General features: G+C 34.1%; 4 protein-coding genes and 1 long non-coding RNA gene across 10 annotated transcripts in view; 2 read left to right on the top strand and 3 right to left on the bottom strand.

Moving 5' to 3' along the window:
• The window catches only part of LOC123709309 (glutathione hydrolase 1 proenzyme-like), a 15,332-nt gene extending 4,232 nt beyond the window's left edge, over nt 1-11,100 (bottom strand). The window contains exons 1-5 of one of the 2 annotated variants that reach the window (XM_045660533.1): nt 11,004-11,100; nt 2,976-3,131; nt 2,492-2,899; nt 1,650-1,850; nt 778-1,033 (exon numbers count right to left, since the gene is read on the bottom strand). In XM_045660533.1, the coding sequence (XP_045516489.1) occupies nt 778-1,033; nt 1,650-1,850; nt 2,492-2,899; nt 2,976-3,131; nt 11,004-11,011 (1,029 nt within the window). In that variant the 5' untranslated portion in view covers nt 11,012-11,100. Of the gene's footprint in view, nt 1-777; nt 1,034-1,649; nt 1,851-2,491; nt 2,900-2,975; nt 3,132-3,379; nt 3,568-11,003 lie in introns of those variants that run through there. The other variant, XM_045660534.1, reaches the window with a different exon arrangement.
• Nucleotides 11,101-14,452: 3,352 nt separating this feature from the next.
• Nucleotides 14,453-16,464, bottom strand: LOC123709310 (SREBP regulating gene protein). The gene is made up of 4 exons (XM_045660535.1): nt 16,140-16,464; nt 15,828-15,972; nt 15,274-15,425; nt 14,453-14,954 (listed from the first exon to the last, which is right to left on the bottom strand). The coding sequence occupies exons 1-4, from the start codon at nt 16,305-16,307 to the stop codon at nt 14,757-14,759; spliced, it is 663 nt and encodes a 220-aa protein (XP_045516491.1). The 5' UTR covers nt 16,308-16,464; the 3' UTR covers nt 14,453-14,756.
• A 12,188-nt stretch (nt 16,465-28,652) lies between these two features.
• Nucleotides 28,653-41,801, bottom strand: LOC123709517. 2 transcript variants are annotated; one of them, XM_045660908.1, is made up of 5 exons: nt 41,611-41,801; nt 33,130-33,174; nt 31,559-32,898; nt 31,103-31,285; nt 28,653-29,241 (listed from the first exon to the last, which is right to left on the bottom strand). In XM_045660908.1, exons 1-5 carry the CDS (start codon nt 41,714-41,716, stop codon nt 29,194-29,196), a joined length of 1,722 nt encoding a protein of 573 aa, XP_045516864.1. In that variant the 5' UTR covers nt 41,717-41,801; the 3' UTR covers nt 28,653-29,193. The 2 variants fall into 2 exon arrangements, with proteins under 2 accessions (XP_045516864.1, XP_045516865.1); XM_045660909.1 differs by lacking the exon at nt 41,611-41,801 and adding an exon at nt 35,536-35,776.
• Nucleotides 41,802-41,906: 105 nt separating this feature from the next.
• Nucleotides 41,907-85,017, top strand: LOC123709519 (protein singed wings 2). Of its 4 annotated transcripts, none has more exons than XM_045660912.1 (10): nt 57,693-57,796; nt 59,683-59,872; nt 60,741-60,900; nt 62,505-62,667; nt 63,916-64,073; nt 72,814-72,987; nt 75,920-76,078; nt 77,006-77,206; nt 83,202-83,398; nt 83,974-85,017. In XM_045660912.1, exons 1-9 carry the CDS (start codon nt 57,784-57,786, stop codon nt 83,388-83,390), a joined length of 1,407 nt encoding a protein of 468 aa, XP_045516868.1. In that variant the 5' UTR covers nt 57,693-57,783; the 3' UTR covers nt 83,391-83,398; nt 83,974-85,017. The 4 variants fall into 4 exon arrangements, with proteins under 4 accessions (XP_045516869.1, XP_045516868.1, XP_045516867.1 ...); XM_045660911.1 differs by having other exon boundaries at nt 83,544-85,017; XM_045660913.1 differs by lacking the exon at nt 57,693-57,796 and adding an exon at nt 41,907-41,974 and having other exon boundaries at nt 83,202-85,017.
• A 19,724-nt stretch (nt 85,018-104,741) lies between these two features.
• LOC123710241 lies at nt 104,742-113,572 on the top strand. The gene is made up of 3 exons (XR_006753810.1): nt 104,742-104,889; nt 105,794-105,892; nt 113,436-113,572. It is a non-coding gene; the product is annotated as an uncharacterized LOC123710241 (long non-coding RNA).
• The last annotated feature ends 29,523 nt before the right edge of the window (nt 113,573-143,095 follow it).

The following is a 143,095-nucleotide window of genomic DNA, read 5'->3' as shown; positions in this document are numbered from 1 at the left end:
TAGAATGCAATTAAACAGCTACAGAAAAACAAGAAGTTTTATATAACAATTGTTCATTAATCTATGTCCCGCATTGTACTTAAGATGCTACTTTATGCAAATTTTATGCTAATATAAATTTCTATTTTGTTAATAATATTAAGTATGTTACATGATGTCACGCTTTGGCAAAATTCAGTATTGTCTATAATTTATTCAAAATAAATACGGATTTTTGTTTTCATTCGTGAATACCTTGTATATACTTTTATCAAAGTACAATAGCAATATTTGATATATCATGTATATAATAAATACGTCGTAGTTAAGCATTGTTATCATTATCAGTTATTACTTTAAATACGAGACTTCGTGTCGTTTGATATGCAGGAAATCTATATAGATAATGCTTTGTTCATACAAAACTAAATCCAAGTTTAATTCCTATCACTATTGTCTTTAATTTACGTGACTAAATAGAGTACAATTATTAATTACTTTACTTTTACACGAAAATTCAATGTATAAAAATTATGAGATCATTGGATGACAGAGTTGGTTTACTCCATATGATGCTTCATTAATTATATTTGTAAAAGCAATAAGAGAACAATTACGTACGTTGGTGGAAAGTGGACAAATAAACTAGAGAGCTTTTCTTTTCAACCTGGACCTAGGCCAATGTCTAAATGTGTAACTGTACCACCTGTGTAACTTCCATTAGGAATGCCGACAGCGATCTGCATTCAACGCCGCCATTTTAGTAAAAGCACCGCAAAAGTGGTAAAGATTACTTACCTCGGCGATGCTAAACGGCAGATTGGTGCGGCTAGGATCTCCCAGGCCGGTTCTGCGCGCGTAGGCGAACTTGAAGGTCTCCACTATACGATGCCAATAAAGGCTACTGTCGACTGGCGCGTCTGATCCTGTACCGACCCACTCTCGAAGCATGTTCAAGATAAAGGCCAGTACTGACCCGGAGCCTGGCAGGGGCACTGAGTAGAGAGTGTGCTCTGGTGATACGCGCACGATAATTGGCTCTTGCCATTCTGTTCTGTAAGGCAAATTATAATATGAAGAACAATAAAGCGCAACGAAAGTTAAATCATCAATATTTTCGGAGAATCTAAAATTTGCTGTAATTTCAGTTTTTTTCTGTCTATAAGAATTTGTTATAGGAGAAAAAAATATACTGCAAACGAATTTCTAAACAGGTGAACGATATTAACCTATATGAAATAATGATAGATAGAGATAGTAGATATGCTCAAGTAAGCCCATAAATACCTTAGCATAGATTTGCTTCTGTTTTACTAAAATAATATAAATTTCAACGAAGCGATAAATTATACTAAATACACACTTCCTAGAGCATCATTATCTGCTGCTCAATATAAGTGGGGCATTTACGACAGTTGTTGCAAAAACTAGAATTGGTTTTAAAGACAGTCACGTGACGAACGAAATAAATTTTATTTCCGTCACGTTTTCTTGGTTTATGTTGGCTACGCACTATATATACTATATATGGTTTACAGGTTCTATACTTCACACGATATACAGTTATATTAGGCCATACAAAGCTAAACTATTAAACCCCGAAAAACGTACAATACATATAGGAATAGAATTAAATTTTGTGTATATGCTACATACGTGTTACAAGTTACCTGTAATTCATGAAGTCGTCTTCTGTAATGATGCCACCGAAATCCTCTATATCCCTCACGAGGGCGGCGGTAAGGGAGCCGTTGTGTATCGCCTCCGGGCCCTCCTCCGCGATTATATTCAGGGTATGCGCCAGGGTCGGTTCGCGGATGATATCCCCTTCTTTCCACACTTTCCCGGTTGCTGGGTTCATGTATACTTCTCTACATTAGACATATGAGTATAAACATTAAGTGATATAATGTTAACGGTACCGTTGCTATGAACTCTTTGTTATATTATAACTGAGCGAACTTCGTTTCTTCTTAATGTAATTTTACTTAGCCTAGCTTTTTAGAATAAACCAACATAGAACATTTTGATTAGGTTTTATGATTAACTTATTAGGTTTTTCTGTGAATATTTCTCTAAATAAACCTCAATTCAAGTCATAATTTTCTAATAAACAAATATAATATAGAGGTTAATAGAAGAGGGGTGAACATTAAGGGTTGTATGTTTTTTTGTATGTTGTATCATAAAAAAATTAAAGATATAAATTTTATCCAAAAAACATAAACAATTTTTTTGGAGTGGACACCTCTTATCACATAGGGGTTTGAAATGTAGATAGAAGCCGATTCTCAGACTTACTGAATGTGGATAAAAATTTCATCGGAATCGGTCGAGCCGTTTCGGAGGAGTATGGGAATAAACATTGTGACACGAGAATTTTATATATATATATATATATATATATATATATAGATAAATAGTTTTTTTTATAAAACGTCAGAATAAGTGCAATATTTAATTCACTTAACGTGTGTTAAATGGTACAGAGTTAAATAGTTCAATATCTCACCTGAAGGATGGTTCGGCGAGAATCCGATCGCTGTAAGTATTGAGCACGCGACCCATATATTCGCTGACCCGGTGTCCGTTCCGTGCGAGATCTGCTGCCGGCTTGACTAGCTCCTTCCAGGGCAATCGGCCGTATTCTCGGTAGAGTGCGCCGTAGCCTTTCAATTCCCCTGGCACGGCGATCGCGCGCCCACCTACTTGGGAAGATGCGTTCGCGAACATGTCTGAATACGTTGCCGCTGGAGCCCTCTCCCTGGCGTTCAGAACTCGAACTCTCCCCGTAGATGCGTCGTAGACGGTGGCCAAAAAGCCCCCGCCGAGACCCATACATTGCGAGCAACCTAGGCCCTCACAGAATAATGTCGCAATAGCAGCATCTACCGCTGTGCCATTTCTTTCCAATATACTCCTGAAAAAACATTCTTTTTGAAAATTTAGTTCAATTTAATTGGCCGTGTCGTTCTTCTTAGTACTAGGATACGTACCGGCCTATAGCAGCGCACTCAATGCCATTGGCAGCGACGACGGCCCGTTGGTAGCGCGGGTGGTTAGGGCTGGACCACGGCTGCAGCACCAGCACCGCCACCAGCGCGCCCACCACCAGCGCCGCCAACACACTGCCTACTAGACACCAACGCGACCTGTACCAGAAAGATGTTTTTAACTATAAGCCGTTTTCCTGAAAATCTTAACTAGTGGGTATGAAGCAAGGTCTTCATATTAAGGGAATATAATAATTACAATGGATAAATCAACATTTAGATAATGTAAAGACGATATCTGAGAAGTTAATTTTAAATACGTCGACTTACAGCGGGTTTGAAGCCAACGGTTTTATATATATATATATTAAAGAAGTACGTACATAGATACATTTGTAAGTTATTACCTTTATTAAATCACGGTTTTGTTTAACACTTAACTGAACATAATATTGTATTGCAATACGTCTTGTGACTGTTAATGTTTTTATAGAAGCACAATTAAATTTATAATAATTGCAGATACAAAAAAATCTATAAAATATTGTTTACATGGCATACGCCATTTCAAACGTCTTGGCCTAAATAAGCTGACAGATTTGACATTTGTTTAATTAAAATACGAAGTCAAAAAGAGGTTTAAATGATTATAAATGAATGAGTTGCAAGTCATTTGGTCAGTACTGTCTCTCTGGAACAGTCTGTATACGGTTCCTTGGTCGGACTGGGGGATGCTTTTACTTATTTAATTTATATGAAAACTCATTGTGTTCACTCACACAGCTCATTGTTGCAAATATAGTTCTTATATAAAATTGGGTGGTAAATAGAGTTCCAGCTATGCAATTTCCAGAACACTGACGATTAATCGCTGTATTCTTGAAGAACCATTACTTTGGATATAGTTTGGTGGAGTGTTGGTTCCACATAGTAATGCTGCACAGAACCTAAGAGATATCGAGGTGGAAATTTGTTTTGTGCCTTGACTATTCATTATTGAACATAATCAAATACCATCCATACATACACCTCCTAAAACGATCTACACTTAGTGCAATTAATATATATATACACCGGCTAGGTTTTGAAAAATCAAAAAAAAAATTGCATCTTAAATCTCAAAATTTTAAAATTCGTAGAATACTCTTTAATTAGCAGCTTATTAAAGAGTATTAAGATAATAAGTAGTATATAAGATAATTTGTTTAAATAATAAATATAATTTTTCCCTCTTATTTGTCGTCAGCTTATTTATTAGCATTATTTAACATAAAGAATATGTAATTGTAATAAAACTTTATGGTATGATTATATGATATATAATGAGATAAAAATATGATCAGGCACGTGTCCAAATTTCAATTAAATTACAACAGACAAGATTTCTAAGTTTTTATATTAAACAACTTTCTCCGCGTATAGACTTTCAACCGGTTTTCTTTATTAGATATTTATAGAAAACACTTTTTCATCGGATTGAAGTTATGTATTATTATTTACATATAATTATTTTACATAATTAAAAAAAATCCGACGTTTCGCGCGCTTTACAGCGTCACGGTGATAATTATAAGTTTATAATAATACATAACTTCAATCCGATGAAAAAGTGTTTTCTTTAAATGAGAAAAAGTTATTTAAATCAAAGACAGAATAAAACATTTCTATAAATACATTATTAAATATACACTATACAATACTCGAGATAGGAAAATAAGCCGTGAAACTATAGATTAAATAACTAATTGTTTCAATAATAATAATTTAACATACTTCCAAAACTACAACATACATTATATACCCATACATATGTTTTTGATATAATATTCTGCATTGGATTTATGTAAAAGTGAGATAAAAAAACGATCTACAGATAATTATCTTGGTTTTAAACTAACTCCAAATATATTCTTATAGAAATCAAATTACTTATATTTAACGTATACTGAAATTAAGGACAACTATGTACGAAATTGAATACTTGTGATGAAAACATATTAGATAAGAATTAATTTTATCTTTATTTTAAAATAATCGAATATAGAATAAATTTGATAGCAATAAACAATGTCAGTCAATCTTGGAATGCTTTTGGTTTTGCTTAGATTAATCGTTTACGTAGGCAGTGCACGCAACAAAAGCTCTTTTGAGTATGACTTAATTGATAAGGTACAATTTTTATTGATGTTCCGCTCATACATGATGTTGTAGAACCGACCTTTAAATGGCCAATTCAATTGAGTTTTTTCAAATAGAAGTAGTTGGACGCGAAAATAAACTATTAAGCTTTATATTAGTATATTTATTTATTTCGTAATCCTACAGCTAACAAAAAATTCCACTGAAAATATAGCCAGAGATAGAATACAAATGCTTAAATATTGGTCGTTGTATGTCGGGGCTGCTCGATACATACTGCTTTTTAGATAACAGATTTCTCCATCCGACATGAGACGTTTTTTAAAGTCACTTAGTCATGTTTGGTCGTAGGTACTTCAATATAATTTTTTGGTTTGTAATCAAAGTTTATCAGACCAATTATTGTATAATTTCGTGTTTGTTTTGAAATTTTATCTTCATTGTAATGCTGATGTTTTATATTTAATATTACTCATTTCGATGTGTATATAAACAAACTATGCCAAGATAATTTCGTGCCAGCCACGAAATTCACAACGCATATTATATTTGCCTATTTTTAAAGAATCCATCACTTAATTTAATTAATCTATAGCACTGTGTTTAATGAACCAGTCTTTTATAATATAGTTATATGCTGTTTATTGACCTGCTTTATCAAATTTATTATATGTATATATATTTATTTTCCTCTAATTATTCAGCCTTCTACGTTATACGTAGTAAGTTTATGTTACTAAACTTCTTTAGCTTTTTCAGCTTCTGAATCATAAGTTATCTTGGTAAAATGATTTTTTAATGTATACTTTTATTGGCAGTCATTGAAAAACAGGTATTTTTTAAAATTAGACTAGTGAAAATTTAGTGAAAACAGCTCACGTATACGGTGTACGAATGCTGAACGTTAAGTAGTATATTAATTAAGGCTGTTATGTAATCCAACATTAGTTAAGTTACATATATATAACAACTGGCCATAAATACTGTTACATAAATTATTTTTAATTCGGAACACGTATATTATTGTTTAGAATTCTACAGTGGACTCTTCAGCAGGATTCTGCACCCAGTCACAGGGCACGAACTACCCAAGCCTGGCTTGAAACCAATGTTCCAGACTTTATAAGAGCTAAAGACTGGCCCTCATCTAGCCCAGACCTCGACCATTTAGACTTCAAATTATGGTCAGTTTTAGAGGACATGGCCTGCTCTACACGACACGGCGACATTGGAGTCTCTTAAAATATCTTAGGCAAGCAGTGGAAAATTTCCCTTGGAAACAATGCGTAAATGATAAATCCACAGGTTCTTGACACTTTAATAAATATGTAGGTATAAATTTGAATAATATTACATTGATTCCTCAAAAAAATGCATTTACATTTGTAACAGAACCTATGGCTGGACTAGGTATATATATTTTAGTTAATGATTAAAAGCGTAAACAAAATATAAACAATCATCGCACACTTGAAACCAATATATAAGCCTTAAACATAAGTGTCACATAGATTTACAAACTCTTCAATAAATCAATTTTTTAGGTAATCCAGCGTCGCAACCCCACTTAACTTATGTTATCTTAGTTATAATCTCTAGTTTTAAACAATTAAAGCTAGTTGATACCCAGTTTCAAACAAAGTGTTTTATTTTTTTTATTTGAACATTTCGTAACAAAAAACTTAATAAAAAACAATATTTAAACTGTAATAAACGTAGGCTGGGATAGTTAAAAGTACAAATACAAATTACATAAATACATATAAAACATCATTAATAAATATAGTTAAGATGATATGAAGATATATATGTTTTTCCTTAGAAACTCGTAAGGATAAATTCAAAAATATTGTTCCTTATAGTCAAGTAGACGATCGTACCGCGATAGACATACCTACGCACGTAGATAGAACAATCCAATGACTCGAATGGACTAACATTGCTTTGATAATCATTAATCGGAGATAAATAAAGTACAGTCGTTAATTTATTTGTATTATTATACTCATGGAAATTAAAATAGAAAAACACATTTTTCATGTGTGGAATAAGTCTAAAAGTATTCAATCAGTATTTTAAAATATGCTTAAAAACAACGAGTGTATTATTTCGTTATTACACGGTCGAGTGGGTTTGACTGGCGACGTTAAAATACTTGCAAGATAATAATTAATTAAGCTAAGTATCGTGACGTGTGACTGGATTTTGTTTTTCATTTACTAATGACGTATGAGGTGAGCTCGCCTCGTGGCTTCAAGTCAGATAAAGGTAAAAAACCGCCTTCACCGGGAAAGGCGTGGACCTTTACTTCGCTCACTCCAGTGAGCATCCGTTCTGTCCCTCAGGCGATTGACCACCCCGCGACGGCCCAAGTCGATGTCCGAGTCTCGCAGGAGACGCCCTTGCGTGGGAAAAAGCTCATTCCTGAGCTACGCTCACCAAACCAGTGCGAGCTGAGCTGTCAAGGCCCAGGCCCACAGCTAGATTACATTCAAAAATCCCATAATATCGTAAGTTCGATCCCGGCTTGTGCACCACTAGACTTTATAACAGCTCGGAAGTCTAAAAAATTAATAATAAATCTGACTCTGAGGTATGTGTACAGAGGTTGTAAGTACAATTTTGGTATGACAAACAAACAAGGACAGACCTTAAGAGCGAAGGGACGACGCAATTTAAAGGGCAGTTGGCAAAAATTAAATGATGAAAGAAAAAATCCTTTCCGAAACCTATGTAGCGCCGTGTAAAACACGTTTACGAATTAATCAATGTTTCAACGTATTTTTTTGATTACTTGTAATATTTGAATAAAATATTCTCCAAACTTCGATGATATTTTCCTAAATAGGTAAAACCATATATATAGGTAAAATCATCTTTAATGAAAGACAGACAAACAAAGTAAAATTAAACCACAAACGTATATATTATCTTCGGAGACTTTGAACAATAAGCAGAATATATGTTTTGTTATTTAAATTTGCGCCTATTGTACCTACTTACTTATTGATACTTCACTACAAATAATATGTTGTCGTATAAGTGAAACAAAAATTATTTCGGTGGCGGCGCCCTTGTCCTGGCGCCTGTGTGCGCCGCACACTTTGCACACAGGGGCGGCGAGGCCCTGAGTATAATGATCGTGTAATTGTTAAACACATTGTCTAAAGAATGTTCTCAACAACATGCTATTTGAGATATAAATCAAACATGCTCGTGTATTGAAAATGTTTAATTCGACAAAATGAAGACGACAAGTTCTTGAGTCATTTTACTTTTTTATTATGAAAGACGAGTCAAATCAATTTCTTATTTGTACCAATAGGCCCTATGATTAGTGCGCGAGAAAATATATTACGGAGGATTCAGGCTAGGTTAGTCAGGATTTGCGAATATGTTATATCCGTGAAGACTGTAGGAGTCCGAATATCGCCCCCTGAGATAGCCAGATGTCACTTGGTATAGTAATACAGAATGCTACCAAATATATATTTATGTAAATTATTTAATATGAAGAAATTAATATATAAGATCGATCTCAATAAACTGTTAGAAATAGCTTTGGGTATAAAGTAGTTATATAAAGTAGTAGTTAGACAAACACTTTTATTATATTTCCTGTGATCCTAATCAATATTTTATCTTTATTTACACATCTCTTGTTATCAGCGATAAAATAATCTATCTGTTCAGATTTCATTTGAACATTGACCAACTGCTGACATGGCTCACGTGGTTGTTCCAAATGTTAATAGCTGAAGGTGCGCAATACACCAACAGCACACAAGAATAATTTTATACATCTGTGAATAGATGTAAGCTTTATTAAAGATATTGTTTTAAAATAATAAATAGATTTGAATATTGCTTCTCGCTTCCTCTCAAAAAGGATGAAGATTCCTTCAAAGGAGACAATTCTACCACCTTGAACCTTCGATCCTACCCGTAGGTTACCTAAGGTTTCTTCGTGCAAACATCTCGAACTAATTTATATATTCACTATTTATGTGTAGGGCTTAGGGATCCATATGGTCGTTGCTTATCTACAGTGTCAAAAGTGATTGGATTTTCTCGTTGGCAATTGAGGTGGTAAACTAACTGCATCTAAATTAGGCAAAAATTATTTAGTCACATTATTTTAAATGTCATATTGTTATATGAGTGATATTTAACATAATAAAAGCCTTCAACTCTAACATTATCTTATTTAGAATCAGAAACGGTAGGAAAATCTTAGCCATTACAACCTTTTACTTTGTGACGCGAATTTTTGGAACGCTTAAAATTACATTACTTTTCTCTGGTCTACTTCCTGCACATGCAGCTTTTAACCCTATTCATGACAGAATAATGCGTAGTAGCTAAATAGACACGATAAAAAATAACATTGATAAGGAAACAATGAACACACAATATTAACATTAATGCCAATATAATAATTACTACACTTAATTATTTCACTTGAATTTAGATATTAACTTGTCAAATTGCCATACTGTCAAAACCGAAATACCGCGAAGATTTTTTTATTAATTCATCATTAAACGTACTTAGTTATAGTCTAGATATTGTAGTATTAGACTCTACTAAATTAAGATGTTGAATAAAATTACAAATTTAAAACCTACAATATAAAATTGAGGTTATACATTATTTTACCTCTACTACCGCATTTCTATACACATGATGTGGGTATTGCGAATTCGAATTTTGCAAAACTCAAATCAATATGAAGATAATAACAGTTGCGCTGTTTTCAATAAAATAACGTTTTGATTACAATTGAATTTTCAATATACACAAACGTACAGTACATTTGTATAATTTTGGCAGAATATTACCGCGTCCTTCAATTGCACTTGGTATGGACAAATAACGAGTCGCAATAGACAAATAACGAGTAAATAAAACTGGTATTAGATCTTTAACGTATTTACGTAGGAACTCGGTAGGTATATTAGTTAACAATATCGTTACTCATCTAATAACTAAGATAAACCTACAGTCAGATATAAATATCACTTTTTACAGATTTTTGTATAGATTTAATATGCATATTTTCGTTACATTATTACAAGTAATATATATTAAACCTTATTTTCCTATACAAACAAAATGAGTGTAGAGGTAAGAAATGTCGATAAATTCAACACCTTTGCAAATTCATTCAAGTATGACTTTCTTTCGTCTAGTAAGACGACGGTCAAAAACAACAACGCCGCGCATTGGCGTGCTAGTTCGGAGAAATAAAAGAATACCTATGACCGTGACGTAAATATTTTCAGATTAATAGGATAGGATTCTTTATTTTTAATATGATTAGACGTGTCTTATATTTAAATAAATATCACCTACAACCAATGTGTGCCGTGTAGCGACCTATCAAAATGAAATGCAATCAACAATTTAATTTCAAAACTAAACAATACCATCCTTTAATAAATTTTGTTATAATATCTATCATAACAAATGAGTCGATCTACTTTACGTTGCATGTATGACGATTGTTTTGTGTATGGAAATTATTATTTTCTGATGTCTTCTATTTGTTGTTAGCTACCATTAATTCACATTTATGCTGCACCTGCGCATGCACAAATTACATAGCCAATTTCGACCACAGCGTCAAATCGATCGAGAGGTCACAAGGTAAGTAGGGCAGTTTGGGATGGCCAAATTTTGCAAATGGTTGATAGGTTGACCGCCTTTAATTGATCAAGGAAACGATATAGCCGTACACTATATACAATACATATTATATGTAACTTAAAGGTAAATATGCAAATTAGACAGTAATACCACGAAATAAGCTATCAAAGCATTTTAATGAAACTTGTCATTGTTATATCACTAACCAGTTTTGATAATCGCAATTCGTAAGTAAAATCCTACCTTATCATTTTGCTTGGACACGACACTTAGAAGCGACTACTGATCACCAACTGCGCCGGAGTCGAATTTAGTTAGAAGGCTGCGCATAACATTGCGTTATACGCGTAGATATGATTGCCATTCCTTCGATTACCTGTCACAGTAAACTCGCTAGCTGTTTCATAATTTTAGACAATAAAACAATTTTTAAGAAAATAAATGTATTTAAGTAACATAATATAACTTATTTACTTAAACTACTTATGATCACAGTTCTATTATAAAAAATGTATCGATTTAAATATGTATATATATTTAAATCAATACTATAGAATACGAATATGTAAAACTTTGGGATTTTTATAATATATAAATTAGGGCCACTAGGGGAGGGGTTCAGTGGCCGAGTAAATTTTTTTTAGTAAGTATATGTGAAAATCACAATCAATTCGACGTTTATAATTCTTTTTATAAATTTTCAATAACATAGACATTTTTTGAAGTTAATCGTATTAAAAGTTATAAGAAAGATTTATTTTTTATTTAATTTTGTTAAAATAATAATAAATTAACTCGTAAAAAATGCGTAATAAGCAATATATCCTGACATCCTTTTACAAATAGAGCGGTGAAGCTTAAAGAAAAAAATACTGCGTTGTGATCTCTCTTGAAGAGGTCAGTGTCAAATGCTAATCACTACTATGCATGACCGCAATAAAAAGTTATTATTCTATTTCTGAGTGAATTTCTGGTTATTTCCAACCACTACATAATTAAATATTTATGCATGACAAGTTTCTATATGATCTATGGACAAAACATAGTTTCTTCTTCAAAGAAGTAAAATATCGTAACTAAAAAAAACATCACTGAATCTGTGCGTTCTTAGTAGTACCTAGTAAAGATTTTATATTTATATGGATTTAGTTGCTTGAAGAGAAAATAAGCCTACAATTTTAAATTATATTATGATTGGCCTTAATAATGTACTCTGGCGATTAGCAGTAGTTGAGATACGCGAAAGGTCGGGTTAGATTAATAATTTAAATTTAAACCCATTAAAAAAAATACATTTCGACGTGTATTTTTTTATATTTCTGTCAGTCAATCAATATTAGATATAAACAGTATTAAGAGAATAATTAGAGTATTAACAGTCTTTTACATTAAAACATTTGTTATAATTAAAGTTTATTTATTGTTAAAAGTTTATTTTATTTGTATCTATCTACCTTTAATTTTGGACCTGAACCTGAAAAGACCTGATTGTTTCACTAGAATGTTGCATACATTTTTTATATTAACTATACAGCTTTAGTGATTGTCGCTCTAAGATTCGTCAGGGTATGTTAACATATTTTTAAACGACTAGTCTGATCAACGAGTTTAGTTTTTATTGATAACTTACTAAAATAATGATATATACAGTCGTGGTCAACTAATTAGGGACACTCTTTGGTTAAAGCGAATTGTGAATTTATTTTTTAATTTTCCAACGAGTCTAAACCATATTCCATATCTCTTACATGTAAGTATAATTAGTCATTTATGTGCCCGATTATACAAACAATAACAACTTCTTAAATATTAAACCTCTTTACAGTATAGCTGATAGATTATCGTAGTGCTATTTGTTCAAATAATGCTGGCTGGCCATTTCATTAGGGACACTGAGATATTGCGTTCTGTTTTCAAAATTTGAATCTCAATACTTTTTTACTTCTTCTCTTATTGTTTCGTGGTAGTTTTGGCGGCAATCCCGATATTTATTTTAAGTTTTGAAAAATATTTTTAAGAAAAATGGGTAAAAATAAAAGTTGCGATCCAACACTACGAAAAATTATCATGAAGAATGTTTTCGAGCATGGTTGGCCATACCGAAGGACAGCAGAATATTTAATGTGTTCAAAAACTATGGTATACAATGCAGTGCAACATGTCAGACGCAATAACACAGATTTAAATGTGCCCAGAACAAAAAGATCGAGAAAAACAACTCCGCAAGAAGATAGAATGATAACCAGGTTAGCTAAGAAAGATCCGTTTCTAGGCTCTATTTTAATTAAACACGAAGTGTTTGGGACAGACGAAAGAGCTGGTGTCTCCGTTCGACGACGTCTGGTAGAAGCAGGGTTGTTCGGAAGAGTGGCTCGCAAAGTACCGTTGTTTAAGAAAGAACATAGAAAAGCTCGTTTGGCGTTTGCACGTAAATATGGACATTGGACCTACGCCCAATGGCAACATGTATTATTCTCTGACGAGACCAAGGTTAATTTGATTTCTTCAGATGGAAGGCAATACGTACGGCGTCCAGTAAAAGCGGAAATGAATCCAAGATTCACAAAAAAGTACGTGAAACATGGCGGTGGAAACATTAAAATGTGGGGTTCATTTTCTGGACGTGGAGTGGGACCTGTGAGGAAAGTTCAGGGTAACTTAGATGCTATCCTACGATGCTTCCCTATGCTGAGGAGCATCTCCCTATTATATGGACGTTTCAGCATGATAAAGACCCAAAACATACCGTCCGTTCAGTCAAGTCGTTTCTTACCAGTCAGTCAGTATCGGTGCTAGATTGGCCAGCAAATAGCCCGGACCTTAACCCAATCGAGCACCTTTGGCACGAAATCAAAAAAAAGTAGCCACTTATCGTACCACAACTTTAGATGAACTTAATGAAGCTTTTTGTGAGGCATGGGCAAACATTCCTGTCGAAACATGCCAGAAACTGATAATGTCTATGCCACATCGGTGTCAAGCGGTAATTACTAACAAAGGTTTTGCTACTGGGTACTGATTTTACACGTAATAAAATGGAGCTGTTAAAGATATTATAATACTGCAGATTATTAGTTTTGTTTAACTCTATTTTTCATTATAGTTTACTGTCCTTAATTAAATGTCCAGCTACAGAAGTATACCTTAAAATTGAATACATATTCAACCTTTGATATTAAATACTTTTTTCTATTTATTTGTTCTTTTATTTACAGCCATTTAAAGCATATTAATCAGACCAAATTATGCAAATAATAGTTACTGAGAAATCAATAGGGTTTTATATTTGTATGTACATAACCAGTTATTGTTCTTCACTATCTTGCATGTCCCTAATTAGTTGACCACGACTGTATATATTATATATTATGTAATGTGTATATTAATATTTTTATTGACATCACAATTTGACAGAAAGAGCAAATCAGCAAACTTTTCAACATCAAGTTTACAGTATAAGGTAACTAAGAAAATAACATATGAAAAATTTCAACATTACTAGCCCATAGACCTTAAGAAACGTAACCTGTATAATTATAATATTAATTGGTTATTTTTAATTACATAAAAATATGTATTTTTTATAAGTTTAATACATATGTTATATTTGATATATAACATATGTATTAAACTTAATTTTTAATACATATGTTATATATCAAATAAATTTTAAATATTAAATATTAATAAGGCCATTTTAAATATTAATAAGTCACTCACCTAACATCTTCAATTGTTTATCATACATCTCTTCTAACACCATACTACATATTTTATATCACATTTATTTTATGCTTTGTTCTTTTTCATTTGCTAGTGCACATTATAAAATAAAGCACAGACATGTTTATAGAGTTCAATTTAAAGTTCTAATAAGTTACCAGTTACTCTATGGTCCCAAATACACTTATTAACAACATTTAATTAACATTACTGACACTTCATAATTAATAGATGCTATTCTTGAGTCCATTGTTTTCTCTAATAATATCTCTGCTAGGAATCTTTTGGGACCATTTGATTATCTCCAAAGCAGTGCTTGTGACCTGGGTTTTTATATGAATTCTCGTGCAATACACTATGGGAGCTTGTCCTACATTTTGTAAGACACAGCTCATAGTCGTCAGCAAGGGAATGCACCAAAACATGCTCCTCTGCAGTTAATTTAGATAACACAACTTGAAGCATGTTACGCTGAAACCAAATTTAATTACATCTTACAAATTTCCCCCTGGTATAAGACCTGTTTTGTCTATTAAATATATTTATGTATGATCAAACTATATCAAACCTAAAAGTGTTATGCATACCTTGCTTGAAATACTATTATGAATACTATATTGAGTTATTAATGTTTCAAACTGTTTACAGTATTTTTAATGAAATAGTAAATACTCTCTATTTATAGCATAATAAGTTTTAGTTCATTAAAATAAATAGTTTTTCAAATTAAATTATTAATTAGTCTATATAATAATCATGTGAGGGGATATAAGGATGATATTTTTATTACCTTTTTAGGATCAAGACAACATGCAACACAGTATTCATAAATGATACAACAGTGATCCTCGTTACAAGATTGACAACTATATCGTGTAGTTTCATCTGTGTCAATCATACAGCAACCATTTTGTCCTATATAATTTCGTCGGCAAACATATCCTGTAACAATATCATTTTATTGAAGACCCACTAACAGAATTTGTAGGTAAGTAGTTGCTATTAAGCATTCGTTGGCAAAATTTATGTAACAGACTTTTTCTGAATAACTCTCATGCCAAACAATGTAAGATATTTCTAATGTGAACCCATAAATAGAAAAATCTTAATTTTTTTTATTATCTAGATTTATAAGTATATTTTATTTCACGATTAAGTTACAAAATGTGAACAATAAGACACCTATTACATTTTATTATAAAAAAGACTACTCTAGAAACTTCCATTCCACTATTTTAAATTAAAATATCAATTTTTTGCAGCAGCTTTAGGCTCAGTTTACCTTAATGTTTGTTATTTATATTAGCTGTTATATATAGTAGGGCCCAGGAAAGTATTAAATACCTCTATCATCAACAATTAATGCTCTGCCTTGGACAGAATTTCTGCATTCCAGATCAGATGTTTCATTATGCTCTTGTAGAGTACGCCAAACAAATGGCTTATGTTGAACTGAGACATCTTGATATATCATATTTTTGTTGTTACCCTGAAAGCATAGTTTACATTACATTTCTTAAATATTTTGGAAAAAGAAAACACAAAATTCTTGTTTACAACATAACTTCAATAAAAATAGAATAAATTATATGATTAACTTATACTATAAAATGGGAGGAAAGAATTTTTTTTTATAAAAATCATAATTTAACTAACCTCTTTGAGAAAACTTACAATACAGTAAGTTAATGATGAAGCAAATATGATTCCAAGCACCAAGGGCCTCCGAATGAAGCGTAATATAGCAGCATAAAACATTTTTACTCGCGGAAATCTAGTTTTGTTCGCACAATGATAACTTGAATAAATCGCAAGTAAAAACATTTTTGACGTTACATATTATCTTCACTTACTCTCCTGTTTAAATTTTAATGCATTTTATAGGAGTAATGCGAATCGCAATCTTTAACTAAACGTATACTAATTGAAAATAATCAGTAGTTTTTTTTTATATTCTAATTTGTTATTATTGTATTTTATATGTATTCCAAAGATGAAAGAGTATACTAATTTTCTTTGGTATTCGAATGTAGGGCAGTCTCTGGTATTCTTTAAACAATTCCGATGTCACAGATTATGTACAGCGCTGCCAACTACCGATGTTTATAGTGAGGTGAAGGGCCCAAAAAAATATTCAGTGGTTTAGTCCCGTAAATAAGAATAAGCATAGAGGTTTAAAAGCAAACAGCATCCGAATTTGAAAATTAGGTGTCACATTCACCCATTATGTACATACATTTCATTTTGAATTTGTGTATTTGGTATAATTGGCTAACAATTATTGTCACACGTGGACATTAAAATTGACAAATATGGCCAATAACAAATAAGTGCTACGAAAAAAGCGCGGGAAACGTTGGTCGTGGCGGGAGTGTTTTTTTCTAGTGAAATTTTTAAATTTAATTTAACTTGTATAAAAGATCAGTTTTATATATTTATGTATGTATTAGTTTAATTTAATTGTTTTGTTTATTAATTTGTGTATATATTCTACAGTATCTGGTAAGTTTTTATACTTTTTCCTCAAGGCATGGAGTCAGGCGAAAAAATGGACGAGCCCCCGGATATCGGGGGCTCGCCCTCCGAGGTAGCGTGTAATATTATAGTTAATAATATATTTTCTAAACTGGACGAGTCCAGTGTAGATACAGATGTGGATCAACGGAGTGACCGAAAAAGGAAAAATTCGTCTAGGAAAAATTTGCAAACACTGCAACAAAAGGAAACGAAGATTCGATCCGAAGCGTCGGAACAAACAAAATGACTCCGATTGTTCGTGCCAAATACCGGAAATTGAAATTCCCTCAATATATACTGAAATTAAGAACGCTCATGCTTTTGATAAAGGACTACGATGCTCCAGCTTCTTCTAACGGGGTCGCTTTAATAAACAGTAACGTTAACAATAATGAAACTATGTTCTCAATCTCTGATGTAATCCAACTTTTGACTGAAATAAAAACCATTTCTAACTCTGACAACAATGTAACCGAACAACGCCGCCCAACTATTGCTTCCTTAGCTCAATTAAAATCCTCTTATGCGTCACGAACGCGAACAAATAATCCAGTGGAATTGCAGAAGCGCCATCTGCAATAAAAATGATTTAATCCATTTGCATAATAAATTTGAACCATTTGTCTCAACTCTGTCTGAAACATGGCTTCGCCCGGAACTGAAATTTCGGATTCCAGGCTATGTTATTCTCCGACAGGATAGACCTGACGGCTATGGCGGTGTTGCCTTAGTCATCAAAAATAATCTCCCTTATAGCTTATTTCCACTCCCCTCATTCGGTGATGACTTGTCAGTCATTGCTGCTATTGTAAATAAAATTTGTATAGTGTCTATTTATTTTTCTCGTCCCAATGTAAATATTTTTTCTTATCTCAATCAACTGTTCCCCATCCTTCCAAAACCATTCTTAGTCCTAGGTGATTTTAATTGCCAACATCAATCCTGGGGAAGCACTTCTTCCAACTATTATGGAGATCAATTATTAGATATTATAGATTCTCATTGTATCTGCATTTTAAACACTGGGCTGCCAACTCGTGTTACTGGACCAAGTGAAGGTGCAAGTGCGCCTGATCTTTCTTTATGTTCGCCTGATTTAGCTTCAACTTTGGACTGGCACCCTCTTACATCTTCGTATGGTAGTGACCACTTTCCACTTGTAATTACTTTACCTTCACAAAAACCTATCAAAACCACTCGTTCTCCTCGTTTCAAATACAGATTAAATAACGCTGATTGGGAATTATTCAACCAAAGAGTAGAGCAGAAAACTACTACTTATTCCGAAGAAGGTAGCCAGATCTCCGCCGAAATTCTTTCTCAGGTTTTGATTGAAACTGCAGATGAATCTTTTTGCACCAAAACTAAGTTCCAATCGCAAATTCCTTTGCCTCCCTGGTGGGATCATGAATGTACAGCTGCAATAAAATCAAGAAAACAGGCTGAAAAAAATTACTGTGAGGACATGTCAGAAGAAAATTTCGAGTTATATTTAGAATCTGCTCGTAGTGCTAAAAAAATGTTTAAGAAAAAGAAATACGATGGTTGGCAATCATTTTGTGCCTCCATTAGACCAGACGTCAGCCCATCAGAGGTCTGGCGTAATATTCGTAAATTTAGATCTGTCTACAATAATTCTCCCTCTTCTAAATTACCGCTAACCCTAGCTGATCGGTTCATGGATCATCTTGCTCCCCCTTCTGTACCGGAAAAGGGATTTCCTCCATTATCTATTCCTGCTTATATTTCTGATGACCTAACTGGAATAAACGAATTACGAAGGCCACAGCCGAAGGATTCAAAAAAATCCAAATGTTTTAAACTAATTTAATTTAAAAATAAAATTACAATTTAAACTATAATTAAAATACGGCTAAACAACCCGAAGTGAGGAAATTGAATGCGCATAAAATATGGAAATAAAAAGGCTCGAAGAGGCACCAAATGCTGACACTATGCAACGTGAGGCTCGTGTAACTCGTGTAAGTTGCGACATAGGAATTCCGCTGACACCATGTAACATTAGGGACGTGTTATTCTTGATATATTGCGAAATGCAGATTCCATTATATAGGGCTACGTAACACCTCCCTCCTAAAATCAGCAACTATTCGAGAACTTTGTGTGAGAGAGTTGCTGATGAAATATGTCTGGGATTCACTTTCACTTGACTGGGGTTTTCAGGAACTTGTTCTTTTTCAGGATGTCCTTTTGTTTCAGGTTTAATTACGTCACGATGCCAATTAAAATAATCAATACTATCAATGCTACATATAGAGGTATAGTAGTATGATATAGACTTATATCCTTGTCTTGATTTAGATGTACTGGAGGCTGCATAGACATCTTCGTGTTAAGAGTATGAAAACTGTTGAGGTCTGTAGAGGCCAGGTTTAATGTTGGCTGTTCAATATTCTTGGATTCAATATATTGCGGTATTTCCAATATCTTGACAATGTGACCTTTTATACGATTATTCATATTAGTAATGGTAAATCCTGGTGCCTTAAGGTAACAGTTAAGTGGAATGACTGCTACATAGCTGCCTTGTAGTGTCCTATATTGTTCTTGTCCACAGAATAATTTAACTTTCGTTAGAGTTGGAAAGCTCATTGTATAATGCTTATCATCAAGTTGTTCTAATGCTTCATTTTGTAAGACGACTGAAGTTAAGGGACAGGAATTATTGAGCTCCTGTTGGGTGATCAGCTGCTGGATACAATCGAATTTATCCTTCTTATAATCTGGTTTTGAGTTGCAGAGAAACCATGAATTTAACTTCGGACATTCTGTCTCTATATACCTAGAGTCTTTTCCAGAAATTGCCAAATATGGAGAGGTGGGAATAAGGACTTTATGGTTCTTATTCGGGACAACGGCTAATTTATAAAGGTCATAGGTATAGGACACGATAATTGGGACTTTTATTACTATTACTATTTGCCTGTCTAAATAAAAATATCCTAACTTAATTATTTCATAAAAAATCCTAAAATCTATATCAAGGATTTCATCTTTTGGATATAAAACCCTTAACTTATCTAATATATGCTTAACCTCTTCTAAATCGATTAACGAATAAGGAGTGCTCGATGCACGTATAAATGATAATGTATTTCCTAAATTAAATAATTCCTCGGATAAATCTTCTATATTATCCGATAGAATAAAGAGACGCTGAGCTAGATGAGCATACTCAATTAAATCAGCTTCTAACTGATTATTTTTATCTAAAATTAATTTTACATATTTATCAATTGATTCTTGATTCAATATAATGTCTTCTATAACTCTGGAACTTTGCGTAATACACTCTTTATTTAAACTTATTCGGGTATTCATTTCAGACTCTAATGTTGCATCGTTTTTTTGTAGCAAATTAATAGCATTTTCATATTTAATTGCATCAGTATAGTCTAAATTACCGGATATGGCCTTAATTACAGATCCAAGGCCGTTAATCAGTCCTCTTTTACTGCGATGAAATTGAAAAGTACGAAGCTGGTCATATATTTTCATAAGTTTACCATTCAAATGTTCTACATGAGGATTAAACATAGATAATGTCTTATTATTTAACTGAGTACTCAAATTGCCAATTTGAACTTCAACTAATTCTATCTGGGATTGTAAATTATCTAGATTTATGTAATTCAAAAAAGAATGATAGTGAAAAATAATCTTAGCGGGTCCTAGTTTGAATGGTAGTAGTCCGGGTCCATTGTCCAAAGATTCAATTGTCACATCTTGTCCTTGAGTCTTATGTAGAAGGATGGTCAACAAAATTGGAATCCTGTAACAAGGTGGGATCTTTAGGTCTTCGCTTAAGGCGTGACTTTGCAATAGGATTTCGTTTTTTCTTTGTATAAATATGGATAGGAAGGTCAGCAAGAACAGTGTCCTGGGTAAAACGAGGAGCTAATTTTTGTCGGGATGCTAAAGGATTACGAATAAACACTTGCTCGTCAGCACAATATTCTTTTTCAGGCTCACGGTCTTTATTCCTATTTTCAGTCAATTGGGTTCGTTCATGTAACGAAGACTCATTTATTAAGTCATATACTTGGTTCATACGTTTCTTGTGGTCTTGTGAATATTGTTGGAGTAAGTGCTCTGATAGGTCGATATCTATTGGGTCACGTGGGTCAAAATGTCCAGTTATCAAGTCCAAAGGTCTACATTTAGTAAAACTATGAATCGAGCTATTATAAGCTAAAATTGCATAGGGCATTAGATTAATTGCTGGTTCATTTCGCTTCTCGAGCTTTAGTATTCTAAGATGCTCGAGGATAGTGGAATGAAATCTCTCTACAATACCATTATCTTTTGGAGAATGAGCTAATATTTTGTGATGTTGTATTTTGTGAAATCGAGAAAATTCTGAGAAGATTTGATTTGTAAATTCGGGACCTCCATCGGTGACAATAGTTAAAGGGACGCCATGATGAGTATAGAATACAAGTAAAGCTTGAACGACACTCAAAGCAGTACTATCTCTCAGGTGATATGCTTGCAAATACTTGGAAAAGGCATCTACTATTGTAAGGTATTTTTCGTTTTGTGCTGTAAAAAGATCAAGATGAACTATTTGGAAAGGCTTTGAAGGTGGGGGTACAATTGAAAATCTGTTTAATCGGATTTCGGTCATATTTAGCCTGGCCGCAAACACTGCATTCACTTATATATTTCGCGATGCTTTCTTTCATTTTAGGCCAGTAGTATCTTGAGGATAAAGAGAGATAACACTCAGTGATACCGCGGTGGTTTGTTTTACCCTCGTGATATTTTTTTATAATTTCCTGCTGTCGTAGGTCTCTTCTCTTCTCTTTAACGTTTTATAATTCAGTCTTTGTTAAAACAAGATTCATAGTTGAACTTTTAAAATTGTCTTGTATAATCGGGATAATCTTATACATGGCGAGAGGGGGATGAATGATAATTCCGGTTTTAACCTTGGAGTTAACATATTCTTTAATTGCGTTAATAACGTCATTTGTCAAGTTAGATTCAGAGAGTTGTACAGTCGTTCTGGTATGAGTTTCGAAAGGTTTTGTCACTGTCGGTCGTTTTTTTATGTCACCTACTAAAACGAAACAAATGTGTCGACTAAATCTATTAAGTGGGTCGTCAGATATAGGTACTTCTAAGATCGGGTTCTCATCACTGGTATGAATTGTTTCAGTGGCAGAACCAGACTGAGATAGAGGTTTTTCAGATATATTTACAGCGATGGAACTCACGTCCTCATTATTGATTTCGACGCGAGATAAAGCATCGGCATTGGTATTCATTTTTCCTTGCTTATATTCGGTGGTAAAGTTATATTCGCTTAGTTTTAACCTCCAACGCGTTAATCTAGAATCTGGTTCTTTAAGATTCATTACCCACTGAAGTGGCCTATGATCTGTTACAATCTTAAATTTTCTACCGAATAGATATGGTCTAAAATATTTAGTCGCCCACACTATAGCTAAAACTTCCTTTTCAATAGTACTATAATTAATTTCACTCGTATTAAGTGTTCTTGATGCATATGCTATAGTTTATCACTACCTATAGTTCCTTGAGAAAGTACGGCGCCAATAGCAAAATTAGATGCATCGGTTGTAGGAACAAAATCTTTATTAAAATCAGGATACTGCAAGATAGGATCATTAATTAATAATAATTTACATTTCTCAAAGCAATTAACATTATTAGAATCATTAAAAGTTATTTTAGAACCTTTTTTCAAACACTGCGTCATTGGTTTCGTTATACGAGCAAAATCAGGAATAAATTTTCGATAATAACCTACTAAACCAAGGAAACGTTTTATTTCAGTGGCGGTTTTAGGCAAAGGAAATTTTTGAATAGCTTTTATCTTATCAGAGTTTGGCTTAATACCATCTTTACTTTACATCTTGTCTAATACATCATTTATATTAGGAATAGGATATTTATCATCAATAGTCTTTTCATTAACTTTCCTAAAATCGATGACAATTCGCCACTTGACTTTGCCAGAAGTATCAGCCTTCTTGGGGACAACCCATATGGGAGAACTCCATGCTGACTGAGAAGGACGGATAATTCCCTGATCGAGCATTTTCGAGATTTGATCTTGAACTTCCTGTCTGTGAACGAAGGGGTATCTGTAGCTTTTGGTATAAACAGGTAATTCATCTGAAGTACGAATACTATGTTTTATCTTATTGGTGAAAGTTAATGGCTCGCCATCAAGATAGAACACGTCAGCGTAACGAGAACAAAGCGACTCTAGGTTGGCTCGTTCTTCAGGATTCAGATGGTCCGTACGTAATCGCGAAAGTACTTCGGATGTGCGATCGGTATGTTGTTGAGTACGCGTATTAAATAATTCCGCACTAACTGGTCGGTCCATCGAAAATACTACATCATGTTTAGTCGGGTTGGTAACTTCAATAAAACCTCGGTTGTTCTGTACATTAGTAAGCCAGTCATGAATAGTGCAATTAGATATTGTCTGTTCAGTCACAAATGCGTCACCGTCATGAAAGTTAATTGGAACTCGAATTATTTTAGATGTATTGGCCGGTATTATTTCCTCATAAAGATTACAGTTCCGTGAATCATACATTCGCAGTGGGTTGGTAGAGCTCCGTGTAACTAGGACTTTATTTTTTAAATCAATACTAGATTCCAATTTTTCCAGCAAATCTAGTCCAATTAAGCCATCGAAATAATTGTGAAATTTATATATGAACAAGGTTATATCACAATCTTCACCAAATTCGCGAAAACATGGTATAGTTATGGAATAATTATTTCGAGTGGTCGCATGAATATTAGTAACCTCAAAAGGGTCGTAATTACACTGTGTATTGGGATATAATTTTTCTACTGCCTCGGGGCTTATGAATGATTGATTCGCCCCTGTATCAACCAATAATTTTAATGGTGGATTTGTAATCTGTATGTACGGAAGTTGTCTTTGTGTTTGTAAATTTATTTCTATTTTTGCTTGTCTGATTTGTGAGTTGTCTGAAAATCCTGATTTGAAGTTGAACTCTCTTGTGTCTCTTCAACACTAGGAGGTGAGTATTCGTTAACGTCTTGATACTCTGTCATGTCATAAACTGGCTCAGAATAGTAATGTTCCTGGTAATATGGGTCATAGTAATAGTCGTTACAGGAATAATAGTCATACTGGTCTTGGACCTCATTAAAATTTACATCCTTAAATGTGAAATAGTTTGAAGGTGGTGGGTTCCCATGTCTTGACCAATCATGCCCTCTAAAGACGGGTTTAGGTGGAGAGGTCTTACTGACATAGTGACTAACGCCACTCATCGGTTGAGGACCATTATTAACCGGTTTCTGTTGAGGCACTCTAAATACATTACTTTGTGGACGGTAATTTGGTGGAGGAGCACCAAACATCTGTTGTGTTCTAGAAGGACCACGATTTAAAGGCAATTGAGACTTCCAAACAGCCATAGGCATGGGCATAGGCCTATTAGGTAGCGGATTTAAAAATCTAGAGGGGCCTGGATTAAAATTAGGTATAAAATTAAAATTACGTTGAGCATTGGTCATATTAGGTTGATTACTACTGTTATTATATAATTTTCTATCGGGACAGCTTTGATTACGCTGCTGAATGTATAAAGTATTTTGTTCCTCATGTTCAAATTCAAGGGCTTGTTCTATTGATTCGGGTCGCATACAACGAATTCGAGACCCAAGTGGATCACGAAGGCCACGCAAGTATGCTTGTAAAGTTAACTTTTTATATAGCGCTCTTTTGGCCTCGACTGTACTCTGTACCGAATCGTGCAAATCAACATACGTCATAATTATACTAAAAAGATTTTGGCAACGCTCATAAAACTCTTGAGGTGTCCCTGAATCTTGACTTATGAGAGATAAATCATAATAGAGAGAGGTCTCATTACGGTGGTCTGCAAAATTATTTATTAAAGAACTACGTATACTGATCCAATTCTCAGAAATACCATTAGAGCTTAGAGTCCGCGCGGCGGGCCCAGTAACCTTATTGAGAATGCCATTAATAAGTGATAGATTACTTAATTCATAACCCGGTTCCGCTGTTATAAATTTTGCCACCAATTGATCACATAAATTAATGAACCTAGTGAGGACATTCGGGTTACCATCAAACTGGGGAACTAAACGTAAGGCTTTAAATATGTTGTCAACTAGAAGCTCCGATATATTTCCTGTTAAATCTCTACCTAAATCAAAACCTAAATTCCTACGTATAATACCTAACCTAGGGTTCCGTGGGATTATAAAAAAAAATACAGGATAATTTGGCAAGTCTAGATAAAAACTAGGTACTCACCACATCTGGTCTCTTTGATAAATCTATGTCTTGATTTCCCTCTGGCTGCAGGCTCTTGTAGGTTTCTGGATTTGCCCGGTCTATGATCGATTCACTGACTCTACGAACGTATCCTACCGACTGCGCCAATTACGAAGGCCACAGCCGAAGGTTTAAAAAAAAACCAAATGTTTTAAACTAATTTAATTTAAAAATAAAATTACAATTTAAACTATAATTAAAATACGGCTAAACAACCCGAAGTGAGGAAATTGAATGCGCATAAAATATGGAAATAAAAAGGCTCGAAGAGGCACCAAATGCTGACACTATGCAACGTGAGGCTCGTGTAACTCGTGTAAGTTGCGACATAGGAATTCCGCTGACACCATGTAACATTAGGGACGTGTTATTCTTGATATATTGCGAAATGCAGATTCCATTATATAGGGCTACGTAACAAACGCTCCTTTTTCTTTGACCGAACTTAAAGGTGTACTTAATAACGTAAAAGATTCTACTCCAGGAGAAGATGGGATTCCATATTCTTTTTTGAAAAACCTTTCGGATCGTGTGCTGATGCTGTACTTAAATATTATAAATTCTATTATGGATTCTGGGTGCTTTCCCAAGTCTTGGATCACTCAATCTATTATCCCTATTTTAAAAGAGAATAAACCAGCCGATGATCCTTCTTCTTACAGACCTATTATCCTTTCTTCTGTTTTAATGAAAACTGCAGAACACCTAGTAAAATTCCGTTTGGAATGGTTTTTAGAGAGTAAAAATCTATTAGCAACGTCCCAATTCGGTTTTAGGAAAGGTAGAAGTACAATGGATAGCTTAGCAATATTCACTACGGACATAAGATTAGCTTTTTCAAAGAACGAGTCAGTAATAGCTACTTTCTTAGACATAAGCTCAGCTTATGACAATGTTCTTATATCGGTTCTTAGGGAAAAAATGCTTTGCTTAAATGTGCCGCCGATTCTATCAAACTTTATTATCAATATGCTCAGTGAAAGATACATTAATTTATTTATTGAAGATGTCAAACTATCTCGGACTGTATGGAAAGGATTACCACAGGGTTCTGTACTCAGTCCTTTGCTTTATAACATCTATACGTACGATTTAGAATCATCACTGCAGGAATCAGCTAACGTACTACAATATGCAGACGATCTCCTTATATACAAATCGGGCAAATCGATTGAAAAAAATTGCCAAGCTCTAACATCTTCCCTCTCATTTTTAAAATTATGGTTAAATTCGAATATTTTAGACTTATCTGTATCGAAGAGTAAGGTTGTGTTGTTTTCCAGAATGCGTAGGCCTCCCCCGGTCCAGGTAAATTTCAATAACGTTTTGATTCCCTCGACTAATGACGTCAAATTCTTGGGAGTAGTTCTAGATTCCAAGCTTACCGGTGTATCCCACTGTGAATATGTATCTGAGAGATGTGACCGTAATTTGAATATTCTTAGATGCTTATCGGGCATCTGGTGGGGAGCGCATTCACACTCTTTAAAACTGATTTACAACGCCATAATCAGAAGTGTAATGGATTACGGTACTTTCCTGTTGGAACCAGGCAATGCTTCTGCTTTTAAAAATTAGATAGGATTCAGGCAAAAGCAATGAGAATAGTCCTAGGAGCTATGAAGTCAAGCCCAATCACCTGTATGAGAGCCGAATGTGTAGAGCCTTCATTAAACTTACGACGGCAATTCCTGTCTGATAAATTCCTATTTCGTTGTGTCCAATTCAGTAACCATATTCTAACACCTAAACTGACTTGCCTAACATCTATAATCCCCACTTTTAGTTATTGGAAAAAAAAACGCCCACCGTGTTTGGTTGAAAGTTACAGAAGATTTACTTCTCTTGAGGCTCCTACTCACCAAGCAACTTCTAATCCGTTGTTCAAATATAGTTACGATGCCCTTGTAATCTCTCCTGATATACATACTAGCACGGGTCTTGTGAAAATAGAGCAAAACCAAAAGTTAACATTTAACTATATTGTTGACACCAAGTGGCCACGATGGCATCGAATATTTACAGATGCATCTAAGCGTTCCAAAGAAGGATGTGTAGGTTGGTGTAGTGCACTTTAATTACAATATTGTTCAAAGAACTAAACTCCCTCCTGAAACCTCCGTGCTCACTGGCGAATGTATAGGCCTAGTTAAGGCCATAGAATACATCCTTCTACTAAAACTTCAAAAAACTGTAATTTTTACAGACTCACTGAGTTCTTTAAATGCCCTAGCCGTTCCCGTTTGGCTCACATTATCAATTCCCTGTTATTTCTAAAATTAGAAACCTGCTATTGAAATGTTTAAAAGAAAACTATTCGGTATCGTTTGCATGGGTTCCTGGTCACAGTGGAATATCTGGAAATGAGAAAGCCGATCGTATAGGATGGATAGCGGTGGAGAGTGGAGATGTGGATATTTTTTGAAATTATGCGCATGACTTGATGGCTCTTTCCGGGATTTATCTCAGGAATTCGTGGACTGAATCCTGGGCCCAAGATAGTCTAAAAGGTCGCCATTATCGTACTATTCAACCTTCTATACCCATTAAGCCCTGGTTTTGGAGTCTGAGATTTGGCAAAAGAGTTACAAAAATATTGTCTCGTATGCGACTGGGACACGTCTGCACCCCAGCTCATCTTGCTAAGCTTAATATTATAGACAGCCCTACGTGCGAATGCGGATATGAAGAAGCTGATTTGAACCACATCATGTTTGTTTGTTCTCGACGCGACCGGTCGGCTCTTCTCGAAGGTCTCATTTCCCTTCAAATTCCTTTCCCTTCATCCATATCCTGTTTACTTGCAACATTAGACCCACATGTATATAAACTTTTAGCAGCTTTTATCTTAAGTGATGATATAAAAATGTAGACAATATGAAAGTAAATTTATGTAAATATCTTGTCTTACACTCCTTTTTTATGTAGCTCTATAAGAATTGATCTTTTATTTTTTAGATTTGGCAGGAGCATTTCCTATATGCATATAGGCATATAATAAATAGCCATGTGGAATGCCACCATAACATAGAGAGGCAAGTATCGAGATGTCCAGTCATATTTTTACAGGAATGTTTTTGTTTTTAGATTTGTTATATTATTTATTAGCAGAAATAGACACTAAACATGCAACATGACGCGCGACTGCAATGTTCCCCTTAGTTACTGCATGGGGTTGCACTTGGTCGATTCCATCTGCAGAAAACTTAGCTCTCATTATTCTTAAACTGTTTTAGAACTAATTGAATGGAAGGTTATAATGGTAATGGTAATTATAATAATATGCATTTCAGTACAACTAGTTTATTCATTAATTAACAATTGTCTTTTATTTAAATTCACGTACAATACAGAGAGTGCAAAATTTATTGCCCCTTAGCGTTATAATGTTATACCACGATGATAAAAATTGCCTGTTTAATAGGGGCAGTGAAATTTATCGCTTTCTGTTTGTATTTGTATAACAAATCTGTAGAACATGAGATAAAATAGGTAGCTTTAATGTACTATATAACTACGATTTATATAATTGGTATAGTTATAATACCTATTAAAAATTGCAGCAACTAATCGAAAGTTATTTTTCAATGCAAATCAATATTTATTACAGGGAAAGTATAACGTCGAAAATCATATAAAAACATAATATTCAAAACGCATATTAAATTTAAATCTATATTCAAGATCTGTGACACCATTTTTCTACGAAGTGCGTGAGTGTAGATACTGCCTTGAGCAACATGTTGGAATATAGGTAGAAGTTCCAGTAGCGTGCTAATAAAATCTTTATAATCCTGACTATAATCTTGACAATCGCCAGATAGATGTTGGTCAATTTATTTTCTTTCAATAAGTGCCCTTACATAATGTAATATGAACGTACCATTCCGATAGCTGTAAAAATAAACAGTAAGTATTAAATATTTATTGACAATATTAATATTATTTTGTACGAATGTTGATTTGAAATATAATATAGATATTGAGTGTGCCAGAAAAAACGAAAAAAGAATAACATCGTTGTATACCGGAATGTCTATTGCCACGAGGTGGCCCAGGCGCTCACAGACACGTCCCGTGTTCCTTATTTTAAACCAGCTCCAGATTCTCGGTTTATTTAGTTGCTCGCTACACATTTCAAGATGGAAGTGATTAGAATGACAGTGTTAGCTAAGTTACACAGTTATTCTAATCATTAAGTATTGTGTTTATCAATATTATAATGTCTTGCAATTTGTCAATGAAAAGGGAGATTGAGAAAGGGCGAACGTAGCATGAAGCAAATAGTCATGGAGCGATAGTAGGGAGTAAACAAGTGAGAAAGATCGAGAGAGAGTAAGGGAGACCGAGAAAAAATACACGCTATTGGTTGAGGTATTCCTTTAGTAGTTACATATTAGAACTTTAGATGGCAATTCTGTCGCATAACGTCTGGTGCAGTAAACGCAGATTTTTTATATATTTATATTATCATTAGCACGTATATAGTGTAAATTTAAATACGCAAATACATGGAGTGATCATATACTGGCACATGATCATCAATTGGGGCTTTCACCTTAGTAATAATTAATTTACAAAAAAGTTTCACTTCTGATATGTGTACTTTGTACGCCGCACTTTTTTTAGTTTCTAACTTATTAATAGGATCCTACTTTTAGATTGCAAATGATTAGTTGCATTTGATAAAATAATATAAAAGCCATACACAAATCGTTATTCTGCTCAGTCATTAGAGAAAGCGCGCATCCTTATAGTGCACTAGTTATCAACAAAGTGATAAAACGAGAGTGTGTGTGATGCTCGCAATCTGACGTCCGACTTGCACTCCAAAAACCGACTAAAAACGGTAAAGGTTTAGTTAAACAGCAGACGAGACAAAACCACAAAAGATAGAGGTTTTCTGTTTCCTGATTTGTATCATACTTTTCGCGAAACCGCACGTATTCCCGGATTATTTGAATAAATATTATTCTTAAATAACTACGTTACAAAACAAAATCAAATGAAAAGCCTGTCAAAAGTCTCGACGAAGTCAAAACTATTTTCCCCTGTTTTTTTTTCTCTCTTCATAAAACATAAAGTATAAAAACCTAATTCTATTTTATACTTGCGTTACAATCTGCATGAGCTTTATAAAAGTGTATTACACTTTAAAACTGTTCTTTCAAACTTTTGAAAGAAATTAATTTTAAAGGATGGACGCGAACAGTTCAGAAATAGACATTCTTTGATATACTACAAGCAAGTATGCTTGTGGAATTTAAATAACATATTCCAAAATGAAAATCATGCAAAATTCTACATTATAATAAAGTTCTGCTCTTATACTATTTAATAAACTTTTAAAGTGCGTTAAAAACATCATTAGTATAAAAAATTGATATGCTGTTGTTCTATCATTTTCATTGTGCGGTGTAAGGCGTGATGTCTATGACAGTATAAGCATGTTAAAGTGTGATAGATGTAAACTGTAAGGGCTGCATTGTCTATTGGCGGCTGGTGACGGCACGTGGCTGGCACACTCAATCTAGATATAAATCGGACTGTTATGTATACTGTTTATGCATAAACACCATATCTACACTAGACTTATTAGAATATGGTGCTCGATTTACTTTTCGCCCTAACTACAATATTTTTGCTTATTGATACTTAAGGAATAGACAGAGCTGGACATTGTTAATTGAAATGATTGAGAGTAGTAAACACGGTTATATTATTAACACCGATCCTTTACAAAATTAAGGATTACCTGACATTCTCGGCTGCAGTAGTAAACTTTGTAGCATCCAGTACAACGTGTGTTTGTTTCATTTTTACAAACATTACATAAACCTCTAGATATGTATGATGCATTACTGTTTAGGGATGTTACATGCGTAATCATTGGTGTAACATCTTCATTTGAAGGAGTTTGTCCAACAACTCTGGGGCTCTGTAATAATATTATAAAGATTTATTGGCTGTTTTAGTAAATGCTTACTAATAGATGAACGATTGTTTCTGCATGCAAGTAACTTGCACGACTCGCGAGGCTTATTAAATAATTTCATTGTAATTTTGTTTGAAGTTATGTCATTTGGAGGTCAGGTTAATGATAAATACCATGTTAATAGAATAGCACAATATGGTGACAACCGGGTTATACTGTAATGTGTAAATAATATATAAACAGGATTACTATTAACATATACCAAATAAAACTTACGACACGTATTACTTCCAGGTTGTTGACATTTGGGTGACTTTTAAATTCGTTCCTCGATACAGAAGATCTAACTATTTCAGTCTCATTTTGTACCTCATTCTTATTATCTTTTTTCTCAGGGATATTTAGGCCTGCAACTATCTCGAAAGGGATGGTCATTCCTGTACTAGGTTTTATGGGAGGCTGTATTAATTTCGACGTTTCCTTCTCCTGAATATTTTCATTTTTTGCAAGTGTAGTTTCAGGTTTATATTGCAATGTATGTAAAAGACAGGTGTCTATGTTTATACTTATTTCTTTGCCAAGTTCACCTAACGTAAATAAACAGGTTTGATCTTTATTTACTGCAAGAGCAGTTTCATTATTTACTTGTGAACTTTTATTTGAATTCTTTTGTGACACGCTTGTCGGTATCTGCGGTGGCAGCGTGTCAATTTGACTGTCATTATACGCAGGTGGCCAACTTCGCTCCATATTAGTATCTATGGACCTTCTGTGTCGACACCATTCGAACATTTCACTTAGCAACAAGCGCGTTAGTTTTTCATTAATATACTGTGATCTTTTCCGCGCTATAGAATCAACAACTTGAACTATGTGATTAAAAACTTTGTAATCGTTATTCAGATCACGATTAAGGCAATAATAAACCACATAGGCATAACAGTGTTGGAACAATTTTAGTTTTCTTTGACTTAATCCCGAGTTATTTTGAAACTCGTACATTAAAAAATTAAAGACATGCTCAATGATAACATTCAGGCCATAATTTGTTTCGTAACAGATCTGATTTGAATTTTGCACATTAAGTGATCTTACTGGGGTTTGGCAAGACCAAGGCCGGATTGTAGCTCTGGAGTGGTTTGTTATTTCTAACCAGTTAATATTTTTGCTATGCATTTGACATTGGTGAGAATTATGCTCGGCGGCTAGCTCTCTTTGATCTGAACTATAATCTTCAAGTCTATTAAGTAAGGATCTGAGTGGAAAATTGTTTTGGGTATAATTTGAAATTGGAAAATGGTGGGTATATGGCATTGTGTGGACGTTTATTGCATTATCACTTCTTAAGTGTTGATGAGTTACTATGTTAAATTCGTTGGATGTTTGTGATGACTCTTTTCCTTTGTCTATTGATAAATCGGACTTCTTCATTGTTTTAGATTTATTTTCTTTTACTGATTTTCTTTTTTTGCTTAAGGCTGTTTTAGCCTTATCAACAGATTCTTTTATTGTTGTGTTAGTATCATCACTATCATCTGGTTCTACTTCGATAATTGTCATTATATCTTTGGGTTGGCTGAGGTCAAATAACTGCATTAGTTGTATAGTATTAGAACCTGAAACAAAAAACATAACATTACTTATTCCAAGAATTTTTGTACTTATGGAACTTATTTTATTTTTTAAATATGTTGAAAATATAAGAAAATATTAACGAGTGGACTTGGGCCAACCATGTTAAGTGGTGCCACTCAGTAACCTGGTGATCGAGGTTTAAGGCTATTGAAATTTTTTTTAATAGCATATTATTATTATCACACACACAATAACTGTTTTTCATTACTTACAATTAATATCGTCGGTTGAACTGGTGTCATTCATTAGCATCATTTCTGAAAATAATTTTTAAAATATTTTAAATATACACCCAAAATTATTATAAATATTTTTCAAGAACGAAAGTTATCAAATGTATAAATGGGTTTTAGCTAATGTATTAATCCGCTTTAAACCGCTTTAACTGAAATCACTTGCTTAGGTTAAGTGTATCAACCAAGGAAATTAAAATATAGGGGGTATTACAAACCTACCCACAAATCGTAATTTAAAAGTCTATTTATTTAAGGTAACCAATGACGTATACGAATTCAGTAACGAAATATTCTGAAACCAAATAGTTTAAAATAATTAATAATAATTTATTTGCAAGAATATGGTACAAAAATATTATGGTGGTGCTATCTAAAGTTCGCATATTCTGCCACATACAACGGCTTGTAAATTTGTCTTAAAAATAATTCTTCATAGATTATGAGTCAAATCATTATAGTCAATTCTTATTTTTAGTGATAAAATATGACATTATTAAAATATCTTATTACGTTGTCAAATTAATATTATACATAATGTTCTATGAGCCCTGTAATGTAATGTGTTATGAGGCAGTGACTAAAATTTGCTTTTTTTTAAAACTAACAAAGACTTTATTTAAAATTATGTTTATAATAAACTAGCGATGAAGTTGGAATATGGAATAGAAGTATATCTCTGAAAGGATGGAGATTTCATAATTAAAGGTTTGGGTAGGAGTACGGATACATTTAGGGAACAAACAATTTCATTAAGTAATTAATTATAACTTATTACTACGTAAACAATTGTTAAACTTATATCAGGTAAATAAATAGTAATTAGGTAAATAACAATAGAAATATTAATAATACAGTGGGTACCACATAACAAATGTTTGGAGAGGGATACTTGATTTAAATAGCATTTTAATATTTTATTACAAGTTTATTATTGACTCGGACACACAACACAGTGTAAGTGTAAGTCTAGTAATCTAAGTGCAAGATTCAATGTCGTTATTGTAAGGGGTTCGAAGTCAAGAATAAGTCGGGTTGCAGTCGAGACAAGTTGAGTTTATGCTTGAATTCGTGTATGCGGTGATGTTAGTTATTTCGACTATGTATTTGCGTGTTGTTCCCACGGGAATGTAAGTGCGTGCTCCTATTTCACCATGCATGCTGATGGAGGATCTTTGACAATCTGAGACAAATCTTTGTTTTTAATTATTATTTATTACTTAAGATGACATGTAGAACATGGTGTAATGGTTGCATCTCCTAACAAACGTTGTGTAAAACAAATAAAAAAACCTTGGCAATTAAAAAGAGTGTCGGTATATGAATAAATGATTTTTGACTATGACAATTAAGCTTAGGTAATTAGAAATGTAGACTTCAATGATGAATAAAACCTTAAATACTATGCTAACCTAATCTAAAGCTTTGGCTTCATAGATTACTTAACAAGCTTAATAATTAAGGGTAGTGCGCATTTTGTTGATTATAATTATACCGCGAAATGAGTGCAAAATGAAGATTAAAAGCCCTCTTATCAGTAAATAACCGCAAACTAATCAATTAAATCGTTCAAAATTAGAAACCACAATAGATAGAGGTTTTCTGTTACCTGACTTGGATCATACTTTTCGCGATAACTTCCTAAACCACCAAATACTCGCGGCTGATTTTAATAAACGTTATGCTATAATTTCTACAAAACAAAATCTCAAAAGTCTCGACCAAGTTTAAAAACTGTCACTTCCTTATGGTAATTTTTTTAAATATAAATAGAATCATAAAAAATATTTATATATTATTTAAGAAATTAATTTTAAAAGATTGAAGGGAACAGATCTGCAACGGACATTCTTTGACATACTTACGCGTACTTAGCGGAATTAAAAAAAAACATATTACAAATGAAAATCATACAAAATGACTACATTTTAATAAAGTTCCACTTTTAAGTACGTCAATAACAACATTCCGAACTCGATGGAGACACACTGTGGACGCCCTCTGCTCCATCAAGGGCATTTTCATGTCAAACATGAAAATTTACTTATATATTTATTCCATTAATATTATTTAATTTTAAAGGGATAAGAAAGGTTTAGGAAGGGTCTTACTCCTGTCTTAAGGGTCCTTACTGTTTTGCACGAATAAATAGGACAATTAAATAAATCTAGCCTTTCTATGCAGTACTGTTATAAATTCTAAGCCGTATGGATAATATTATATCCCGAACAATATATTATAGACCTATGCGTTTTCAAGTAGCTCGTAGTAAATAAATTGTACATAAGTATACCAAATGTCCCTAAAACTTGAAAATTTTAGGTATTTAATTTAACCAGTTTCTACTTTATCTTAATTAGTAAGATATGATTATTTTTCACTTACTTGATAAATAACGAAGGTAATTAAAGTAATCACAACAAAACCCGTTTGTAGCACTGGGAAACACAACACAGTTTGTACTGTCAGAACGTTGTAATCGTTTGTAAAAAAATTGCAACACATCCACCCCCAACCATGATAAATACCGAACTAAATAAAAAAATAAGCATTCTAGAAACCAATAAATAGCCAATGATTAATTTTTTCGTACCACTAGAAGGTTCCGCGCCGCGGGCATCTAAAACATGTGTAACGTGAACTGATATTCAGTCAATTGTCAAGTGTGAACTGTTTACTGAAATGTTAATAGTGTCTGTGAAGCAAAAGTAAGTACTAGGTAGGCATTTTTGCTCTTTGAAATTACAGTGGCAACTGTGTTGTCACATCCAGGAGATTACTGCATGTTTGAACAAGTATCCGTGTACTTATCAGCAAAATGTGGGAAATAAATACAAAGGGAACTTTAATTTGGAACCCTTTGGAATTTTAGGTTGTTTTGGTTTATGTTGATTGGTCCTTATTTGGTTAAAATAAAACTTCCTAATAATTCGTTGAGAAGAGGTGAAGATGGAATGTGGAATGTGTTTAATTTTTAAAAACTGTAGATTTATATACAAAAGTTATCCTACACTGGCCACTAGTGGTAACATGTGGTACCAAGATGCGAAGGGTGCGTAGACAATAAAATCCAGGCGCGGCAAAAAGTTGTCCTTTTCTGCGCGCAACCGTCGAAGGGTACGAACGTGTTCTTCTCAGAACAGTTTGATATCGTGGTCTAACGATAACGCCAATTAACTGTTCTTTTCAGAACAAATTATTGTTTCATGACGATAACGTTTACAACTGTCCTTGTCAGGACACATCACTGTTTCATTACGACATGTACTAATCACCTACAGAATCTTATTAATCATTAAACTTTTTAATTATTTTTGAAATAGATAAGAACTGAAATGTATGTGTGGATTACAGTACTTAAGCAATCACATATGTTATTATTATAATATTTAGAACTAATATAAGACGGTTTTTATTTACCTTCATTACTTTTTTTTATAAAAAGACTCATTACGTATGTTGAGACCATATTATGTGGGTTTAAATGAATTCATATTCATACAAATATGGATTGATAGTAGGAAATGTAGTCAGTAAAAGAGTAGTCTTTAGTCTTTTTAGTCTTGACTTTACGCCTCGTAAAGTGTTTATTGGTAGTCACCCGAACTAGCCCGACTACGAGCGAAGTGTGTTAAGGCGCGTCGCCGTTACACGTGGATAAAGTTTATATCTCAAATTAATAAAGTTTATATCTCAAGTTGATACATTTTATATCTCAACTTAATAAAGTTTATAACACAATTTAATAAACTTTATATTTTAAAATAATAAAGTTTATATCTCAGGTTAATAAAGTTGATATCTCAATTTAATAAAGTTTATATCTCAATTCAATAAAGTTTATATCTCAATTTGATAACGGTTATATCTCAATTTAATAAAGTTTTTATCTCAATTTAATAAAATTTATATCTCAGGTTAATAAAGGATCGTTTTAGAAGAAGGCATCTCAGTTACCGTGATACGGACGAAGAGGCAATATACTTCTTATCAAGTAGAAGTTAAAAGGGCTCTTCGGTTGGGAATAGATAAAAATACAGGATAGGGCATGGATGGAGCTCCTGAACTCTTTGGATCGTGATCCGTGGGGCAGACCGTATAATACTGTCATAAGTAAACTCCCGTCCCTGGAGGCTACCGCTTACATCCACAATAGAGCCAACGTTTCTTGAGATGGTTGTTACATCGCTGTTACCTTGTGAGTAACAGTACCTACTTCTTTAATAAATGTGGACTTAAATCATTTAGAGGATATTCTTGACGTGTCAGAGACTGAGTTAGGGGCTGGTGTTTTTAAAATTCAAAACAAAAAACCGCTCCTGGTCCAGATGGATTGCATGGAACGGTTTGGGCGCAATCTCTTTATAATGGTTTTATAAGCGTACGACGGCTCTATCTGTACCTCGCTGACGCTACTCTCGAAATGAAACTTGAAGTGAAGTTATAATTGTGCCGTTTATTCGTCGAACGTTAGTGATGGTCAAACAAAATTACAATGTAAGCAAGCTTATGACTAACGTCCGTCCGCCACGGCTTAAACTTAAACCTAAGCCTAAACTTTACGGTGGTAAAAGGGACTGGCCGACCCTTCCACTACCTGCGCACCTGACGACCGTTTCCTAGAACAACATCTGGCTGCCAGCTTCGTTGACCAGCTTTCTAAATTGCATTGTTCGTTGTCCGTAACAGGTTTATTTCACATTTCGAGATCTCCTTTCTGATCTTTTGAGGAACGGCATTTGTGTTTGCAGTTTCGCTAGATATTGCGAATGCGTTCCATACCCTGGTGAGTGATTATGGGTGGTCTCTTTTATCATGGTGTGTCTGTGTACTTACGTAATGTAGTAGGACCTTATCTCTCTGATCGATCGATCATTTATCCAAGTCGGGAAGGTTGGAGATGCTATCAGGTTCGACCACAGGGTCTGTTCGTGGGCCCCTTTTGTGGAACATTGGATATGATCCAGTCCTTCGAGTTAGACTAATGCCAGGAGTAGGCTAAATATGTTTTGCTGACGATACACTTGTGACGGCCAAGGGATGTAATTATCAGGAGGCGAGTTTGTAAGCTACTCCTGGAGTGGAAGAAATAGTGACTCGTATGAGACGACTTCATCTTCGAGTTGCTGTACAAAAATCTCAAGTCAAATGTTTTGCTAAGAGGTCCATCTAGAGGCATTGAAATAATTGTGGATGGTATTCATATGACAGTTAAGTCGACTTTGAAATACCACGGGTTGGTTCTTGACACCCGTTGGACTTTCAAAGCTTATTTTGCAGCCTTGGCACCCATGCTTGATTCAACTGTAATGGCTTTGGGTCATATAATGCCGAATATCGGTGGGCCAGACTGGGGCTATAGGCTTCTTTGCGTTGGAGTAGTACGTGCAAAGGCCCTTTATGGGTGTCTGATATGGGCAGATAGGTTGTCATTTTCCAACAAAGCTACACTGAGGCGGTCACAGCGTAAAGTTACCTTTAGAATTTCGAGGGCATTCTTCTTTTAGTGCCTCTCCATTACTGGAGGTTGGCCGTCAGTCTCTAGAAGCGTGTTTTGTTCTGTGCCAGATGCAGCAACTCTTCCGCAATTGCAATACCCGACCATTTCCTAACGTTGCGAAGCCCTAATTAATTGAAGGAGGTAGGTAGCTATCATGGCGCAACACGTGGACCGGGTACGCAATTTTCCGTTGTTTAATCCGTACAGTATCCTGTGATGCGGAATGTGTCTTAGCCGCCACTCCGCCTTGGCACTTGGAAGCTTTGGCTTTGGGCGACATTTTTTCGTGTGTCGTGTGGAGTGGAGTGGTGGTTTTGACCCACCTGCTTAGTTAGTCAAGGTCTGGAAGGAGGAGTATCACCGCTTAATTTTGCAGTAATGGAGTGATGAGTTAAGTGAATGTCGGTTTGGTTTACAAACCGTTGATAATCGTCCCTTTTAGTAACACTGGGTGGACCAACGGTGGGGATCGTTTTCTTATCGGCTCGTTCAGGTTATCTCTGAACATGGGTGTTTTAGGAGTTACCTGCATCGAATCGTTGGAAGAGAAGCGACACCTGCATGTCATCATTGTGACTATATAGATAATACGGTGAGACACACAGTTGAGGAGTATCTAGCTTGGGACTGCTTTCGCTTGGTCCTCGTTGATATTGTTGGCAATCTGTAGCTTCTTATAATTATTCAAAGAATGGTGAGAGCTGACAATGACGGTCTCTAGAATGCAAGGCTTTTTGTGAGGCCGTCATGACACAGATAGAGAATGCGGATCGGCAGCGTGAAAATGATAAAGATGCTCCCCCGAAAAGAAACTACGACCGGCAGCGATGCCGTGCTTTCTGCACACGTCTGCCCTAAGACTTTAAACATTTGTGCGCGGGAGTCATGGCCTTATTGTGGCATTGGCGTTTGGAGAGTTGAAGGCATCCGTCGGGTTTTAGTGGGTAGGCATATAAATATTAAGTTTGAGTCCCATGTAATCCCAGTTGGAGTAAAATACCGCAGGGGTATATGTAAAAGTATTTCCTGTCGTAAAAGAAAAAAAGGAAGGGGTGTACACAACGTACACACTAGCATTTGGTGCAGGAATAGAAAGGCGTAGGCGGTGATAAGTAATTAGCTAGTGTTTAGGGAAAGCTATTTCTGAAACGTTTACATATATCGCTTCAGGAATTACAAATGGCTTAAATGGGGGTGATCCCCAATTTAACACTAAGCTTTTTTAAACAGCAAGAGCAAGTTAGGTTGTCCCCAACCCCAACATGGAAGTGAGCTAGACCCCGATAATCCTTACCATTTAATTCTAATAATCAAAGTGCAAGATTCAAAGTCGTTATTGTAAGGTTTTCGAAGTCAAGAATAAATCGGGTTGCAGCCAAGACAATTTGACTAGGATGAGACAAATCTCGCGCTACCAAAAGGGTACAAATTAAAAATGTAGTGTAATGATTAATAAAACCTTAAATGTTATGCTAACCTAAATTTATAGATGGATAGGTACGATTGATATTCTAAATTATGTTCTGAAATTAAAAGTTTTTAATTTGTTAGATAAATGTTATTTAATTACTTTAATACCACGTTAGTAAATAAATTCTCCGTTGTGCGTATTGCGTAACGAAGCGTAAGTAATGTAATGAGTGTCATAACAAAAATCTTATGTTTATAGAAAAACAACAACCCTTACTCGTAACGACGAATCAGCAGTGAAGATCAGAGTGCGTGCGCGGGTAGGTAATTATCGATGACGGGTTGCCTTGCGCGGACATTCCTACTGTGAGTAACATTTCTCACCCGACGACTCAGTTTACAATTCGTCAACTTCAGTAATCAGAAATATACAATATTTACAATTTCCTTAGCCTATTTAGTAATAATAAAAATGAATAAATGGAAAATTAAAACAAAGTTTAAAAGTTTGGTCTCTGTGGCAGTGTTCGCTGCCAGCATTTCCTCGCTGTATTGCGATACTTATTCGTTGAGCGAGGAAAGCACAAGCTCTGGTCACCGGTACTATCAATCAGACGCTAACTTAAATCTTTAATTAACGCCTATGAACTTGAACTCCAAGACTTCTGTTTCCTGATTTCTATCATAATTCGCGATAACTTCCGAAACCGCACTGATCCACAGCTGATTGTAATAAATGTTATTCTTGAATATCTACGTCACACAATCAAATGTAAATCACTAGGAGACATCGGCAACTGTATCGACGAAGTTAAAAAACTGTAATTTTTCCCCTCACTTACTTATTATTTTATATATTACCATAATATTTTTTACATAAATATGACTATAATAATATATAAAACATTTTATATTCGCATACCATGGGCTTTCTAAAAATATATTACACATTATAACTATCCTTACAAATTTTTGAAAGAAATTAATTTTAAATGATTAAAGAGAACAGAACTGAAACAGACATCCATAGATATATCTAATTAGCGGAATAAAAAAATCATATTACAAATGAAAGTCATACAAAATTACTATTTTATTTAAGTTCCTATATAAAACTGTAACTGTAACTTTAATATAACTATAAACTTTAAAAAGTGCGTTAATAACAACATTAGTAAAAACAATTTTTGATATTATGCCCAAAAATACGATTTTCCATCGTGCGTTGCAGCACGCACCTTGCAATATTATAAAATTATACAATAATAGCAATTCAGGGCGTCGTGTGTGTGTTTTTTTATTCCATTAATATAATTTAATTATAAAAGGATTAGAAAGATTTAGGAAAGGTCTACCTTGACTCTTTTGCACGAATAAATAGGATAATAAAATAAATATAGCCATTCTATTATACCAGTACTGTTATAAATTCTAAACCGTATGGAAAATATATTATCCCGATCTATTGATCAGATCTATATATTTATAGCCTGGGTCTAACCAGTTTCTACTTTATCTTAATTAATAAGATGTGATTATTTTTCACTTACTTGATAAATGTCGAAGGCAATTAAAGTAATCACAACAATACCCGCATGCACTAGGAAACACAACACAGTTTGAACTGTCAGAACGGTGTAATTGTTTGCAACACATCCACCCCCGTCCACGATAATACCAAACTAAATAAAAACTTGAATTGTCTGGTGACAAATAAATATCCAATGCTTCGTTTTATCGTGCAACTCTAGCACACGATTGACGTGAAGTGTGAACTGTAAACCGATGATCAGTCAATTGTTAGTGAAGTATGAATAGTAAATAGTGTTTGTGAAGCAAAAGTAAGATTATTACAGTGTCACATGCCAGTACGTGTGTTGTCGCATGCAGAAAAGTTTAAGTTTTTGGTTTAACGTAAGTGTGTGAGTCCCCTTCTATACTTTAATGAGTAAACGTGTCCTTTGTATTACCTATATGGAAGTTACTTTTCTAACTAAAACATTTGGTTGTCTAAAGTCGGTTTACGGACGATAATTTTACGTGATAACGATATATAATAAGATTATTATTAAGGCGACCAGTTTTGATATCTTGATACACTGATACACTTGTGTCAATGTTTTGTTACCTTTTAGTAGTGGGTATTCTAACCGTTTCAAAGTTAGCTTTCCCAAAATAGCTAATTATTTATCACCACCTTATCAGCTCCTATTTCCTGCACGAAATTCTCAGTCATTATCTTATGAATGCCTCAGTACGAATGCATCGCGTTATCTACTTTCCTACATTCACTAACCCAATCTATGGCTCTAAAAGAAAAATAATAAAACTATATCTAACCTAACCTAACGTACGGGTCTAAACAAATTACAATAAATATACCTAACCTTCATTAACACCACTACCTATAATATAATTAGATGTAAGGGTTACATGGTAAAATAAAACATTTTTATTCCAGGTATTATTTTTTATTTATATGTTCATTATATTTCTATACAAATTTACTAGCACCGTATCATTGTTCTCTGAGTCACACGTAAAATTTCTAAGGAAGTCTTCTAATCTCATCCCCCTGAACTTGTAATATACATATACCAAACAGTACTCTCCACACACCGCTGATAGATAATCCTGAACCGTAACGCCTCAATAGGTTTACGTCCAAATGAATCAAAATATTCACCAACTCTTTCGACGCTTATATGTATAGCCACCCAATGAGACCCCGGCTATGAATCAGGGTCAAGATTGCATATGATAAGTGCTGACACCTAAGCATAAATTGGCAATCGATTTGAAGGATATACGTGGCTCTGGAGGCTGTGATGTATTCTACGAAGACTCATTTGCACTTCTAGTGTGTTCATACTTTAATACACGTTTACTCCGCTTTTGCTCTTTAACTGACTACATTTCTAACTATCAATTCATATTTGTACCAATGAATTCATTTAAATCCACATAATATGATCTCAACAGAAGTCAAAAGAAGAAGACTCATTAGTCTTTTTATAAAACAAGTAATGAAGGTAAATAAAGACCATGTCATATTCGTTTAGGTTTTATTTTATTATTCTTAATATCATAATTACATAAGTGATTGCTTAACTACTATAATCCACACATACATTTCTGTTCTTATCTATTTCTATAATATTTGAAAACTCTGCGTAAACTACACAGTTAATTGTTTCAGTCAATGCGCTCTCGAATCTTACTTCCATTCTTACACTACCATGGCGAACAAGATTCCAATGCACATTAGAGTTAGCCGACAAGTCAGGTGTTAAATCAAAAGTTAGTAAACAGTATCCATTTCAATATTGCTCCCTCGACATTCCATTACCTTCGTTAAGAAAATGTATACCGGTGCCTGAGTACAGGGTGTGGTATGCGCTATTAAATACATCGTTTGGAAATGATGGTTGTAACGATTTTGAAGGTATCTGTTGACCATCTATATATAGGCTAAATGAGCAAATACCAAAATTTTCAAAGTTGAAAGGATTTTTAACATAACTACCGTTGAATGCTGTATACATCTCTTAGGAACCTGTCCTATAAAATACTTCAAAAAGTAATGAAGCTAAATAAAAACCATGTCATATTCCTATATATTTTATTCTTCCTAACAATTACATGTGATTGCTTAACTACTACATACATTTCTGTTCTTATCTATTTCAAAAATATTTTAATGAATGCATTGTCTATTAAGATTGCAAAGGCTTTTAGAGTGCCCTTTGTATTTATTATCCACATTTTACTGTTAGGTATGGATACTTGTTCAAATATGCAGTCTATTTGAATATCGTAACTAGATAATGATGTCCGTTACCAGTCTATAGAACTCGATACTTGTAGAAAGATAATGACTGGGAATTTCGTGCAGGAAATAGGAGCTGATAAGGTGATAAGTAATTAGCTAGGGTTTTGGGAAAGCTAACTTTGAAACGGTTAGAGATATCAGTTCGGCTGTGAGTGCTATCGGCTCCGCACTTAGTTGTTTAGTGGGAATAGAGTTTTTTAGTTTTGTTCAGTCATGATTTTTAGGTTTGATCACCCTTGTGCGGGAAAATATTGGAGATTTTTTTTTAAAATATATGTCCGGGTTGAGCCTTGAGGCTGAACCCGGATATTCCCACTACTCCTTTTTCATACAAGTATGGCTCAGTCACTCCTTCATAGCTAATACCCCAACAAACCATCACTGAAGCCGGATAGTGCCCACGTTGCACCTTGTCGACTAATTGGAAAGCTGCCTTGCGTATAAATACGGTCATATTATTTGTTAAAATGTTGCTTGATTGTAAAAAAATCTCATCTGAGCATACATCGGTAATCGATTTGAAGAATATACGTTGCTCTGGAGGCTGGGATGTATTCTACGAAGTCTCATTTGCACTTCTAGGGTATTCATACTTTAATACTGCCAGTGGTACAAATAAAAACTTACTTATTCCAACCTTATACTAGAAATAGTTATAGTTAGAATAAGCTAAGGATAATGAGATCATAATTTCTTACTTATAAACTCGTTACAACGTTGGTATAACTATTCCCACGCTTGCCATATGCACAAGACGGCAACGTCGCACTTCATTGTATAAATTAAGAAAAAAACAGAAATTTGTCTTTGATAGCCATATTTGTGTCAGTGTGACGTTTCCACTCGCTGTGAATTTGATCCGAGGTTATTTATTTTGATTATAATAACCAGTTTAAAAAGATTTTAAAATGCCTAATAATAAAATAGGACGCGGGAATGATTGGAAGAAAGAAGAAAAGGTATGTAGAATTGTGAATGTCGAGTAAAACTGAAACAGGAATGTTACTTTTGTTGAATTTTAATTCGTTTCTTGTGTTCGATTACAGCAGCTTTTTAGAAATATACTTCGACCCTATCGGTCCTTATTGAAAACAAAGTTTAAGTATGAACACAAAAAAAGTATAAAATGAAGGCTTGGAGCGAAATAACAGAGAAGTGGTTTATTTTAACAAGTACTTGTATCTCTACATTGTTTAATCAAAACATATAATTGTATTTTAGTTGTGCATGAACAGAGCCTAAATTAATGTTCTCTTATTTGTTACAGAAAGCAAGTGTAGGTGATTAGTACGTGTCGTCATGAAACAATAATTCGTTCTGAAAAGAACAGTTAATTGCGTTACCGTTAGGACAACTTTTTGCCGCGCCTCGATTTTATTGTCTACGCACCCTTCGCATCTTGGTACCACATGTTACCACTAGTGGCCAGGTAGGATAATTTTTGTATATAAATCTACAGTTTTTAAAAATTAAACACATTCCACATTCCATCTTCACCTCTTCTCAACGAATTATTAGGAAGTTTTATTTTAACCAAATAAGGACCAATCAACATAAACCAAAACTACCCTAAAGTGGTGACCCCGAGAAGTACACCAAGAAAATTGAAGATGACGAACACAGAAAATTCCGGTGCAGAGCGTCAAGTTTCATCACATCCGTCGAGCCAAGAAGTCTCCGGTATCTCACTGTCACTCCGTGTGCCAATTCCAGAACAACCAACCATCGACACCCTCATCGGTGAAATAAGAAGGTTGTCTTTGGAAGTTGCCGAGCTACGAGTACAACCACGCGACAACTACCGCAACAGTCGTTCTCGCTACCATTCACAATCACGCTCGCGGAATGCATCAACAAAGCGCAACGAAAACCGACGAGAGTCGCAGATGGAAGATCGAAGCCGGAAAAAATCTCCAATGCCGTACTGCTATTACCATCATCGCTACGGTATGGACGCGAAGAAATGCACACCACCATGCCCATGTTTCAAGCCCATAAACCAGTCGGAAAACTAATAGTAACGCTGGCCGCGGCGGGAACCGGCGTTACCGAATCATCACACCGCCTTTTCGTTACCGACAGGGTAACGAAACTTACCTTTTTGGTCGACACAGGAGCCAATATCTCCGTGCTACCAAAGACAAAAGGCTCACGTGAAAAACCACTGCCATTTCAACTCTACGCCGCCAACAACACGGTCATTCCAACATACGGAGAGAAGTCACTCCAACTCGATCTTAACCTCCGAAGACCATACACATGGAAATTCGTCGTAGCAGATGTGTCTAAGGCAATCCTGGGAGCAGATTTCTTGCAGCACCACCACCTCATTGTCGACGTAAAAAACAGAAGACTGATCGACGGAAAAACAAAGCTGGTAACAAACGCTCAACTCAGTACTGCAGAGACACCTACAGTTCGTAGTATAGACATTGAGCAAAATTACCACAGCATACTAGCAGATTTCCCAGGCACAACCAGAATCACTTCAATGAAGCTTAGTCCCAAACATTCCGTTGAACACTTCATTGAAACAAATGGACCGCCCCTTCACTGCAAGCCACGCCCCATTGCACCGCATCGTTACGAAATGGTCAGGAAGGAATTCCAAAACATGATCGATCAAGGGTTATGCAGACCAAGCAAAAGCCCTTGGGCATCACCTCTTCACGTCGTGCCAAAGAAGAATGGAGACCTACGCGTGTGTGGCGATTACCGAAGACTCAACGCCATAACCAAGCCCGATCGGTATCCCATACCACGCATACGTGACTTCACATACCAACTCGCAGGGAAGAAAATTTTCTCCACACTCGACCTCAATCGCGCGTACCAACAACTGCCAGTCAGCGAGCAAGATGTGGAGAAAACCGCTATCATCACACCTTTTGGTCTTTTCGAGTTTCCGCGCATGTGTCCTGGTCTAAAGAACGCCGGACAGACTTTCCAACGCTTTATTCACGAAGTACTGCGCGAACTCGACTTCGTATTTCCTTTCGTTGATGATCTACTCATAGCATCAATCGACGAGGAAGAGCACCGAAAACATCTACGCATCGTATTACAGCGACTAGAAGAATACGGCATCACCATCAACCCATCAAAATGTGTTTTCGGCCAGCCAACTGTGAAATTCCTCGGTCACCAAGTCACAGCGGAAGGAATACAGCCACCCCAAGAGAAGGTACAAGCTATTACAGACTTTCCAAAACCACAAACCGTAGAAGAACTACGACGTTTTCTCGGTATGATAAACTTTTACCGTGAAAATATCAAAGATGCCGCCACCATTCAAGCGCCGTTAAATACCTACCTGCACAACGTCAAGAAGCGTGACAAAACTAAGATCGACTGGACCACTGAATCAACGCAAGCTTATGAAGCATGTAAAGAGAGCATAAAAAACGCCGCTTTACTTGCTCATCCGTCTCACCAGGCGACACTTGCTATATTCAGCGACGCTAGCGACAAAACAGCTGGTGCCGCACTCAACCAATTTATCAACAACTCATGGCAACCACTCGGCTATTTCTCGAAGAAATTCACCGACGCACAGACTCGCTACAGTACCTACGATCGAGAGCTACTCGCCATCTACATGGCTGTCAAACATTTCCGCAAAATGTTCGAGGGACGAGAAATAATAATATTCACCGACCACAAGCCGCTAACTTTCGCTTACACAAAAACAAATACAAACAGCGAATCACCGAGACGCACCCGACAGCTACTTTATATCAGCGAATTTACCACTGATATACGACACGTCAGTGGATCTCAAAATGCAGCCGCAGATGCATTATCACGTGTCGAAGCAACCACCTGTCCATCGCCGATCGACTACAATCTACTTGCAGAAGCTCAAGAGCGCGATAGCGATACCATTAAAGCACTCAGTCTACAGAGCAACTTATGTTTCAAGAAAGTCAACCTGCCCGTCTCAAATATCAAATTACACTGCGAAACTTCAACCTCACAGTTACGTCCGTACCTACCAGAAGAATACCGACGTACCGCATTCAACGCAGTACATAACGTTAGCCACCCTGGAATCAAGACTACGAGAAAATTAATTACGCAACGTTACTTTTGGCCCTCAATGAACGCAGACGTCGGCAAGTGGGCAAAAGTATGCCTACAGTGTCAGCGCGCCAACGTACAACGCCACACATCAAGTCAATTATCAATTTTTTCACCAACCGAACGATTCGAACACGTTCACATCGATATCGTTGGTCCGCTACCTACCGCGGCCAGCGGTCATCGATACCTCGTGACAATGATCGACAGAGCAACAAGATGGCCCGAAGCATACCCATTATGCGAAATATCAGCTGAAGACGTCGCCAAAGCGGTATACGAAGGTTGGATTTCCCGTTTCGGTTGTCCTGTAACAATAACAACGGACCAAGGACGCCAATTTGAAAGCAGAGTATTTGCATCTCTTTCTCGCTTACTAGGAATCGAAAAAACGCGTACAACTTCATACCACGCACAGTGTAACGGTATCATCGAACGATGGCACCGTGTCCTTAAAGCCGCATTAAAAGCAAGACTACAGACCGCAAGAAGCTGGATCAACGAGCTCCCAACCGTCCTACTCGGATTACGCGCCGCTATGCGAAGTGACACCGGCGTAAGCGCCGCTCAGCTTACCTACGGTTGCAACATACGCTTACCCGGTGATTTCTTATCAACGACCCGCAATGACGTCATCATGGACTCTGGCTACATCGATCAGCTGCGCGACGAAATACGTAACCTGCAACCAATGCCGAGTCAACCACACAGCAACACAAAACCCATATTTGTTCACCGCGACCTGCAAACATATTCGTACGCATAGACGCCGTAAAGAAGCCATTACAAGCACCTTACGACGGACCCTATCGCGTGCTGAAACGAGACAGTAAGATATTCACGCTGCAGTTACCTAACCGTGAAATGAATATCTCTATCGACAGACTCAAACCTGCCTACACTATCACCGAGCAAGATGTGCCTACTGATACAACAACGAGTACCTGCAACAAGCAAAACACATCAAGTGCGAGCGAACTACATGAACCATCAAATAGCCTGAAACATCAAAATGACAACAACCTGAAACAACAAGACACTGGGAACACCTCAATACCTACAAGAACAACTCGCCGAGGCCGCGTTATACGCCTGCCGGTACGCTTCGCTAGAGGGGGAATCCTGTAGGTGATTAGTACGTGTCGTCATGAAACAATAATTCGTTCTGAAAAGAACAGTTAATTGCGTTACCGTTAGGACAACTTTTTGCCGCGCCTCGATTTTATTGTCTACGCACCCTTCGCATCTTGGTACCACATGTTACCACTAGTGGCCAGGTAGGATAATTTTTGGATATAAATCTACAGTTTTTAAAAATTATACACATTCCACATTCCATCTTCACCTCTTCACAACGAATTATTAGGAAGTTTTATTTTAACCAAATAAGGACCAATCAACATAAACCAAAACTACCCTAAACAAGCAAAGATTGTTTTAGTTTCGGGGAAGCCTTATATGCAGATATGCATAGCTTTCAAACTCTGGAAAATGAGCACATTTAAAAAGAACACTAATATAATATGAATTTAAAATTACAGACAGACATGCTAGTGAAGGCTTTAGTAATCACTTAAAAACAATAGAATAATGTTTTATTTATTTAATTATTTTAATTGTTTAGAAAACCTAAATCTTGAAAATTGGTGCTTTCCAAAGGAACACATACATAGAATTAAGAATATGGCCAAGGTACACAGCTAAGTAAAGATAAATTTAAAATTACAGTCAGACATTATATTAAAGACTTTAGTAGTCACTTAAAAATAAATAGAATAATGTTTAATTGTTTAAATAACTTAATTGTTAAGAAAACACAAAAATATAATAATAATAATAATAAGAATATGGCCAAGATACACAGCTAAGTAAAGATAATTCTAAAGTTACAGACATTCTAGTGAAGATTTTAGTAGTCACTTTAAAAAAATTAGAATAATGTAATAAAAATGTTTCAAAAATAAATAGAACAACATATCAAAAATGTTTTATTTCTTAAAATAACTCAATTGTTAAAAACCTTTCTTTAGTAAAAAGTTTTCTTTAATAAATATGGCCCTCACTGCGGCTCCACGCAGCAAGAGAATATGCTGTGGTTTGAGATTAGGTTGCTGTTGGCAGGGTTAAATCATCATCAGCGATAGGTTCCTTTTTCAATTCAATGGCTATATTGTACACTGCCAATGATACCATATACATCTTGGTTCTGTTGATGTTCTGAATCCGCTGATCGGTTGTTCCATACGCCAAAACATTGTTTAAACGTCTTTTTTTAAAAATCCGTCAGTGATAGTTTAGGTTCTGTCAGACTTAAACTAGGGTGGCGGCTCCCGCATCCCGTGTACAGTCGCGTCATTAATATTATTGTTACTGTTGTTACGTTTTGTTGTTTTTTGTTACGTTTGAATTTGTTAGTGTTTTGTTGTTTATTTGTTTTTAAGTTTGTTTGTGACTTTAAAGTGAATATGCCTAGAACAAATACTGTTTTGAAAAGACAAGCCAGGAAAATGGTTTATGACGTGAATTATTTTTTAAAAAGGGAATCTAACGAATTAATTGATTCTTTGAAACAAATCTGCCGAAATCATTAAGGCAGGAAACATAAAATTTAATAGTATAATCAGCGAATTAGGTAAAATCCAAAAAAGGACAGCAGAGTTAACAAAAACGTCAATTGCAACGGTAAGAAACATCTCCAATCAATCCAAAAGTTCTGATTTGATCACAGTGTTCAGAAGACCTGGCAAAAAACGTTCCAGAACAAAACCGGTCACAAATATTGATAACTTCGACCAAGGAGTAATAAAGAGAACCATTCATAACTTTCACAAGACAAATAATGAACTTCCTACCATCGGAAAGCTAAAAAAGCAGCTAGAAGATGACATAAATTTCAAAGGTTCAGAACGAAGTCTTTGGCGAATAGTTAAGAGTTTGGGATTTCGGTGAAAAAACACCGAAAACAACCGGAAAGTACTGATTGAGACTTCTAATATACGTTTGCAACGTATCGAATATTTAAGGAAAATATAGCAATATCGCCAAGAGGGAAAGCCTATTGTTTATACAGACGAATCTTACGTAGATTCATCCCACTCTTTTTCAAAAGCCTGGACCGATGGTACTACTAAGGGGCTTAAGAAACCTATTTCGAAAGGACAGCGAGTTGTCATTGTCCACGCAGGGTCTGATACTGGGTTTATACCTAATGCGTTGCTGACTTTTAAAGCTGGTACCAAATCAGGCGACTACCACGACAATATGAATTTTGAAAACTACGAAAAATGGCTCCGAACCCAATTAATGCCCAAACCTACAACCCAGTTCCGTAGTGGTAGTCGACAACGCGTCCTATCATAATAAGCAGTGGGATCGCGCTCCAACCTCTAATTCTAAAAAAGCTGACATGCAGGCCTGGCTCACTGAAAAAGGTATACAGTACGAGGGAACACATTTGAAACCTCAGTTATACAATTTAATAAAGATCAACAAAGATAAATTTAAAACATTTCGATTGATCGAATCCTAGCTGAACGAGGTCATCAGGTACTGAGACTACCACCGATTGAAATGGCATGGTCGGATATTAAACAATATGTAGGCAGCAAAAATATAAAATGGAGTGTCAGTAAATGTATAGACCTAATACAAGAAAAGGTTTTACTAATGGGTACATGAGATTGGCAAAAGTTGTATAAAAAGGTGAAGGATATAGAAGAGCAATATGCAAAGAGTGATTATGTCGTGGATTTGGTAACAGAACAATTCATTATTCATGTCGATGGAGATAGTTCTGAGGATAGCAATGAAGATGACGCTAGTGCCGACGAACGAAGCAGTCCTGAGCCCGGGCCCTCAGTAAGCAAAAGGCCTTGTCGCGAGACCAATGAAGGCGTGATACCGTTCTCTGATTCAGAGTAATAAAATATAATGTTTTTATTTTTCTTCATCCCATAAACTTGTTAAAATATCTTAGGTCTTTTTTGGAAACGCGTTCTATGTACAGATACTTTTTTACTGTCTTATTATATCTTATAGATAGGTAATATTACTTACATGCGCGACAGTAATCATGCGCAGCAGCTATCCTTCACATTTCGTTCAGCTTAATATCGTTATTAAGGTAATCATTAATCAAAGTGGCATATAATGTATTGCGTGCGCGACAGTACACATGCGCAGCAATCCCTCCACGTATCGGCCAGCGCTAGACTTACGTGCCGCTGCCTATACTCCTCTACTCTTTTACTGACATGTTATTATATATATTATTATTCTGAATATTATAATAATTGCATGAGTGATGGCTTAACTACTATAATCCACGCATATATTTAGTTCTTATCTATTTCTACAATGTTTAAAACTGCGCATACTACACAGTTATTTTTTTCTGTCAATGCGCTCTCGAATCTTATTTCCTTTTTACACTACCGAGCTCCAATGAACTGGTGAACGAGATTCCAATAAACATTAGAGTTCCTAAAGTCACAGTCTGGTGTTAAATCAAAAGCTGGTAAAAAGTATTCGTTTGAGTTGCTCTCTCGATATTCCATTACCTTCGTTAATATATCCGCAGGTAAATGCCCAATCATTTCAATATCCTTACCATCCTTTGAAAGTTGTTATCTTTTGTAAAAGTCCTAATTTGCCTCATTAGTTTCATTCATTTTACCAGCTGTATCCTCGTACCACAAACCACGTGTCAAATGTGATTATTTGGCGGATGATGAATAATTTAATAGAGTTTCTATGAAAGCACGATATGCATAGGTATTATTTACACAAGCTTTTGGTTTAGGTAAACATCCAATTAGTTAAACGTAGAATATAACCAATTATTGATTGGTGCATTAAGCATTAACTGCATTAACTACAAAACCGTCTTGATTTTTAATTTGAGATGGAGTAAAGTATGCGAAAGGTCTATGTAGTCATCTCCTGTACCAGGGACTTGGAATTCGCTAGGTCCATCATCACCTGATGAAAAAATTGCATTGTAGTGTATCTAGTGTCCATATTCTATACTTGTTTGTGTGGTAGGAAGAACAAACAGATCCAATTCAGATTTAACACACATGAATGTTTATGAATAAATAACATTATATTTATTAATATATCCGTGGAAATGTGTTATTTTTGTTATTTGTTTTCTTTAAAGCGCTTTTTACCATGAGTGAAATTGAAACGAGTGGAGAATATACCCTTCACCCGTTAGGGTTTGTTTAACATTTAGCATTTTTTTTTATTTTCACCAGTAGTTATATTGCTTGCTTTTCGGTAGTATTATCATTTATTACTTTTTCAGTTATTGTTATTTCTTCAGTTTGACGTTCTTCCATGGAGTAATGTAATAATCTTTGTAAAATTTGTAGATAAAGCGCCCTTTTTTCACGATCATCCAATTTATTTGACATAATTTTTTCCATTTCTAAACCCAATCTAATTTGCGGTTGCTTTATTTTCATTATGATGTTTCAGTTTATCAATAAAGTCTTGCTCAACAAGAAGCATTGTTTTTGTTTTCATTGTGATTTATTAGAACAACTTACAAAGGTGCTTAGAATTGTACCCAATATTATTGGAAGAAATATTAATTAATATATTTTTCCTGTATTCAAAACGTTTTCCCTTACTGATCAGATTACGTAACCTATTTTAATTTTTTTTAAATTTTGTATTACAATACTTCAATATATACTTATTACATATACTATTTTTATGCTTAATGAAATTTGCAACAAAATTAGATTTTCCAACTCCGCTGTCCCGCTACGATGGCAGCAAAGGGATGAATAAAATGAATCATTATTTTTTACTTCGGTCTTCATCAAGGAAAGGAATAAAACTAAGATGATGTATGTATATATGTATGTGTGGACTCTGTTCCCGCACTTAGACGCTCAATAGGTCCATTGTGCGTAAAGTCCTGGCTAACTAAGCCAGCCTAACTCCTTCCAAAAGCACAGAAGCATCCTGGGCTCTTCGCAGGCTTCACGGAGCGACCTCACCGTTCCGAGGATTTCTACACGTTGTTTAGCCACAGCCTCGCATTCCAGTACTACGTGGGTGACTGATTCCTCTGCGCTGAAATAGCCTCTGCACAGGGGGCTGTCTGTCACGCCTAGGACATAAAGATGTTTATTAAGGAGACAATGGCGCGTAATTGTCCCTATCATTGCTTTTAGATTGATTCTATTCAAGTTTAGAAGTTGTGTGGTAAGTTGTCGGTTGACTGCTGGCAGAGCCATTTTGGACTGTCTGCAGCCCGCACCTTGTGACCAACGTTGATGTTGGAGTTCTGTGGATCTTTGGCGTACCCAGGCTCGCACCTGCGAGAAGGATAAGGGAAGGAGCGGATACGGACCAGCAGGCCTCATCTCCGAACCTCTCCTCGCAAGCTCATCGGCAGCATCGTTGCCAAGTGATCCACTATGTCCCTTGATCCACTGCAGGGTAACTCTGTTTGTCAGGGTTATTGCCTCCAGTGCATCGTGACACTCCAATATCAATCTACTGTTGGTCTTTTTGCTTACCAACGCCATCAGCACAGACGCACTGTCGGATACAAACTTAATACAAAAGTTCTTAATTCCTAACCGCTGTACGGCTCTGGCTGCTTCAGTTATAGCGACACATTCGCACTGAAAGATCGAGCTGTATGTGCCCAAGGGTAGGTAGGTCACATAAGGTGCTTCCTTTCCCATAAGTTCCCCGAGTCACATAAGTTCCCCGATACGAGGATTGCTATGTCATCCGCATACCCCACAGTGTAGAGATTGATAGCGTTGAGTTTTCTGATGAGCTCATTTACCACTAGAATCCACAGAAGCGGCGAGAGGACGCCACCTTGTGGGCAACCTATACTGACATTACCACGTGTGGTGGTATTCACGGTAAGCTGTATAGCTCGCTGTCTTAACATGTTGTTGATCCATTCTGTAAGGCTCGATGATACTCCACATGTCTCAAGTGTTCTGGTAATGCTCGTGAAATTAGTTTTGTCAAAAGCACCCTCAATGTTAATAAATGCGCCTAGGGTTGACTGCTTTAGTTTCAGAGAGTAACTAAGATGATATTTTAAAAAAAACCAATTTATTTATATGAAATATACAGAAAAATGTAAGTGTAATATTACAATATGAAGTATTTACATGTATCTTATGTATTTGCTGTGTAAAAATTGTATGTTTTAATGATCTAGACCGATACATTTTACAACACTGTACGTTTTTATTCAACAAACAGGACTGATAATTATTTAATGTTAATTTTTATGTAATACATTTATTTACAGCCTTCGCTTTCGTCACCACCTTGTCATCAACTTGTATTGCATACATTGTAGACCTTAAACCTTCGAACTCTGTAAAAAATCCGACGATATTCTCATCTTTAAAGTATCCTAACTTTTTGCTTAATTTTGGGCAATTAAAAATGTTATTTTCGTCATAATATGTGTTAATATCGGGTTTTATATCATTATACAAGTTATTTGTAAATATTTGATAAATAAGACTTCTCTGTATCGGTAGACGGTAGACGGTATCTGTGTAAAGTAATTTGAGATTGGAACCAAATTTAGTTTGCATATATTATAGTTGTAATGAAAATTAAACACATGGAAATACAAAGTTTTGGAAATATCAAGAATTACAATACAAAAACCTAAGTATTTATTTTATAAAGTGTATTATTATTTAAGTTATACTTTATTATTTAGTTTTTAAAGCTTTACACTTTTAATGCTTTACACTATCAACTTTTGATATTTCTTTAGTGATGTTATAAACTTTCTATTTGATTATTCATATTTGAATTACATTTAGTATTTAATTCGAATATCAGCATTTCCAATGTTGTGATGTCGGAATTTCTCTTAATTTTTTAAGGTTATATACTCAATTTTTATCACGAGATCAGACTCTTCACTGTCATTTTTATTAGTTGAAATATAATTAATAGTAGTAGTTTTAGGGATCGACCAGCAGTTGAAGATAATATCACCTTTTTCCTTTTCTGTTTTGATTCTTAAACAAACAAATCGTCTAAAGTTCTTTTATGCTAGATAATAGATGGAGACGGCTCGTCTTCTTCTTATAATGAAGTATAGTAATTATAAAGTTTAAAATAATTTTCAACGTCTTTCAGATTGTATGTTTCCTGAAACACACAATCAATCAATAAATATTCAAACGAATTTGTACACACGCTTAAGAATTCAAAAATTAAATAGTTTAATTATAAAAACATTCCTCCATTGTTGTATTCGAACTTCCAACCACTTCACTTATGTCCAACTTAGAGCACAATACTCTTTCAACAAGTTTTATAGACTGGTACGAATATCGTTATCTACTTACCATTCATACCATATTCAACTCGACTGCATGTTTGAGCAAGTATCCGTTCTTATCAGTAAAATGTGGATAATAAATAAAAAGGGCACTTTAGTCCCTTTGAAATCTTAATCATTGCATTTTTAAAATATTTTTGAAATATATAAGAACAGATGTAGGTAGTAGTTAAGCAACCACTTACGTAATTATTATAATATTAAGAAAAATATAATATAAACGAATATGCCATGGTTTTAATTTACCTTCATTACTTTTTGAAGTATATTTTAGGACAGGTTCCTAAGAGAGGTATTATAGGTTTTGTGAATAATAGAGCATTCAACGGTAGTTATGTTAAAAATTCTTTCAACTTTGAAAATTTTGATATTTGCTCATTTAGCCTATATATAGATGGTCAACAGATACCTTCAAAATCTTTACAACCATCATTTTCAAACGATGTATTTACTAGCGCATACCACACCCTATACTCAGGCACCGGTATACATTTTCTTAAAGAAAGCAATGGAATATTGAGAGAGCAATATTCAAACGGATACTATTTACTAGCTTTTGATTTGACACCTGACTGTGACTATCGGCTTAATCTAATGTTCATTGGAATCTCGTTCGCCATGGTAGTGTAACAATAGAAGTAAGATTCGAGAGCGCATTGACTGAAGTAATTAACTGAGTAGTTTACGCAGAGTTTTCAAATATATAAATAGATAAGAGCAGAAATGTATCTGTGGATTATAGTAGTTAAGCAATCACTTATGTAATTATTATAATATTAAGAATAATAAAATATAATATAAATGAATATGTCACGGTTTTTATTTACCTTCATTACTTTTGTTTATAAAAAGACTCATTACTTATGTTGAGATCATATTATGTAGGATTAAATGAATTCATTAGTACAAATATGAATTGATACTTGGAAATGAAGTCAGTAAAAGAGTAGGGGAGTAAACTCGTAGTATCAAAATATAAACACATTAGAAGTGCAAATTAGTCTTCGTAGAATACATGCTCAGGTACCGGCACTTATCATATATAATCTTGACCCCGATTCACTTAAACGACTATTCATATAAACGTCGAAAGAGTTGGGGAATACTTTGATTCACTTGGACGTAAACCCATTGAAGCATAAGAAGAATTCGACAATATGCTATATTTAACAAGTATAGCATATTATCGAATCGACTCAATTTTTTATATGCAAAATGTGGGCTATTGTAACTATAAACAATTATCGGCGATCACAAATATATAAAACCGCGTTATAAAACTTTGCGCATTTGCTTTGAGCTTTGTTTACATAATAATTTCGGTAACTTCAGCTTCAGGGTTTTCAGTCGCGAGTTGGCTGTCAATCGCGCGGGCGTATTTTCCGAAAACTCATATTTCCGATTTTTTTTCCTTTCTCCTTTCGCCTTTATTTAGTAATTATTTAAATCATAATAATGAGGTTTCTTGGTAAGTGTTTTCTATTTAAATTATTTAAAGGAGTATATATCTGTAGTGGTGTGAATAAAATAAACGTATTAAATTTTTACATTTTTAATTTAACAAAGAAAACTTCCTAAGAATATGTATAGGCATTGGTAGAACACTAGTTCTATGGTACAAGTGACTGAGGCTTTGAATTTTTTGCACGAGTTTTTGTTAAATATAGGAAAAGTTAGATCTCATATTTCGCTTGTTGTTTTTGCATACTATGGAAAATTGATAAATAATAAAAATAAATATCTGACAGATGCATGCATCGGTGATGTTCATAAGTACGGATAAATTTTATTCAATACGCAATCTCTAATAACGAAACATTTTTTATTAATCCAGCTTTTAGGCAACACAAATGTAAAATAACTGGTGTCAGCAACATTCTATTTCCAGAATACGAAAATATACCTATGTACATTTATTTTAAAAAGTTCACCGCGTTTTATAATCTTGTTTTTTAAACAACCAAAATTAGGGCTTCTTCTTACTATATGCTTGTTTTCGCATTTTAAGCATAATTTACATTTCGTAAATCTACAATAACTATTTACTCGCAGTTAATTATGTGTTATTTTACCCATTATGTAAAGTATACTAAATTTAATAAGTTTTACTATAAAAACATAACATAAATCAATTCAATTTACCTTTAGCAGAACTTTTACATGTCTGTTTATACATATTTTTATTAATATTTTTTCTTTGGATTTTATTTTATTTAATTTTAGTTATAGTTGCATGTTATTCTGAGTTTTTTTTGTTAATTAATTATGCACTTCTTGTATTCCCTCTGTAGTTGTTTCTTTTTTTTATTGTTCCATGAAATCGTTTGTTAGCGATAAGGCCGCCTGTTGCCTAATAGCTTATGTAACCTACTCAATTTGTTTTTTTATTTGTATAATTTGTATATAATGGTAACGAAGTATAAATAAATAAATAAATTTATTAATTTTGCCAGCATTATTCAGACAAAGGGCTGTAAAATATCCAGATAAAGCACAAACCAACGAGGTTACTTCATTTAATTAATGTAAACTCGCTCCCATACAGCCATAAGAAGACGGCTTGATCAATTCGACAATAAAAAAAATATTCCTTGAACTCTGAGGAAGGTTTTTATGAAGAGAAAAATTGTCAAAAATATTTATTGAGTACATAGGTTTTTATTTCGGAAAAGCGAACAGTTTCTATGGAGAGCGTAGCAAATTGTTCCATATGGTTGTATGTTGTTGTACTAAAATGGTAGGCTAAGTATAAAATTTTAGAGAATTAGAGTTAATTGGTTACCTAAAATAGATAAGTCAACAAGATATAGTTAACATATCCGCGAAGGTCGGAATTATGATTCTAAACAAATTAGTTTGTCACGAGTGGTGATCGTCGACGAATCACTTCAATTAACGAGTTTCATGTGTACACACCGGCTCACTACCTACTAATATTAATATCGCATATTCAGATCGAAAAACATTACATTCATTATTTCTTTTCTTAACATATAAAGTCAAATCTTAAGTTTTTGAATTGACAATTCTATCGTTGATTTGTGATTTGTTAAATTGGAATGATATACACGATAAAACATCCAATGTAGCTAAAATATGAGAAATTGTATTCTACAATTATCCTAGAATTTCGCAACATAACTTTACAATAGCTTAGATATCACGTGGACAACGCTTTCTTCAACCAATATTAAAATTATTGTGTCATGGTAATTCAAAATAAATGCTGATTGACAATATCTTTAATTGAATAACATACTTGGTCATACGCTCGCATCATTTAATAAATGTTAGAAGGGGGTGGGGAATGTTGGTTAAATAACAAATACTTTTAATAAAAAATTACACTTTCAGTTTTAAGGATTCTCTTCACAACGTTAATGATTGGTATCGCTGCTTCGAATACACATTTGAAGCAAAACCACACAGCATTAAGCAACAGGGCTTGTACACTGATAGGGACTAATAAAGCTTTGTGTTTTAAATCTGGTCACGAGTTGGTGTGCACTAGAGGGTTCACCAATGATTGGTTGACAGGAGTAAGGTATGCCATCAAATGTTACCTGAATCAAACAAAGCGAACTCACTTTGTTCAGCCCACTTCACATTTGACATTTGTCGCTACTGTTTATAATGTATTTATAAATACATACTATAATTAAACTATTAGTCCTAAGTCGTACGATGAAGATAAATATATCATAGGATCTATAGAAAATATTCTATAGATCCTTTTTTCTGTTGAAAAAAATCCTTTTTTACAGCGTAAACCTTTATAAAATATTATACACGTTCATAATATATATATATACGTTCATAAAATGGACAATGTTGACGAAAGCGAGTTGATATATTTTTTTAATTTATTTAAAATCTACTGTTGGCAAACTACTAGGTACTTATACAAATAAAATATACAAACATACATTAACCTTACCATTAAGCTAATACGATAATGTCTAAAAATGTGTGCGTGTACTAGTGTACACACGTAAGAAGTAAAAGTTTAACAAAAGGCTTTGTAGGCATAGACATGAATACAAATATTACAATTATATCATTATTACTACTAAGATTATTACAGAATTTCATTAATTGTAATAGAATTATTACTATCATTGTTATCGTTATTATATATTTTTGTTATTAATGGCTTCGAATCTCTTTGAATCAACCGTGGTAGGGACAAGAAAAAGATGGCGCGTAAGGGGAAAATGTGACGCGTAACCGAAAAATGTGACGGTAATTTTTTTCCTACGCCGATAAAGAAGTTTCACTTCAAAAATAATCGTAAAATATATAATATTAACAACATAAGATACAAAATATCATTACTGTGAACTCACTTTGCATATGTTTATATACAATATGATTTAAATATAATCTTAATAATCTCATCAAATTTCCTACAGGCACGAAATAATAAGTTTAAAGATAGTGGATTGGCCGGGTAGTTGTTTTAACGTGAATCGCTTGGAGTATCATTACCCTAACTTGAGAGAATTTGGCTTTTTCAACAGCACGCTCATCACCAAGCTTAAAGGACGCTTCACCGCAGTAAGCAGAATTGAGGTAAGATAGTTTTTTCTCGTAATTTGATAACGTGCGGAAGATGCCTTGAAATTCCAAACAAAAGCAAGTCGAGTATATATATATATATATATTATATTATTAGTTTTATACACAACAAATTATATGTACCAGCCACACCTGGCACTACGGAGTGATCACGAAGAACTATCAACTACATTAATTAAGAAATTAAAATTAAGACAAAAACAGTCTCTACCAAACTACGACTAAATTGTTATTTTTGTTGTTGTTCATAAACTACAAACGAATGCAAAAACTGCAAGAGCATTCTGAATATCTTCTGCCATTGTGTGCTTTTTTCGAGCTAAAGGGAGGATTCTCGACCATTATAACCACTAACTGGGCTGCCAAAATATGAATTATGTAAGTTTTAATATGGAGAAAATTTACATTCACCAAAAAAAAAAACCCAATTTCAATAGAGAAGACGGCCTAAAATTATCAAACACCTGGGATCCAATAATATCCAAACTAAACCCCCAAGAAAAACAATCCGCGAAAATAGAGGACACCGTGAGTCATTTCTGCAAAAACCCGTCATCTTTTAGTCGATACCAACTCCGGGGCATAAATACAGATAACTTTCTCTACAGCTGTGATACTTTTGATATTCAACACCTTTTGTCTTCAGTCACCGTCACCACGCTCGCTGAAAAGCACGCGAAACGTCGGAAAATTTAAAATTATGTAAATAATTATAAGTAATAATAAAACAGATTCAATCCGTTTAAAAAGTGTTTTCTTAGTTTAAAAGTTCTTAGTCGTGACTAATTACACATTTTTGTACGATACGATAGACTATGTCAATGTAACCCTTCCATACATCGGCCCTTTCTTAATTATCAAGCGGACAATATTATTTTAAGATACTGAACGAAGGCATTGCTAGCAACATGTCAAGAATCCGTTTAACCGGTATTGTGAAAACCCAAGGATGTTAGAGAAAGATAAATAATTTAAGGCTAGACAAGAATATATTGTCACAGGTTCAGAAACATCACGGTAGAATGTGAAAGCGATAACGGGTCTCCATTAGCGGCAGGGCAAGTAAACTCGAGTAGCAGAGAGGATGGCTGGTCAGAGTCAACTCCCACTTGTCCTCGCAATTAGCATTTTATCATCGGTTATAAAAAAAGAAGGCTAAATTTGTTTCGTTACAATGGTATTAAAAAAAACTAGAAACTAAGCTCGACAATGGGGATTCTGGTAGATTGTAGTTTATGAAAAAATATTATTATAATGTATATAATAGCATATAAGTCAATAATGTTTATCCTTTAGTTAGTAATAGTCCATCAGGAATCCGTGAAAATGGTAACTCATCTTTAATTATGATGCTGTTTCATTGTTATGAAATATCATCAGATATTTCTCCAATGATTACAAAACAAATTCATATTTTTTTTACTAATAAATCGTGAAATAAAAATAAAATTTCTTGAGTGTAAAAGCAGTACTCTCGATACTGATAAAACGTTTAAAAGCCAATCTTAAATATATCTTGACGGTTGACCCCCATACCCACTTTTGTAGCGGTTGCTATTACCAGAAGTTTTTCATGTGGGTAATATCTTCCTTTGCAGAAGTTCTCAGTGCACGGCTTGACATCGCTATGGGAAGTTCCTGCAGAAATGGTTTCACAAATGTCACAACTAAAGGTTATTGACCTACGAAGCAATGTGCTTAGACACCTAAAAGCACCCCTATTACAAGGGCCAAGTAAATTAGAAAAGGTCTACTTGAGTGGTGCGTTATCTGTATACACCTATTAATATAACTTATTTGATTTATTCTTTTACACGTTCATTAAGTACTCGTTGAAATGTCACAATGTTAAGAATTCTTAAGTTTTACATAAACTGTCTGAATCTATGCGACAACTGAATTCGTTTTAATGGAGGATTTTAAAACGCAATTTAAGATAAAATGTGCAACTTAGCTTAAATTGTTTCAGAGAACAATATATTATTTTCAACAAAGAAATTTATAGAATATTTGCTATTTGTTGAGTAGAATAGAGTAAAATACTCTTTCGTTTCCCTTTTACGTTGTTTGCGGGTACGTTACCGCGAAAAATTAAATTTTCCTTATGACTCCTGGGCGCCGCTACAAAAATATTTGTAGTTCTATCGTCGATTCGCCTGTCAAGTTTGTTGACACCTGTTTCACCATAAATTTGAGTAAATGCAATTTTCCTAGTAATTTTAAATGCTAAAGTATGTGGTCATCGTATTTTTAATTTATATCAGGTATAGTTAGATTGTTTATAAATGACAGGACAAACACGATGTGATTGTGTGTGAATTATTTTGAATAATGCCTTTCTTTGGGATGGGTAAACTACGAATCTAGGGCCAAATATCACATTATATTAGCGTCAATAGTACGCATAATATGTCATCTTCATTCCATTTCCCCAGTAATATATTTTTCCATATAAATATTATTTTCATAATATTTTTTTCCTTAGGCCTTGTGAGACTTGAAGGCGTGTAGCAATTAATTAGTTATTCTGACAGTTTATTAACCTAATTATCGTTTCTGTATTATCAGTGTACGTTACTTTATAGGTGGATTTTATTTAATTTTGTTTACTAATTACTATATTTATGAAAATTCCTCATTAAATATCAGAAGACTTTGTTTTAAAAAACCTAGATTAAATTAATTAGAAAGTGTTATAGTTGCTAAACTATTATTCTCAAACCATTGTTTATTTATTGTGCACTTATGTAAGTTTCTTCCATGGCCTTTCTAAGGATTTCATTGTGTGTAAACTTGAAAAGACGTCTTTAGTATCTAATTAAGTTAAGGTTTTGGAATGTTTACGATTGCTAAGTAACCCATCGCAGAAACAACTGCATTTAATTAAAAAAATATAAAAGAAAAACATTTTACTATTAACAAACTGTTATTTCGGTATTCCGAAGGCTAAATTCGGTTTGAAATATGGATGATAATTGTTTAAGAAAAATAAAAAGTTTTATATTCCAGATAACAAGTGGGATTGCAGTGATGGTGGTCTCGATTGGCTTGCCATGGAACACGAGAATGGTACCATAAGACGAATGATTGTTGATTATTATCTACTGGTGTGTCATCAACAGCTTTACAGAGGAAAGCCTTTACACAAAGTCATGGATATCATAAAAGTAAGATCTTTAAAAAGTTTATATACAATGAATTTACGACAATTTCTGTTCATCGATCTATCTTCACATCTTATCAGATTTGACATTGAGCCGCGGTTTTAGGAAGTTTTTTATGCCTTAATTTTACAAAACCTTTTCAACACTCATCACACTCAACACAAGTACTCAAGAAATATAAAATACAAGATTTAATGTGACAAGCACTTATAGGCAGAGCCACCCATGTGTGCGAAATGTGCGGAACACAAAGGCGCTAAGAGAATAAGGCCGTCACCAGCGAAATTATTTACGTTACACTTACACAACAACACAATATTCTTTGTTGTAGAGTATCGATAATTAAGTAGGTACAAATAACTAAATATATACCTAATTTATTGTACAATACTCTCAAGATTTACGTTTCAAGTTCACTTTACGCTTTGGGTTTCATTAATTACTCAGATGAGTCAAATCAAAAGAACCGTCTTTACAATGTGCCTTACAATTATTTGGGATATTAACAATTCCAATGCCGTGTACCTTCTTTTTAATTATGTATTAGTTTAAGCATTCAATGAATAGTTTATTAGTATGTGATTGTATATAAAGCTAATTGATATTATAAAGAGTTTTACATATATCTATTCTACCATGCCTGAATTCTATTTTACATTGGTCTGAGAGTTTATTTATTAAATCTAACAGTATTTCAGTTTCACAATTTCGGTCGTTGACAAAATCTTCATGACGTCACAAATATAGTTGTTGAGATTAGCAAATTTAAAGTGATTTTGATTGATTACTGACAGTATTCTGATTTGTCTTTGGTCACTAAGATATACTTAAACTGGAAAGAATAAAACTAAAAGCGGTTTGATTTACATTGCTATAGGGCGTTGGTAATGCGATTGTTTCTTATTTATAATATTTATATATAATATATATTGGTGACACAAACGGAACTCTTAAAATTAAAAAGATTTCGTTATTCAAACTACAACACGTTACACCGGATACATTCATTAAAGGGTTAAGGGTAACAAGGTGTTTAATTCTAATTCTACTGAGAACAACGACAACCAAGGCTGCTGTTATATTATAATCTTGCACCCTGTCTGGCTGACATACTAATACCTTCGGTTTAGTCAGCATTTCTCACCGAGAGGTGAAACGATACTTAATAATATGAAATCAGTTCGGTATCATCCATCGTCGCGGACACACATTTGTTGGCTTTATTTTAATATTCGATAAATTGTAATCAAATAAAAGTTCAATTGTATCCTAAACTCATCTTTCTTTTTTTTTAAACCCAATTACTGGGATACTTCTAACACTGCGTATACCGAGCTTTATGACCAGGCGCCGAGTCTTTCTGGAAGACCATTCTTGGTTATTGAACATGGTGCTGTTAAGGGGCTTCACTACCTTCTCAAAATTGGTATCTTGATTAAGTGCTGATGTTTTGGTACCTTTTTCATATAAGTCACTCCTTCATACCTAATACCACACCAAACCATCTCTGACGTCGGATAGCTCCTTTGAGCTTTGAGCATAAATACGGACATATTGTTTGTTAAATTGTAAAAAAAAATCATCCCTAAACAAAAGTTTTCTGTGACCTCCTTTTGCGTACTGCTTTAGTAGTTGTTTCGGTTTTACCACCCTATTCTTTTAAAAATATCAGTTAAGAAATAACTAGTACGTCTCTTATAGGCTACGAGTCCTAAGAACTATTTTAAAATACGGGACATGGTTCTAAGTATTATCTTCATCTCCCGAGATAATGTGTTTTGCTTTCGGATAGGATTTATTCGAATTCTTACGAACACTACGTGGACGGCCAGATCTTTTTCTGTCACAAACATAGGAGGTCTCGTTATACCTATTAATAGCCCGCTACACAAACATTTTTCTAATACCAAGCGTATGGAAAGTTTTAAAAATTGAATTTGGCTCCTTACCTACTTTGTGTAATGCAAACAGCGATTCGGTTCTCTTTATCACCACACTACAAGGCATTGGCGCCAAAATGAGAAAAACAATGTTACAAAAATGACCGACTCTTAATTCAAATTGGAAAAGGTTCTTCGCATTTTTTAAGAAAATTCACAACATTTTTTGATATAGTTTATTTACATTTAACAAAAGTATGTAGGTATCATTTTGTTCGATAACTTTTTGCCATCTTGCAGGTAGGGACATAATCTCATTGCTGTAGAAATTTTTGACCGACTCTTAATTCAAATTGGAAAAGGTTCTTCGCATTTTTTAAGAAAATTCACAACATTTTTTGATATAGTTTATTTACATTTAACAAAAGTATGTAGGTATCATTTTGTTCGATAACTTTTTGCCATCTTGCAGGTAGGGACATGATCTTATTGCTATAGAAATTTTTGACCGACTCTTAATTCAAATTGGAAAAGGTTCTTCGCATTTTTTAAGACAATTCACAACATTTTTTGATATAGTTTATTTACATTTAACAAAAGTATGTAGGTATCATTTTGTTCGATAACTTTTTGCCATCTTGCAGGTAGGGACATGATCTCATTGCTATAGAAATTTTGAGGCTTCTGATCAAGATACCGCGGCAATTGGTTTTGGCAGTCCTCTCGTGATCTGACACTGCCTAAAGAATTCTGAAGAGACGGAAACAGGTGGAAATCTGAAGGACTATACGGTGGATTCATTTACACCTCCCAGTCAAGCTCTCTTAATTTTTTCTGAGTGCCTAAAGATGAGTAAGGTCTAGCCTTATCATGATGAAAAACCACACCCTTTCTGTTGATTAATTTCGGCTGCTCTCTCTCAATCTCATCAGTTGTTCGCAGAGGAGTTCAGAATCGATGGTCCTGCCTGGTGGTAAGAGCTCATAATGAATAATGCCCTTCTAATCCCACCACACATACAAGCTCATGTGATTGCGAGTTAACCCAGGTTTCGCCACAGTCTGTGAAGCCTGACCGGCTTTTGACCACGTCCTTTTCCGCTCGTTCTTGTCATCACTAGTTATTAGTTTCTTTAAAAACTATTCGGATTCATTACGTCGTAATAAAGAATCACAAATGAGTACACGGTTAATTAGGCTTCTTTCAGAGAGGTATCGAGCTTTTTTATGTACCCAGTTTTTTTCAAATGCGCCAAAACTGTTTTGTGGTCAATTCCTAGTTCTTCAGCTAGGTCGTAAATATGCCAATCTTGCTCCACTTTTTCAAAATATTTCATCACTTTTATCCGTAATAGGGAAGCTAGAGCGATGTGCTTCTTTCTTTCTCACTGACACTGCACTAGGTCCATAAACATTGTTTTTCGCGGCTTGCGTTGCATTTTTACCTTTGTTGCAGTTAAATTTTAAAATGTATGAAATTTTTTCATTAGATTCACACACATTTTCCTAATTTGAATTTGGAATTATCTTCATTAAAATTTAAACTTTTAATGATACCAAAACCAGCCAGATACAAATAGTATAGCCAAAGAGATTTTATCACAAGTTCATACATACTATAATGCGAAAAGACTTTTTCCCCAACCTAATATTTATTAATATTAAAACAATAATATTAATTAGATTAAACATAAATGTTCAGCTACTTCAATAAATATATAATACCCATACATACACGTATTTTATTTTTTATTACGTCTTATTTGGTGTATTTTTATAGACCTGAGTTCTGTAACTCTGTAAGGTAAGCAAACGCGGTCCCTTGAGCACTCCAGGATTGACTGTATATGATTTTGTCACGAAGATTTAACGAGATATATGAATATAGGGTTTTTTCGGGTGGATTTTGTTAACTTATCAAAACTGTGAATAGTTTCCTTTAAATAGTTCTGGAATTAAAGGTTCGGATGGGCCGAATCTTGTGACACAGGAGAATCAATGTCAGGAATTTCAGGGAATTCAGGAATGGTTAATTAATCAATCTTAACATTAGATAGGGTACCTGTATCTGGTTGAGATTCCAGATTTAGAATTTCATCTAAGACCTTTTGAGGATCAATAGGAGAATCAGATATGGTATCGAGGTGGATTTCAGGGTGTGATGTGATTACCACTGGAATAGGTGATGTGACGCGAAAGCGACATCTGGATTAAATGACGGTGGAGTGACGAGAAGATCCATTAGGCCTTAATCTTAATGGATCTTCTTGTGGATCTGTAATGTTATTAGAAAAATATTATTTAAGTAAGTACATATATTAAACTGAAGAACATTTTTCTTTCGGTCAAACTTTATAAATAATAAAAAATACATTGAATCTTTAAGATTCGTAACAAATAGGAGGCTTTCATGGGTTTCGCACACAGGCCCTGCCAGAGATCGCGGCGGAGTTTTAGATTTGCCGCCAATTCACAAAAACAAATGACAAGTGATATACTGCACTAGGTTACCAAAGAATTCTAGAATTGAAATTCAAAAAAGTTTAATTAGCACACAACTAACCTACCTTACAATTAAATTTTCTCACTAAGTGAATGTTATTCTTTGAGTAATAAACACTAACTTAATTTCTATAATTTGTTTTGGACAAATGGACGTGGTGCAAACTTCAATCGCTATTAATGAGAATAGATGACGTTTCCTTACCTAGGTATTAAAACACTTGTAAATCTATGCAAAAAATATTAAATATTAACACATAACTGCTACAGGATAGTATGGAGGTGTTGAGTTCAATTCCTGGAGAAATAATCATTGTTTCAGTGTGGCAGGAAGGTTAATTATCTGCAAGAAATGATCAGTGAAATAGGCATGGAAATATGATTTCATTCTTGCTCCATACCGGGTGGGGTGAAGGGGTTTTATTTGTCTTTTAAATGAATAAAAAATCTTACTATATTTTTGAACTTCCACGTAAATCATTCTATTTTTAAGTTTATTGACGTCTATAGCGAATGCCAAAAGATAATATTAATCTGTTTACTCATGCAGATAAAACAATTGAATAAAACGATTATTATTAGCAATAAAACATCTAACGTAACAATTTCTTAATTGTTCTGGCAATATTTGCAAGAAATGGAGGTGTTAAAGTTGGTTGCCAGATGTTACAAAATTAGTATAGCAATAAACGTTTTTGTAAAACATTGTAAAGGTCCTAAACGGTCATACCATTTTGATTATTAAAAAAACAAAACAAAGAGTTTAAAAATCTGTTGACATTTGGTCAACATATGGGTCGCGAACATTTTTGATGAATTTTTTTTCTTAATAGAATTACTCTTTTTATTTATTTTTATCAACTTGTATTTATGAGGTATTTATAATACACACATGATTGACTTTCCAGGCATTCAGGGTGTCAGCATACAGAGAGATGAGCACTCAGTAAATGAGATCTACCATATATTTATTGACTGTGCTGCATTTTAAAGGATTCGTAGGCGGAAGCTATAGACAAAGATTTCGTTGAAACTAGTATCATTAGTTCGCTTCTCTTACTTCAAGTTTAACCAGATTGAATGCATAGTCGAATCAATAAAGATGTAACCCGTGCATATTTAATTTAGTAATTTGTATATATAGAACCCGACAGTCGTCGAATATACACTTTGCATCTACAATTCATCGTAAACATTCTGTTTACATTACAGTCCTCGTATTACGATACCATAAACAAACCGACCGCGATTACTGAGTATTGTGTGTATTGTGTTGTCAACGATACCTGATAAGATGTCATATGACACGTATTAATCTTACCTACGGTTTTTATAGTTCATGCACTTAAATACAAAGGAGTTTTTAATGTGGTATTTATGGTATAAGCAGGGTTGGTACCATGCTTATCTAATGATAATAGAACCTTATTAGTTTAAAAACAAAAAAAGGGGAGGCATTCAGCGATTTTTTTATGTAGACAAAGTACATTAAGTGTTCCGCTCAAATTTTCATTCTGTGAAATAGTATATAAGTATATCGTTTTCTGATTTCTTGCAATAATTTACACTGTTTTACCGTATCTTTCGCAAGTCCGATAATATATAGTTCTAGTTCTGCTGGTCGTTCATACGTCGTCATAATAGCTTGAACATTTCTTGTACTTATTGTTATTATTAAAGCTTTATTAATTAATCCATACAATATTTTTTTAGTATACATTTCTTAGTATATATAAGTTTTAGTTATGTTTGTATAAGTTCTAAACATTAAGGTTTAGGTTTAGTCTTAGTGTTATGGTAAAATCCTCCTCCATATTTGTTTCCGCTTCGATTTATATTGAGCAATATTCATCCAGTTTTTCCCCGCTAGTTCTATGACGTCACCTGTCCATATTCTTATATGTCGTCTTATGCATCTCTTCATCGTCATTCCTGTAGGTCCAGTCCATTTTGTTGTTTCAAGTGTACATCTTTTATCCTGCGCTTTAGAATTATGACCTTCCCATTTCCATTTAAGCATTAGAGCGTGTACAAGTGCATCTGAAAGTTTTGTTTTGTTACGAATGTCAACATTTCCTGTTTCCTTTATTCTTCTCAATTTTAAGATGCTTCCTTACATTGCGCTGGCAAGATAGGATTTTTCTTGTTGCTGTCTTGGTGTCGTGGTGGTTGGTCTGTAATTCTCAATGTTTAAAGTGTGTTGCCTCTCTTTGAACTTTCTTTGAACAGCAATGGTTGTTGAACAGGCAAATTTATTCCATGTTATTACAATTTTAAAAGTATGGTCAGACAAATGACTAGAATCAAAGATGCAGGTGCCAATCTTATGTTATCTGGTCCTGAATTTGCTTATGGGCAAGATCTTTGTACCTATATATTTTGATGGGTTGCTTTTTGACATGTATTGTCTTCTTAGGTTGGTTGCATCTTCAAGGATGTCATCCTTATGTATAGCTTTCTTCTGAAAAAATCCTAGGCTTTGAATTCATGTCCTGTAGGTATTTAATTCTTTATATTATAATGCACTTCTGGAAGTTACAAAATTTTCCTAGATTACTTTCTTTCTGTTAGTGGCGTAGTTGTATCTGATTGCTTTGTTTCCATATGTTCTTTTTTATTTGGGCTTTCGTTTCATCAGTTTTATTTTTCTTATTGAGTATGTTTTTATATTCCATGATTTTTTTAATTTTAGACTTGCTCTAATTATTACTTTTAATTTATGTTTGTACGTATATTTTGTTTACCAAAGTATAGTCTATTGCTTTCGAATTCTCCTGAAGGTTGTGACGTAGGTTCTTTTCCTTTTCTTCTATAATTTACCGGTTCTGCAGGATAACCTATTTATATTTTGATCTTAGGGATATTTGCACCTTTTTAGCCCTAAGCAATTATTCAAAGACCAATGGCATCGGTAACGTGGTTTTAGAACCTTCATTTCTGCGGTGACGGTTTCGAAGGTTAAGGAGCAAGCCAGGACTTTTCTTTACAGCAATATATGTCAGGGGGTTTTACTGTGTTATAATTCTTTACATAAATATAAATTGTAAATAATATGGGACGGGATATCTTTGGCAACCTTGCCATATATTGTAAGTTCGTTTACCATATATTATAAAAAAGCCTTAGAATTGTCTAAGTCAATTGAAATACGATATCTACATGTTGGACAAAAGGACGTCGCCCTAAAGAGTACACAGCGGTTGGCGCTTGTCATACGTTACTGAGAATTGATTGATGGGTGTGTAGTAGGTATTAGGAGTAAATTTATTTACAACGCCAAAAGTTTGAACGTAATTACGTTAGCAAATACGGGTGAAGATAAGAAATTCAGGAGTGTACACTCATTAAACGATTTCGAAAAAATAATGTTACATACATTTTCTCATACTCCAACATCTTTCAAAATTTAATAATGAAACCTATGATACTGCAAATAGGTTCATATGTTACGATCATTCGACTTGTTATGATTATAACTCATTTCAACAAACTTAAAAATATTTTCATTATTATTTCTACATATATTAAAACGGAATAAAGAACCTGATATTTTTTGTTGTAGTAGCTTGTATTATAATAAGTTATAAATTAATATTGTTTTATGAAATAGAATGAGTGAATTCAGTAATAGTATTTTTTAAGTCAAAATTGCATTCGGAGTAATAAAAAATTAAATTTCGTAACCGCCCCAAAAACGCCACCAAAAACAAAAACGCTAGGCGCTCTTCAACGTTTTCACTTCTTTTTTGTCTCCGAACTTGCACTTAGATTCAAAGAAATTGTGTATTTAAACTTGTTACGGAGTTTGAGCGGCAAATTATCTGAGTCGTGTTTAGCTATTTATTAATTTTCAAACATAACATTGTTTACTGTTCATCATAAATATGAGTAGTATAAGTAGGTCTTTTATTTGGATTTCGTCTTCTCAAAACTATCTTATCCTTTATTTATTGAATAATTATAGGAGAATCATTTAAAAGTTATAGTGATTTTCGGAACCCACGTAAAAGGGTCCAACGATTTTTTTTTATAGAACAGGGGACAAACGGGCAGGAGGCTTACCTGATGTTAAGTGATACCGACGCCCATGGAGTGTCCATGGGCGTCGGTATCAGGCGTCAATGCCAGAGGGCTCGCGAGAGCGATGCCGGCTTTTTGAGGCCGGTATCGAGAACATAAACTATTTTGAAGTTAGTTAAACAGTGTAGGTATTCGTAAATTGGTTAAAGTTTTGCCAATAAAACATTTTTTAGAATATACACAATAACTTCATATACACAATTTATTATTAAATATGTGTAAATTTAAAACGAAAAACAATTTTTTTGTATTCTAAATATAATGAAAAAAATCCATTTTCAGATGGTACGCGAAACTTGTCCACAGCCCTGCTTATGCGCAATGACTCATGTAGTGACTGACCGAGCTGGTGGTATCATTCCGTTGATCACAGTAGGCTGTGCGAATAAGAAACTAACAGTTCCACCTACAACTTTACCACCTAGTGCAACAACTTTAAGATTGGAAGGAAATAAGGTATTTGCAGTTATCACCAAATATGCCGTCATCAGAAGGTTTTTGAACGATTTTTACTACCATCTTAATAATTTATCACATGAACATATGTATATATCGGGGAAACAATAATTATTTTGCTAAGACGGTACCTCTATTAAACATAAATTATCAGTTAAAGTGAACTCCGAACACCTCCACCCACACTGTAGGTTGAACGAAGTTTAGTTTTCGTGCGATACTGTGCGTGTCTCCGATAAAACGGTGGTAAGCTGCAACATTGTCCCTACATCTATCCTGAAAACGGTAAACAAATTTGAACTTTTAAGTATTGTAATACACTTCGGCAGAACGGAATAAAGACACAAATACAAATATAAGGAATAAAAACTAGTAACGAAGTAGTTGAAAGTAGCAGATATTTAGTGTACATAGCAAATATTATTTAATAAATTTGATTTGATTCAATCTTCCATATAATCTATTACTACTTGTCTATTGATAATATTGTCATTATGGACTACGAGACATATTAATCCAAGGTCTACCTTATCTAATCTATCACTTATATTTCTGTATCTGTATCACACCGCTTTTTTTATATAAAAACTTACTAGCTGTCCGTAAGTTGAAAAACTAGGAGGTTGGAGGGCAAATTATCTATGAATTACGAGATAAAAGTCACAGTCCCAAAAGGAAGGAAGTAATAGTGGAAAACGTACTAGTTATTTAAATGCGTTCGATTAGTCAATCAAACAATTTTCGCAAAATCAAAAATAAAAAAATTATTTATATTGCGGGTGCTCAGAGCCTGATTCATGCTTTATACACTTTGAATTATTTTCCTTGAAATTGGAATGGAAGAGAAGATCTTCCTGGAAATTTTCCTCTGTTTCGAAAAGTTTCTGACAATTTTTTTTCCGCCGCAAATGGGTAAAATTTAACTTGTTCCACCTCTCTTCTCTTAATTACACACCATTTCATACCACTCCCATACTCACATGTTTAACTCAAATCTTTAAAAAGGGCGGTTACATTAAAAATAATATTTGGAAATCCAAACACTTCTCCAAATCTAAAAAAATCCAAATTTAATTTCTTTTTCTATTTTTAACTACCTGATAGAAGTTCAAAATCACATTCAAAATCTCCAGCATAGCGCACAAACAATTCAGTTTATGTTTTGGCTAAATGGAAAGCCATTCTAGCACACTAAGTAGCTGATCAAATTTATTCGGTTACCCCGTCTATCTATTGGGCAGGCCATCGACTTTTTCGTGTTATGAAAGTTGAAGACAGAGACCGGGACACCTGCTTCCAGTACACCGATATTCTTAACCAAGGAGAAGAAGCCTTGCTGAATTTTATTCAATCCAAGTATGGCGACCATCTTTTGCGATTTTGTACATAAACTTCCAATTTACCAAAGTGTCACCAGTTATTGACACAAAACCACCAACCTCCTTCCGCTAGGTGTCATCGTTTAGGGGATTAGGGAGATTTTTTTTCGATATTCTGATATGGACTTGTCAGATTCTTCCTCTACTTGAATTTGGAGTCTATACGAAAATGTCAAAGACGCCCCCTAACCTCTCCCCCGCAAACAAAGTAATATAATATAGCAATTAATAAATGAATGAAATATATATTCAGATTTATATAGTTTAATTTTAAACTTCAAAAACAGGTAAAAGTTATAGAAATAATATTTTACAAACATACCAATATTCTTTTATAAATAAAAAGATTCTGTTGGAAATAAATAGAAAAACACGTAGTGTAAAAGAACGAACACGTGCAAACTTGTTGTTTTTAACTATAAAGCAATTACGAAATTCAGAGCATCAATATACGAATCAGCGATAATAATGCACATTAATGTTCTCATTGTATATTTGATCGTGTTGATTTGTAAGCAATTTCACTAAAGTATACTGTTACGTACTGAGAACTGCTTAATTTGCCTCGTAAGACATAAACACATAGTAACATCATAATTTAATTCAAACACAAGTCACGTATAAAAATTGTTACGACATAGGGCAAAATAGAAATAAGAATTTGATTTGAGCGATTTGTAGTTGGTTAGAAAAGTCAGTACAATACTATTATATTACTTTTTGTACTAAATTTAATTCTTATTTTTAACAAAATAAACTACAATTACTGATACTACGATAATACGAGTAATGAGGGGAATGAATTTCCGCACTGAGTGTGGGACTCGCTCTAAAAGCCCTACACACTAAACCCCTCCCACCAATCAGGTCAAAGTTGGGGTAACTTGGGGTCGTGTAAGCATTCTACCAAGAGACCCCGTGACTGGCTGCTGAAACAACCATCTTTCAATACATTGCAATCGCCTTACAAGTCTTTACAGTACTTTACAGTTGGGTTGCAATATCTTGCACCCAACACGTGATTAGCCGGCATGTTCTCGCTCGCACATATAACGCAATGTGGAGGCACCTTGATGCCTAGGCACTGAGGCACTGCCGGATTGTGTTCCTTTTCACGATGTTTGTTACCTAACATTAGTTAAGTTACTAATATATATATTAACGTAAATCAGATGTTAGCAATCATTGCACACTAGAAGCCAAAAGGAGCCGTTTAGTTTTTTACACACTCATAAATTGTAATATATGAGTGTGGATAACATTCTCGTTTTTGATAATGTCGAACAGTTCGACTACTCTTATATTCTTTATAGATAATGATACCCAGCTTCAAGCAAAGAGTTTAATTTATACTTTTGAACATCTACAACTTTATAAGATAGTAAGCGTATATTCTGCGCGCACTCTGAGTTCTTTGTATCACCTATTACAAATTTCATTTTGGACTAAAACAAATACCGTGCATTGTACAATACAGCTGCTTGATGAATTTCTTTTATATCCGCTCCTTAGTAATTTTTACGTACACGCAAACAATTGAATATTATTTTCAGTTAAATACAATTAGATCATTGGTTCAGGAGCCTCAATATAGAAAACTTATGGATTTATATTTGGACAATAACAGTATTCCTGCTGTTAAAGAGTTGGAAGGTTCTGAATGGTTCACCACTTTCAGAGTACTGAGTCTACGAGGGAACTTTTTGAAACAGGTAATGGTCTGTAATATATTGTATGAGAAATTAAGCAAGCCTTTACCTTGGCTTTTAAATAGAACATAGTTAATGCTAGCTTAACTTTCAAGCGTTAAAACTGAGTAAGTGTACCTTGTAATTTCAAGTTGGTTGTATTATATACGAATATTAGAAACACATCAAAATTGTGTTGCAATTATTGGAATCGGAATTAATTTTAGTATATTATTGAAAATCGGTATTGGTACAGTAGCCCTGCCCTACAGGCTTTCGCTGTTATCTTTATTTACATCTAACTATATTATCAACCGACCAGTTTTGGCCTAGTGGCTTCAACGTGCGACTGGCAACTCTGAGGTTGTAGGTTCGTAATGCTAGCTTAACTTTCAAGCGGTTAAACTGAGTAAGTGTACCTTGTAATTTCAAGTTGGTTGTATTATATACGAATATTAGAAACACATCAAAATTGTGTTGCAATTATTGGAATCGGAATTAATTTTAGTATATTATTGAAAATCGGTATTGGTACAGTAGCCCTGCCCTACAGGCTTTCGCTGTTATCTTTATTTACATCTAACTATATTATCAACCGACCAGTTTTGGCCTAGTGGCTTCAACGTGCGACTGGCAACTCTAAGGTTGTAGGTTCGAATTTCAGCTGTGCGTCAATGGAGTTTATAAGTGCGCATCTAACATCGTGTTACCGGCATGCCTCAGATCGCAATCTTCGAAGGCGTGTCACAGAAGACTGATTACTTGCCTATTAGAAAAAATAATGATCACGAAACATAATTCTGAGGCCGAGCCCTTAATGGTTGTAGCGCCACAGGTTTTCTATATTACTTAATACATAAAAGCCATGCAATAAATCGGTCGGACATATTTTTGTATGAATGTGGGTTAATAAAGTTTTCAAGGATGAGAATATTGTAATTTATATTTCAGATACCAGTTTATGCCTTTGACAAAGCATTTCAAGCGAATAATAATATAATGGGCGTATTTCTCGGGCAGAATCCGTGGCGATGCGATTGTCACTTTATTCCCCGTTTTCAAGCTTTGCTACTCAAATATAAAAGGATTATTCGAGATTTATCTGATATAAGATGCTCGAAGTCGGAAGATAAGACGATTTCACAAGTACAAGTAAGTTACTGGCTAGGCTTGGTATTCGAATTTTGGGTATATTTAGACAACTTTATATTTCATGGAACCTTGATACCGAATAGGGACTGTATAATGGGTAATAATATAATTTTAGGCGCTTATACATATATATATATATATAGTGCTTGCTAATACTGTAACTCGACATAAGATATGATAGTGCACAAGTGTGTGTATATCCTAATGTGACGTCTATACTACTACTAGATTAATTTCAAGGGTAGTAACCCTTGAAATGAATCTTAGTAAAATCGCTATGACGTATTTATATTTTTCTGTCGGCATCGGCACCCGAGACTTTTTGACTTGGACCTCAAAACAAATGCAAAAATATGACTTCAGAACTATGTGCTAACAGAATTATCTATGCCAAATTTTGGCGTAAAAGCGTTTATCTCAACAAATATACTTGTCATACATGTAAACGTTCATAGCCGTACTTATGTAACTTAAATCAATAGTTAACTTATCAGGCAACTTCCCAGCATTACATTAGCTGTATTGTGAACTGTTATTGTGAACTTTTATCAATAATTTACAATTAAATATAAGTTAATAGTTTACTCTGAGAGTCTGAGTACAGCTGTCAATTAAAACTGTAAATTGTCTTAATTCTATATACATAATTGAATAAAACAGCTAATTAGGATATTGGTTATTTAATTATTTTTGATAACGTAAATACTTGTTGTTGTTTCATAACCGAATGATTTTCCAGCAGTCTATAGATAACAGACACCCAGAAAATAGGTCAGGTTTTTCGCTTGTTATTCTTTAATCGATTTAATAGAAAATTTCACTTGCGTAAATATGTCTGGAAACGAACGTTGTATATTAAAAGCAAATTGTAAGAGAATCATTCACGTAAAGTATTAATATTATGAAATATATTGTATTCATTAATGATTTTGCCTGAATTGCTTAAATGATTTACATAAACCGGTTTTTTACGAATGTTGCAGTTTAATGTTTTTAAAACCTATGTTCTTCGCTTTCCAGAATTTTGTTTTAATTAATTGAGTTGATTCTTAATAGAATAAAAGAAAAATCTTAGTAAAAAACACGTTTTAGATATGCTTATGCATAGGAATAGGGGGTTATTATAACAACCACACTCACATCCATATACTGTTTAACCAAAGACAATTATAATAATAGATTAACAAAATAAAAGCATTTGATTTAACTTAATTAGTTTATTGTGTATTGATTATTTACAGCCTTAATAAGAAGTCAGGTACAAAACATTTTGGGACGCCTCAGTCTAAAAAAGGCCAAGAAATTGAATACAAAACTTAAATTACATATCTTCTAAAAGCTTTATAAAATGTGAGAAAACACCTATTCTTTAATTCACCATTATACAAATTTATATACCGGCGTTTTTGCTTGTAATTTGCTATTTTACAGTATTTTACAGTGTTTTAGGGTAGTTTTACTTTAGGTTGTTTGGTCCTTATTTGGTTACAATAAAACTTCCTAATAATTTGTTGAGAAGAGGTGAAGATGGAATGTGGAATGTGTTTAATTTTTAAAAACTGTAGATTTATATACAAAAATTATCCTACCTGGCCACTAGTGGTAACATGTGGTACCAAGATGCGAAGGGTGCGTAGACAATAAAATCGAGGCGCGGCAAAAAGTTGTCCTAACGGTAACGCAATTAACTGTTCTTTTCAGAACGAATTATTGTTTCATGACGACACGTACTAATCACCTACAGGATTCCCCCTCTAGCGAAGCGTACCGGCAGGCGTATAACGCGGCCTCGGCGAGTTGTTCTTGTAGGTATTGAGGTGTTCCCAGTGTCTTGTTGTTTCAGGTTGTTGTCATTTTGATGTTTCAGGCTATTTGATGGTTCATGTAGTTCGCTCGCACTTGATGTGTTTTGCTTGTTGCAGGTACTCGTTGTTGTATCAGTAGGCACATCTTGCTCGGTGATAGTGTAGGCAGGTTTGAGTCTGTCGATAGAGATATTCATTTCACGGTTAGGTAACTGCAGCGTGAATATCTTACTGTCTCGTTTCAGCACGCGATAGGGTCCGTCGTAAGGTGCTTGTAATGGCTTCTTTACGGCGTCTATGCGTACAAATACGTATTCACATGATTGTAGGTCGCGGTGAACGAATATGGGTTTTGTGTTGCTGTGTGGTTGACTCGGCATTGGTTGTAGGTTACGTATTGCGTCGCGCAGCTGATCGATGTAGCCAGAGTCCATGATGACGTCATTGCAGGTCGTTGATAACAAATCACCGGGTAAGCGTATGTTGCAACCGTAGGTAAGCTGAGCGGCGCTTACGCCGGTGTCACTTCGCATAGCGGCGCGTAATCCGAGTAGGACGGTTGGTAGCTCGTTGATCCAGCTTCTTGCGGTCTGTAGTCTTGCTTTTAATGCGGCTTTAAGGACACGGTGCCATCGTTCGATGATACCGTTACACTGTGCGTGGTATGAAGTTGTACGCGTTTTTTCGATTCCTAGTAAGCGAGAAAGAGATGCAAATACTCTGCTTTCAAATTGGCGTCCTTGGTCCGTTGTTATTGTTACAGGACAACCGAAACGGGAAATCCAACCTTCGTATACCGCTTTGGCGACGTCTTCAGCTGATATTTCGCATAATGGGTATGCTTCGGGCCATCTTGTTGCTCTGTCGATCATTGTCACGAGGTATCGATGACCGCTGGCCGCGGTAGGTAGCGGACCAACGATATCAATGTGAACGTGTTCGAATCGTTCGGTTGGTGAAAAAATTGATAATTGACTTGATGTGTGGCGTTGTATTTTAGCGCGCTGACACTGTAGGCATACTTTTGCCCACTTGCCGACGTCTGCGTTCATTGAGGGCCAAAAGTAACGTTGGTGAATTAATTTTCTCGTAGTCTTGATTCCAGGGTGGCTAACGTTATGTACTGCGTTGAATGCGGTACGTCGGTATTCTTCTGGTAGGTACGGACGTAACTGTGAGGTTGAAGTTTCGCAGTGTAATTTGATATTTGAGACGGGCAGGTTGACTTTCTTGAAACATAAGTTGCTCTGTAGACTGAGTGCTTTAATGGTATCGCTATCGCGTTCTTGAGCTTGTGCAAGTAGATTGTAGTCGATCGGCGATGGACAGGTGATTGCTTCGACACGTGATAATGCATCTGCGGCTGCATTTTGAGATCCACTGACGTGTCGTATATCAGTGGTAAATTCGCTGATATAAAGTAGCTGTCGGGTGCGTCTCGGTGATTCGCTGTTTGTATTTGTTTTTGTGTAAGCGAAAGTTAGCGGCTTGTGGTCGGTAAATATAATTATTTCTCGTCCCTCGAACATTTTGCGGAAATGTTTGACAGCCATGTAGATGGCGAGTAGCTCTCGATCGTAGGTACTGTAGCGAGTCTGTGCGTCGGTGAATTTCTTCGAGAAATAGCCGAGTGGTTGCCATGAGTTTTTGACAAATTGGTTGAGTGCGGCACCAGCTGTTTTTTCGCTAGCGTCGCTGAATATAGCAAGTGTCGCCTGGTGAGACGCATGAGCAAGTAAAGCTGCGTTTTTTATGCTCTCTTTACATGCTTCATAAGCTTGCGTTGATTCAGTGGTCCAGTCGATCTTAGTTTTGTCACGCTTCTTGACGTTGTGCAGGTAGGTATTTAACGGCGCTTGAATGGTGGCGGCATCTTTGATATTTTCACGGTAAAAGTTTATCATACCGAGAAAACGTCGTAGTTCTTCTACGGTTTGTGGTTTTGGAAAATCTGTAATAGCTTGTACCTTCTCTTGGGGTGGCTGTATTCCTTCCGCTGTGACTTGGTGACCGAGGAATTTCACAGTTGGCTGGCCGAAAACACATTTTGATGGGTTGATGGTGATGCCGTATTCTTCTAGTCGCTGTAATACGATGCGTAGATGTTTTCGGTGCTCTTCCTCGTCGATTGATGCTATGAGTAGATCATCAACGAAAGGGAATACGAAGTCGAGTTCGCGCAGTACTTCGTGAATAAAGCGTTGGAAAGTCTGTCCGGCGTTCTTTAGACCAGGACACATGCGCGGAAACTCGAAAAGACCAAAAGGTGTGATGATGGCGGTTTTCTCCACATCTTGCTCGCTGACTGGCAGTTGTTGGTACGCGCGATTGAGGTCGAGTGTGGAGAAAATTTTCTTCCCTGCGAGTTGGTATGTGAAGTCACGTATGCGTGGTATGGGATACCGATCGGGCTTGGTTATGGCGTTGAGTCTTCGGTAATCGCCACACACGCGTAGGTCTCCATTCTTCTTTGGCACGACGTGAAGAGGTGATGCCCAAGGGCTTTTGCTTGGTCTGCATAACCCTTGATCGATCATGTTTTGGAATTCTTTCCTGACCATTTCGTAACGATGCGGTGCAATGGGGCGTGGCTTGCAGTGAAGGGGCGGTCCATTTGTTTCAATGAAGTGTTCAACGGAATGTTTGGGACTAAGCTTCATTGAAGTGATTCTGGTTGTGCCTGGGAAATCTTCTAGTATGCTGTGGTAATTTTGCTCAATGTCAATACTACGAACTGTAGGTATGTCTGCAGTACTGAGTTGAGCGTTTGTTACCAGTTTTGTTTTCCCGTCGATCAGTCTTCTGTTTTTTACGTCGACAATGAGGTGGTGGTACTGCAAGAAATCTGCTCCCAGGATTGCCTTAGACACATCTGCTACGACGAATTTCCATGTGTATGGTCTTCGGAGGTTAAGATCAAGTTGGAGTGACTTCTCTCCGTATGTTGGAATGACCGTGTTGTTGGCGGCGTAGAGTTGAAATGGCAGTGGTTTTTCACGTGAGCCTTTTGTCTTTGGTAGCACGGAGATATTGGCTCCTGTGTCGACCAAAAAGGTAAGTTTCGTTACCCTGTCGGTAACGAAAAGGCGGTGTGATGATTCGGTAACGCCGGTTCCCGCCGCGGCCAGCGTTACTTTTAGTTTTCCGACTGGTTTATGGGCTTGAAACTGCATGGTGGTGTGCATTTCTTCGCGTCCATACCGTAGCGATGATGGTAATAGCAGTACGGCATTGGAGATTTTTTCCGGCTTCGATCTTCCATCTGCGACTCTCGTCGGTTTTCGTTGCGCTTTGTTGATGCGTTCCGCGAGCGTGATTGTGAATGTGAATGGTAGCGAGAACGACTGTTGCGGTAGTTGTCGCGCGGTTGTACTCGTAGCTCGGCAACTTCCAAAGACAACCTTCTTATTTCACCGATGAGGGTGTCGATGGTTGGTTGTTGTTCTGGAGTTGGTGGCGATGCTACAGGTGTGAAAGGCGTCGCGACGGCAGCGATGTATTGCGACGGCGTGTGGACTTCCATCATTTTGTCCGCGAGCAAGGTCAGGTCGTCAAGCGTCGTTTTGATTTTAAACGCTTCGCTGACGGCTAGCACGGAACGAATGTGTGGCGGCAGATGCTCGAGCCACATCATTTTGATGGTGCTCTCGGGAAATTTGTCCTTGTTAAGCTGCTTCATTTGCCTCATCAGCTGGCTGGGTTTCTGGTCTCCAAGCTCAACTTGCGACAGTAGCTTCTTCGTTTGTGCGCTGTTAGATTCTTCGTATAGCGATATTAAACGGTCTTTAATGGCGTTGTAGTAATCTGCTTCCGGCGGCGAGCAAATGAGATCAGCGATGTTTTGGATAGTTTTGGACAGTGTTAAGATGATGAGTAACTTTTTAAACATGTTCTTAGTGTTTTAACTGAATGACTGCTGACAACTGTCCCTTATTACAAATCACTGTCGCCTACCTATTAGTTAAATTGGTTAAGGTAAAATTTGGTATTACACAACGATAAGTTTAGTTATGGTTACAAGGCGTTATTTAATTAAAAAAAATCTTACTCAAAACTATTATCACGAAATCAGTTGACTATTAAGAGTATTCTGTAAGTCTTATTTAGATGCTTTTTACAATGCCATTGTAATGTAGTTTGTTATTCTATAATCGAGCCCTCAGAAATATATTTTATAATATTATTTTTAGATAAGCACGATGCCACTGGGAAACGTTTGCGGACGAACCGAGACGAAGTTGATGCCAATAAGTTCGATTAACATTGTGAATTTAGTACTTAGTTTTCTCATATTTATCATTATTGGGAGATTTCTATACGACTGGCATCATTTTAGAACCACAGGGAAGTTACCATGGCTATCTTCCATACTTCCTTGAAATTTGCCGTAAGTAAATGAAAGAAAAATTGTGCATACATTTGTGAATTTCCATTTCCGTCTACATAATAATTGTATGATACCATAATCACAACATTAGCTCAAATACAGGGATCGTAAAGATAATTTGACTCCGCCTGATATTTTCTCGTAGTCTTGGAAATACAAGTTTAAAGTTATGGCAAAGTCGAAATAATATGATAATATGCTATTAAGACTACGGGCTGGATAATATAACAGGTTACATATATTCAGTACTTTATATTAAAATAATATTATTTAGTTGTATATTTACATTAAGATATTGCTGTAAACCCGGATTTAATGATATCCCTCAATCATATGTCTTTTTTAAATATTACATAAGGTTTAAGCTGACCCCTTAAATGAGTCTAATTTCTGAATATTAACTTTACCAACTAAATTGAAAATTCACCAGACCATGACCACATATTTATATTAAATGTTTATTAATTTAAGATTTGATTATTTGAATAAAGTAGAATTAAAACCCATATATTCTATTTTTCAGTATGTGATGTCTTGAAAAGCAATCTTTAAAGAATTACATTGTTTTATTTTAGTTAGCTTTGCTTCAGGCCAAATTAATTGAAGTTTGGCGTTGCGACTAATGACTAGTGATTGTCATTTTTAATCTCACATTGAAGTATAGAAGGCGTTTTTATTGGTATTTATAAATTTAATTCATATTATAAAGAAATTATATATTTAAGGTAAGTGGAAGCGCCACCTTTTGCATAATCTTTGTACTAATGTAATAGTAAGGTTTGCGTCACTGTATTTTTACTCAGGCAATGTCTCTTAGCATTGTTGTTTACTCAATACGCGTATAGATGTCGCTTTTTTCCACTGACAGTTGCACAATATAATAATTATATTCTTTATTGAAATAACATACGGCGAACCCAAAATATTATTTTTATCATGTTGAATGTGTAGTTTTAGTATATATATATCCCGGGATTTTAAACATTTATAAATATTTTTTTTTAACCAAAGGACACATCTCTGTAGTCTCATTTTTAACCGACATATGAATTACTGAATAAACGGATGGAGGAGAATATCAAGTCAACGCGTATTTTTTAACACAGCAATAACACAAATTGACGGGAAGAGACAAATGTTTACTTAAGTTACACACTCATTATGCACTCTGCATTTATACAAATTTTATCACGTTGCTCTTTATATACAATAATTTGTCTAGCTAAAATATAATTGTCGCTCTGTATTTGTACATAAACACTGAGAAAAGTGTACGCAACCGAATTAGCAATAAAGTAAGAATTATTTACGCTGTTGAATAATAAAGTTAACAAAACAAAGTTACATTTATGTATGCACAAAACATTTAAAAATATATTCGTGTAGCTGTTCGTATTGATGGCGTATCAATAAATCTTAGACGAATGTAAGCAGATGCCAGCAAATATATCCTTCCAGAGTGCTGACTCAGCGAAATCATGAATTGTGTGTTAATATTTGCCGACGTAGCTTTAAGGTAATGTGATTAATTGTAATTGTCTAGATATAGTGTTCGTCTTGATACTTGATAACGTAGATTGTATTTAATTTTATATAAATTGTTAATAAGAGGGTTTTCCCTTCAAGAACTTTATAGCAATAAGTACAATTATTGTTTTTACAATATTAAATTTTGTAATAAAAATGTATATATTACCCATATAATATGACTAATATGGTTTTTTTTTGTAAGCAACCTGCTTAGTTACTATACATTTTAACTCCCAAACATTATTTACGCCGCTATAGAATAAATTTAACAAAACAAAGTAAAAGTACCTACACATTTTAATACGATAACTGAAATTTAAACAATGCCTTAAGTTGTAGAGTGATAAAGATAATACAGTCATTATTGTAATTAAATTTACTATAACTACCTTACAATTTCTTCAATTCTTCCGAAGAATATTCTAGTTAACAAAATTTACCTATACTTTTTATATAGTTGGTAGCAAAATATATAGCGTATAGTGTCATACAAAATTGCCAATATATTGATAACCAATACGTACGAATACGAATAGTATTGAAGCTCTATTAAATTCAGGCTTGTAATTGAATCTGTTCTTGTGCCAATAAATTGTAGAATAAGTGATTTATCTTGGTAGCTGACAGCCACTCCGGAACCCATTCCTCTCTCCACGGGAGATGTGGAAGGTTACTCTACGGGTCAGCTAATGAACTGAGAAAAAAACATAAAAAGGTATAACATAAATATGGTTTAAAAAGAGGAGTTTTTGCGCTAACTCAAAATTGTAGTAATGATAAGTCTGTTGCCCTGGTGCCTTGTTTGCATCGGATAATATAGGTATATTCCTATATATCTATCTATATTATCAAAATACAAATAAATACTAATATTATTGGTTTTTGTAGTTTTTGCCTTTTAGTACAAAAACGATGTATCATGATTTTCTTCAATATTTATAGATTTCCTAAAACCATAAATATTAAGAGATAATCGGCGGCAGTATGACAGCATTATTTGTGCTGATGTTATGATAAGCTGATGGAAGGCGATATGAGAAAAGTAATAAATCGAACGAATATCGAAAAGATATCGATACATCAGCACTAGTCTACGATTATGTACTTGTTATTAAACATAATAATAAGTACATACTTAAGTATGGGCTGGGAAGTTGGGGATTGTGTTGGTGGGAATTGCTGATGAAGTGAGGTGAGTATTGCCTAGAAAAGGCAATACTCACTACAAACGATTCAAGAAAACAAAACAGTAAGAAACTGGACCAATTATTTGGCATGGACACCAATTCCTTTTTGGAATGTTTAAACGCTTAGCAACGATACTCAACTCCCGCAAGCAGGAGCAGAAACGAAAGATACTTCAAAAACTTGGTTTTAGGGAAGTGCGTAGTAATGGTTTTGCTGGACTTAGAATGTCCAAAGGTCTGACTCTTCTATACTCCGGGAAAGCAAAGGCGGATGACTACTTTAAATACCTCGTCGCTTTTCTCCTCTCTGACTTCGTAAATAGAAGCCTTGGAAACGGAACTCTGACCGAATCATTTAGGCCTGAAACGGGCCGGCCTCTTAAGTCCGGAAGATCTCCGTTGTGCAGTATTACGCTGCCAACAACACGTGCTTTTGGTTGCGCGTGATTAAACTGTAGGATCCTGAAACTTATCAAGTAGATAACTTATATTATCTACTGGTCCGAGAAGATCGATAACGAGCAATTTAGGAGCGCCGCCGAGAAACCCTGATTGGTCCGCAGATCAGGCGACGCAATTGGAAATGGCCTATCCATTTCTATACACTCCGAAGAGATTACAATTACATTACCATGGCGCTTCATTGGAACCCACAAGGAAAGCGGAAGCCAGGCCGCCCCAAGCAAACCGTACAGTTGCAGATGAGGTGACGAGAGCCGGAAAGACTTGGAGAGAGGTGAAATACGAGGCTCAAGACCGAACGCGCTGGAGACTCACTTTGGATGGCCTCTGCCCCATCTAGGGGTTATAGGACAATAAGTCAAGTAATATAACATTCAAATTTTGCTTTGGGGGCTAACAAAAAAATTATTAGATTATATCTAAAACTTTCACGTACTTCTATACTATTTTGTTAAGAACAATTATAAAATTTTACTTTTTGTTAATTTAATAATGATTAATTAATCTATACTTTTACAGATGGTCCGGAAACTGTTACTTAATTTACATAGCTGTTACTGAAAATATCAACTGTTATTTTGTATGTGGGACGTGACTGGCGTGTCTTAGTGCTGACTTGAAGGTACATCGTACTATTATGACGACACCGCAGTACGACTGCACAATGCCGTCATTACGCTCCGACTTGCTTTTGATGCTTCTTATTTTTACCAGCATCTGTTTGTTTTGTTCAATTACATGGATTATTTTTTCATACAAATATTTCAATATCGAATCGTTGGTATTTGATTCTAGTAAAGACGTTTTATTGTCATTGGTACTATTTAATCGCTATTGAATTCCGGTTATCGTGGTATAGAATATCTTTAAAAATATTAATACATCCCCATGTCATAGCCACGGAAATAAACGAATGGGGATAAGTGAATGACATTTCATTAAGGCGACGTCAATTACTGAAAGAAACAGAAAGCGGGATGTATGAGCGCCATATTTCATTTGAAATTACACCCATTTTACTTCATAAAGCGAATGGAAAATACGACAATAACAAAATGTTCAAAATGAGAAAGTGAAAAATAAATCTCGTAAATATTAATTTGTCAGTTAACGTCCCTTTCCCTGGGATATATAGCGGCACATTATTTAGACACGGCGTTTAATATTGTCATTATAACTTCACTACCGGGCCCGGGATTTTACGTTTACCCGAAAGGCCTATGCACTGGGTATAAAGATAAATATTGTATCATGTTATTTCTAGGAACATGCATCTCTTCGATTTCGTTTTGTTATACGACGTCCCGGATTTAGAGTTTTAAAAAAAAGGATTATCTTTACACATAGGATTTATTTAGAAATATAGATTTAGAAAGACAACTGCTCGGTTTGAATCGTAAAGTGGGACTAACTTTAGCTGAAAGATAATGCTCATGGCAGTTGAATAGGAGAATGCCAGCTTGCTAAAATAGAAGTTGACATAGGGTGGTCTCTAAGGTTTTAAATATATAACAACCCCCTCGTTATGAGGAAACTTACGGTTTATTTGTAAGTTTCCTTAATATTTAACAAACTCGCAAGCGGGCTACTGAAGGATTACTCTGGTTTTCCAGATTATTATCTTGCTCAACCGGGATATTATTGGAAACTTGGAGTTTTCTCGAACATTTGCCTTTCTTATAAAAATATACAAAAACAAAACTAAAAACTAGGATTACAGAGAAAATACTTAAAATAGGAAAGCTAACATGACTATTAAAATTATTAGGATTTTTGATCTCATTTAGATCCTTCATTGACATGTCTGAAATAGCTTTAATTGATTTTAAATTATCAAGGTTAATAATCTTGATTTTTGGAATAGAAAAGTTATTACTTAATTTGTTTACACTTTTACAACAATCATCGTCAATAATATCAAAATTCGAGGATACAGCGGGGAAATATGTTTTAGGATACACTTTAGTCACCAACTTAAGGTTTTTATGAAAACCTACACAATCTATTGGTAAATTTAGTACACCTGTACCGGATATAACTAACTCAGATACATTTTGATTACATTCAATAGACAATTTAGTGGACTTTGATTGTACAAATATCCATTTGTTATTATTTAGCTTATGCCAAATATCTAAATCACCAAACATGACTTTAACAGGACAATTTTCTGGAAGGGTAGTTAAGGCTTTAGTAATTATTTCGATTTCACATGAAGGGTTATTAAGTACTGCGTAGACATCGGTTATTTCACAAAGGTAAGTATAGATAAGTATGCTTTTACAATCATTTAAATCTTTGAGATAGATATAAGATAGTTTATCTGTGCTTAAGGCTAAAAATTGTTCCGAAGGGAGGATCATAGCGAAAGAATTTAAATTACCCTCCGTATGTGGAATAGGCAATGGCACAGTTTTATAGATATTAAAATGTTCTAAGGTTACAAGTGGAATCTTTACAATAAACATTAATTTTTTGTTAAAATAGTAACAAGTTAAATCGGCTATATTAATTAGAATATGAATATTGCTTATTTCTATGTTTACAGGAAAGTCTTTATACTTAGGGAGTAACTTAAAATTATTTACAATATCATTGTACATTTGGTTTGGGGTTAGAACTGAAGGATGCAAGGTGTTACTTTTAATGAGTAAAATGGAATTAAGTAAGTCTTCCACCTTAAATGATAAAGTCAGTAAATTTGACTGCAAAATATTTAAAATGTTATAGAAATTATTCCTAAAATTAACCTCATTAAAAGCATTTGTTATATTGGATACCGTAGACGCTAATTCTTTGACGACACCATTCAATTTTGCTTGATTAAGGTTCATTTCATGTAAGGATTGATTTATATTGGTAATGGCAGATTGGGAAGCAATTACGGTTTTCTTCAATGTTCCTGAAATCTTTTTATCATTTTCATAAAGGGTTTTAATAGCGTCTTCATAGGTCTTCGCATCATCTTCGGTCAAGGTACCGAATATGTGTTTAAATACAGTGCCTATTCCGGAAAACCATGCGGATCTTTTCGAAACGTAATTATCGGATACTAGATGTGAAACGGCATTAAAGTCACGTTGGAGATCTTTAAGGATTGCTTCTAAAGGTTGCAATAAGTTATGACATTGCGAAACACCAATTAATTCGCTTCTCTGACAATAAGACTGAACGTTATTGAACACTTTATTTATGTCCATTATATGATTTTTTATGGCAATGATCTCTACGGGAATTACAATATGAAATTGGTCGTTTATTATCTTTAGTGTGCCAACAGGGTCGAAGAAGATCCCAGGACCTTTCACTATATTTTTGACATACTGATTTTCAGTTTCAGCTAGGGTGACATTGCAGAGAATTGCGATGACCCTGGAAAATATGTGAGCGTGTTATAATACTATAGAAAGGATTAAAATAATGTTACTTATAAAAAGTAAAATACAACAATAAAATTTTATAAAAACTTATCTTATAAAACTGGCATTTTAAATACCTATACAAAGTATATGTATATAATAAAAATAAAAACATTTATAAAATGAAATTTAAATTAGATCTCGTGAGCTGGTTTTACTTCATCAAAATGATGTTTAACATGACGTCGATTTATTAAAAGGTGTAAAGTATTATTATCGTAGACTTTAACGATTTTATAGGGACCTTTCCAAATTGGCGAAAGGGCCTTGCGCAGTCTGACGTGATTTTTTAAATAAACATAGTCACCTACTTTATACTGTATAGACCGCGTGTGTTTATCATAGTAGGTTTTTGATCTTTCTTTGGAAGTTTTGATATTTTCCAAAGCCTTTTCTCGAGAAATTTTTAATCGGTGATGGAGCATTTTAATATACTCTGGATATGTAACGTCAGGGCGTGATTCAAATATTGAGTCAGGGATATATGGCTTGTGGCCGAAAACAAGTTCGTATGGAGTGAATTTAGTCGTTGTGTGGACACTACTATTATAGGTTAACATGGCGGTATATACGAACTTATGCCAGTTTGTCTGATTTTCATTTACGTAAGATTTTAAATATTCCTTTAAAGTTGAATGGCTTCTTTCTAAAGCGCCTTGCGTTTGAGGGTGGTAAGGTGATGACCAAATTTGTTTAATCTTTAAAAATTCGCATGTGCGTTTAAATAATTCGGCAGTGAAATTAGTTCCTTGGTCTGTTAATATGGTTTTAGGGATACCAAATAGGGAAATAAAGTGAACTAAACCTTCGCAGGTTTCTTCTGCTGTAGCGTTTGATATTGGGTATGAAATGGAAAACTTGGTTAAATCATCCTGAAGAGTAAGTATGAATTTAAGTTTTTGAAATCCAGCTTCAGGCAAAGGGCCAACTATGTCGAGACTAATTCTTTCAAATGGGCGTGTAGCGGTAGTCGTGATTTGCATGGGTGATTGGTTGATCTTCCTCAGTGCTTTGTTTGATTGACATAATTTACAGTTTTGTATATAATTTTCTATATCTGTACGCATATTCTTCCAGTAATATCGTTCTTTGATTCTATTATACATCCTATTTGAGCCCAGATGTCCTGCAATCGGGATATCATGGTTTTCTTTAAGGATTTTAGTGATCTCGGAAGGAACAGGATATAGGATGGTATTATGGTGTATATTTACTGTTATGTTAGTATTATTAAATAAGTACATAAGCATGCCATATATTTTAACAAAGGAATGTTGTTCGAAGAGACTTTTAAAGTCAGATATGGCTATTTCTCCAATGTTCGCGGAAAGCAAGATATCGTCTCGGGCTGTTTTGAGAGTTTTGAATATATCTGGATATGTACAGTCGTCGAAATAGTAGACTTTGGTAAATAAAAGATAGTATATCTTGTTTTTATTTTCGATTTTTTGAAACGAATGTAGTTCTCTTTCTGAATTTAGGATATTGGCAGAGTCGGGTAGTGTGGACAGAATGTCTTGGAGATATGGATTTGATTCATCGAAGTCGATTGATACTGGGATTAAGATGGCTTTAGAATTACTCTTAAGGAGACTTTCATTGTGTTCCTTTATATGAGTATTGAAGTTTTCATTTTTGTTTGAGAAAGTTTTCAGGAAGTCGTTGTAGGCAGTGTTAGAATTTGAAATGCCTTGAAGAGGTGAAAAGCGTGAAGGGTTTTGTGAAGGTGAGTTGGTCTCATTCTCAGGGCTAGTAGTAGGAATCAACATTTCATCGTTTTCTAAAAGATCGATATTGGGTAGGCTGTCACTATCAGCATTGGATGTCGAAGGGAGTTGGATACCTAGATCATCTATTGTAAGAGGACTAAAGGGATGTGGATCATTATCACTTGAAGACGGTATTACTCGTTGAGAATCAGTCTGATCTTTGATAATTGGATTGACGGGAAATCGAGACAGAGCGTCGGCGTTACTATTGATTTTTCCCTTCTTATATTCAATGTTGTAGTCGAACTCTTCGAGTTTTAAACGCCACCTTACAAGCTTGGATCCAGGATCCTTACAATTAAATAACCATTTGAGTGGTTTATGGTCTGTGAAAATTGTAAATTTGTTACCATACAGGTATGGTCTAAAGGTTTTAGTTCCCCATATGATAGCCAAGCATTCCTTTTCGGTAATACTGTAGTTACTTTCGGCTTTAGATAGTGTTCTAGACGCAAAAGCGATGGGGCGGTCTTTTCCTATAGGCCCTTGTGACAAGATAGCGGAGATTGCATAGTTAGATGCGTCGCATGTGAGATTGAATGGTTGGTTAAAATCAGGGTAAGCAAGTATAGGTGCGGAGATCAAGCTATTTTTAAGAGTTTCAAAGGCTAACTGTTGTTCATGTTGCCACATGAACGGAACATCCTTCTTTAAGAGGTTTGTAAGGGGTTTAGCAATTTTAGACAGGTTAGGTATAAAACGACGATAGTAGGACACTAACCCCATGAAGGATTTAATGTCTTTAGGACATTTGGGTTGGGGAAAATCTTGGACTGCTCTGGTTTTTTCGGGATTCGGCTTGACACCTTCGTCAGTTATTATGTGACCGAGATAAGAAACTTCTTTGCGCAGAAATTCGCATTTATCTGGCTGAAGTTTGAGATTAAACTGTCGGAGTCTGTCAAAGACATTTGAGAGGTTTTTCATATGTTTTTGGAGATCAAATGAGTAGATTACGATATCATCTAAATAGACAAAGCATTGCAGCCCTTGCAGGCCTGATAGAGCGGAATTCATCAACCTCTGAAACGTGGAAGGGGCATTTTTGAGCCCAAACGGCATCCGCGCAAATTCGAAGTGTCCTTGTGGGATGGAAAAAGCAGTTTTGGGAGCGTCAGCTTCAGACATTTTAATTTGATGAAAGCCGGAAGCTAAGTCGAGTGTACTAAAATATTTACATTTACCCAATTGGTCTAAAATTTCTGAAATATTAGGAATAGGGTAAGAATCTCCAATAGTGATATCATTTAATCGGCGATAGTCGATAACAATGCGCCATTTACGCTGACCAGAAGCATCGAGCTTTTTTGGAACTATCCAGATCGGAGATGACCATGGAGAAGTTGACGGTTTGATAATTCCTTCATTAAGCATTTTATTAATCTGATTGTTTACCTCTTGTTTATGCACTTCAGGAAATCGATATGATTTTGTATTAATGGGTACAGAGGAAGAAGTTGGTATCTGGTGCTCGAGAGCATTAGTACAAGTCAGAGAATCTTCAGGGAGGTGGAATATATCCGAAAATTCAGCGCAAAGATTAAATAATGATTCTCTTTCTTCGTTATTAAGGTGAGTGACTCTTAAAAGGTCTAAGACCTGCTCAGTTCTGTTAACGGCATTGTTGGGGATTGTATGAGATATATTGAATATTTGGTGATTTTCTTTATTTTCCAAGGGCGTAAGTTTTAATTTTAAGTTTGAGTTTAACGTAATTGGAGATTCAGAGATATTTACAACAGAAATGTTTATTCTAGAATTAGGTTTCACCTTGACAATGCAGTTAGCAATTAGAATTGAGTCGACGGGATTTTGATCTACCATCAAGCCTTCACCTATTTCTGGATTAAGTACCGAGCATTCTATGATGGTTTCAGTTCGGGGAGCAATAGTATATATTGGTTCATTAAATTTTAAAACAAGTTCAACTTGACTAATCGTAAGCGATTCATTCTTAAAATCAATGTTTGAGTAGTTGTCTGATAGGAAATCGTTTCCAATTATACCATCGTAAGGAAAATTTATGTTATCAATAATGTGGAATCGATACTTCAGAGAGTTGAATTCGATAGGTATACGTCCAAATGACCTCATTGGTTTATCTGCAGTTCCAATTCCTGAAAATGTTATAGTGTGTTCGTCTATTTCAGGCATGTTTTGAATAGATGATTTCTTTATAAGGCTAATAGATGCACCACTATCAACAAGGAGCTTAAGTAGTTTGGTAGATACAGAGGTTTGAACTTCCACAAAGGGTAAGTATTTTTCGGATGGATTTGAAGTAACGTTATGTATTTTGTTATATATATTGTTTTTTATCTCAGGCGTGGTGTTTGGGGTATCGACCATGGATCTTGTAAGAGGAGATATGGCAGGCATATATTTTAGAGTGCCAGATACTATAGATGCATATGTCCTTTGTTGGGAATTTATTGCACCATTGTTAGAATTAGGGTTATGTGGTACAGAGGATTTTGAAATTGATTTATTAACGTTGCTACCACTATGAGTTTGACTACCCTGCTGTGTGACCTTGGATTTAGAAATAGGAGCATGGTCTTCGTTTTGGGGCTGGTTACCCTGCTGTGTGACCTTGGATTTAGAAATGAGAATATGGTCTTCGTTTTGGGGCTGGTTACCCTGCTGTGTGACCTTGAATTTAGAAATGAGAATATGGTCTTCGTTTTGGGGCTGGTTACCCTGCTGTGTGACCTTGGATTTAGAAATGAGAATATGGTCTTCGTTTTAGGGCTGGTTACCCTGTTGTGTGACCTTGGAATTGTAATAGGATATAGAATTTGCGGTGTCATTTGGATATAGCAATAGAGGACGGTGAAATTTCGGACTCGGGAGACACCGTCGGGAGTCCTTTATTCGTTTAAAGGATTATCTGTCTCATCGACTCCATAATCTTCATAAGAAGCTATTGCATGAATCGGTTGGTTCCGATTTTGAAAGGAAGGTGCGGTTGTAGCTTGAATTTTGATTGTTTCCAAATTTCCTATTATTGTATTCTCGTTTGCGACAACCTTCAATAGTATGACCTGGAGCTTTGCAATATCGGCACACTATAGGATTAGAGGGCCTAAACGCGGCAGATGTTGTATTATTATTAGTGCCATATTGTAAAGCTGATCTATTTGGTGGATATGATGAGTGAGATGGGCGAAATCGCGCCTGATTCTGAGTATTTGGAGTTTGGGCGTAATTAGTGTTTCGTCGTGTCAAAGCATTGATAATCTTTTCTTCCGAAGTAGCGAAATTAATGGCGTCGTTCAAAGATTCAGGGTCGCGGCATCGAACTACAGTAGACAATCTTGGATTTAGGCCGACTACAAACGTGTGTAACGCTAAGTCTTTCATAGCTGCGACGCGGCCTGCCAGTTCGTCCTTTTTCTTAGTAGGGATAGTTATATTAATTTCGGATAATAATTTTGATAAGCAAGACTCTATTCGTAATGCAAACTGGTTGATCGTTTCGTTGCCTAATTGACGACATTCTTGTAAATCAGAAAGCAGCGCAGCATAGTGCTTTTTATCACCAAATTGAGATTTTAAGAACTCTTCAAGCTGGTGCCAATTCTCAAATTCTTTTACACAACAAGCCGTTTCTGCGCGTCCTTCTAATTGACTTACAATATATTTTAGTAAAATGTCCTGTTGGTTTTGAGTAGCAAGTTCTACCGCATTTCTACAATTATTTAAAAATGCACTTAATTTTTCGCGGTTACCATCGAATTTATTTATGAATTTAATTAGTATATTTAAATCAACGTCTGTGGCTGACCTATTCTTAGACTCGCGTACAATAACATCTTCCTTAGGCATTGTCACGTAGGATATGGCTTAGACAAAACAATACTGATAACGACGCGACGACGGCTAGCGTTACTGAGAACTGATTAGGCGATGCACTAATTTCTTATTGGTATTGTAACCAATTATGAGATTGTAATTTTATAAAACAACCTTTCTATTTTTAGCACTTTAAACTTCACTAATTGTTTTCACACAACACACTGAAATACGAATATATAGGATTTTTGAAGACTTACAGGGATGCTGCAGTTTTACTGATGAACATCTTTGATGTATAGGGCGGAGACGGCGGATGTTTCTTTGCAAAACAATTTCAGAATTCACAGCGAATAGGAAAATCTAGTTATTCACAGATTCTAGATATTCACTTTTGTAATCACTCGTTAGTCGCGACTGCCAAACTGAGGCGTACCGAGGATTTTTAAAAAATCCCTTGAGCTGCCACCAATGTTATACGACGTCCCGGATTTAGAGTTTTAAAAAAAAGGATTATCTTTACACATAGGATTTATTTAGAAATATAGATTTAGAAAGACAACTGCTCGGTTTGAATCGTAAAGTGGGACTAACTTTAGCTGAAAGATAATGCTCATGGCAGTTGAATAGGAGAATGCCAGCTTGCTAAAATAGAAGTTGACATAGGGTGGTCTCTAAGGTTTTAAATATATAACAGTTTACATATTTATTCCCTACCACATATTGCATAGTAAAGACGTACAGACACAAAGTATATAACATATATATACACACAAAAACATCCATTTAATATTTGAAACTAAACTGCGATATAATATAAGTGGTATCTTTTGTTAGAATAGCTTTGATAGGCTATAAATTCTCATATATAATGAAAAAATGCATCGTCCTTAATACCTACTTCATAATAATTCAGACTAGTCCGTTAGACATTTAGGTTGTTCGTCATGTATAGTAAAAAAAAGTAAATCTGAATTTTAAAATATCTTTTCTTTTAAACTTCTTTTTTATTATAATTTTATCTGTGTATATCAGTTTTTGGCAATTATTTATGGTGTGTAATTCCCGGTGTAGATATTATTATTATAACTAGCTGTTAAAACATCACATAAGTGTTGTTGGTCGTACAAATGTTTAAATGGTAATTGGCATAGAAGAGTGAGTGATCTGGGAAGTACTAAACTCCAGTGAATATTGGCGGTATTTCCAAAATTACGCAATAAGCCAAGAATATATAATGTTTTGTGTGTATTTCGAGAGATTCTCAACATCACAGGCTTAACAAGTCGGTGTAATGTATTGTTATCTGTGACTCGCACTCTTGCGGCATTTGCCATCGGGACTATAAGTACTCGCGTCAGACAAGTAAGCCCTAGTAAGCCGGACCTTCGAAGTGTGACCACATTGTTTATGAAATTTAAGACTTTCTAAAAAAATAATTGCATGCAGCTAAAATCAATGGCGCTACAACCTTATTAGGACTTTGCCTCAGATTTCTGTATCTGTTTCATGATCATTTGTTAATTTAATTGACAAGTAGGTGATCAGCCTTCTGTGCCTGTCAACTTTGGATCTAAGGCAAGCTGGTTTCCTCGCGAAGTTTTCTTTCACCGTTCGAGTGAATGTTAAATGCGCACATAGAAAGAAAGTCCATTGTAGGACAGCCGGGGATCGAACCTACGACCTCAGGGATGAGAATCGCACGCTGAAGCCACTTGGCCAACACTGCATGCAGCTAGCCACAAAGTAATATATAAAACTAAATATATTTAAAATCCGTAAAATCGTACTCGTACTCTTCATATGTAGATATTACTCCTAATAGTAGTTGGAATTAATTAATAACAATAAATTTTAGAAGTTTGGTCCTTATATAAAATTGTTACGTAAATGTTTAAAACAATAATTTATGCCACTAATATGGGACAAAATGTGGCTGAATAGAAATACTTGACTGAATATAATAATTTTAATAATAAATGATAAGTTTTAAAGAAAATAAGAGTAAATCGTAGGTTGAGAGAGGAATAAATGTTTGAGAACTGAAACACGGATTTCTTTTATGTATTAGTTAAAAGTCTATTTAAATAAAAAAAACATGCTGTTTCTAGTTGCGGATCTGTAAGTTATAGGTTGAGAGGGCCGCAGAGGGTTAAGGTCTATAGGTAATATACTTGACTGGTATCTTACGTGGGTATAGTCTAGTTTATATGTTACGCCTTGTTCATAAAAGTGCTTTGTTGGGAAAGTTTTGACACTACTATTTTAAAATTTAAGGATTTAGCGTTGTGTGGCTTTGTCAATTTAGAAAATGCTTGAAAACCGGGAGTAGAACCGTTTATATTCCGAAAAAGTAACATTTTATGACATTATTAACTAGAATATATATATATATTAGAATTTATATATTTTTTATTAATCTTGCTACGCTCAGCACACTGATACATTGGTACATAAAGCGGTATATATAGAACGCTCCATTCAGTTCTTTTTGATGTAGTACCTATATACATACTGATGTGCTTTTACTTATAAATATTAAAGAGAAAATATTATATACAGCACTATTGATAAATCATAACAAAAACAATACTCACTAACACTATTGATTTTTAACCAAAAGTATCATAAAAACACTTTATTTTTATTTTTACTATTTCTATATGTTTCATGATACTTTGTTTTTTTTCAATAGGAAAATTGGTGATCAGCCTTTCCTCGCAATGTTACCCTTTGCTGTGCAAGCTAGACTCAAATGCGTACATAGACAGAATACCTATTAGAGGACGGCTGAAGATAGAAGCTATGATAGGTATACCAAAATTACGGAAAGACCAACACTCTCTCTTCTCTAAAAGTAACATAAGAACATAATATTGTTAAAAAAAAATTTGGTTTGAAAGAGTCTCCGTAGTACAGGAGTTACACGTCCCATACTAAAAATCTTTACGAAAATATAACGATAATCATGGAATTTTAAAATATTTCAAAGTTAAACTAATGTTGTTGTTGTAAGTTAGACTAAATGTCCAGTTCCTACATCCACTTTGAGTATAAAATTAGTTGTAGTGAAATAAAAGTGGAGTTTAAGCGTCGTATTAAGGATAAGTAGCCCGTATAGTAACCGCATTGTGAGTGGAAGAGGGCTTGCACACGATATGGGCCGACGACCGCTTGAGGTGAGCTGGGCTTACTTGATTTAAGGCTCGGTGCAAGTTACGAAAGTTCAGTAACGTATATAAAATACGACGACAAAAAATGTCTACCAAGAAACCATTATGGCAATTAAACAACATTATACTTTTAGCTTAATTATAAAGATTTTAAAGCTCTTCATAGAAGCTCGTCATTTAAACAAACGACATCGCTGGATGCGATTCGATTCCAGCCAGTATAACGTTAAGTTTTAACCGGTCATTTTGTTTTGGGCACTTTTTCTGTTTAATTTTTAAATACCTAGTCCAGCCATACTTTCTGTTACAAATGAATGCATTTTCTAATAAAGTAAACTAATATTATTAAAATGTATACCTCCATATTAATGGAAATGGCTATCTTTGCCTTTAATACAGGCCTTTAATCTCTTTGGCCACGAATCTAACTGTTTCCAAGGGAAATTTCGCGACTGCCTGCTCCAAATATTTTTTAAGAGACTCAATGTCGCCGTGTCGTTTAGAGCAGACCATGTCCTCTAAAACTTACCATAATTTGAAATTTAAAGGGTTGAGGTCTAGGCTAGATGAGGGCCGGTCTTAATTAAGCTCTTAAAAAGTCCGGAAAGTCAAGCCAGGCTGTACTACCCGTATATGCCTTGTAACCAGGTGCACAATCCTGCTGGAAAATCCAAGACACATATCCCACACATCTTGATACACGTTGGCTGAAGTTTTCACTCCAAACATGTAGTTTTATGACTCCTTGATAAGACACGCTCCACCAAACCATCACTGACGCAGGATGATGCAGCCATGTTGTACCTTTCGGACCACTTGAGCAGATACTTTAGATCTGTAAGCGTACACTTATCATTTTGCTTATTGTAATGTTCTTTAATCGTGAAAGTTAATAATTAAATTACATGTTCCAAATTTAAATTGATTTAAAGTTGTGTATCTGGTATCATTTTATAATTATTAGGTCCTTACATATGAAATTGGCGTTTTGTAACAGGAGGAACAGAAAGTCGAATATTTTTAAGTATAATATATTTAATTAATCAAAGTATGAACCATTGTTTTCTATGCACTTTTGCCATCTCATAGGTAGTTCATTGATTACTAAAAAAACCAGTCGGACGGGAATCAATAAAATCTGTGTAGGCGATTTGGACTGCCCCATCAGAGTTAAATTTTTTCCCTTGCAAGAAGTTGTCCGTGTGAGTTGAATTTCGAAAAAAATGGTAATCTGTTGGAGCAAGGTCCGGGGAGTACGGAAGATGTCTTAGACATTCCAATTGAAGCTCTTCTAATTTGGTAGCCGTCTGTTGTGCAGTGTGTGGTCTAGCGTTATCGTGAAGTAGCAGTGGCGTGGAGCGATTGACCAGCCTAGGTTGTTTAGCCGCTAGCTTTTCCATCATGGTTTGCAATTGCTGAAAATAGACATCAGCCGTAATAGTCTGGCCAGATTTGAGAAAACTGCAATGAACAATACCGGCACTAGTCCACAAAACGCTTACAAGTAATTTTTTTGGGTTTAATTTTCGCTTGGGGCAGGATTTGGCTGGCTGGTTCGCTTCAGTCAATTCGTGAGGTACCCACCTTTCAAGCTTTTTAATCTTCCCAATTTGCTTCAAGTGAATTAAAACAGTTTTATCACTAACACCGCAGCCTGCAGCTAACTCAGACGTGGTTTGTGATGGATCCGCTTCCACAATAGCCTTCAATACTTCATTATCAACTTGGGTCTCAGGCCGTCCACGGGGCTTGTTCTGCAGGCAACGAAAACGTTGGAACCAAAAACGAACTGTGTTTTCTTTTGCAACATGACCACCATACACATCATTCACCTTTCGAGTCGTTTCCGCAGCACTAGTACCACGGCGGAACTCGTATTCAAAAATAATGCGATACTTTAAGTTTTCCATTTTGTAAAATGAGTGACGCAAACAGAAAAAACAGAAGAAAAAAACAAATGAATGACGGTCATCGAAGCCAAACATGAGTAAATAGCTGTACAAATTTGTATTTGGAATTCCTTACCAAAGAGGAGAACATCGTGATTAAAGTGGCCAGTACGAAATACGCCAATTTCATATGTAAGGACCTAATATAAAGAAGCTATGAACATTCTTGACCTCTTGAGGGCAATTGTTTCTTTATAAATTCGTCAGCTGTTTTGAGTTTATATAATTTTGTTTGAAAGTACTACTACCATATGCTTAACGACGATGATATAGCGACTTGTATTTGTACCACAATCTATTAAATGTATAGGCACTTGGAAGAACGACGTGTTTAAAGTATGAATAAAATGTCTATTTATATACAGGTATCTTCTAGTCTTGAAATGTATGACGTACAAAAATATTTTACACCAAAGCTGTCTTTTCATGTGTATCTTGAAATAAAAAGTTTCTCTTTATTCTTTCCATAATTTATATTCAAAGAAATATGCACATTGTAAGGCATTTTGCAGGTAAACTAATATATAAAAGAAAAAAATTGTCAGTTAAGCAATTTTTTTAAATTATAACATACGCTTCACGTATTTGATACGGTCGTAGATATTTTGATATTGTCTAGATAAATGATAATGATGGGGTCCACAGGTAAAATACATATGTTAAGGAATAGAATAATAAAACATTAGTTTAAGTACCTCAACTATTATATAAGAACTACAAGTACTATTACTACTCGTAAGGCCGGAAACCACACTTATTTTAGTTGTATTGTTTCTAATCTGGTTCATTTACTATTTATTGACGTTCTCTATTTTCTGAGGCCAAGACTAAGTTTAAATTTGAATTGAAAATTGACTTCTGCACTTAACGACATAGGCAAACCAAATCAAAAACTTAAAGTAAATCAGTTCTATTGTATAATCTGATAAGATGTGACAGCCCTAATAAGAGACGAAAACTACGAGCAATGTGCAAATTAAGATTACATGAACATGTATGTAATAGAGCAAGATTTACTAGTTATACGGAACCCATTCATATCTAAAGTTTGCTAAAAGTGCATTATAACTTCCACACGGTTCTTAGGGCTGATAAAAAAATTGTCAGCTCAAACCAAAATATTGTTGGTGATTATCCTTTTGCAGATATTGGCCCCGGACATCTGTTATACATTCATTCAATCGCAACTTTATATTAACTTCACATTTTCTAACAAGTTTTTATACCACGAATACCTTTATCATACATTTTTTATCATTAATCGAGACTCTTTTTGTATTTAAGTCTTGTCGGCTCCTATGTCTTCTTGTATAAGGAAAGCGATTCATTTTACTTAACAAATATACTATCCTTTTTTGTTTACATTTTTGTTCCTGTTTTAATTTTGTCTAAATATCTATATGTATTACGTATTTTTGCACATTTTGCTTTTCGCAGACAGAAACGACCGTACCAGCGAAAGGCATAAGGCTCATATATTAAAGACGTGCTCTCCACTGCTCGCCGCTAGATCCGCCTTCTATAACCCACATAGAATGCTCTGTGTTACGGTAGGTCATGACCGGTTATCAGCCGGTTACACGAACTAGACTCGGATCACTTCCCGGTCCATTTTGAAATCGGTCCTCCTAACACGCAAGACAAGAGGTAAGTCCATTGTCGACTGGTGGAAGGTAGACGAGGCTCGTCGCGTCGCAACCTCTGACCTCTCCAACATCCCAGACAATCTAGTCTCGTCCGACCGCACACGTAAACTCCTCGGTCACCAATCTAATTCCGTTCACTGAGCATATAAGGATGAATAGGGCCCTTAAGGCCTACAGCGAGATTTCCCAAAAAAAAGACTACTGCTTTGAAATCAGTATGTCAGCCCTAGCAGCGCGAGTAGGTTTAAATAGAGACAGTCTAAAAGCTTCCCTCAAGCGCCGAACAAATATTTTGAAAACGTATTAAATTAAATCAGCCGAGTGATTATGTTCTTACGGCAGAATTTGTTGGAGCGAACAATTTTTAATGTAGTTTCTCAAGTTTATTTCCGTTGAAGAGAAATGTTGTGCACGATTTTAATTTGATAAAAAGGTTGGCTGTCTTGCTTTACTAGGGTCAGCAGAATGATGATTTGTTGCAATTTATTTTTGATAGTTTTGTGAAGATTATATGCTTTTCAAATTATACATCTCAGTCGACTTATTTAGTTACATAATATTGTAATTAAGCCCTCTGGCCGCTTATATATATATATATATATATATATATATATATATATATATAATAAACTAAAAAAATAATCGAACAGATTTTCCTTCGTTTTTCACCAATACATAAGGAAGGTTTAACTGAATTAGTAATTACAGTTTTGTGTAAATCTACTTTAAAATAACGAATATATATTGTTGAAGAATATTACAAATTCTCGCCAAACTATATGTTATTAGATGACAAATATTAATTACAGTCATTTGTTCCACAACTAAGCTTTATTTGAGGCAGTACTTGCCGCTCATCACCACTATTTGGAACCAGTTACCCACTGAAGTATTTCTGAACCTATTCGACTTTCTGTCCTTTAAGGCAACTGGCAACGAACTTGCGCGCCATCTGGCTTAAGAGTCTCCATGGGCACTATCACTATACGTATATCACTTAACAAAACTTATTTACTCCCTTATAAATCAAACAAAATTAGTATAATTGCACGTTTTTGACAAAAGTATCTCATTCCTTTCTGTCAAACTGTGTTTACGCAGTGATGAAAAGAGATATATGAGTATTCACAATGGTATTTGAATGAACAAGCGGGCTATCCATTCCCTTCTGGATACTACAAAAGTGCTTATAAACAAGGCTTTCTGTCTATGTATAGAATACCAATTACAAAAGGCTATCCTTGATTGTTTCTGGTGTGACGGAGCCTTCGTATAATTGTTTTACGCTCTACAATTACTCGAAGCCCGTATCCCGTGCTATCGTGTAGCATCAGGCGTCTGCAGATTTTGTTATGTTTGCATTTCAGCGAATGCGGTTACTTTGAACAGGATAGCTTTGAGGTAAAAAGTCTGATTAATGGTACAAAGTAAAATATTTAGTCTAATGAAATGATTTACTATATTTTTAATGTTTATACGTTATCAGGTTCATGTTACATATGTCCTTAGTTATTAGTTAATTGTGTTATCAAATTGCCGAATAAAAAAATAATTACTTGGGATATTAGGCTTATCGTATCAGTGGCCTAATAATCAAAGAAATACACGCAGAAGTCAGTTATTGTGTTACCAATATGGTTGTTACATACAACTTTATATAGTTAATAAATAAATTCCTTAATTTTAATTGAACCGATTTAAAAATGCACAATATTTCTATTGCTTGGTGTTGTATTACCAAGAGAATTATATGTATTCAACCATTAATCTATTATTTCGTCGAACATCGATAAGAGGATTTTTTTTTACATTTTGGATTTCCATATCATGGATGGAATGAATGGGAAGATTCTATTGCTAAAACTATACCGGAACTATAATCATTATGCTTATTTATACCCTTGCACACCTCAATTTCTTTTGAATCTGGTTTAGAATTAATTATAATAAAAGGTTAATGAGACGACAGCGGCGCGAGATTTCAATTTTTCATAAGACATTTTCATTTACTATCTTGAAAACTATCAGTCTGATTATAAAATCTTGTCATGTACCGTATTCACTGCAAATCCAAATTATTTGACACCTCGATCATCCAGATCGCTCTCCGGACGGCGAAGTTATACTGGAAAATACAAAAGAAAAACACATAAATGGTGACTTAACCATTACGATTTTATAAGAATACTACAAAATTTCAAACTTCAGCTAATTTTGTTATAAATAAGTAACAAAACATGGTACAAGTGGGGTTTTCCAAAGATCCAATTAATTAAAAAGAAATTGATTCCCAATTCAGAAAACCGTTGCGCGGTTTTTAAATGGAGATAAATTCTTGTGTTTATTACACTCAATAACTATAACTTTTTCGTTAAATTAAAAAACTGCACCCGTCACAATGACAGTCCTTTCACATAATTCTAAATAAATAAAAAATAAAAGAATATTTTAATTATTTTTATAATAAGAATTAATGGCTAACGAGTTCGGAAATGCATTGTTGCTAGAGGACGCGGAGGTATTCTCTAGAGGACTCATTAATTTAATAATGTGTTCAAGAGGTACGTTATTCAATTTAAGTCTATATGTGTTAACCATTCAAACTCTAAACTTTAAAAAAATACTAATCAAAATAAAGAAAAAAATAGTTAGAACCAAAATAAAAATAAAAACTATTTAATTTTAAAGCGAGCATGATCACTTATTAATCTTATAAAACTATTACTGAAATTCTACTACTGACTATGTACAGAATGATTGTGTTGTGGGGTTGTGGGCAACCCCCTGCAAGTGAGCTCCAAGAACTTCTTGGTTCTTCTTGAAAGAGTTTCATTGTACCTATGGGATAAGTGCGACGGCGAAGGCCAAGATTGTTTGTGATACTAAGAGCTAGAACCAGTCATTTGTACCGATCCTCGTTTTCAAAGACGTTGCGCCTACTGAGTGCTGTCTCCGACACTATCAACATATTTATATGTTCGCAGAGTGAATTCACAGTAGCGATATTGTGTATATTATGGGTTTCAGTAGGTATATAATATTTACTTTATTATATTTTATTTTTCTTGCCATTCTCGTATTGTCATAGTCTGTAAGGATAATGCATGTATTTCTGTAAATAAATAAATCCGGTGGCAACGAACCCAGTAAATAAGTAAATATTATATAAGTCTGTTACTAATACAAAGCGTAAGACTTACTTGTGTGACCAGTAAAATAGAGATTCGTTATGCGGATAAACATTCAGGTTTTTAAAATGTAATTATAATTTTTTGATTTTAATATATTAAATAAATATATCAAAGTATAGAAACTCTTAAAAGCATATAGCAGATGGTCACAAAGAGTTTACGAGCAAAAGTTTCGATTTGAAATATTACATTTTGAAAATGTTGTTACATTAAATTCGAGGTAGCAGATGCATTATCGACATTAAGCGTTGTACACAAAAGCGTTATGTCGTAGAGGGAGGCGTTGGCGCGAGTGAAGACGCGTTACTTCCGCCGGAAGCGAGCGCGCCGGACGCGACTGACGTGCGCCTGCCCTTGCACTGCACTGATGGTGGTGAGGCCAACTATTTTAACACTATTTTAGGTTGTATATTGTATATGATTTTATAGTCTGTTTTTATGTCCCGTAACTAAAATAGGACAACGCTGCTTTTGTTTTAACAATTTTTAAAATTGTCAATTATTGTTTCGCCAAAACCATGTACAGAGCCTACTATAACGCCATGTAGTTCAAAGTTAATAGAAAAATTATTATTGTATTTCTATCATTAAATGGTCTTCCACCAGTGGTATAAATTATGCAACTATATTGGTATTTGTTAAGCCAAACATTTAAAGCGTTTTCTGAGTATATCGTTTGATCGAATTTTCTTATAGACGTTATAGGACTGTCTGTGGCCAATAAACCATTCAAGTCAAACACTTTGCATAGTTTTAATTGCCTGTAGTGACATCTACAATCTGCGCTCCAACTAGACGTCATACGCCAAAAACACGAAAATACCTAACAAATGTATTCCGACCGCTTAAGCCGGCCGGACAAGAATTGCCCATTTAGCTTGGAGGAAGAGTACAACATCCTTCCTCCACATACCCAATACCACATATATTACAGATTTTACATTGGCTATTTTTTTTTATTAGTCACACGTGCATTTAGTTGTACTTGTATGCGATGCTGTTCAGCGCAGGCGTCACTTGTCAGTAACGAACTTTGTCCGTATGAAAATGCTTTAAATAGAATGGCATTGAACATAATTTGAAGATGTCCATCAAATTTGCACAATTTAATGAAGACACTCAGGTTTTCAACTAACTGCCTAGATTAAATTTCAAGCTTTTCACCATTCGATTCTTAATAAACCTGGCGAATGGCCAAAATTTTCCGCTCCACGATCGCGTGAAAGTAAATTTTATGTCGCATAATTTTTGGTCTATTGATTTTGGTTCGTACAAGTGTCAACGCCGATTTTATTTGTTCGTCCTGCAGTATTTATATTCCTTCATAAAATTCGATTAGTATTGTCTTCTAATTTTTGTTTCATTTATAATTTAGATCCAATAAAGATCATATAGCACACGCGGTTTCAATTAATGCGAAATTTTAATATGTTGTTTAAAAAGGTATTTTAGTAATAATTGTTTTCAAAATAAACATAAAAGTAATTTAATTATAATATTGTTTTCTTCAGCGGGTCATTTCTGACCATTATAACATTAACATTTCTGTACGTATAAAAGCGAGACGGATACTGATTCTCTTAGTCATATCATGTTGCTGGACCTCACAAAGCATGAATATAACAATTGAGGGAAAGCGTTTCCATTATGGTTGCAAAAATCATAAACCCAACGTATAAAACACAAAGTAATATTCATGAATTAAGAAAACACTTTTTAAACGGATTGAAGCTATGTATTATTATTATAAACTTATAATTAATTACATAAATTTAATTTTTTTTCCGACGTTTCGCGTGCGTGGTCACGGTGACGTTTAAAAAGTGTTGTCTTAAATTGTAAAAGCTATATTAACAAATGATAATACAATACTCATGAATATTCTTTCTTTTGTAATAATAAACCGATAGTTACAAAAGAAAGCCTTAGATTTATGTTGAAACGTTGTGTTTTGGCTTTTAGACTATGTGATATTCGTCAAATGATATATTCCTAATTAAATATGCTTCCTTGCTCTGTGTATACTCAGCTGAGTGTACTCCGTTAACTTCGCTTAATTCCCCGTAAGTTGGCGATTTATTAACGACTTAGAGCTTCGCGTTGGATGCGATAGCTAATACAGTTTCAACTCATTCGATACACTAACTTATAACAAGTTAGTTACAAGTGACAAATGTTTAGATGTGTGTCCTTAATTAGATTTTTGGTTTTAGATTGAAGTAACAATGATTTAATAAAATAGTATAAATATAAATTTTATTTTGTAATTTTTAATTGACATTATACATCTTGACATCTTGTTCCAAAAAGTTTAGTCCATAAAAGTGCGTATTATCTATAAATCGAAGCGAAGCGTGGATTCATGTAGATCATTTCATACAATTTGTTTCATGAAATGTCTCGTTTTAGAATGAAATGATAAAATTCAGATATCATACGAACAGATTTCGTTGCATCGATCTGCCGATCACCATAACGCAATGCAGTAGCCGCAGTTATGCTAAAAGAATTTCATAAAACAATTGTTTCAAGTCCAAAGGAATTAATTTTGAAACAAGTGCACACATTATCATTATCATTAAATGTTTCGTAATAGTGCGTTAAAATTTAATATATTTAAATAAAGCTGATTACTGCTACGAGATAATATATTCGCATGTTTCCATCAAATTTATTTTATTTTTAAAATTAAATTGCAATAAAATATGTAAGTGTACTTTGTATTTCTTTTTTGTTATAATTTTATTATAGTAGTGGACTTAATATTTATTTTGTATTTATTGTATTACTTTCATAAAATCGTAAATTCAATTTAGCTAATGTAAAACGACATTCATTGACTGTTACACGGTACGAAGTTCGCCAGGTCAGCCAGTTTATAATATAATAAAATATTTGTAAACCTTTTAAATTTAGAAAACCTATAGAGCAAAATGGAGGCTACATTTTTGGAATTTTTAATCCATTACGCTACGAATTCAGGAAATTTCACGAACCAAGCACATAGTATTTTTTTTTAATTCACGAGGGCTTTTGTAAGGTTGTACAGAGAAAACGTCGTCTCACGTTCCATTATGGAAAATAAACAATGCGTAAAGCTGAAATAATTTTAACTCTTAAAGGTACAGTCTTGGTATAACGTAGGCCCAACGTGACTTGGCAAATTGGTATTTTAGTAATTATTGTTAATATTTACTACATAGAGAGTAACCTAAATATATATTTTTCTTAAAGAAAGAAATAATATAATGTAGCCTAATCAAAGATCTTTTATTTATAGAACAATGCTCCTCCTGCAAGCGGGCAGGAGACCAGAGGGCTCACAAGTGCGTTGCCAGCCTTTTTAAGAATCGATACGCTCGTTTATTGTAGGATCCTAAGTCGAATTGGTTAGGAAATACATCGGTGGGCAGCTGGTTTCACATAGTGGTGGTGAGCAGCAAAAACTGCTTGAGAACGCTGTTTGGGGAAAACAGACGTCAGGGTGATACGGGTGATTTCGTATTCAGCCTTGACGTCCGATGATGAAGCTGAGCTACAGGTTTCTACATCAGATGTTTTTAATTTTTTCTTGTGTGTGTGAATGTATTAATAATATCATTGCTACGGGCGTAGCTTGGTAGCTTTTCAAATATTTTGGTTACCCTTTCTTCGTGTATGTTGAGTGTTGAGGACAAAACTTACAATACCCTATAGTAAGTTTACGAATAATGTTCGCATATAGGTTAAATCCCGTTTTCACAAAAAGCGATTCAATACGTTTTACAAAGCAAAAAATCGTTCCATAATAATTTACTTCGGGACGGGTTGGGCATCACTAATCGGCGTCATCAATCAGCGCTCGATCGCATCAACTGACGGACAACACCCTCCTACCCTCCACAGTGTTGCCATAGACCTAACATTACCTATTTGGTATCAGAAAAGATTTTACCTAATTCATAAAAACTAAATTCTATATTTTTTTAATCCGATCGGAAATTTATACTCTATAACCATCGAATCGTAAATTATACTAAAAACTAACTTCATTTTTTTCTTCAAATTCTCGTTTCATTATCTGTGGTCTTTGGAGAATGGTATTTTAAATGATCGAAAGTTTTTATATGATATATAATAAGTTTTATTTACATACAAGAATATTAATTTAAAGATCGATTTTAATTAGCTTAATATAGAAGAACCCTGCTGCCCTGGTTGTCTCTAGACCGTTAACTATAATACTAAAACAAGATGATGATTTAGTATCATATTATAAGGCAAAAAATATTTAAGCATTTATTATAATACATATATCGTATTTATCTGTACTCTTGGTTCCGTTACTTCAATTCTTACTCAGGAGAACCTTTCATCGAAATTAGGATATGTTTAGAAGTGATTTTGGCGGCAAAATGACTTAAAAAGCGAAATGTCTTTAATGTCCAACAATGGCTATTTTGCAAAATTACGGTTAGCGAGATCGCAACGCCGTTGCCTGTTCTAGAAACTGTTGGAGGCTTGTGAAAACCTAAATAGTTTTTTCTAATAGTAAGGATAGTAACCTAATCATCGTACAATCGTGATAAAAGTTTAATCCAAGTATTTTCATTTGTATTTTCGTTATTCGTAGCAAATGTCCTTACAAATATAATTTATGATAGGAATGTTAAAATTGTAATCAAGTCAAAACTAATTAACTCTAAGACTAATAACTATAATCTATGTGATAGTATTGTAGAATTAAGTCAGTATAATATTACTTACTATCCATAATAATTGTATACGAGACGTCTTCAAACGAGATAGGTCCTTATAGTTAGAGTAAAAAAGGTAGTCTCAATATTTATTTGTATTTTTAACAAAATAAGTTTCCATTACAGATTACTCCAAAGCGGCAACAATTTACATTTATATCACATACAAAATAATACATTGTCATATAAAAAAAAACAACACAACAATAATCAGTGGTAAATTAAAATATTAACTAAAAGACTAACTATTTCTTACAGTATAGGAACTTACATGAAGCAGACCTTGGTCAGTTCAGACAAGGAATAATTAAAAACGTCTCTTAATCTATGCAGTTCAATAATTATTTCTATACATTGTGTCATGTGTGCTATTTTCGAGAGGTTAGTTTTCGGTGTGGTTACGAATAGTAAAGGCGTTCGATGGCTCAGGAGCACTGCTGGATTGTTTTCCTTTTCACATAACAACTTAATGAGATACATGGTTAGTGCAATTCCTTGGCGCACTATGATTTCTATGTAGCCCACAGAACCTATTATGAATAAAGTTGGATACATGAGCGGGTAAAATGAGTACACACCGTACATTTCAACAACTGACAATTCAGGTAACTGAATATGTTTTGTACCCACTCTGGCATTACCCAAAACTTTCAGGAGGAGCCCAGATTGCGCCATTATGTTCCAGGTGACTTCTCACTCATGTAAATTATACAAGATTTGATTACAAAACACATGACCTGTTATGGTTTTTGTAAATGTCTCAGAATTTAAACGATAATAAATCGTAAAAGCTGTAAAATAATAGAGACATGAAGTATTCAGTTCAAACAAAAAACGCTTGAAATATCGTTCACGTAATATTTGACAAAGTATATTTACCTCGACGGGCCGGCCGTTATGTTTTATCTGCGACAACAGAGCCATAGTAGAGGAAGTATTGTACGATCCCTAGGTTGTAATTGAATTGACTGAAATAAGGATACTCGTATTACATACGATTAGTGTGGGCACTAATGTCGCTATAAGATATTGTGATGGCGTAAATTGACATGCATAAGTGTACAAATGGTACCTAGATGAATAAATGACTTTTTGATTCTAAAATATTTAAATTTTTTAATCTAGTCTCAGTATGAAAATTCTTGAATATTCTATTTTTATAATTGATGTACTTAGTTATCGTATGTCTTGTGTTTCCTCGCAAGATAAAGCTTTTCGACGTAAAGTTTAAATGAACGGAATTTTACGTAATTTTTTTATATGGATGGATATAGAACAACAGTCAGGAAGTCTTTAATTATATAATAAGTATTAAATGATCACATTAATAATAAAAAGCAGATTTCAATTTGAATTTGTTAGTGGAATAAGTTCAAATCGAGTGTTTTATGAGTTTAACATATTCCTGTGCTCTGGTATTTGTCCCTAAAGAGTTCGTCCGTGAATGCGTTGATATATTGTTCCAGAATTTATATCTCACAGATAGGATCCAAATCAATTTAATATGAAACATTCATAGCCTTCAAAGTATATACGCTAGCAGAATGTTGAATTTTTGTCAACTACATTTGTTTATTGGTAAAATAGAGAAACTGCCTGTGATATATTATAGTCGGTATATATGCAGTTCATACTGTGTATATATGTGTAAAAGAACTATATTTATATTGTTATTATTTCATACAATTTGTCTACCTTGTTCACTTTGAAACTTATCCTGATAAAAGATAGCTATTTTTTCAATACGAAATAATAATCACAAGACACTTTTTGAGTCGCTGAGCCGGATGAGTGTGTATCAATGTGTTTGTAATATACATTAATAAAAAAACACACATAATCGACTTGCTAGAAAAAAATCTTAAATATCATATAAGAGTCAAATATCATATCTTCCATGGTGATATCTGTTAATGAGTGCAACATGGCAAGGTCTGGACATACTTTAACTTATAGATTAAACACATTATAATGATTTGTCATCATTACACAATTGAACTGATCACTCACTATATGAATACATCTTGAATAAAGTGAATTTGTTAGATCTAAGTCGTAGCTGAAATGGGGCTGAGATATCGTCATCCAAAACAAAAATAGGGTATTAGCCTAAAACTGTCATTTAGGCCAAATCAATTTTACGGGAAACAGTCTAAGGCTGACGTGGGTAACCGGCTCTGTTTGCGTTCGCACGGAATTGATTTACCCTAATCCGTAAACGTCACGCTCTTTCCAATCTCCGCTACGTGCTTGATATTTTATGCGATATGTGTGAATAATGGCTACTTCTGTTTGTTTAGTAACCACTGTGATGAACAATTTTATTTATATGACAACAAGCCTCTGCATTATCAAACCCACAAAGTCATCTATTTATACCTGGGAAGCCATCAAATTTACCAATTTATATTCAACTATTTATCCAGATAGATTAAACAAAATATTTAGATAGCTTAAATTATTAATTATTTTTTAATCGATCGAAAACAGTATGACCTATTTCCTACTTCCAAGTAACAGGTTTACACTATAATCATTATTTTTCCTCGGGGATTCGATTATAACTGTCGGTCATAATCAATAGCGTGATCAAATGTACCAAAACTTAGTTGTAATAATTTCATATGATAATGTTGGGCATGACCACCACTTTATATTTTATTTTTGTACTAGTAATATAAACCATTCTTCCGTTAAGGACCTATCCGGTCGCAACTCGAAAAAAGTATATTGTTTTTTTAAATTTTTTGACATCGTTTCTTGAAGTATGGCGAAATGAAAAAATATATGGTGGAGTTGAGTAGTTTATGTATCTATTTTGAAAGATCGACACACGACTTAAATAACTTCGCTTGATAGAAAAAAAACCTAATATAGACAATTTTTGACACTTTGAATTAATTTATGACGAAAATGTATATAGAACATGATTTTGAAATTTACACGTTATATTTTATCGCAGGCCAATTATTCCATATTAATAAAAAATGATAAAATTACATTTATTTAATGTTTTACATAACTAATTGTTTTTACGGGCCGGCGTGCCTCAGTGCTCCAGCTCTCCATTGCGTACCGCAGTCCACCCCGAGACACTGACACAACAATTCGTACTGGGATAGGGCCTTAAGTACCCAATGCATGGCGATCTCAAAATTCATTTTAATTTTTCTGTTTCAGAGAAAGCAATATTGAAGTCATATATAACTTTAATGCAGCAATATATTCAGTTAGTTGAAAAAAGTCGCCGCCCCCGTGTGCCTTTGTGATTTAACTCCTTATAATGTAACGTTTAGTCAATAAAAAATATTTATTGAGTCATTTGTTTTACTTACAATTACATAAGGAGTATTTATATGCACGAAATCCTAAGATTTCCCAATAGAGTAAAGAACTTTAGAAACAAATGAACTTCATTTGTTTTTAAAACTTTAAGTACGCCATTAGCTATTTGTATCCGATAGATTTGTATGGCTTACGATCTTTTCCTTTATTTTTGCTTAAGCAACTGTGCCAACGTATATGTATAACACAACTGTGACACCTTTAGGACGAAAAGCCTACTTTAGTATATATACGCATTTTTACGGTTTTTGTATGAAAATGCTTTGTTAGGGAATGGGCAAGTAAATCGGCCGAATATTACTGCGCAAGTTTATCCTGCGAAGTGGAATCATTTGATGGCCGCCGGGCGAATGGCCACGCCGGAAATGACAAGGCCGATATGACGGAACAGGCTTTTAGGTCCCTTATACGCGAACCGCTAATGACACAATCGTGAAGTACAACGATGAGCTTTGGTTATCCTTCAGTAAGGCCATTATTTAGGAGGTCATATGATTAACTAGCAGACGCAGCTGGTAATGGATATAAATGTGGGCATATTGAATTTGGAGGTACAGAAGAGGACATCAGTTCACGCACTACCAAGGCCTGAGTAGCAAGGCCTCAATAACCGCATCAATAATGCTATGTATATCAGTCACAGTTGTTGATGCGATGTCTCAAAGGTAAAATATTCGTGTCCAACGTCAAATTTGAGAACCGTGTAAGGTCTTTAAGAATATCTCGCACCAGCTCCAAGTCTTGGTTACCGCAGTCTCCGCCGGATTTTGAGTATCTACTGGTTCGATAAGTTCTCCGTCGAGCAGCTCTGGGAAGACTGCCGTGAAACTCCGATTAGCCGGCAGATCAAGCGACGGAAGTGGAACTGTATAGTCACAAGAGAACAGACAAAAAGTCCAAAGAGATTCCCGAGCCGGCGCTTGATTTCAGCCGGATTTCAAATCCGCAAAGAAATCAAAAGCGTGGCCATAACAAACAAACCTATCGACATGCAGTTACACGTTGGAGGCTTACTATGGACGACTTAGTTAGAATAAAAATTAAATTAAATAATTTAGTACCGACATAAGGTTAATAAGCCAATTACAAAACCACGTCTTTCGTCTCTAAAGAACTTAAAGTGTACTCAGATATTTCTACAAAGGCAGTATATCGATTAATATATTGCTTTTATATATTTAATAGTCGACTTCAAAGCGAACTCACTCTTACAGAATGCTTGAGTGATGACCTGTTTCATGTATGTAATCTTATATAGGTATGCTATTCTTAGAGTTAAATAGGGTTTATGGAAAATTTATTACAATCAAAAGCGACACAGATATTAAAGTTCCTCCTACAGTCATCACAATATCAAAACAGGAGAAAAAGGCAAAGGATGTTAATTGGCGGAAAACCTTCTAGAGAACCCAGACATAAGAAAAAATAAATCGAAGACTTATCCAAATCCTAAACTTAAAAACTAACTTAATATTAAATAAAATGCAATGGTAAAAATAACAAATGGTTTTATTATATAATACCAGTGGACCTGTAACCTTTTAGGTCTGGGCCACAGAATTCTGTTGCGTTTCGCTATCATTTGTATTTTAAATAGGCAAGGTGGTCAGCCTTGGTGCCACACGCCGACTTTTAGGTCTAAGACCGGTTTCCTCTCGCTGACGCACGTAAATAGAAAGTCCATATGTGCCCAGCCGGGGACCGAACCTCCGTAAGAACCGTTTACTCAGGGAAGAGAGTCGCTGAAACCATTAGTTGGGCTGACGCTGACGCTGAATATTGTTAAATGATTCATTGATATATATTTACTTGAAAATATTCTTAAAATATATTATACTAGCGGACCCGATAGACGTTGACTGGCTGATCATACCTATGAATATTGATTTCGAATTGATATAAGTAACTAAAAACATATTTCAAACTTATCAAAACTCCATATTAAATTGAACTTTTAATATTAGGCGTGATGTGCACTAAGAAATTCATATAATTAATATAATTATTTTATCAATATAATAACTCCGATCGAAGCATTTGTATTAAAGGTTATTCAATTTTCTTACATCATCTTTGACGATATTTGCAGGTTAGTAATTCCACGCAATTTTCTTAATTATTTCTTATAACCTCCTGAAAATAACAAACACAACAAAAAAAGAATTAGAAAAATCAGTACAGCCATTCACACCTGATGCCGTGACCAAGGGAAATAGGCATTCATTTTTTTATATATAGATTAATGACGTTTCATTATGCGAGTATCAATTCCAATTGTCATATAAAAACTAAAGTTGCTTGGCTAGTAAAAAAATATTTAAAATTGAAACTATGCAACATAGTTAAGTCAGTGTTCCACTTATATTATAATTATGCAGAAGTACAAATTTCGAGGTTATGCTGAGGTGGCTCGTTTACTACATTTTGATGTCTTAATTAACCTGCTGCTGAGATATGACCTAATTACTGTAAAGCGAGATATGAGAAATTCAACTCTATTATATAGTGACTACATTATGCTTGTATGTACTTAAATCAATTGAGTATCGGTTGGTATTATGAGATGTTATTGGTATGACCTTTACGTTTGTAATGGATTTATTTTAATTATATAGTACTACTGCTGTCTGAAGGAGTCCGTTACTCGTAAAGAGGTCCTTACAACTAAGGATTCAAGATTTTTATTATATTTTATATTAGTCCATTAAAATTAAATTTTTAAATTGTATATATTTTATAATAGTTGATAAATAAATAGACTACGACAATGCAGAACTTGTAAATTACGTAGGTTCGTGTATAAGAAATTTTATTTAATTGAAAATCGCGTTAATCAAAGACAATTTTTTATTATTTAATTACGTAATTATACGTATACGTAATATATTATTATTTGAATGAAGTAAGAATATTTGGCGCTTACCATAATAGATGAAGATTATTCTAGTCGGTATAGGAATAACTTTGCCAAAGTACCCAGCTAAGGTTAAACACAAGGTTAGCTTTACATACTTATACTAGTTACATATATAACTAATACGATGGATTGTTTCTTATTATACGCTTTCTTTTATTTTACATTTCTATGACTTTGATTTGACTTTGAAGTTGTACCTAATTATTATACCTAAAAGGACCTTACTTAACCTTTTTTATTGCTGTCATGTTAAATTAATATTTTTTTGACATAGTTTTAATCTGCAATAAGCAAGATATTTCATTTGGAATTATAAAATTAATTAAAACAAATAAACGCGTTCAATTCACACGATTTCACATTTTTTAAACCTTGCGTTAATGGAAGGCGTTATAAACGAGATTTTTCTTTAATCAACCTTTTTGCTGTGATAATGAAATCTCTGATAATGGCAGATGACAATGTTTTCATAGCGAGTATCTATAATTGCCTCATCTCCGCTGTACGTCGTTTGTTTGTTGGATTTCAAAAGGTTCTGTCCTTAAGAACCGTCCTTTATTCGGATTTTCCTTGATTTTCCCTTGGAACAATAGATGGGACTGTAAATTAGCCCTGACAGATCCTAATCTTTTGTTCTTAAGGGAATAGGACTAAAATACTCATTACGGTTAGAAAGTGTCGTGGCCATATGGTTCACTTTATGTCAACGTTTAACCTATGGAAGATATATTAAAATACTTTAATAACTAAAGGCTGTATGTACACTATCATACACAAAAACAATGCGTAATACGAGTATAAAGTAAGTTTCACAGGGTTGTTATCCCTCTACACAGTTTAAGACATGGTGTTATGGAGGCACAACAACTCCAGGAATAGGTAATACATAGAGACTAGCTGCCTGCATAGCAGAAGTTTTTCGACTCGTATTATATTATACGTTTATTACTTTTTCTCTACTGTCACATGGTCATACTGGGTTAACTAAGTTAGAGGTTACATTTTTTAGCCTAAGGCCCAGAAACGAAAATGGATCAAGTTCGCAAAACCTAAACACAGAAACTGGAAATATTTTATCTCGTTTTTAATAGAATGTCCGCTTATTGTATATTTATAAATGTCTATCTAGTATGAATCTACTGTAATTTATAATATATAGTCATTGTAAAACGTGTAAAATTTGGAACAGAATTTCATGGGCTAGAAATGTTTTATCACGGTCAGTCGAGCAAAAACATAAAAAGCAACCCCCATAAAATATATTTTATTAATAGGGTCACAGCGGTACACGATCGAATCGTATTAAGTTCGATTAAACGATCACAACATTTATATCCAGTTAAGCGGTTATATTGTAAGGGAAGTCGTATTTTGAAAAATTTATTGTTCAGGAAAGCCCGTATTTTATCAGCTTTGCAGTATTTTACGTATTTCTGAGCTGAATGTTGCGTGCTTCAGTCGAGTTCAACGCTTAGTTATAGAGTAGCGCAAAAACAGCAATTTAATATTTATTTAAATTTAGAACGCAATATCGTACAATTGTTAAGTTATCAGGATTGAATGAACTGTGTGAACCTTATCTAGCTAAGGCAATGTAGCTGCATCCACAGTCGTTCCTAAGAGTATTTTATCTTGTTCTAAGTTTCAGAATGTAATGAGTGACTTAAAACGTTGATGGGGACTATACAGGGAATTCCCCTTGCGTCCATGTTTATGTTTAAAAATAATAAGTTTCTGCTGTTATCTCGTTTATAACTCTGTTGGAATTTTCGGAAATATTTCCTATTACATATTTGCCTGCCTACTTCTTAAAATGTCTTTGATTAATCTGTTAATAAAAAGTTTTGTAAACACAAAAAAATTTTTATCAAGAAGGTCGACTAAAGCGGGTTTTGTATGATTCAAGAAGTCCAAGAAGGACACGGAGTCATATTTATATATGACTACTAAAAGTTATCTTTTAGAAAAGTCAACTTTTTGAAAAAAACAATGAGAGTATTAATTCGTTTAAGGAATAAGGTTTGCATAAGACTATTCTTAACCTATAAAGTTTTATTATTATGTATGGATTAAATTGGAACAAGCGTATATAACATTAAATCGCCCGGAAGATATTATAGGCGAGTTTATAATAGAAGTAATGATGAATCGCGCGAAAGTTGTGAATTTTCCTAACTTCGAAGAATCCAAGTAAAGTGTGGAAAGCGCACCCAAGTGTTTCTTTATGATGGAACTTGAGAATTTTTGAAATATCGATCGAAGTTTATGCGGTCATGAGTTTGAAGCTTTATACTTAGGAATTACACTTTACGAGGCTTCTACATTGTTAGCGGAGAGTTTTCTTAGAACTTCTATAGTATGTTTGGTATAATTAATGTTGTTACAACAATGTATGTGGGTGCTTATGGAGGCCTTTTACAATTTAGCTGTTCTAATGAGGGCGGCAAATTATATATCTATAAACTTCATTATATCTTATGACTAGTCTACTAGGTTAATTATTAGGGATTATGGAATGGGGACGTGTAGATGAATTAAGTATTATTATTTTTTCCTTTTACCTTACATCAAATGTTTATAAGAGTTGTGTGTAATGATGTGCTGAAATCAAGTTTATGGTGCGACTTACAAAATTCTAAACAAACACTTATTTAGTTTTTTGTTTACTTTAGAAGAAGATTCCATTGAAAATATTACTTGTAAATGATCCAAGTTTCGAAAAGCAAGCTTTCTAGAAAATATTTTTATTAAGTTGTTATTTTGAAGTGTATTTCATTAATTGATCTTTATGCAAATATTTCAACAGGTTTCTCTATATTAATGTAAAACAACTTTTTCTTAAGAGGTTATTACTTCAGGTTAAATATAAAAATACCGCTTTGAAAGCACTTCTTTAACTTTTTTTGCTAATTACAAAAATAGTGCTAATCTTAATTTCTGTATTAACATAAGTAGCTTAAACTGTAAAAGTATTTAAAATTATTCCATAGGTTTTGGCATTGGGAAACTGAGCTACGAACGTTGTGAATTACTAAAAGAAAAAAAAATGCTTTTAAAATAGAATTCACGAAAGCTTTCAATACATCATTACATATTAAATCCCAGTACATAAAGGGCCGTGTAGAGCTGAATCGAAACAGTGACAAATATTTGTCTTTGGTTGTCCGTGACAAATCCTTTGAAAGCCCGGGTACATCCCACACGGGAAAATTCACCCTTTAAGAGTCCCGTCCCTTAATATAAAAGGTAGGATTTTCATATTATAAGATGTTTTAATATTACATTTTGTTATGGTTCTTTGGACAATGTATATGAAGCAGAAATTGTGTTTCCATGTACAACCTCTTTGTTAAAGGTAAAAATTGTAATAATGATTTTTTAAAATGAACGTTGTTCTAGAAGTAATAACTTTTTCTACAAATAGAATCATTTGCATATCGATATATTTAATGATCATCACTGCGTGTCAATAGTTCTTAGTAGTAAATGTTGTTAGGAAAAAATTTGGTATATGGTACCATAGATAACACTGAATCAAAGCATATTATGTTCGGAAAAAGTCAGTTGCATGAGTAAACAACGTGAGTGAGGTGAAGTATGTTATTGATAGTATGCGTCGACCAGATTTTCCTGTTTTTGCGCGTTATCGGCACCCGTCTAACGACCATGTCGACGTCACGAAATGTCCCAATGATTTATCGTCTGTGGCGAACATTCGATATTTAGATACAGATTTCTCGGCGACAGAATACATTTACTTAAGGCGAATTAGGTTGATCCCAGATTAAGCATGTGCATGTGCTAAATATTTTGTCAGAAACGTGCGATGGTAATGGCGAGGAGAACTATTTTGTAACTTTTTTTTATAAGTACTAAAAATGAGGTTTTATCTTTTTAATACATATTTACAGCCAAATAAAAGGATTGGACTATTCAAATTAGTTTTCATATTTATAAGCTGGTAAGAATTGTTATATGCGTATTCTAAGTTTAAAATTAAAAAAGAACGATGTTTATAGAAAATTATGATATAACATTACTAATAATAAAAAAAATCCTTATGTAATCGTTCCCATTTTAAGCGGTAAAGTTGATTATCTTTATTAATACATGGATTAAAAAGGTTTAATAAGAAGAAAAACTATAATACTATTTTCCGTTTAACTAATGATTTCATTTGGTTCAGAAGGCTGAATTTGTACAGTATAAGCCGTGGTCTCATTTGTCTGGCGCGGAAATTTCGATAGCCGAAGTAGGGTTCCAACTCGTATAAGTTAGTTCCATCTAAGAATAATACAATTTTGCTTCAGAGCACTAAAAGTACTATGAGGCTTGACCGATCGAGGCAAACCTCAAGCTGAAAATTCTTAAATAATATAGAATTTTCAAGTAACCTTTCAGCTCCATGACTGGAGTAGCTCGTACTATGTACGTTTCAAATGTTAGATTATACTCGTAAATGCTTGAAAATAAAAACCCATAACGTGTGTAGGATTTTGTTAATTTTTGTACCACAGAAAAAAATAGCTTTACTAATAGTATCCCAATTCTAAAAAAAAAAAACGCATCATACATTCCTATCCTAAAATTCTACAGATATTACAGTCACGTCAAAGTTACAATATGCTCTTTGTTCATCATTAAAATATACTGAGAATTTTAACTCAGGCTAAGTAATCTATTTTTACGATCAGAATAGTTCTACAATATTGGACAAATATGGAGTTGTAAAACTCCATATTAGAGGTCTGTCTGAAATATCTTCCATTCAATTATAATAACTACAATTGCGCTTTACGTATTGATGATACATTGATGTATTCGATTTAATGTTTTAAACTATTTTACCTAATCTAAAATAAATAAAAAGTGCAGCGCGGTAGCCCTAGACGTTTAGGCACTTATTTCAAGCGAAATTTGCGCGGGGACATGTGCGAAATTAGTCGCGGTGAGATTGGAATTTTGTTTTTTTCAGCAACGCTTAGATTGTCACGTAATGAGTTATCAATATTTAAAACTACAGATGCTAAAAAATAACCTTATTTATTCTAAATTTCGTTAAGGATGTAATTATTTTAAAATGGCATCCTTGAAATATTTGGATTTCAGAACTGAAATCAAATAATTAGTTTATAGATTAAAAAGTACAGAATTATAATTCCAATTGGTCTGTTTTTGACTCAAAATATATATTGCTCTGTAAGACTTTACATACTTAATGTTAAAACTTATTTATTTAAGAATTAAACACACTGCTAAGAACAGAGACTACCGAAGAAGTGCTTTGCACACAAAAACACAGTTAACATAAAACTGAATAATAAATCTAAGGGCGACTTAAGCCTTATCGCCTATAAACGATCCAAGCAACCCGGCAAAAAGACACAATTTAACATTACGATCAAGCCTCACTTAATAATAATGATCAATTGTATACAAACCCATATCTATAATTCTGTTATAAAACCGTGGACCTACGGAATATAATTGTGGGGAGCTTAATACCACTCTAACAAAACTAAAATTCAAACAACACAAAACTACATCCTTCAACAAATAAGCAACTCGCCTTGGTTCATCAGAAACGCCGAACACCTGGGAGTACCTACAGTCAAGGAGGATATAAAAGTATACGCTCAGAAGTACAAGACCAGGTTGGAAAATCATCCTAACCGCCTAGCTGTTCCACTCACCCTACCGGAGTATATAAACTGACTCAAAAGACAAAGAACACTGGAGTTGAGGGAAGAAAATTGTAGATATTCCTAATGAGGAATATCTCCACCCGCAAATCATCCTACAACTCATCTGCTTATAGTCAGAAGACTGAATGAGTGATGCATTCTTGGATGAAAAAAAAATTGTATCCTAACCCAATTTACTCAAAAGGAATATAAACAAAAGAAAGTGACCAATACTAGTGACTAAAACTTGTGAAGAATTTATTTCACTTACCAATGTTTACTACTTTGGACTAGCGCGTACTATTTCATTAATTCGAATGGTCTTTAATTTTTATCAATCTTCTCACTCAGGGCCATGGTGTTGAATAAACTTGAAATTAAAGTTTTTTTTGTAATAGAAGGCAAAGGGGCAGGAGGCCAGAAGGCTCGCAGGTGTTGGTGGAGTCTTTGTTCGTGGGCTCCAGCAATCTTATCGATTATCGTGGTGTCGTTACTGCGGATGTATTGAGTGTTCCCCTAAGCACTTCGTTTTGGTATCGTTGGAAACACAGCTGGCAATCATAAGTGCATACAGGCATCAGGACTTGTTTATGTATTAATAATACTGCATACTGCAACCAAGACTGTACTGTAACGGAGATCCAACTTTTTGCGCGTCTTTTTAACATGGATCCTATAAACGAACCTTAATAAACGTATAAAATACTTGATTGATACTGATCTTATTAGGATAGATACGATAATACGCAAATGAAGTCGGGACGGCTAACTGCTGCATTAACCGTCTTCGATATTCAAAGCGTTTGAACAAGGATGCCTCATTATTGTGAAGATAATTATGCCTTGAAGCCTCAAAACGCGGTGATTTGGAAGATCTAGGTCGCCGATTCTCGTTATTGTGTGAAAATCTTAACATAATACCATGAGTAGTTTTGTGGGCTTTATGTCAAATATTCACATAGGTAGCTAATACAACATTTTTTATTATTAAAATATCGCCGTGTGTATGTTATGTGGCATGTGTAGTGTGTGACAAAATCATCTCTTTTAATTGGTGTAAATTACTTAATAACACTAGTTATGATCTATCAAGATTTTGACTTTTCCATTCGCACGGGGTTTCCCGGGAAGTAGAATCCAAAAAAGAAGTGGCATAACCTTTTTCAAACTCAAACTCAAAATATCTATATTCATATAGGTAAACAAATACACTAATGAACGTCAAAAAGAAGTTAAATTAATTGTAAATTTATATTTACTACCAGTTCGCAAGTCAAGGGCCTTTTAGGTTTGGGCTTCAGACTTCGATATCTGTTTGATGATCATTTGTCAATATTAGAGGCAAGTAGGTGATCATACTCCTGTGCTTAACACACGCTGTCGATTTTTAGAGTCTAAGGCAAGCCGTTTCCTAACGATATTTTCCTTCACCGTTGATCGAACCTATGACCCAGGGAATGAGAGTCGCACGTGGAAGCCACTGGGTCAACAGTGTACATATAGTAACAGATATAGTCCTTTATTTTTATTTATTTACAAGATACGGGTAAAAATAATAGTTGTATTTATATCCAAAAGCTAATGTCAGGTCTGATAAAAAAACATGCGTATTTTTTTCTTTATCTGTAATACAGAATAATGCATAACTGTTCGCCTGTTTCATATCGGTGATTTTTGAAGTTTTATTTTGATCTTCATTAAATACTACTTAAAGTATTTAATCAATTAGGATTTATTTTAATGGCCGCGTTATCTATTGAGTAATCTGCAAGAGAACAGGCATATAATGTATTTATCTTAATTCTATGCAGCCGTGCGTATCACCCAGTATTCTAATATTGTTAGAACGCTATATTGTATCCTGGTCTATTGCGAGTTGTATCTGGAAGTCGAAGCATATTTAGTCGTTAAAAGACCTGGCAAGGAGCAATAAACGCTGGAAATATATAGGATACCGCTAGTAATGAAACCACAACATCCCACAACTATTTGTTCCGCGAATTTGTACAATTTAACGTAGTGCGCTAAGTAATTAGACTGTATGTTTATAATTTGGTACATTTGGCCAATGTTGCTCGTTTTACTGTGTTTTGAACTCAGATATATTGCTAACGTAAACTAAATTATGACAACAGAGGGTTACAATTTATTTTTAAATACATGTTATTAAATACAAATTAGTACTTTTGTTTCTGTGAGTCTTGCAGATGAACGATAATTATAATACGACCTAAGGACTGGCTTATGGACATACCCTACAAAGAGTTAGAGCTTCTTCTGAGACCTAGTATGTAGTTATAGACTTCATTCATTCACTCACTGACTCACTCACACATTTGCACTCACACGCTCACTTATGCACTCAAGCGTGTTGATAACAGTTAAAATCAATAACAAAAATAAATAAAATAAAAGATGTAACTAAATTATATATAAATTAAATATTTAAGGAATGTATAATTAAGTTTGTTATGAAAGAGCTGGAAACCCTGACACAGGTATTTTTTACTTAAAAGGGTTCCCAATCTTACACATTGTAATGCAATTGTACTTAAAATGAATAAACACATATTTTATTATTTATTATAATTGTAATTAAATCCGTTCTTTTAAAAGCCAATTAAAACAGGTATTTCTATACTTATCCTAATATCCCTTTTTTGTAGTTTTCACACCAACAAATTTAATTAAAAAATTATATTTATGTAATTTTATTTCGGAGCGAGTCGTTACACTGCTTGCTTCCTGAACTACGGGAAATAACAGCAGTGGACCAGCTCCGAACACGTCCCGAACGTTCTTGGTACTTGTATTTTCATAAAGTAGTTTTTTTAACTAAAGTGAGATGTACGTTTTAAATGAGAATAAACTCATTTAAACCTAATTAACATATGAACTGATTTGAGGAGGTCAAGCCAGTTTTTTTTCAAATAGCAACTGCTTGAATTAGAATTAGTAGTTCGAACCTTTGGAATTATTCGTCTTCAAACCACTGAATGTGTGAAATGGATATGCTCCAGAGGGTTCCAAGTCACATTGCCAAGCAAGCTCTCGATTGGAATCCTCAAGGCAAAAGGAAACGTGGCCTCTCAAAAGAACTCGCAATGAAGCATCATTGCACTAGCGAAGGAAGCTGGAACGACGTGCAGTGAAATAGTAATAGTGAGCTTCTCTACTGAATATTATACTGGTTTTCTAGGCTGGAAGCTCTCTGCCCCACTTTGAGGACATAGAACTTTAAGTGGAGTCAACTCAAGAATGAATCTTTTACGTGGGAGACCCAATCGTCGAGTTATATAACAGAGATACATTAATACGTTTTAAATGTATATAACTCCTACTATGTTAAGCCAAAGCTACCTTTCCATTCATTATGATTATGCAAAACTATTAATATTGCATTTTCTCACGCTCTAATATTTGTTACAGAACTATTTTCACCTCGTTCTAATTGAACTCTTTTGTTGAATTTTTCAACTTTAACAAGAAAGACTAGCGTAAATCATTATTACAATACAAGTTGCGTTTTAGCTGATTGGTTTCCTTTCAAACCTTTGTATCTCTATAGGTTAAGATTAAAAAGGAATTGGATGGCTGCTTACTTGGAGCCTATGAAATCTTTATTGTTAAGTATTTTTAATCTACGTTTTGAGATATTCCGCCACAAGGAAAACATTTTATAATGGTGGAGCGTATTTAAAATAAATTTATGATATACATTTGTTGTTGTATGGAGTTTACCGATTTTACTCAGTTATGTATTCAACTTTGTTTGTCTTGGGTATACAACAAGTTAGAAGTAAGGAGGGTCATTACTATCACATTATATTTTTTAAGGTCCTTAGGGGAAGAATATAACGCGGAAATGATGGAGGGACCGGGGTTGTGTGTACTTATAATCACACTCGGCGTGGTAAGCGGTCGCAATTGCTTGCAGTTCTTCGAGTGCATACAAATTTACACAGAAAAGCGTCAATTACGCGTGTCATGCGCACCCTGGATGTAATTGTGAGACGGATATATATATATATATATATATATATATATATGTTTTCTTGTTGAGTTCATAAGTATTATGTTTTTAGTTTAATTTTTATATTAATATGTTTTCTTTTGTATTAGTATTGAGTTACTGAGCAATAGGTAATGAGAAACAAATAAATATTTTTAATTTATTTAGTCTAGCCATAAATACTGAAACAAAGTAAAAACAAATTCGATTACAAATAACATTTATTACAGTTACAGTCATTTTATTACTTTAATACATAGACATAAAATAATTTAAAATATAAAAAGCTTATTCGAAGTGGTCTACATTGGGTGCAATACACGAGCGTGTCTTTCCATCGGAAAATTTTCCACCGTCATTCATCATACGGATTGTGAACACTCTTAAACGGACCATAAATCATAATCAAGTGGATTAAGATCGGGACTAGACGACACCCAGGCTTCAGCTCTGATGAAGTCCGAAACGTTTGTTTCCAATCAAGACTGCGTAGACTTTGCTTTATGACCCGGCGCCGAGTCTTGCTGGAAGGACCATTCTTGGTTATTGAACATGGTGTTGTTAAGGGGCTTCACTACCTCTTACACTACACTACTCCCAAGAATGATATCTTAATACACCTGTGCCGATGTTTTGTTACCTTTTTCATACAAGTATGGCTCAGTCACTCCTTCATAGCTAATACCACTTCAAACCATCACTGAAGTCGGATAGTGCCCACTTTGTACACTGTCGACTTATTGGAAAGCTTCCTTTGAGCATAAATACGGTTATATTGTTTGTTAAGATATTGCTCAATAGTAAAAAAAATCACATCCGTAAACTAAATTTTTCTGTGATCTCCCTTTGCGTACCGCTTCAGTAGTTGTTTCGATTTTACCACCTTATTCTTTTTTAAAATATCAGTTAAGAAATTACTAGTACGTATCTTATAGGCTACAAATTCTAAGTCATATTTTAAAATACGCGACATGGATCTAGGTGTTACATTCATCTCCCTAGATAAAATCTTTTGCTTTCGGACAGGATTTCTTCAATTCTTTCCCTTACTAATTGCCCACCTTTTTCGTACGGACACTACCTGGACGGCCAGATGGCCTCTGTCACAGACAGAGGAGGTCTCGTTGTACTTATTAATAGCCCGGTAAATAAACATTTTACCAATACCAAGCGTATGGAAAGTTTTGAAAATTGCATTCGGCTCCATATCTACTTTGTGTAATGCAATCACAGTGATTCGGTTCTCTTTATCACCATATTCCATTTTAATATCGCAAAATGTTGTAAAATATATTGGAGCCAAAATGAGAAAACCCAATGAACAATAATATAATAATTACAGATTCTAAATTCAAATGTAATATTTTTTTCATTTTCAATTGTAACAGTATTTATGGCCAGACTAAGTATAGTGGGTTTACGGATTCCAGCGACTTTCTTCACGAACCATATTTTGCAAAATTATTTAGTTGTGTTTGTATGATCTGTCATATCTTCAAATATTTTAAACAATATCTAAATAAATGTATTTTTTTAAATCGTTACATTACAAATAAGAACAAATATCATTAATTTTTAGGGATGCAATGGAATGCCTTATGGCTAACAAGCGATGTCTTCCAGGCAAGAAGTGTATAATCAAATCAATAAAAATAAAAAAAATATTAAAAAATAAAAAGGTGAAAGGTTCATGAATCTCAATTTAACATACAACACAAAAAATACATTAATTATAAAAGTCACGATTGAGCAGAAAAGGATATGAAGTGTTTATCTAGAGGAAATTAATAAAAGTATATTTTAGAAGTTAATATTTATCTATTAGATTTGTTTAGCAGTGTTGGCATAGCAGCTTCCTTTGTGATTATAGATTCGTTATCCGGTTGTACACCAATAGACTTTGTGTCTATGGAAGCATTTAACAATCGCTTTTAAGGTGATCGTGAGGAAACCGGCAAGCCTTAGAGCCAAAAACTGGACGACGTATGTCAGGCACAAAAAAAACGATATAGCAATATTGTGGGCGTTATATTAGGTTAAAAGGTTATTATAGGTAATTTTTTCTCAATAGTTCTATTTCATAAACCGTGAACACAGTTCTATTTGATATACATGTCTACATGACTTGCGTATCAACAAGTCGTTCATTGATATATTTGGGCATCTATCTAGCTAGCTATCTTAGCTTCATTATATCATTTCACCAAAACTGATTTCGTGTTAATTAATATGTTTGTAACTAACTTTATTACTTTAGATTCTTATTCCAGACATCTTTTATTGATTGTATATAACCAATAATTTAGTTAGGTTTTGTTACACCTGTAAGATTATATAACAAGCGGACCCGACAGACGTTGACCCGGGCATACGTATTGAATACAAAAAATAATCATCTAATTCCAAATGTAGATACTTTTCGAATTCACTTGAACGTTAATATTTGATTAAAATCGGTTCACGACGAAATTTAATTACAAATACACGCAAAGAAGACTTATATATGTAAATATTTATTTATTTATTTCCTTATTTTCTAAGATATGTAATCCAACCCAGTGCCAGTACCCTTGTACCCCTTCAAATTTTATGTTCGTTTATATTTTTCTTTTAAAGGCTAGTAAGTTAGCCTTTCTGATACAGGTCGTCCATTTTTTAGTCGAAGACATGTTGCCTCATGAGGCTGTGTGAGTTAGCGTTTATTGAATATAGAAAGAAAATTAGAACGCTTGACGGGTTAACTACTATCAACATCAATGGCCTTAGATAATATTAAAGTTATGTAAATTGTCATATACTTGAAATTTTGATTGAAATAGCAGGTTACGAGATCACGTTAGTGCATTAGACTAAGTTTACTAGTTGAAACAACTCAATACGTGTGGACATAGATATATTGCACTGGATGAGAATGCCTATAACTTTTTATAAAAACATCCTTCGTAAGTAAGTTCGGTGGCGTTTGGATGTTTTTAAATATATATTAAATGAATCACTTTGTTTGAAGCTGGGTAACAAATGGCTTTAATTGTTTAATACATGAGCTTATAACTAAGATAATATTGGGGGGTTGTGATGCGGGATTACCAAAGAATTAACTGGACTTATTTCGAGTTTGTATATCTAAGTAACATTTATATTATTGGTCATTATCGGAAACGAAAATATTAAATTTCAATTTATGAATTTATGTGTTAAAGAGTAAAGAGCTAATTTTGGCTTTAAATGTGCGACGATTGTTTACATTTGTTCACGTTTTAATTATTTACTATGTAACTTAACTAATGTTAGGTTACATAACTATCGTCAAGTTATCATGTTTCTTTTTGGTTAGATGTGTGAGTAATAAGTGATTTTTACAAAGACGCCTGTGTTATGGAAGACCTATTAAAAACTATTGAAGTCTATCAAAAGAATTTAGATGCAACTAAGAAACATCTTTTATCTAAGTTTTAATACTTTTCATCTGCCGTCAATATTCGGATTTGCATGCCACTTGGGCAACAATGTTTTTTTCGTATATTTTGTGCTGATTCTTGAAAACAGATTACAAATAAATACATTTGTAAGCATCACCTAGTATATATTTCTTTATATAACCGGGGGCAAATGGCATGGACACTACCAATGCCACGGGGACGCGAGTGTGTTGCCGGCCTTTTCTTGAAGTTGCTGAAGCTGGTTCCACTTTGTGGTGGTGCGCGGAAAAAGCTCCCTTGCTCAGTTGAGGAACCACGGAAGTCGAGGTGATACGGGTGCAATTTCGTATTCTGCCTTGACGTTCGACGATGAAACTCAGCTGCAGGTATTAATCCGAGCAACTCCTCTGATCAATCTCCATGGTAAATGCGGTAGAATATGCAGAGTGACTCAAATCTCTACGCAACGTCAACGGATAAAGCCGCTCGGAAAGGCGGCCGTGGACGATTCGAACCGGTCGACGTTGAATACGGTTTAGTGGAAGGAGCTGGTCAGCCTCCGCTCAGTACTCAACAGTACTCCATGTGGGGCCAAATTTGCGCTTTATACAGTTACAAGCGGTAGCCGTGAATGAAGTACCCTCTTGCTTTGCTGAGCGCGCCAAACTTTTTGGTGGGTAATTTAGCCTTTCCCTCCAAATGACCGCGAAACTGAACGTCGTTCGATATGTCAACGCCAAGAATTCCGATGCTGTCTGTTGTTTTTGTATTAATTCGTATTTTGTATGTTTTATTTTTTAATATTTAGAATTGATATAATTATTTCCAAATAACATTATGATCGTAAAGTCCAGTAATCCAATACAGCAAGACGCTGACATGCTTCTAGATCAGTCAAATAGATATTTACTCAAATTATTACTTTAATTAGATTTATCTCGAATGATGTGCACATGGCAGATTGTTCCATTTAGTTGCAAGATACTAAAATTGAAACGACGCTGTTCTATATTTAGGAAATAAAATAGTTTTAAGGTATCCCATCTAGTAATATAAGCGCGTGTTACGATCGAAGGAACTCCACTCACGCTCGCTACGTTTATCGCGAACACGTTCGGAGCTCGCAATAAAAACTTGTCTAAAATGAAATATTTAACGTTGATCCTTCCTCTTTACGTTACAATGAACGGACCGTGCATTACTAAGTTATCTTTACGAGTTTAGGAACATAATGTTATAAAGGATATGCTACAAAATTAACTCATTTAAGAGATGTTAAAATTATAGCAAACTGATATGTAATATGAACAATTTAAATAATATAATCGTTTCCTGATAACTGGTATATTCACAATATACGAGACATAATTGTTGCCTTACGTTACGTTGTTTAGTTATTCTATAGATAATAACGGTTTCCACGGCATGAGACATAATACTTTTTTAATTTTTTTGACTAATTTCTGGACTTTTCTAATTCCTGCTATTTCCTTGTCAAATGTGTTAAGTATTTACAGCAATTATCATTACCAAATGTAAATAGTATTTATTTGTTTTAACAACTTTATTATATAGTTTATTTAAGTTACTTAACATTTATAGTTTTATGTTAGTCTATATTACCTATTTTATATTCTTTTTGGTGTTATTTTCGTAGCCATATATAGGACATTCAATCAGGACATGTACTAACCAGCTGTATTGTTGTAGGGGCAGGTGGTGAGAATCCTCCGAGTTCTCTGTGTAATCTGTATTACCAATCCCGTTGGATTTAGTTCCTTGACTATCATACTTTATATTATAGAATCCGAGTTTTCTGTTAAGTTATTATATATTACTAGTGTTGTTAGTATAATAACCTACACTTATGAAAGTCAATATTAAAAAAGGAAGAAATTTAGTTTACTTCAAAACACCAAATTAACAATTGAAGCGCTAAATTTATTGCTGTTATTAATTATAATTATCTTATTAATCAATAATTATTATCAATATGATTTATAGCACCAAGACTAAAGGTTCATCTAAACTCAGGTCTAATATAATATTGTATAATTGATGCTAGGTAAAACCAGTCAAGATTGCTTGATTGATTATTGATTTCTTATTTATCAACTCAAATTATCAATTTTTTATTCAAGCAATGAAATTAGACGTGAAATCTTAAACTGCCCTATTATGAAACGGTCTACAGTTAGTACCGTGATACCATGTTTACCGTTTATTTCAAGAACAGAAAAAAACGCGAGCATGGTAAGAAACACGATACTAGTTTAATAATAAGACGCATGTGGTCCGTTCTTAGGAAAATCCGGATGATTGGATGGATATAGCATGGATGCTGATATATCATAATAATATATAGAACATATAACATCATATATATATATATATTTAATATGGTAAAATAATTATAATATCACAATACACGGTAATAGTGTTGTTAGTCCGACTAAAGCTGTTAAAACCTCTTGCATCAAATAATAAGCCATTACAAAAGATAGGCTTTTGTAACAATTCACAAAATTAAAGTCCATAGAAATTACCCCTAATAAAGTCAAACTGGACGTTAACCAGATTACAAACCAAAATTCTAGCATGTGTATATCATTATAATGTATGCCATTTTATCTCCTAAATTAATCGTAATTCAGTTTATAATGGCATACATTTGTTTTATGAAAGTAATGAACTGTTTTGTAGAGTATACAGCACAAATAAGCCCGTTTACGAAGATACAAACCGCTAGATGAGATACATGTGAAGGCAAAAGGATGTAATTATTGCGCTACTATGTAATTTTTTATGAATTAAACGTTTCTAAAACTCTAAATACAATAAGGCCATTGAAATAAAAAATATAGAAATTCTTACAATAAAATGAAGAAAACATTTTGAGAACATCAGCTGCGAATGTATTAATGAACCAAAATAACAGTTGAACGCCTTAGCTGAAAATAACGGAAGTACTCTTTAGGTCACTGTGGCAGCGGAGAAAATAAGTTAAAGAATGAATGACGTGTGTCAAGCGCTGAAGATTTCACTTACTTTTATATAAGGAACACAATCTATATAACAAATGAAAAAATCTGCAGCCAGATTTATGGCCTTTAAAGCTCGTAGCGCATACTTGTTCATACATCACCTATTATTACAATAGAGCATATTTTTTTGCCCGTTTACACAGTCGTATCTTACAGTGTAACTCTTGGGCGGTCAAATATTAATTCGGGTCACATTTGCCGCTGTGAATGTCCATGTTTGCAGAGATACAACTTTCCGACCATCGAATTTAGAATGGTTCACTTTGGGCCTTGTGTATTTGACTATTTATGCAAATTAAATCCGATTCGCAAATACCGCTCATAGGATGTTCAGAACGGGTAGTCAATGCTAATAAACTTTTGAATTAAAAGTTATTCGGGTTAAGGGATTGGCTGGAATACGCGTTCAGTGAATAGTTTTTACTAAAAACGTTATAATTTGCTTAGTTTCGAATCGTTTTAGTTTTTGCACTTGGCTTTGACATTGAAGTTAAATGGCCTTTTTTGATGAATAGCCCTTGAAAATTGCTTTAAATAATAATTCCCATTTTATGAATCATTAAAACATTACGTCCGTCTGGAAATTTCATATTTTTTTGCCTGTTGCAACATTCAAACGAATTAAATTGCCGGAAAGCGGTAAGATTATAAATAAATTATATGTAAATTATTAAATTCATAGTTAATTCAGAGGAACCATATATTTTAAACAGATTACAAATTTAAGAACTCTTAATGACTATTCACTGTAGTAGTATAACTAACTTTAAAATATAATAATTATAAAAATATATTATAAAAAGGAGTTCCTTTGGACAAGGTTCCGTTACTGGCAGCGTTCCCCCTTTAAATAGCTAGACTAATTCTTTGTCCGTGGTAGCTGCCAGCTCTTCGGTCCTGTGATGTCAACTAACCTATTTGCAATTTCTTTAAAAAGCTTTATAGCGCTAGGACTCCACGGACCAAAGATTGTGACCATGATTAATCATATTCAGAGCCCTGTGTTTGCATTTTTTAAAAATTTTCAGCCTCTTCACAAGCCGCACCAGCTCTGTTGCTCTCTGTATCAAACAGATATTACGTTTTTTCTCGCCTTTTTTATGGTGTCTCGAGATTGGTAAGGACCATGCTTATAGTATATTATACACATGAATAAGCTCTTTTAACAAAACGAGAAATAAGTACTCGTTCAGGTCCGCGTCGTATCACGCGCAAAATACCAGTAACGCTGCAACCGGTAATATATGCCTCTAATCAAGGATACAGATGTTTAGACTTCTGTATCCTGTATTTATTTTATGTAGTAATATTCTGTGCCTGACACATCGTTTAATATTTAAGCTAACGGGTTACATCAGAATGTTCCCTTCCAAACATTTAAATTCTGTATATAGAAATTTATTAGGGAGCTGGGACTCGAACCTTCAATCTCTGGGCGTTGCGCAACTAGTGAGACAGCACAGCTCTAACCTATATGAAACGCACAGGTAAATATCGATTATTCTCTATCGGCCATAACAAGGATAAGCCGTGCATTATCAAATGGCAATAAGCCCCAATCCTCAATTTGATCGGTGTCTGCGCGGAGCCTGACAGATGATAGCGGCTAACGGCAGTCGAACTGTTACACAACCGCTTTAGTATGAGCACGTTTCATAAACATTGTAAACATTTGTTGAGTTTGGTTTGGTTTTCTTTGACTGTGAAACATGATTGATTAAACATGAATTCATGAAGATGTATATTCCATATGCCATATTCGAATTAACAGGTAAAGCTGTTTATTGTAATGCGATAACAGTATAAACTTAACAGATATAGAATGTACGTGTGCATAATATTATGCCCTGAAATATCCGTAAATGGCAAATCTTAATAGAAATAAGTTGCCCGCCCTTGAATATCTTTACATTTAAAATAAACAAAAATCTATCGAGTTAGACTTATTTGTTTGTACACTGGCTCAGTTCACAAGAGTAGCTTGCTATATTATTAGGTATAGGAATATAAATATATTTTTTATGTAAGATCATCGGTGTAGGTATTATTTTGTCGTTATATCGAATTAAGATAAAAATTTAAAAAAAATCCTTCCTTCTCAAACAAATTTATCTTTGTTAAACTCTTTTAAATGGATTGGAATGGAATTGGTATTATTACTTTGATTGTGAATATTAAGTGGTGACTGAGAGCAAAGGTTTTTACATTCATTATATTTTTAAATAGTGTAATTTAAAATCGCATTTTGTTTTTGATATAAGAAAATATTTCATTTTGCTTATGGTACCCAAATTTATTTTAGTTTTCTATTGATTCATTTTTTATTAAAATTATTTTTATCACTATGCGGGTTAAGTAAATACTCTATTATCTATATTTTGTTATAAGAATAAACGTTTTGATTGCATTGCATGCTATTATGATAATTACCGAAAACTAAAATTCTTGGATGCGGCCTGTATTCGTAAAGCTTTAATAAAAATGGTATACATATTATAATGATCCCAATATACTAGTTAATGCGTAAGAAGCTTATAGTTGAATATTAAGTTTAAAGTTATTTATAGACATTATCTAGTATGACCAGTACTTAATTCGTATTTTGATATATTCCTAGGTCTTCTATGTTCGATAATACGCAGACATATCCACTTATTTTATAAACCTAATAGCGATAGAATCGTTAAGGTTTGAGCAATTTGTATCTGTTTCGTGATAACCTGTTTTTTATAATAGACAAGTAGGTGATTAGCCCTCTGTGGCTGAGACACGCCGTCGACATTTTAGGTCTAAGTTACAAGCAGGTGTTAAATGTACACATAGAAAGTCGATTGGTGGATAGCCAGGGATCGAACCAACTAACCTTAGGAATGAGAGTCGCAAGCTTTAAACGTACTTGTAGCCGCTTTATATAAAACAAATTAATAAGATTTTCTTAAGTGGCCAAGTTATAGCTTACATATAGTAACTCTGGTTCTTGAGATACATCGACAGTATGATCCATCTTGACAGCTACAGGTATGCCGTGCTTAGAGCCAACCATCACGATAACGAGAGATCCTCCAAGATAAACGTGAAGAAAAGGTCTTTACGACGTGGTCCATTTCAGTGCAATAAAGGTTACGTGGGAAAATCTAGGAATAATCTATGACAAAAATAATTTGTTACAGTCAGTTTCACTGATTATTTTCTTTCTATAATATTCCTTCCGTGTCTTGGGAGAACATGTCGTTTAATCCCGGGTTCGATTTCCGACTAAACAGTAATTGTTGATCAGTAGACACTGTCACAGAGATAACTTTGCCAAAAACATTATAATGAAATATACTTTTATATGTGTTGAATTTATTTAATCATATAAAAAGTATCAATTTTTATAAAATGTTGAGTAATGGGAAATAAAGTTTTTTAAATTAAGTGGTTTATCGTAAATGTGTATAAAATATTGTCATAGAAACTTACATTTTACATTACTAAGATTTTAATTATGTCTAGATCGAGTCATAATTCAAATAGTAAAAATAGTTACAACAAGAATTTTATTCAAATAAAATGCTATGTGAATTAGCCATTTACATGTATCCGCTTTCATTTTATTATACGCCTATAACCAAATATTATAAATTGATAATACGATCACAATTTTAAATGGTGTATTTTATCGTACAATTTGTACAGTACAATAATTGACTCACAATCTGTGCATGGTTTCAACGAGCTTAATTTAGGATTAAATTTATAGTTTATACACTAAATCATTAAATTTATAGTGCATTCAACTTCTCATATTAAATTGAAACCAGTACTAACTAGGCACCATCTTGAACTTGCGATATAAAATTTGTCGTTAAATAAATCTTATGAGTGAGAAGTTTATGTTCTTGTTATTTAATAGTTCCATATTTCGTTAGCTCGTATTTTGAACATTACTAAAGTTTAATAAAAGATTAATTTTGACTTTGTAAAACATTTAACAAAAATGTAATAATTGTGGTCAATATATATATATATATATATATATATATATATATATATGTACTAGCTGACCTGGCAAACGTCGTTGTGTCATGGTTACCTATCTACTATAATATAAATGGGGGTTTATCGAAGAGGTGTGAAAATTAAGGGATGTATGTATTTTGTATGCCGTATCATAAAGAAATAAAAACAAAAAAAAAATATTTTTTAGGGTGGACCCCTTAAACGTGACACGAGATTTTATACATATAGTGATATATAGTTTACGGGTTGACTGTTTAAACGTTATTATATTAACAAATAATTAGATAATAAGCAGCAAAAAATAATAAAATTGTGCAAATAAAAGGCGGTCATAAATCAATATTCTTAATGCTTCATTAAGTTCATTATGTACATTATTAGTTTAATTTAATTTTTCCTACATAGTTCGGATTTAGATTGACTTATATAAAATTTTCATATTTGCCAAATATATTTATTATTTTTTTATTTAGCTTACGCTCTAAAACCTTTACAGGACAGAATGACAAATGATGCTGTGTACCGGATGTGGCATGCAAACCATTATCGTATGTTGAAATAATTTTTCACTGACATTATCTAGCGATTATGGGGGAGGGTCCAGACAGATTGGGATGGTTTTTACGTCACAGCGAAAACCGACCGGCATAACGAGCACATGATTTATTGTAAAGCTTTTTTGAGTCCCAATTTTATTTTGAAATTTTCGATCATCGGCCTGCGAGATTAAGTCTGATATATACCGACACACCGACGTCGAAATCCGTTATAAATTGCCACCAACGAATCGGAAGCGATAAATTTTGAAGGAGCTTTGAATAAAGACGGAGGTAAGGTCAATTATTGTGTAGCTTTCGGTTAGAAACAATAATTTATGTTTTAGACTTTAAATCTCCAACGTGGTAATCGCGTACGTGTTAAATTTAAAAGTTCTTAGTTCGCTTCTCCGCGAAATTGTGATTTCGTTGAAGGCCACTAGATTACTTATCTATAAAAATATTAATAGACAGGGATCAGTATACAAAAGTTTACTTAAAATAATAATAAAACATACAACATACTAACATCTTAAATAAGTTGTTTAAATTCGTAAAAGCGGGTCTGTATTTTCCTTAAAAGTTTCAGAATATAATAACTTAAGAACATTAATAAGACAAAAACTTCAATATTAATATTCTAATTAAAATAATTAATTGGTCCATAATAAATCCATATTAAATATTAATAAAACTTAGAGGAGGAAACGTAAACATTGTTTATGTTCTCCTTTTATTGAAACACTCTGAATTATTCACAAAACCTCGAAAGTAATTTACTTATCATATTATGATCAGTATTATTTTAGTAACATATTCGTAGTTACTCTTAGTAAATCTTTTGAATAATACATTCCTGCTTTGAATTGCATATCTGTTTATATATTACAAATTATATTTTCTGTAAACATAATGTATAATACAAGAATAAATAGCGCTACGAACTAGCGCTACGACAGTGCATTCGTAGAAATGTAGCAAGAACGTAGCAAGTTCGTCGCTAAAACGCTTGATTTTAAAGCGTCAGCGAGTTCTAACTTAAGTTACGAGCTAAAGCCTACTCATCGCAAAGTCCTATCGAATTCGCCTATGACAGTCGAAAAGGCAAATTAAGCATTCCGTTTAGCCAAACCGAGCACAGCTGATTCAGCTTAAAATAAATTGGCTCAATAATCTGTTCCGTGATCGCTGCGTCTCACTGTGCGCACAAAAAAGGCTGCTGCATCCAATCAAGCATTGTACATAGATACTATATTAGCTTGGCTGGCCGATGACACGAACTCTGTAACGTATTATTGCAGGAAACATTGGGATAACGTGATTCGCAAAAATATATTTTTTCATTAATTATAATAGACACATGTTTGGAGGTTAATTCTATATATAGTTATAAATTTCTAGATAGTCTAAATTGTGTCTTCCTAGTAGCATACATGCACATACAGCTTGTTATTTCAAATTGGGTATGCAATAGGAGAAAATTGTATTATGTTCGTACTGCAATCGTAATTTGCTTTGTGAAACTTTGTTCAGCAAATGCGAATAGTGTAATCGACTGGATATTCGATCCTGCGTACTTGTTATATGGACAATATGGCTTTAGACAACGGGCGATTTCGAAAAAAATAAAGTTACGAACAAATATGTAATAAATAAGAGTTAGTAATTGAAAACATTTATCTATACCATTTCGCATATATATTACAAAATTATATTGACACAATATGTTCACTAGGTAACAACTAGGTCATACACAATTTAATGGAGTTCATTATATATATATTACATACTCTATATTACATCAATCTCCCAGCAAACAACTATAATGGTGCAAATGCGATTCTCAGCTATGTTTTATTTCTCATGATCATTTAACCAGCTTTTGGGGATAGGCTATTGGCGAAAATAGTGCCAGCTGACGAATGACAGTTGAAGTTAAAGTGCATTAAAGTCGATATATATATGGAAAGTGTTTGGAAATTGCCGTTGTATGAAAACGCACTTTACTTTTAAAGCGAGAAGGTATATTGTGAAATTAGCTGAATAAATAATCATGAAACAAAAGATGAATATATTAAACACTCATTAAGGAATTTACACACTTAATGTATTTTATTTATGATCTTATATTTTCAATAATGTATATACTGACCTCTTCATGTTCCCTAGCCAATTAAAAGTTGACGGATCTTCAACTCACACTTGGAATATTTCTTTGTCAAATTCAACATTTTTGCCAGCAAAAAGTATTTGTATAACTTAGGAAAAGTATGAGCTAACTTGAGTTCAGAGTTTCAAATTTCTTTTGTGCGTTCAAAGTGTGAGAAATATTTTTTGGAAGTTCTAATAACAAGGTAAGAAGTTCGAAAACGGTGTCACTATAATAGATACGCAAACATAAGCCAACGGTGATAGAGTTGGCTATAAAAAATGTACATCTCGCATTTGTTTCAAATGTAGTTTGGAGTTGCTGAATACAATTTTATAAACAGTTTTATTCAATAGCAGACTTAGATATTTTTGTTATTAGTACTAAATGTCATACTTATATTTACACAAACAGATTGTTTAGTAATCATACGTAATTAGTATTTATTTATATAGCTTTTCACACAAAGTTATACTAAGATCGGTCCTGTTATAACATTGTCTTGAACATAATCATATCTATAACTTTTTTGAAATTAATGTTTATTAAGTAAATATTTTTATTACATCATTACATTTATATAGTTTCCAGTTAGTCCCTATTTAACGTCATAGTGCAGACGTAATTAATGTGCCCGAAACTTTTTTGATCGATGCCTCTCAAGGGTATCTGACCCATTACAATCAATTAATATAGCGAAAAAATGAATGAAGGAATCGTATATTAATTACTTTTATTATTTACTGAAGTATTACATGGTGTCGTATGTTATATAATCAAGGGTCCTAGAAATCCTAGATAATATTCGACTGTTTAATTTATTTATTCACACTTCGTTACTTAAAAACTAAAAAATACAAATATACATATATAAAAATAGGTTACAGAACTAAAAGGCACCGGGCGGCCTTATCGCTTACAGGCGATTCCTTCCAGGCAATCCTAAATGGATGAATGAAAAAAGAACACTGAGTAAAGTACAGAAGTGCATAACAATAACAAAAAAGAACACAAAATAACATGGTGGTATAAGTTGTAACTATAACTAAAATAAAGTAAAACCTAAAGAAAAAGAAAATAAAAAATATATTAATAATTATATGTAGATATACATAAAGATGAACAAACTACATAAGGGTTAACTGAGTCACAATAAATTTAAGCAGCTAATTTTAGGTAGAAGTAAAATGATCAAAATCAAGATTTTTAAATAATAGTTCTTTTCAAAACTTTGTTTTAAGAATTATTACTAGCGTTTTAATAGGTTAAGTAGGTAAAACATACACAACACTTTTTTCAAATGGATGGAAAAAGATGAGGTAAAAATAGTTTTCACCCCTTTTCGTGTATAGCTTTGATATCTAGTAAAAGCTTAATCCTCAGTAGCAGTTTGTCAGTTGAATATTTGTAATATTTTAGGTAAACTGGCGAAACGAGTTCAGCTCGCGGTAGTCTGTGGTGCAGGTGCACAGAATATATCTAACTTATATTCGTGACGTGCATTCCGATTTGAATTGGCACGATTTTCATGTGCTTTCCGTTTGTCTTGTTCTATGCACAGAGCAGTTGTAATATTTGACCCATTGACGAGTTTCTATAAATGACCAATATTACCTGAAAGACACTCAACTTAAAAGTATCTGTTTATTAATATAAAAACAAAAAAACTAAGTTTACTGTTTGTACAGAAAAGATTGTAACATCTGCAGTGACTACTTAACTTAAGATACGTAACATGTATTATTATAATATTAATTGATTATTTTTAATTACATAAATCACTCACCTAACATCCTCAATTGTTTATCATACATCTCTTCTAACACATCTTCAGTAGCTACTGAATTAATATTTATGATACATATGTATCATTTCTATTTTGAATTGCCATCAAAATTTGTCGATGTAGAACCAAACATTATTAGAGCATAAGCTTGAAGCCTTTTTATTTTAGAACCTAAGCGTCTGTAACGATAATGAATAAACATCGATATGTGAACGATTCACTTAGAAGCGAGAGTGTAAAAATAAATAAAAAATGTATTAGACATCTTCAAAAAGTTTTTGATGAGTTTTAGCAAGTGTGTAGAAGAAGATTTTTCGATAAGTTGGAAATCAGTATAAATAAAAATCTAGTTATACAGTGTATGTGGTACAAACTTTTCACGGTTCGAACGAATGTTACGACTTTTATGTATATTTTATACCGCTAATTTATTCGTTTGTAACCTGTATTTATTTATCCAGAATTTTATTCTATTTTCAAGATATTACGGTACAGCTACATTAACGAAGCTAAAAACCACGTAAGATCAATATAAAAGGAATTCAATGATAACCAGCCCTTACATCCTTCCACAATTATTCTTAATTAAAAATAAGCAAGGAAAAAAAATACGTTTTGATTTTCTTTTCACGGATATAAGTACTAAATAATGAGTTCTCTGAATACGTGAAGAGCTGTCGTAAAGAGAGTTCTATGTGGCAGAGATACCCTTGCCCTTTGAACGGGTTTGGGGAAATAAGTCAGAAGCCCGCAAATAATGAGAACATTTTCCTGGTATGTTCAATTGCTACTCGAATTCGGCAACAGATTTTATTGTGAGGCCTTACAAATTTCATACTTTTTCAGGTAAATTTACCTTTATCATTCTTCAATAGAGAAGCCCTTATTTGGCGTAGCGCAATTTTAGGTATAGATTTAGCTTTAAAGTCACCGTGACCACGCACACTGTAAAGCATGAGAAACGTCGGAAAAATTTAAAATTATGTAAAATAATAATAAGTTATGTTTATAGCTTAAACCGGGTAAAAAAGTGTTTTCTTTAAAAGTTCAAATCACCAATGACAGATGTACTTCTGGAAATGTTATGATAATCAGGAAATATTATAATCTTATGATAGAGTTTATTTACCGTGGATTTTTATTGTTGCTTTGGTTAATGTTAAATTAATTTTAAAAATCATAATTTAATATGATTTTATTTGTTTTGTTATTATTTAATTGTTTCATAGTTTGATATAATTACTTAACGAATAAAAGTACGAATATTTTTACAGAAGAGCAAATGCCTCGAGTGGGTACAGGGAACGCAGGACAGTTCTAAGTTCTCATGGAGTATTCAGTGGAGCATGGAGGTGATTAGGCATTGGGCCGAGTTGGTAGATTGTGATTAACAATGAGATCGGTGGCTTAAACTCGCAGTTCGATATTATTTAAGCTAAAGTATAATATGTAGTGTTAAAAGGAATCAATCTAAATTAAATATTGTATGATAATTATTCTTGTCTTTTGTGAACGTACTTTACCCACATGATAGAAACTAAACCCGCTATAAACAATATCGATAGAGTGGCGGTATTTCTCCGACATATTTAAGAAGGCAAAGAAAGATAGCGCCTTTAATAACTGATACAGGAAAGATAAACGTATATGATGAATAGGTGTCCTTTACTGGCGTTATTTATTGTGTGTTACGATTATATTTTTTCGTTATTGGCCTAATAATCTGTACGATATATAAACTTTGGTTTCTATAACACCACACGTCACATCTTTGGGGTCCATGATAGGTAGGTATTTAAAATATATGGAATAAAGAGCGTTTTACTACGTTTAGTCATATGATAGGTAAAACTCGAGATTATGACTTGTAATATTGAATAAAAATAATAAAATGTGTCATTTTTTGCCATTGCAGGGAGGATCTGAACAAAAGATGATAAATTGAC

The sequence above is a fragment of the Pieris brassicae genome, chromosome 5, assembly GCF_905147105.1.
Source record: "Pieris brassicae chromosome 5, ilPieBrab1.1, whole genome shotgun sequence".
In the NCBI taxonomy this organism is placed as follows: domain Eukaryota; kingdom Metazoa; phylum Arthropoda; class Insecta; order Lepidoptera; family Pieridae; genus Pieris; species Pieris brassicae.
This window is presented reverse-complemented; position numbering and strand designations above follow the sequence as displayed.

Coding starts and splice junctions, on each gene's coding strand:
- LOC123709310 (XM_045660535.1), bottom strand. CDS start 16,307: ATGTTTTTACTTGCGATTTATTCAAGTTATCATTGTGCGAACAAAACT. Junction 15,973..16,139: donor TTGTAAGTTTTCTCAAAGAG/GTTAGTTAAATT, acceptor CTATGCTTTCAG/GGTAACAACAAAAATATGAT. Junction 14,955..15,273: donor GTTGTCTTGATCCTAAAAAG/GTAATAAAAATA, acceptor ATTTGGTTTCAG/CGTAACATGCTTCAAGTTGT.
- LOC123709519 (XM_045660912.1), top strand. Junction 60,901..62,504: donor CCGCAGTAAGCAGAATTGAG/GTAAGATAGTTT, acceptor CTTCCTTTGCAG/AAGTTCTCAGTGCACGGCTT. Junction 76,079..77,005: donor GAGGGAACTTTTTGAAACAG/GTAATGGTCTGT, acceptor TTTATATTTCAG/ATACCAGTTTATGCCTTTGA.
- LOC123709517 (XM_045660908.1), bottom strand. CDS start 41,716: ATGTGTTGCAAACAATTACACCGTTCTGACAGTTCAAACTGTGTTGTG. Junction 33,175..41,610: donor TTGCCTTCGACATTTATCAA/GTAAGTGAAAAA, acceptor AATTATTTTCAG/AAATGATGCTAATGAATGAC. Junction 32,899..33,129: donor TTCAACCGACGATATTAATT/GTAAGTAATGAA, acceptor TTTTTGTTTCAG/GTTCTAATACTATACAACTA.